The sequence below is a fragment of the Pongo pygmaeus genome, chromosome 11, assembly GCF_028885625.2.
Source record: "Pongo pygmaeus isolate AG05252 chromosome 11, NHGRI_mPonPyg2-v2.0_pri, whole genome shotgun sequence".
Lineage (NCBI taxonomy): Eukaryota > Metazoa > Chordata > Mammalia > Primates > Hominidae > Pongo > Pongo pygmaeus.
In genome coordinates this window covers 127,300,931-127,431,215 of record NC_072384.2, presented here as the reverse complement: position 1 = coordinate 127,431,215, position 130,285 = coordinate 127,300,931, and the positions used below count along the sequence as shown (strand labels likewise).

General features: G+C 40.5%; 1 protein-coding gene and 1 long non-coding RNA gene across 4 annotated transcripts; one reads left to right on the top strand and one right to left on the bottom strand.

Moving 5' to 3' along the window:
- Positions 1-9,310: 9,310 nt before the first annotated feature.
- Positions 9,311-24,571, bottom strand: LOC129032153 (uncharacterized). Of its 2 annotated transcripts, XR_010122892.1 has the most exons (5): positions 19,986-24,571; positions 17,128-17,267; positions 16,096-16,344; positions 10,430-15,502; positions 9,311-9,854 (listed from the first exon to the last, which is right to left on the bottom strand). It is a non-coding gene; the product is annotated as an uncharacterized LOC129032153 (long non-coding RNA). The 2 variants fall into 2 exon arrangements; XR_010122891.1 differs by having other exon boundaries at positions 10,430-16,344.
- A 299-nt stretch (positions 24,572-24,870) lies between these two features.
- Positions 24,871-94,722, top strand: IRS1 (insulin receptor substrate 1). Of its 2 annotated transcripts, XR_010122890.1 has the most exons (3): positions 24,871-29,749; positions 32,365-33,653; positions 93,693-94,722. XR_010122890.1 is itself a non-coding variant. In XM_054478448.2 (2 exons), exon 1 carries the CDS (start codon positions 25,994-25,996, stop codon positions 29,726-29,728), a length of 3,735 nt encoding a protein of 1,244 aa, XP_054334423.1. In that variant the 5' UTR covers positions 24,871-25,993; the 3' UTR covers positions 29,729-29,749; positions 93,693-94,722. The 2 variants fall into 2 exon arrangements, 1 of the variants encoding a protein (XP_054334423.1); XM_054478448.2 differs by lacking the exon at positions 32,365-33,653.
- Positions 94,723-130,285: the final 35,563 nt, after the last annotated feature.

Here is a 130,285-nt window from a genome sequence, read left to right as displayed (position 1 = left end):
CCGGAGGCAGAAGATCTTGAGTGAAGGGAGCCTGGGACAAAAGACACAGTTGAAAAATTTGTGGAAGTATTGCTAAGATTCTAGCCGAATTACTACCATAGGGCTTGGAAAATAGAAGCCGTGGGGTGAAGCAATGAGTGGGGGCAATTTTTGACATCCCATACAATCACAGATAGCTCCGCTTTCATAATTTAGATTTCTTCTTTTTCTGTTTTAATTTAACACACCTGACTTAACTCAATCCTTTCTTTCCCAGGGAATTTGTTCTTTGAGAGCTAATTAAGTGAAGACTGTCTCTTATCTGAGAATGTTAAATATATATAAGTGGAAAAGATTTTTTTACAATTTAATCTATTTTTCTTAAGTTTTGAGGATGCTAGTCTTTGAGTGGATGTCCGATCATACAAGTTTTAATGCTGCCACTTGTTTCTTCAAATTTACTTAGAAATAAATGCAGATGTATGGAAAAGTTGCAAAAATAGTACAGAGAATTGTTGTGTATTCTTCAAATGTCCTAAATGTTAACATTTGCTTTATCATATTCTCTCTCATATACGTGTATATATAGTATATATAAAATGTTTACGTAGTTTATATGTATATAATGTGTGTATATGGATATATATATATAGAGAGAAAAAATGTGCATGTAGGTATATCAATTATAATTCTGATAAGTATTACTGTGGTTTGTATGTTTTCCCCAAAGGTCTTGTGTTGGAACCTTAATCCCCAATGCAACAGTGTTGGGAGGTGGGGCCTACTGGGGTGTGATTCAATCATGAGGGGCTGTCTGCCTTCATGAATAGATTCGTGTGGTTATTGTGGGAATGGGTTTGTTATAGAATCGAGCTCAGCCCCATCTTGCCATCCCTTGCCCATGTGATGTCTTCCACGATTTATGATCCAACACAAAGGCTATCAGAAGATTTAGTCCCTTGAACTTGGACCTCCCAGCCTCCAGAACCGTGAGTCAAATAAATGTCAGTTCATTATAAATTGCCCAAATATCTGTTGATCATAAATTACCCAGTATGTGGTATTCTGTTATAGCAGCATAAATTGGACTAAGATAGGTGTATCTATCTATCCACATTTTTTTTCTGAATCATTTTCATGTACATTGCAGATAAGATGCCCCTTTGCTGCAATATGCGTTTCCTTATAAAAACAAGGATTTCTTTTAAGAAAAATATGTTATTCACAAATTTTCAGGGTAAGTCTAGTGCACCATTTTATCCATTTTAAGTTGGCAGTATTCAAGTGCCATGGGACTCAGTTATTAGGAAATGCTGACAGCTAATCTAGAGTATACATCCAAATATTACGCAGAATACAAACTAGATTTTTAAGAAACAGAATGCAAATTGACTGTGTCTTAATCCATTTGGACTTCTATAACAAAATGCATTAGACTAGGTGGTTTGTAAACAACAGAATTTGATTGCTGATGGTTCTGGAAGCTGAGAAGTCCAAGATCAAGAGACTGACAGATTTGGTATCTGGCAAGGGCTCTCTGCATTATAGATGGTGACTCCTTCCTGCATCCTCACGTAGCAGAAGGGCAAAAAGAGGCAAATAAACTCCCTCAGGGCTCTGTTATTTTGAGACGAAATCTCGCTGTCACCCAGGCTGGAGTGCAGTGGTGCAGTCTTCTTGGCTCACTGCAACCTCTGCCTCCCGGGTTCAAGTGATTCTCCTGCCTCAGCCTTCCAAGTAGCTGGGACAACAGGCACACACCACCACGCCCAGCTAATTTTTGTATTTTTAGGAGATACGGGTTTTTGCCATGTTGACCAGGCTGATCTCAAACTCTTGATCTCAAGTGATCTACCCACCCCAACCTCCCCAAATGCTGGAATTATAGATGTGAGCCACCACGCCTGGCCCCTCAGGCCTCTTTAAAAGGGCACTAAACTCATTCACAAGGCTCCATCCTCATGTCTTAGTCATTTCCCTAAGGCCTCATCTCTTAAAAACAACACATTGAGGATTAAATTTTAACGTATGAATTTTGGAGGGACACAAACATTGTCATTCTTTGAGTTGAACTGCCAATGTGACTCAAACATTTCTTTCTTGCTTTTTTTTTTGAGACAAAGTATTACTATGTCACCTAAGCTGGAGTGCAATGGCATGATCTCGGCTCATTATAACCTCAGCCCCCCAGTTCAAGCGATTCTCGTGCCTCAGCCTCCTGTATAGCTAGGATTACAGGTGCCCACCACCACGCCCGGCTAATTTTTGTATTTTTAGTAGAGACAGGGTTTCACCATGTTGGCCAGGCTGGTCTCAAACTCCTGACCTCAGGTGATCCACCCACCCTGGCCTCCCAAAGTGCTGGGATTACAGGCGTGAGCCACCGTGCCTGGCCACATTTCTTTCTTAATGTACGCAAAAGAGCAAGCATCCCAACAAAATTAAATTCATTTGACTAAATAATAGCCCAGAGCTTTAAAATTAATTGCTTGAATGACTATAATATAAGCCAAAGAAACAAGCTATTACAGAGTGGGACTAGAAGAGTCAGGGGAGGTATAGCTCTAACAGGCTATGGTAAAAATTGTTACATAAAGCTATAAAGCTATCTGTGGGCCTAACAGAAATTTTTTTCCTTTTTGCCCTAATGCCTTTGAGTTACAATGAGAAAGAAAGCATAGAAAATTAGGAAGTTCACAGAATATGATTTTCAGCTCTACCACTAGCTATGTGGCCTTGAGTAAGTCATTCAAACCCCCTGAAACTTAATTTTCTCAACTATAAGATGACATAATAACATGAAATTTTTTCTAAGAAGGATCTCTTCCAGATTATTTTAAGATTCTAAGATCTAGAGTAAAACATAAATAGCATATTAGAAAAAAATCAAAGATGACAAAAAGATTAAAATGTGACTAGAAGTAAGAGTTGCTGAGCCAAAGGAAAGGTAACATTTCAAGATACAAATAAGAATCACCATAATTTTTTATATTTAAAAAATTCATATAGATTTTATTAAAACTTTTATAGTGTAGAAAATGAGAAGAATGAAATATACACCTTTGCTATATTTTGGAATGAAGAAGCAGAACCAAGAAGTAGTCAGAAGCTAAATACAACTCACAATTACTTAATAAATATATTTCGTGTTATGATGTCTACAAGAGGTAATGACAGCTCTGAACAAATAAAACTCCTAAATTATAGAATAATAAATAATTATTAAAATAAAAAAATTAGAGCAAAACTTAAACACATTTCCAGCTATTGAGAGCCAGTAAGTCATGGGGCGGGGGCAGGGGAGAAAAAAATACAACAAAGTCAATGACTGTGGACACTAACTCAAGCAAAGAACAAATTAGTTATTTTTAATTTAATATAAAAAACATTAAAAGTTCATTCACTGCTTAAAAAAACAAAAACAAAAACAAAAAAACAGTATTAGTCACTATTGCATTTAGAAGTAGCTTAAAATCAGATAAACCCAAGCTTCAGTCCCAGCTCTAGCCTAAGGACTGGGTGGTATGACCAACTTCTGAAATGGGGCAATAGTTCTTCTCTTTGTGGCTTTTTGTTAAGATTAATTAAGGCAAATAAAGCATATAGCTTAGTGACTGGAACATAGTAGGGGGCTCAAAAAATGTTAACTATAATATCAACCTTGCCATCATTCATATTCAATTTTGCTTTGGGTGGAAAAAAGGAAGAGACTGAGCGGCAGACACAGGAAGGGATGGGGGTACCAGAAGCCTGGAGGAACAGAGGGAAGGTTTGACTGATGCCAGGGATGCTGTTTGCTCATCTTCATGGCCCAGTTACAGGCCGCATTTCTTCATCACTATTCTTTGACACACCAGCTAACTTTCTGGCAACCCCTTTTTGATCTGTGTTAATAGCTTTTCTGATATTACTTTAAAAAGTAAAAGTCAATTTTTAAATTTTTTTAGTGACAGGGTCTTGTTCTGTCTCTCAGGCTGGAGTGCAGTGGCACAAACTCCAGAGCTCATGCAATCCTACCACCTGAGTAGCTGGGACTACAGGTGCATGCCGCCATGGCCGGTTAATTTTGTGTGTGTGTGTGTGTGTGTAGAGATGATGGAGTTTCGCTGTGTTGCCCAAGCTGGTCTTGAACTCCTGACCTCAAGCGATCCTTCTGCCTTAGCCTCCCAAAGTGTTGGGATTACAGGCATGAGCCACTGCACCTGGCCAGTAAAAGTTAATTTTTAAAAGAAAGTTACTTCTCTGTGGAATCCTTTGGAATGTTTACCTGAGAAATATAAGACTGAGCAAGATGGAGTCTTAGATAGGAGTGATAACTGGCTATTAGCCTAACCAATGCTGTCATGGAAAAGAAATTCACTTACCTTTCCTTTTGTTGCGTGAATAAAGCTGCTTAAAAGAAAAGTCGAAAAAAGAGTTATGACTTCCTTTTTAAAGCACTTTTATTAGGTCCTATGGAAATACTGTTTGGTCAGTACAGAAAGAAATTCACCGTCACTAATTAAAATAAGGTCTATAATTTATTGAGTGTGTGCCGTGTACTTTATTCATCAAACTACTTGTATCCTTTAATGAGTCTATGAGGTCGGATTATTATCTCATTTTACAGAAACAAAGTAACTAGTTCAAATTCACAGTGCCCAAATGGGAGAGACTTGAAACCCAAACCTAAATTACCATGAATTCACCCACAGATCTTCAGCTGCCCTAGCTAAAAGAAAGACTTGAATTTTTTCAGCAAAAAACAAAAAACAAAAAACCAAAAAAACAATAATATGTAGTTTTCACATTTAAACCTGAACTTAATATTTTACCAACAGGTTTTTACCTTGGATTGTCTTGAGACTTGTTTTTAGTGCACATAATCAAGGGAGTGAAAGTAATGCGGGGAAAGGCTTATTTTGCAATGCCATGTCATATTTGACCTAGGAAAAAAGATAGCATGTTCAATTTTCAAGGTTCTACTGAGCAATACTGTGAAATATTTTAAACTATATTTTTTATGAAGTAGAAAAAACATAGGGAATGTTGATCATTGAATATTCTTGGGCTGTTAAACACCTGGGATTGATTTCAGATGACATTTTTTTGAGACTTTTTTTAAAAGAGCAGTTTTAGGTTCACAGCAAAATTAAACAAAGTACAGAGATTCCCCATACACCCTCTGCATAGCCTCCTACATTATCAGCCTTCCCATCAGAGGGTATATTTGTTACAATTGATGAACCTACATTGACACATCAGAATTACACAAGGATGAGTATTTTAGAGTGGCTTTTAAAATGGTTAAATTTTTGTAAATGACTGTAAACAGCTGTGTTTTCTGTAAAACAGCCTCTTAAGGAGTATCTTTCCTTTTGCTGTAGAAAATAGAAAATAAAATATGTACATCAATTAGACATGGCAAATTGTGTAGTCTCCTAGAAAGACTTGAGTTAGATTGGACTTTCTTTTGATTAATGAGCATTCTTTAAATGAATTAGCCCAGATTCTGCCCAGGAGCATAGTATGTGGATCCCAGGGGAATGCATCAGAATAAGTCTGAATGTGGAATATCTGTCTTCATCATCAAATACTGTTCAAAAGCAATTGGTTTTGAAGTACCCTTAAGACAGGGGTCATAAACTCAAGTGCCTAGAGGATATAGGCAGGTGATATAAATGAGTCAAGTGGGCCGGGTGGAAGAGAGCATCTAAAGCATCGTGGTGACAAATGGCACCTGACATTTGGCCATGGTGTCAGGGAAATGATCTGGAGTCATGGGACTACGGCAAACTACCCATTGAAAGGGCCAGCTGCTTTTCAATTGTAGCTGACTGAGGTCTTGTAGAAATCATGGCTCAGTGCTCTCAGGTCATCTGTTTTTTGTTTTTGTTTTTGTTTTGAGATGGAGTCTCACTCTTGTTGCCCAGGCTGGAGTGCAATGGCCCGATCTCGTCTCACTGCAACCTCCACCTCCCGGGTTCAAGCGATTCTCCTGCCTCAGCCTCCCAAGTAGCTGGGATTATAGGCGCCCGCCACCACGCCCGGCTAACTTTTGTATTTTTAGGAGAGACGGGGTTTCACCATGTTGGCCAGGCTGGTTTCAAACTCCTGACCTTCTGATCCACCTGCCTCAGCCTCACAAAGTGCTGGGATTACAGGCTTGAGCCACCGCACCCGGCCAGGTCATCTGATTTTTAAAGAGAAACTAGAATTTCAGATTTTGGTGTATCATCTTCTAATGTTTAATGTTGGCAAGTAATTTAAAAAATATGAGCCGGGCACGGTGGCTCACACCTGTAATCCCAGCACTTTGGGAGGCCGAGGTGGGAGGATCACGAGGTCAGGAGATTGAGACCATCCTGGCTAACATGGTGAAACCCCGTCTCTACTAAAAAAATAGCAAAAAAAAAAAAAAAAAAAAAAAAAAATTAGCCGGGCGTGGTGGCGGGCGCCTGTAGTCCCAGCTACTCAAGAGGCTGAGGCAGGAGAATGGCGTGAACACGGGAGGCGGAGGTTGCAGTGAGCCGAAACCGCACCACTGCATTCCAGCCTGGGTGACAGAGTGAGACTCCATCTCAAAAAAAAAAAGATACTGTTTGGACTACTTAAAAGACTATCCATGGACCAATCACATCTGGCCAGCAGGCCAGAAGTTTGCAACTCCTGATTCAAACAAGTAATAGGAGAAATAATGCCCTCCAAATTATCATATCATTCTGAATTCTTATACCTCTAAACTAGCCTTTGTATAACCTTAACAATGCAGTTAAGTTAGACTTTACCAATACAAACAGGAAAGACCTAGGGATCTATGTGAAACCATAAAGGGTATCTCTCACATGTGAACTGTAAACCACCAACTGCGGAATTCACTGAAGAGCTTGTTAAAAAGGTGCATGCTGGATTTTTTATTTATTAGGTCTCATGCGGATCCTAGGGATCTAACTTTGCATGAGTACCCCAATCCCCAAATGATTCATACATAAACATGAGTGGAGTTTCTCCCTTTGAGAATATACTGGCTTCAATGTCATTTTAACTGCCAGCCTTAACTTCTATTGTCTTCCCTATTCTTCCAGGCACAGACAGCTCCATTTAAACAGGGCAAATTTGGGATCCTTTGGATCCCTGCTTGGTTGGGTGATTCAGAACTCATCTGTGCATTTGTGTTGTTCAATTACATAGTTTCAGGTTGATACTTCATAATGACAAATGTCTACCTCATTAGCTTCCAGTTTATGGTTGCTCTTCATTTAGCTAATGCCTTAGTGGGTTATTTCCTCTTGGTTCCCTGCTGAGTATCAGTGTAATGTACCTGATCGGTGCCCAGTAATTTTTGATTGACTACTATAAGGCATTAATTAGAACACCAGCAACTAGGCCTACCAGATCAACTGTCTGTGACTGAACTGAACAATCATTTACTGTAACACTCTAGGCATTTTAGTTAAGCCAATAACTGGACTAATTTTTAGCTCTCAGAAAAGTTATTTGATGACATAGACCAATGAACTCATCCCCAAAGAATTAGTATAACTTCTGATCTTGCCTGCTCTTAAACACAAGGAATAAACATATTGCTAGGAGTATATAGCTCACTATGTACACCTACACAGGACAAAAATAGTATAATGAAGGTGGTATAGATGATGTCACACCACTTTAGACACTGGAAGCATTAGCTGTAGAAAATGCCAATAGACTGGTGTGTTCAAGAACTATACATTTTCTTATGTTTAAGGAAAACCACAATTTAAATGTAAATTGTTATTTTGCTTCAGTGAGAAATGAACTAAAATGCAAGTTGTCCCTCAGAAAAAGGTATTAGATGTGTATGTGTGTGTGTGTGTGTGTGTGTGTGTGTGTGGTTTTTTTGTGATGGCGTCTTGTGCTGTCACCAAGGCTGGCGCAGTGGTGCGATCTTGGCCCTCTGCAACCTTCGCCTCCTGGACTCGAACGATTCTCCTGCCTCAGCCTCCCGAGTAGCTGGAATTACAAGTGCCTGCCACCACGCCCAGCTAATTTTTGTATTTTTAGTAGAGACAGGGTTTTACCATGTTGGTCAGGCTGGTCTCGAATTCCTAACCTCAGGTGATCCACCCACCTTGGCCTGCCAAAGTGCTGGGATTACAGGCGTGAGCCACTGTGCCTGGCCTAGACCGGTGTTTTATATTTTCTTGGTATAATCTGTAAACAACAGAGTCTTGGATATGGGGCATAGTTTAAGAGATTATTCATTTCTTAACTTTGACCATAAGTAGGCTGTTTCTTAAACCATTCCAAGGATCCTTAGACAGAAGAAATTTGTGACCTTCAAAGTAACCTTCTCCAGAAAATAAACTGATAATTTATTGCACAACTTGTTTTTTTTTTTTTTTCTTTCCACCATTCCCATACTATTCTTGTTAATGCAACCAGGTTTGTAGTTCAGAGTATTCAAATATGCTATTGGGTTTCTGGGCACGGTGATGGGTCTTGAATTCACCCTGGCAGAGGTGAAGAAACATTAAATTTGTCACTGCCTAGCCTAAGTCAGCATGATGCCACTGTATAATATCCTTAGAACTACTAAGTTAAGAAGTTCATGGGGGAAGAAGGTGAAAAGAACATCAGCTCCTGACATCAAATCTGGTGCCAGATGTGATGACCTTAGTCAGAGGCTTTGTGGCCTGCAAGTCAGCCTAATGTTGTTGAATCCAGCTTCTAGCTGAAGGCAGCGTCACCTACACACCAATAGACATGCTATCAGCATCATGTCACAAACTAGACACAGAGCAGGGGGCAATTCATAAGAAAACCTAAAGCTATAAATAGATTCTGTTATTTTCTACTCTTCCACTCCACCTTTACTTTAATGTCTAAAGGATCCATGAATATGTTATAACAGAGAGAGAAAATTTAACCTTTAGTAGCAAGTCCTAAAAATCATACTTTGAAGAACTGGAAAATTCCATCTTCCATTTGTTGAGGAACTGGAATTTTAAAACTTTAGTTTTGCTAGAAACAAATATAGTGACCACTCTTCAAATAACATTTTTTTTTTTCTCCAGGGTACACACTTACCAGAAATAGCTTAAGCTAGAATTAATGGACTGGAATAGAAATGGCAAGTTCTAATCTTTACTTTTGCCTCCTCTTATGTGGGTTAAGTTCACAGTCTTTAGAAATCAATCAACTTTGATATGCTTCAATTAATACAATATAAAACTGTCTAAAATACTTTTATATTACCTAGAGGAATTAAGAAGTAAAATATTCAATGTATTTTTACAGTTTGGATGAAATATATAATAACTTTATTATCTTACATGCTAATCTTTATTTTAGAAAAGAGAATCTCCAAACTACATAAAAAGTGGGATTCCAGAAGGAAGATTCTAGCAAAGCATTCAAGACAAAATATTATGTTAGAAGATAGAAAAATAATTTCAGCTGTACTTATTACAGAAATTGACCTGTCATGTCATTAGTGGTAAGAAATTAAGACGACCAGTGCTCTCAAAGTTACCAACAATTAGGGTTCATGAATAAGGAGTATGGAAAGAAAAAAATTACTTAGGTTGGATTTTGGTAAACAAAGGAAAATAAATTCAGGCCATTTATACTTGGAAAGTGATCAGATGTGCGCACTTTAAAAGAATGGTGTTGGAAGGAGCATCCACTATGGGATAGAAACAGTCTCTGAAAATTCTTGCTGAGTGGCCAGATTGCAGGCAGCTCCAGCTCCTGATACTGAGTAGCTTCTGTAGCTGGTCACATAGGCAACCCAGTAGGTCAAGGTGCCCATATTTTGCCACTTGCTGGGTGCCTCCATGACCCTGGGCTCCTCTTCCATGCTGTAATCCAGTGTGTGCAGCACCTGTCTTGGCCACCTGCATCACCAATGTGTACTTGCAGGGTTAAGGAAGTGATGTAAACATGCTGACTTCTGGCTAATGCTTTTTCTGTGAGTAATTAACTTTCTGGGGAAGGAGACGGGGAGGGTGATTAGATGTCTCACTAGCCTACCAGTTGCTCAGGATTAAAATCCCAGTTATCTTTGACTTTTCTCTTGCTATTGTCCCAAATATCCAATTTGTTTCAACAGCCCATTGTTTCCTCCTCTGAATGTTTTCTGCACCTGCTTTTTCCTCTTTATTTCCACCACCACAAGACTAACTGAGCCCCTCATGCTCTCCATCTCCTTTGGTCTATTGAAACAGACTCCTAACTAGCCTACCTTTGCTCAAGGTTTCCATTTTACTCTATATCTCAGATGTGCTTATGTTACTTCTCCTGTTGATCATACCAAAGGCTCCTCATTACTGACAAGGTAAGTCCAAACTTTTGATCCGTATTCAAAGTCATCCATGTGGGCCCTCAAAGTTATTTAATCACATTCTATTCTTTAATTGAGTACCAAATGCCTGCTATATCCCAAGTGTGATACTAGATGCTCTGAATGCTTCTCAAGGAAAGAGGATACTTTTCTTCCCCTCTAAAAGCTCATACTCTCTTCTTCTTGGAATGACTGTTGTGTTGGTTACAGGTTGCTGAATGCTTTAAATGTATGATCCCCTTTATAGACAAGGCATCATGTTCACTTTACTCCAGTCCACACGGAATGTCATCTTTCCTTCATGACTTTTCTCCATTGTTCATGCAGTCCCACTCATGGAATGATTTCTTCACCCCCTTTATTGAACTCGTATTTATCACTCACCCAAAAACCAACAAATCAGACAAATTGCATACTCTCAGAGAGGAAATAAATAGAAAGTATATCTGGTGATATTGTAATATTTAAGAAAAATAAAATAGGTTAAGGAAGTGTCAAACTGGCCAACTCTTGCCTCTTCTTTACATATGAAATTTCTGTAACGATTTTGTAATCCCCACCACTATATGCTAAGCTTTGTTTTGCAAAGGAGTCAGGTATTAATGGGTGGGGTACATGAGGAGTGGTGTGACTAATCCCATTTAAAATACATAGTTGAGGACAACAACAATAAGGAGGAAGACAGCTAATATTTATTGAGCACGATAACAGAAGTATCATCTGTTCAAAACTCCACAATAATTCAATGTGATACTATTACTATTCCTATCTTATTGATACTTGAAGCATGAAAGGCACTAAGTTGTCGGCATTTGCAGTGATGGCAAGTGACAGAGCTGAGTGAAGTAAGGCAGTGCAGACATAAGCCTAATCTAATTGCCATTCTATAAAATGACTGGTGATACTATGTAGTGTATTCCTGGCAAAAGATGGAAAAAGTGAATGCTGGGTGGACATCCAACAAATCTGCATGACAATAGCCCCCCTGTCTCCAATCTCCTCTCTTATAATGCCATCCCCTAAAACCACAAGAGTGATCTATCTAACATGAAAGCCCAACTGTGTGGCATTGTCCTGATTCAATGGCTCCCACTGCTGGAGAGAGAAACCACTGCTCTCTGCTGAAATGTGTGAGGCGGTGTTTACCTTGATAATCAGTTTAAGAAAACCACTGCACCTAATCTAAGTACCTGGTACAAAAGGAGAAGTTTTTCTTGTGTGTGTGGTTTGTATTGTTAGCCATTATTGAGTCTTTATTGGATATCACTGATAGACTGCCTGCAAGGAAATCTAGTTTTTACACAGAAATTCTTCCTTGTGGATATTATAGCAAAGTCACCTTAGCACAGGGATGCAAAAGGGAGAACAGTTAAATACAAGGGCTTTGGAGCCAGAGGATGGACTCAAGGCATCATTACTCTTTAAGTTTCATCAAGCTCATCTGCAATTAGAGGATAACACCTCCCTCCTAGAGTTGCTCCAAGGATTGAATGAAATAATATATGTAGAGGGCTTAAAATAGTACCTACCTAGAAATTCCTAAGGAAGTGATATTTACGTATACATCTCTAACGTTTTTATTGTTCTGTACTTTAATCATATTTAGTTATCATGGCTTAACCCAAGTAGGAATACATGGATGTGTTTAACAAAACAAAACAAGCAATATGGGAGAATTTTTTTTAAATGAATCCCCTCCCAGAAAAAAACTATTGCAAAGATATCTTGTTTGCCATTCTAGAATTTTTCTGTGTCTATAAAAGCATACATGTGCTTTCCAAAAAAAAAAAAAAAAGAGAGAGACAGAGAGAGAGAACATCTATGATACAGTTCTGCACCTTACTTTTTTCCCCCCATGGGGATTGTTCCATAATGGGACATATAGATCTACTAAATTATCTTCCATGGCTATGCATATTTCAATATGTAAAGATAGTATAAATCATTTAGCAAGTTCTCTATTGATGGACACGTATGCTGTTTCGACATTTTCTATGATAAAATAACATTTCAGTGAATACGTTTTTAAGATTACTACTGTAGAATTTATTTCTAGAGGTGGAATTGCTAGGTCAAATGCTATCAGCATTCAAAATTTTTATACTTCTTGTTCAACTGCCCTCAGAAGAAGCTGAAAGAATTTATACTCCTACCCATTGCCATACAGAAAAGTTGTACAAACACTTTGGAAACCATTCCATTTTTTTAAAGTCAGTTTTCTCACTGCCCCAGGAAATCCCAAGCTATGTTCCTGTCTCCTTGCCTGTAACCTTGTACTCCTAGCCTAGAATTCCCCTTCTCAATTGAATCTATCTGCATTAGCAGGGCTCATTCAGTTGCAAGTGACAAAACTCAAATGAAACTAGCTCGAGGAAATTTAAAAGGTGGGTGTGGGGGGATAATTCTTGAGAGGATCCTGGGTAGTTGACAGAATTAACAGATGAGCTGCAGGTTCTAGGACAGTCCTAGAGACTTTGGGGATTGGAGCCTGCACACACTCCTCTACTCATCCATTCTAAACCCTCCTGTGTCCGCATGACTTAATTCTCTTCTATGGTGGATTGGTGCACCCTATGACTGTCAAAACTGTAAAACTTTACATAAATGGTAGCAATCAATAAATGCAAACTTCAAAAGACATTTTGCACTGATGACTTATGGCTACTCCTACTTTCAGTGTCCTCTCATCTGTCATTAGATAGAATTCAGTGGAGAAACTTAGAAAGCACCGGCCGAATGTCCAGAAAAATCATTCCGCTCAAATTTCAAGGAGCCAGAATTCCACTGTTACTCTTTACAATAATGTCTTTTAAATAAATATTGTCCAGCAACAATTTCAGGATTGGCCGGGCGTGGTGGCTCACGCCTGTAATCCCAGCACTTTGGGAGACTGAGGGGGGTGGATCACTGGAGGTCAGGAATTGGAGACCAGCCTGGCCAACATGGCAAAACCCTGTCTCTACTAAAAATACAAAAAATTAGCTGGGCATGGTGGTGCACACCTGTAATCCCAGCTACTCAGGAGGCTGAGGCGCTAGAATCGCTTGGACCCAGGAGGCAGAGGTTGCAGTGAGGCAAGATCGTGCTACTCCACTCCAGCCTGGGTGACAGAGCGAGACTCCCTCTCAAAAAAAACAAAAAAATAAAAACAATTTTAGGATCATCTCTTTCCCCACCCGCAGGACTAAAATGCTTCGGTAGTTCCCCTTCCTTGCGCTCTCCGTGGTCCTGAACCATCATGAGCTCTGTTTTAGAGTCCCTGGAAATGTAATAGGAGGGGAAACAGGGAATAGAAAAAATGAGGCTATTCGGGGAGAAAAGAAATGGCTTTTGTTTTGGCAATTTTTAAATAGTCTCAGTTATCAACAAATAAACCACAACCAACCACGGACAGAATGAAAGAGAGCAAGCAATTTTGTGGGAAACATTGCTAATCTGAGCAAATATCCACATGCACAAGCAAGGTCACCTGGGGGAGTGGGGCAAGTCACCATGTGGGAAAGGTGGGATGAGTCCTCTGCTATTCTCAGTTGGCCTATAATAAATTGTACATGGATTAGCTGTACTTTTGCTTTTATATCAAAATGGAAAAATTGCAAAATGAAAACAACAGTAACATTAGTTTTACAACCCCCAGGGATGTGTTTAAGCATACAGCTGGCCCTTGAACAACAGGGGTTTGAACTGCATGGATCCATTTATCCAAGATTTTCTTATGCCTCTGCCACCACTGAGACAGCAAGACGAAGCCCTCTTCTTCTTCCCCCTCCTCAGCCTACTCAATCTGAAAATGATGAGGATGAAGATCTTTAGGATGCTCCACTTTCACTTAATGAGTAGTAAATATATTTTCTTTTCCTTATGATTCTCTTAACATTCACTTTTTTTTTTTTTTTTTTGAGATGGAGTCTTGCTCTTTTGCTCAGGCTGGAGTGAAGTGGTGTGATCTCGGCTCACTGCAACTTCCGCCTCCCTGGGTTCAAGCGATTTTCCTGCCTCAGCCTTACAAGTAGCTGAGAATATAGGTGCCTGCCACCAAACCCAGCTAATTTTTATATTTTTAGTAGAGACGGGGTTTTGTCATGTTGGCCAGGCTGATCTTGAACTCCCAGCCTTAGGTGTTCCACCCACCTCAGCCTTCCAAAGTGCTAGGATTACAGGCATGAGCCACCGTGCCCCGTCAATATTCACTTTTCCCTAGATTATTTTATTTTAAAAATACAGTACATAATGCAGATACAAAATATGCACTAATCTACTGCATTATCAGTACAGTTTCTGGTCAATGGTAGGCTATTAGAAGTTAAGTTTTTGGAGAGTCTAAAGATATATGCAGATTTTCAACTTTGTGGAGTTGCCACTCCTAATGCCTGCATTGTTCAAGCATCAACTATATTTTGTAGTTCTATAGAGATTCCAAGAGTTATGTTATGGTTTTTACACTTTAGTAAATTGTGTGTCCCACCAATGACATGGTAATTTTATGTTACATTATTATTATATTGTTGGGTATTGATGTATTTTACATAAGATTTTATTTCACATTTTCCAACTTAAAACTAGGTGTTGGTATTGATATTTGTCTTTTGCACTAAATTACCTTACATTAATCTTTTAAAATAGTTTTTAAAAAGGTGAAAGATATTATTTGTTATTTTGTAAAGTTTTAAATCAGCAAAGACTAATAAATCTAGAAGTAGATTCCTACATATAAACGTTTGTCTAAAATATTTTAAAATATTTGGTTTAAAAATTAGGACATATCTTGGTAATTTTTCCTATTAATATGAGTATCTCTCTCTCTCCCTCTCTTTCTCAAAATCTTAAGAATGTTTAGAAGTCTAATCTTAGAGACAAGAAGACTAAATTGCATAGTGAGACTAAACATAGCATGCACTGTACTTTAGTATCTCTATCCTCACAGGAATTTTTCAAGTTAAAGTTATTTAGGAAATATAAAATATATTGCCATAATAATTATCCCTACAAACTCTACTAACCTACTGTACACATCTGAGTGTGTTGAACTTTTATGATTCCACTAAAGAATTCAGTCAGATCATAAACATTGTGTGCATCTGCGATCAATGTTAATATCTTACACATAACACAAACATGACGCTAGATCTTATGTTAATTCCAAGTCTTCTTCTGACTTGACCAACAGCAGCAATTGACTCAGTTGTTCACTCTCTTTTTCCTGATATGGTGTCTTCCTGCCTAAAAGAGAGCAACTTTACTGGTTGTTCTTCTGTCTCCCTTGCTGGCATCTTTGTCCTCTTCTTTTCTCTATCTACTTTCTCTTTCTTGATGATTTTATCCAGTATCATGGGCTTTAAATCCTACTCATAGGCTGACAACCTTTACATTTATACCTGAGCCCAGACTCATCTTTTCAACTCTAGTTTATATATACAAATGCCTACTTGATATCTCCACTCGGAGGATCAATAAGCACCTGAAACTCAGCATGTCTAGAACCAAACTCCTGATCTTCTCCCATCTTCCCCATTCCTGTTCAGCCACAGTATTTCAATCTGTGGTAGTTTAAAACAATGACTACAAGTTTTTTTTTTTTTTTTTTGACACTACTTCCATCAAGAACTGTGGTCTAGGTTCCCTGCCCTTTTATCTGGGTGGGCTCGTGTCTACTTTGATCAATAGGATACATACAGTAGAAATGAAGCTCTGACTTCTGAGGTAAGGTCATAAAAGGCTACACAACTTCTGTCTGATTCTCTTGGAACACCTCCTCTCTAGAAGCTCCCTCTTGGCATGTTAACTCTTGAGATGGTCTCTCTTCAGACGCTCACCTTTGAAATCCAGCCTCCACGCTGTGAAAAGTCCAAGTCACATGGAGAGACCAGATGTAAGTACTCTAGTTGATGTAGCCTTCAGTCATTCTAACCCAGGTGCCAGACACATGAGTGAACAATGTTTCAAATGATTCCAGGCTCCAGCCTTTCAAGTCAAATAGTCACACAACCATTTGAGCCATTCCAGCCGGGACACAGACAAGCCATCAACACAGTGCCCTGTCTGAATTCCTGGCCCATAGAATCCTAGAGCATAATAAAAGAGTTGATGTTTCATAATTATTCCTTTAGAGTAGTTTCTTAACCCAGCCATAGAAAACCGATACACCGTCTCAGTTGATGGTGATTTTATCTTTTCAGTTGTACAAGTAAAAAAAATCTTGGAGTCATCCTACATTCTTTTTCTTCCATGTCACATCCAAACCACCTGCAAATTCTGCTGATGCTGCCCTCAAAATATATTCAGAACTTTACTACTTCTCACCATCTTTACGAATGACCATCATCTCTTGACAATATTTCTGCAGTAGCCTTTTACGAGGTCTGCTTCTGCCATTACCCCTGTCCTCCTCCCAACAGTCTATTCCAACAGAGCTTCCAGAGTGTCTTTTTTTTGTTTTGTTTTGTTTTGTTTTTTTGAGACAAGAGTCTCGCTCTGTTACCCAGGCTAGAGTGCAGTGGCGCGATGTCGGCTCACTGCAATTTCTACCTGCCTGGTTCATGCGATTCTACTGACTCAGCCCCCTGGAGTAGCTGGGACTACAGATGCCTGCCACCATGCCCTCCTTGGCCTCCCAAAGTGCTGGGATTACAGGTCTGAGTCACGGTGCCCAGCCTAGAGTGTCTTTAAAATATGTCAGATTACATCACTGCTGTATTTATACACCCTCCATTGGTTTCCCCTCCCAGAGTGAAAACCAAAGTCCTTACAAAGGCCTACATGATCCCTTATGATTGTGTCCACTGTTATCTCACTAAGCATGCTGACTCCTATTCTCCCATTCCTCACTCTGCTCCCACTGCACTTACCTCCTCACTCTCCTAGAATGTGCCAAATGCCCTCCAGTCAGGGGCTCTTTGCATTGGCCATTTCCTCTGCATGGAACATGTCTTCATCATAGTAAATATTTCTTGAATGAAGGGGAATTAGCCCTTAAAATTTTAATTTCCTAGGAATCAAAGACATTTATGTTTGGTAAATTAAGAAATACAAAATAGCAACATTTTATCTAGTTTTTGTGAAACTAATGTTATTAATAAAACTAATAATTTAAATTCCTGGTAAGCAATTTTTAAAAATTTTTCTTCTTTATAAAAGAAAACAGCTATTTTCTCCTTTAACCCCAATCCAAAACTGATGCAAAAATAAAATACAAATTTACAAGAATACATTTTAAATACATTTATAATCTCTAACTTCTTTTCCTCCAATACTTTATATAGCAAACAACATTAGCTCAATTATCACAATGAAATAATATTGGGAAGTGATGATAAATGTCTATTTTTTAAAATAGTAACTGAATCACATTCAGTGTTCTTAATTTGCCTTTTGCCTGTCTTCAGATTTCCACTGTATGAAAACTGTAAGTGCATCAGATTTCATTGCTTAGTAGGGACAGACTGGTGCCCAACCGCTTAAGAAAAAAAAGCAGTGAAAAAATCATTCTTGGTTAGTACCAAAAATAATATTAAGTAAACTCGAATCCATTGGAAGCATTGTGAATTTCCTCCTTGGGGGTTCTATTGGTGGTGCATCCAAGGATCTAGAGATGATCATTGTTCTGTTCTGTTTTTGAATTCAGAAATATTCATATAGAAAGTTGGTGTTTTCAGACTGTAGGTCATGACACCTTAGTGCTGGGAAATTAATTTAGTGGGTCTTAGAAAGCATTAAAAGAAAAAGAGAAAGTGTGAGATTGAGAGAAAGGAGAGAAAAAGAAAGTAAAAAGATCTGAGTGCATTGCAGGTAGCAAGGGTAAGTTGTATTTAGTCATGAGTGAGTCTGAGTGTGTGTGTGTGCACTGATGTTCAATGTGTTTATAAATGTATTTTTACTGCAGGTCATGGTCAAAAGTTTTAAAGTCACTGCAGTAAAATGTTTCAGAAAAACTATTGACCAAACTTGTGACAGTTGCTGGAGGTTAATATTGCATATATTTCCTAATGTCTTCATTTGTAATCTAGGATTTTAGAGATAGGCCGATCAGTGGCTTTCAAATCTTAGCATACATAAAACTCATGCAGGTGGGAATGGGAAATGGGGGAAATACACATTGACCTACAGAAGATCTGATTTAGAAGGATCAGAGGTGGGATGCAGGAAGCTTTGATTGGAACAATTCCACAGGTGATTCTGATATGGGTAACCCTCTGCTCACTTGTAGAGTCACACCAGACAATATCACAGGTAGTGATGTAATTACAAATTTCTTAAGTTCAAATTAACTTGTATCTTCCCAGTCCACAGAAAACTAATGTCCTTAAGCTTCTAGTCAGTTTTTTTTTCTTTCTTAAAATGAAGAACCTTGGAGTGATGAGACCCAGTAAAAAGAAGAAGAAGAAAGAGAGAGAGAGAGAGAGATGGTCGTTAACCTTGCAGTTGAGGAGAGGATGTGGGAAGAATGAGGGGGCCATGGTGACCCAGCAATTCTTTGTTAGTGAAACTAACTAGTTCTACCACCAGACCCTGCCAAGTGAATAGAGGGCACGGAATATCCATCATTACTGAGAAAAATTTATGATGATTTGCCTTGCAATTGAGGAGGGGATGTAAGAAGAATGAGGGGGCCATGGTGACCCAGCAATTCTTTGTTAATATGACCAACAGTAAAACCAACTAGCTCTACCTCTAGATCCTGCCCACTGAATAGAGGGCATGGGACATTCATCATTACTGAAATTCACATTAAAAAATAAACAAATGAAGTTGAGGGATTACTGTGAAGACATTTTGGGGCTATCAAATTTTATACTTTAAATATAAATTTAAATTTAGAAAGTTTAGAGTGCACTGCATCAAAAAGACAAATTTAAGATAAAGAAGGGGGCAAAACCAGCAAAAGGTGTTGTAAAGTCTGCAATCTTTCTAAGCATACGCTTATCTAGGTAATAACACTTGGCTGTTCAAATATAAGAAACAGTGGTTGGGCGTGGTGGCTCACGCCTGTAATCCTAGCACTTTGGGAGGCCAAGGCGGGTGGATTACCTGAGGTCAGGGGTTCAAGACTAGCCTGGCCAACATGATAAAACTCTGTATCTACTAAAAATACAAAAATCACCTGGGCATGGTAGGGCATGCCTGTAATCCCAGCTACTCAGGAGACTGAGGCAGGAGAATTGCTTCAAGCTGGGAGGTGGAAGTTGCAGTGAGCTGAGATGGTGCCACTGCACTCCAGCATGGATGAGACTAAGACTCTGCCTCAAAAAAAAAAAAAAAAAAGAAACAGCTGGGGGTTCTTTCTCTGGATTAAACGACCAAAAACGTTAGTGGCATTGTCTAAGATACAAATTGACTGGCAGACCCCTGATCCTTATCAAACAAGAAAATGAGAATATAATAGTTAAGGAAATCAAGAAAATTAAAAAAAGAAAAAGCTAGTCATCTTTTTATTTACTTTTAGAGGCAAAGTCTCACTCTGTCACCCAGGCTATAGTGCAGTGGCATGATCATAGCTCACTGCAACCTTGAACTCCTGGTCTCAAGGATCTTTCTGCTTCTGCCTCCCAAATTGCGGAGATTACAAGCATGAGCTATTATGTCTGGACCAGGACCAAGTTTTTTAGACAAATATCAGTTATGGATTCTCCTCACCACCCCCCAAATCACCAATCAATCAGTAGAATTTCTGAAGTGAAAGAATTAAACAGTGGCATGGAGTTTTCACCTCTCTCCTTTCTTCCAACCTCATCCATCTGTTTATTTCATGCTTTATTTGCTCCCCAAACAGCAAATGTTTTGAAATCATCTGTTGAGGGCATTACTATCTTTCCAAAATCCCATGTTAGTTCTTGGTGCATTCATTTTCCCTCAGTTATCTAGAAGAGATGAGGGATGAAATCAAGAGGAGAGCAGAACTGGATTCTCACTAGCTGATTGCCAGTAATTGATTTTCTTCAAAGGAAAAATCATTTCTTATTGGGAGACTCATGCAGGTTTGGGTCATTCCCTGCTTCACCCAGCTGTAGTAAACAGCCCACAGGTGAAGATGTTTGTTGACTGGTTAAGGCTGTGCATTTGCCAATTCTGGAAGAATATAATTACATGTTTTTGTTTGTGTTTAAGCCAATGATTCTTAAATTTTAATGTAAATAATAATCTCTTGTAATGCTGCTTAAACTGCAAATGCTGGGGGGCCCATCCTTCCCTAAGAGATTTTGGTTCAGTAGGACTGGGATGAGGTAAGAAATCTCTATTTTTAATTACACCTTGGAAAACACTAACACAACTGTTTGATAATAACTCTTCATGCTTACCAGAAAGATTTGATGCCTGTGATTGAAAAGAGAGGAGCCCAAATACAATGAAGCCTCAGTTAAGTAGGATTTTTCTTGCTGTTGTTCTCTTTGTATATGTATATAATACTAAAGTATAAGTGCCTTGCTTGCATGTCACAGCACCAAATTAATTATCTTTCAATTAATCATCAGTCATTAGAACTATGCTACTCACCCAGCAGAATCAGCATCACCTAGAGTATGTTAAAAATGCAATGCCTCAGACTGCCCTTGACCTTCTGCATTTAACCAGAACCTGCATTTTAACAAGATCCTCAGGTTGGAGAAGCTCTGATCTAGCTGATTTACAAGCCAAGTGTGACTTTTCAGCTCACTTTTAATTGGCCTATTTTATATATTTTTTAAATTAAACAGATGAAAGATTTTAATTACTTGAGAAAACAAAGTATTTAAGGGAAGAGGCATCTTTCAGATTCCCAAATTGCACTGTCTGTAACTGATAATGTTTATGTCAGAAGGCAATTGGTTGTTATGTGATCTCATTTGCCCTGTGCCTATTTTTTCCACAAAAGAGATTATAGTGCTCTGCAATTGTGTCCATCTGCCATTTTCAATGTAAGTTTCCTGTGGGCAGCATGTCTTTGATATCTAAATCCTCAGTGTCCAGCCTAGTGCCTAACACAAGTAGAAGTTCCAAAAAACTTGAGTGGGAAAAAATAATTGCCATTTATCTGAGTTATAGCCCATTTCAAGTTCAAGCTTAAGGCTCCTCTCTTCTGTAAAAATTAAGTAGTTATTTCATCCATCATGAAAGTAAATACCACTTGTTTGTTATTTGACATCTCTCTCTTTCTCTCTCTCACACACACACATTTTAGTCATCAACTATTGTTATTTTGTACTCTCTTATTACCCCATCAAAGCTGTAAGAAGCTGTCTTTTTATATATTTCATACTGCCTTGCAGAGTAGGCATTCAAATGCTTATTACTATTGAGCCATCTTAAAATAAAAACAGATCTTAAAGTGAGAAAATCCACATTCAATTGTCCTTCAAGCACTGTTCTAAATTGTCAAAATTAATTCTAAGAGATGCCAGTATTTAAATAGCTCCTCCAGTTTGACCATATATCTTAAGGAAAACATGTTTTGATACAAAAAGTGTTTTATAATTTTGAAATGTTTAGTTTTACATCCACCCAACTCAAGCACTTTACAGATATATGTAATAATCTATAAATTTTGCATTATTTTCCTGATAGTATCATACATAAACCAATAATTCAATTTTAAAGCTAGTTGTAGACCCATTGCCCCAAAGTGCATCCATAGCATGTAAACCCTTAACTCCTTGAATTAGGACTGTATTAGTGACATCAACGTAGCTGTTGCAATGTTGTGATGAATCACTATTTTAGCCCTCTTTTAAAATGAACCTTAGCATATTACACAAATCGGCTCTAACTCTCCTATAGATGGCAGCATTGAGCAACAGATTTTGGTAATAGCTTGTTCTTCTGTTCCGTGAATTTTCAGTAGGGAGTAAATTTTTCATACAGTGTATTTCATTACGATACACCAAAAGACTAATTTAGCTTAGGTGACAGAATAATACCCATACCTGCTCAGCATTACTTCAGTGAGTTCCCACAAACGCGTCTCTTTCTATTCTATATATTACATGAACCAAATGTAAATGCATTTCCAGTTAGCCCATTAATAAAACAATTGTAGAGAACAATTGAATTTACTGTAGTATAATTATAACAAATATTAACCACCTTTAAATTGGTAGTAAAACATCAGCAAGTAGAAAAAATGGAACTAATATCCTATGATCAGTGATTATCTTCCATAGGAAACCCCATTGGTCTGAACATAATTTGTCACAGTAGTGAGGCTTATTTCATAATTTTTATCGAATATTTAGCAACTAAAATTGTGTTTTTTAAAGCAGAAATGCTTTAACACTGAGATATATATTTCTTAAGAGGTTTATTATCATAATTAGCTTTTTATGATCAAAATCCTTCCTATGAAGATAATTGTAAAGTACGTGCAAATAAATTTTCCAACCCTCCCCTCCTTCCAGAAAAGAGTATTTTTTCCCCCATAGAGGTATGGTACCTTTATTTAGCTTTTTTTTGGGGGGTGGGGGGTGGAGGGACGGAGGTAGGGACAGGGCCATTTGAAAAGTAAATGTCTATGGATTTGATTTGTTATCTTACAAAATGTTAAGTACTCCACTACCCCCATCCCAGAGCTAAACATCAAACCTGTAAAAAGCCCTTTGGCCTTATCTGGATTACAATGTTACTAGTAAACAACCCTTTTATAATCTCTCTTTTTTCTTGTCTAGGGTAAAATCAGGCACACAGTTACACTTTTCCACCAACTTCAGGCTTCTTTATTCTGCACCTCCCTGCCCTACCCCCTATAAGGCACTCTATACCCCCAGAATTTCGGTCACTGTGAGTGCCGCCTCGCTTCCATTTCCAAATATCTGCTATTAATAGCCTTGCTGTAGTGGGCACGTGTGCCCACATCACCAAGCTGTCAGAGGAAAAGAAGGGAGGGCTTTCAACTCAACATGTGTACTCAAATTATAGATTAACCAGGTTTAGATGAGGCTGCATGACGACCGGGAACAGGAAAGGGAGAGGAGAAACGAGAGGCTCCCAGGCTTGGGTGGGGAGGAGCCCCTCTGCAGATGCCCAATCCCCCTAATTTACGTATCGCACGCCTCTGAATGGCGCCTATGGTTCTTCTTCTCCTTCATCATCATCATCTTCTTCTTTTTCTTTTTTTACTACGCTTTGCAACCTACCTTGGTACCCTCAACCCTTCTACCCCCACCTTCCCTCTGCAGTGCAAGGCTTGAAAAACAGGCCATCTCACCAATCAGCAGGCCTCCCCGGGAAACTCGCTCCGCCCCTCAGTCCGCATTGGGCCGAGGCGCGCTCCCCCGCGGCCCGGCGGGTCCCGGTCACTGAGCATGCCCAGCGCCTCGACTGCTGAGTGCCCTGCCAGCATCCTGCAGTGCCTGGGAGCCTGAGACCGAGAAGGGTCCCGGCGTAGTAAAGGGGCGGCAACCCCAAACGGGCCAGGCATCAAAATGAGACAGCATTAAACCGAGTGACATCTCTGTGGGTCCTTAGTGCCAGGCGAGCAAGCAGGGACAAACTGCTTGTTTATAGGTCAGCTTAAAAAATAAAAAAACTTTGGGGAGCGTTTGTTTGTGGGGAGACTGATACCGCAAGGTGACCCTGAAAGGGGCGCTTCAAGTAGACCCAGGCTGCTGATCTGGTCCACTCATGAAGTACCCATTTTCCTGTACAGTTGAGCTGGCACCATCCTTGTTTTCTCCCTATTATCCTTGTGGTCAAGGTTAAAAATTTATAGGGTGGTTCAATGGGTGTGGGAGCTGTGTGTGAAACAAACATTTCAGCCAATATTTGCACAGTAGGGTTTTGGCCTTATGAACCCTCTGAAGGTCCCTAACAGCTTTTTAGAGTCACGGATAGACTTCGGAATATGATAAGGGACCTCTCATTTCCCCTCCCCCATGCCCTCAGCCTTAGGTGTGAGTCCCCCCATCACTCGGATGGGCAAGGGGAGCAGGAGAAAAGGTGATATTTACATTTTCTCTCTACTTGATCAGCAGCTAATTCCACAGCGCCGGACGTGAGACACTTCCTGGGGATCCCTGTTCTCCTTTTGCAGTGACCATAACTGCCCCCAGTCACTGCCCTTGGGCGTCCCTCTGTTCCTTCCAGGTACCTCACGGCAGCAAATCTGGGGATCCCAAGGTGGAAGGCTGGCCCAGAAGTCCTTTAGAAAAACCTTACAAAAACACAGATCCCCTCACCATGGCCTATCGCCCTGAAGCCGAAATCTAGCTTTTAAATTTCCTGGGGGAAACAGCCTTGACTAGAAACCTCCCTCCCGTGGGTCAGTCTTACCTGATAGGTAAGAGGCAGCCCAGCTCCGGCGCCCCCGCCTCCCCCCGGCCTCCCACTCGGGGCTCTGTAGCCGCAGTGCCCCCCCCGTCGCCCCCCACCCTCACTCCTGCGTCTTCCGGAGCTCGCCCCCTCCCGTTTTCCCAGACTCCCCTCGTGCTTTCGGGTAGCCACCCAAACACCCCCGCCTGCTCCCGCCGCGGGGATTCCTGCGGGCCGGGGGCGCCCTAGGTGGCGCGCGGGGAGGGAGGCGCTGCGCCGGAGCTGGCGACCGCGCAGGGGCGCTGTCCTAGCGCTGCGCCGGGGTCGGCCCGGGCTCCGCTGCAGCAAGGCCGGGGGGCGGAGAGGGGCGGGCGCGGGGCGGGCTCGGCCCGGAATGTAGAGACCCGGTCGGGAGCCTCCCGGCGGCGGCTGCCCGGCTGCCGAGCGCGGAGGCTCCGTCACGTGTTTTTCTCCTCCGAGTGAGACGGCGGCGCGGTCGGAGGGGGCCGGCGCGCAGAGCCAGACGCCGCCGCTTGTTTTGGTTGGGGCTCTCGGCAACTCTCCGAGGAGGAGGAGGAGGAGGGAGGAGGGGAGAAGTAACTGCAGCGGCAGCGCCTCCCGAGGAACAGGCGTCTTCCCCGAACCCTTCCCAAACCTCCCCCATCGCCTCTCGCCCTTGTCTCCTCCCCTCCTCCCCAGCCGCCTGGAGCGAGGGGCAGGGATGAGCCTGTCCCTCCGGCCGGTCCCCAGCTGCACTGGCTGCCCGGTAGCGTTTCGCATGGAAAAGCCACTTTCTACGCCCGCCGAGATGGGCCCGGATCGGGGCTGGAGAGGACGCGCCCGCGGGCGGCGGCAGCAGCAGCAGCAACAGCAACAGCCGCAGCGCCGCGGTCTCTGCGATTGAGCTGGTATTTGGGCGGCTGGTGGCGGCTGGGACGGTTGGGGGGTGGGAGGAGGCGAAGGAGGAGGAGGGAGAACCCCGTGCAACGTTGGGACTTGGCAACCCGCCTCCCCCTGCCCAAGGATATTTAATTTGCCTCGGGCATCGCTACTTCCAGAAGGGAACTCAGGAGGGAAGGCGCGCGCGCGCGCGCGCTCCTGAAGGGGCACCGCAGGGACCCCCGACTGTCGCTTCCCTGCGCCAGACTCCAGCCGGGGCGACGAGAGATGCATCTTCGCTCCTTCCTGGTGGCGGCGGCGGCTGAGAGGAGACTTGGCTCTGGGAGGATCGGGGCTGCCCTCACCCCGGACGCACTGCCTCCCCGCCGGGCGTGAAGCGCCCGAAAACTCCGGTCGGGTTCTCTCCTTGGCTTAGCAGCTGCGTCCTCCTTCAGCTGCCCCTCCCCGGCGCGGGGGGCGGCGTGGATTTCGGAGTCGGGGTTTCTGCTGCCTCCAGCCCTGTTTGCATGTGCGGGGCCGCGGCGAGGAGCCTCCGCCCCCCACCCGGTTGTTTTTCGGCGCCTCCCTCTGCTCAGCGGCGGTGGTGGCGGTGGCAGCATGGCGAGCCCTCCGGAGAGCGATGGCTTCTCGGACGTGCGCAAGGTGGGCTACCTGCGCAAACCCAAGAGCATGCACAAACGCTTCTTCGTACTGCGCGCTGCCAGCGAGGCTGGGGGCCCGGCGCGCCTCGAGTACTACGAGAACGAGAAGAAGTGGCGGCACAAGTCGAGCGCCCCCAAACGCTCGATCCCCCTTGAGAGCTGCTTCAACATCAACAAGCGGGCTGACTCCAAGAACAAGCACCTGGTGGCTCTCTACACCCGAGACGAGCACTTTGCCATCGCGGCGGACAGCGAGGCCGAGCAAGACAGCTGGTACCAGGCTCTCCTACAGCTGCACAACCGTGCTAAGGGCCACCACGACGGAGCTGCTGCCCTCGGTGCGGGAGGTGGTGGGGGCAGCTGCAGTGGCAGCTCCGGCCTTGGTGAGGCTGGGGAGGACTTGAGCTACGGTGACGTGCCCCCAGGACCCGCATTCAAAGAGGTCTGGCAGGTGATCCTGAAGCCCAAGGGCCTGGGTCAGACAAAGAACCTGATTGGTATCTACCGCCTCTGCCTGACCAGCAAGACCATCAGCTTCGTGAAGCTGAACTCGGAGGCAGCCGCCGTGGTGCTGCAGCTGATGAACATCAGGCGCTGTGGCCACTCGGAGAACTTCTTCTTCATCGAGGTGGGCCGTTCTGCCGTGACGGGTCCCGGGGAGTTCTGGATGCAGGTGGATGACTCCGTGGTGGCCCAGAACATGCACGAGACCATCCTGGAGGCCATGCGGGCCATGAGTGATGAGTTCCGCCCTCGCAGCAAGAGCCAGTCCTCGTCCAACTGCTCTAACCCCATCAGCGTCCCCCTGCGCCGGCACCATCTCAACAATCCCCCGCCCAGCCAGGTGGGGCTGACCCGCCGATCGCGCACTGAGAGCATCACCGCCACCTCCCCGGCCAGCATGGTGGGCGGGAAGCCAGGCTCCTTCCGTGTCCGCGCCTCCAGTGACGGCGAAGGCACTATGTCCCGCCCAGCCTCGGTAGACGGCAGCCCTGTGAGTCCCAGCACCAACAGAACCCACGCCCACCGGCATCGGGGCAGCACCCGGCTGCACCCCCCGCTCAACCACAGCCGTTCCATCCCCATGCCGGCTTCCCGCTGCTCGCCTTCGGCCACCAGCCCGGTCAGTCTGTCGTCCAGTAGCACCAGTGGCCATGGCTCCACCTCGGATTGTCTCTTCCCACGGCGATCTAGTGCTTCGGTGTCTGGTTCCCCCAGCGATGGCGGTTTCATCTCCTCAGATGAGTATGGCTCCAGTCCCTGTGATTTTCGGAGTTCCTTCCGCAGCGTCACTCCGGATTCCCTGGGCCACACCCCACCAGCCCGCGGTGAGGAGGAGCTAAGCAACTATATCTGCATGGGTGGCAAGGGGCCCTCCACCCTGACCGCCCCCAACGGTCAATACGTTTTGTCTCGGGGTGGCAATGGCCACCGCTACACCCCAGGAACAGGCTTGGGCACGAGTCCAGCCTTGGCTGGGGATGAAGCAGCCAGTGCTGCAGATCTGGATAATCGGTTCCGAAAGAGAACTCACTCGGCAGGCACATCCCCTACCATTACCCACCAGAAGACCCCGTCCCAGTCCTCAGTGGCTTCCATTGAGGAGTATACAGAGATGATGCCTGCCTACCCACCAGGAGGTGGCAGTGGAGGCCGACTGCCGGGACACAGGCACTCCGCCTTCGTGCCCACCCACTCCTACCCAGAGGAGGGTCTGGAAATGCACCCCTTGGAGCGTCGGGGGGGCCACCACCGCCCAGACAGCTCCACCCTCCACACTGATGATGGCTACATGCCCATGTCCCCAGGGGTGGCCCCAGTGCCCAGCAGCCGAAAGGGCAGTGGAGACTATATGCCCATGAGTCCCAAGAGCGTGTCTGCCCCACAGCAGATCATCAATCCCATCAGACGCCATCCCCAGAGAGTGGACCCCAATGGCTACATGATGATGTCCCCCAGCGGTGGCTGCTCTCCTGACATTGGAGGTGGCCCCAGCAGCAGCAGCAGCAGCAGCAATGCTGTCCCTTCCGGGAGCAGCTATGGAAAGCTGTGGACAAACGGGGTAGGGGGCCACCACTCTCATGTCTTGCCTCACCCCAAACCCCCAGTGGAGAGCAGCAGTGGTAAGCTCTTACCTTGTACAGGTGACTACATGAACATGTCACCAGTGGGGGACTCCAACACCAGCAGCCCCTCCGACTGCTACTACGGCCCTGAGAACCCCCAGCACAAGCCAGTCCTCTCCTACTACTCATTGCCAAGATCCTTTAAGCACACCCAGCACCCTGGGGAGCCGGAGGAGGGTGCCCGGCATCAGCACCTCCGCCTTTCCACTAGCTCTGGTCGCCTTCTCTATGCTGCAACAGTGGATGATTCTTCCTCCTCCACCAGCAGTGACAGCCTGGGTGGGGGATACTGCGGGGCTAGGCTGGAGCCCAGCCTTCCACATCCCCACCATCAGGTTCTGCAGCCCCATCTGCCTCGAAAGGTGGACACAGCTGCTCAGACCAATAGCCGCCTGGCCCGGCCCACGTTGCTGTCCCTGGGGGATCCCAAGGCCAGCACCTTACCTCGGGCCCGAGAGCAGCAGCAGCAGCAGCAGCAGCAGCCCCTGCTGCACCCTCCAGAGCCCAAAAGCCCAGGGGAATATGTCAATATTGAATTTGGGAGTGATCAGCCTGGCTACTTGTCTGGCCCGGTGGCTTCCCGCAGCTCACCTTCTGTCAGGTGTCCATCCCAGCTCCAGCCAGCTCCCAGAGAGGAAGAGACTGGCACTGAGGAGTACATGAAGATGGACCTGGGGCCGGGCTGGAGGGCAGCCTGGCAGGAGAGCACTGGGGTCGAGATGGGCAGACTGGGCCCCGCACCTCCTGGGGCTGCTAGCATTTGCAGGCCTACCCGGGCAGTGCCCAGCAGCCGGGGTGACTACATGACCATGCAGATGAGTTGTCCCCGTCAGAGCTACGTGGACACCTCGCCAGCTGCCCCTGTAAGCTATGCTGACATGCGGACAGGCATTGCTGCAGAGGAGGTGAGCCTGCCGAGGGCCACCATGGCTGCTGCCTCCTCATCCTCAGCAGCCTCTGCTTCCCCGACTGGGCCTCAAGGGGCAGCAGAGCTGGCTGCCCACTCGTCCCTGCTGGGGGGCCCACAAGGACCTGGGGGCATGAGCGCCTTCACCCGGGTGAACCTCAGTCCTAACCGCAACCAGAGTGCCAAAGTGATCCGTGCAGACCCACAAGGGTGCCGGCGGAGGCATAGCTCCGAGACCTTCTCCTCAACACCCAGTGCCACTCGGGTGGGCAACACAGTGCCCTTTGGAGCAGGGGCAGCAGTAGGGGGCGGTGGCGGTAGCAGCAGCAGCAGCGAGGATGTGAAACGCCACAGCTCTGCTTCCTTTGAGAATGTGTGGCTGAGGCCTGGGGAGCTTGGGGGAGCCCCCAAGGAGCCAGCCCAACTGTGTGGGGCTGCTGGGGGTTTGGAGAATGGTCTTAACTACATAGACCTGGATTTGGTCAAGGACTTCAAACAGCGCCCTCAGGAGTGCACCCCTGAACCGCAGCCTCCCCCACCCCCACCCCCTCATCAACCCCTGGGCAGCGGTGAGAGCAGCTCCACCCGCCGCTCAAGTGAGGATTTAAGCGCCTATGCCAGCATCAGTTTCCAGAAGCAGCCAGAGGACCGTCAGTAGCTCAACTGGACATCACAGCAGGTGCGTTTCATGGTGACAAAGTCAGAAGACAAAACTGCTTTTAACCTTGTGCTTGAATTCTGTTCTTCGCCTCTGCCCCTTCCTGTTCTTTCCCACTGCTTCCTCAGGGAGAATGCACTTACATTCTCAGGGCACACAAGATGCTCACCCCACACTGACATCTGGCAGAGAGTCAAACAAACATGTAGGAGCAGCCACAGGAGGGCTTTTTCGTTTGAGAATTCCCAAGTGAAGTAGTTACTGCTGTATTTTTAAAACGTATATCCTATGCCAGTTCTGAGGTTTGTAGAGTTCCTCCGTAAGAAGCTTGATTTGTTTGTTGAAGTTTTCTTTTCACTATATATTTAGGTCAGCCCCTGGAAGGGACAGTTCTACAAAAAATATTTGTTAACACAGGGGCTAAACCCTTCCTTATCTTAAACTATCTTAATAGTTTCTGGGAGCCCTTAAGGGTGATCTTATCAAGTTGTTCTCTGTACTTTTGTTCTGTGATTTCATAATACCAGGGCAACATAAACAGCAGCGGGAAGCATTGATTTCTATTCATCCTGCCCTAAAAAGATCAGGAGTAAGAGCTTTTTAGAAATACGTATTTAGAGAGAAGTACCTATCTATTTTATGATCTCTCAAGAAAGTAATTATGGGTGACACTGTCCTTTTGTTCATGTACCAGGATTTGTGAAATATTATTCACACACCGACCCACCATCCCACGGGCCTGGCCTCTCTCGTACAGGATATGCAGGAAACTCTGTATGTGTCTGGGACCCATTATTAAGAGTTATGGGAGTTCATCCTAGGATGTCTGCCTTACAGTTATCTCTTCTTGCACTGACACATTACAGATATCATTTGGGGGCTACTATATATCTTCTGTAAAATTACTTTTATTCGTTGAGAAGAATGCATACTAAGTCAGGAACATGCCTTAATATGTTTTGTTTTGTTTTGCATTGAATAGAAGGGCTAAACTGTATACCCTCCACTTTTAGGGTATTTGTTGTGTGCCTTTAAGTTCAAGAGTAGACACCACAGTAAATGCTGAAAGTTGGCTTTAGGTCTTCTGTGGCTAATGCCGTATTCAAAATGAAAAACATTTGTAATAGGAAATTAGCCTGCCCTTCGTTCTGTTGATCCTGTTTTTTGGTGGTCATAATTGTGGGTAGAAGAGAGGAGTACAGTTTGCAAATAATGTGATGAGTTGGCAATGCAGAAGTTTCCAGCATTTGGAAACACTTTACTCTGACAAACTGATTATCTTGTGAATTTTGTCTATGCTCCACAGAATGAGCTTTTAAAAGCACTGATTTTTCTTAATTTGTGTCCATTCATAAGAAATTAATCTGTGCCCTGGTTTCCTATTGATAGGTATTTATTTATCATGTGTTCATAGTCTTCTTAATTCTGATTCCAATATTTGATCCATATAGTTCTCTATTTTGTAGAATAAGAAAAAGGTATATGAACACTCAAATGAGGATTTTAGGTGATATGTTACAAAAAGCATTTATTTGATCAGTATTTACTTCAACATTTATTTTCATCATTCACTAGAAGAAAGATTTAATTGTGTATATCAACATCAGCAGTACAAATCTTGTTATATCGAATGATGTTTTTGGGAGTCAGAATCCGTCAACACTTTAAGCATTTGTATTATAAAGTGCCTCATTAGTAAAATAATGAGAATTTGAAGGAAACCAGCCCAGCAGAACTAAAATTTTGGTTTTAAAGGAGATGAAGAGAGTAAGTTTTTCTTACTTGTCATCTTAATTTGTTTAGGTTTCTTTTTATAGAGTAGAATAAATGATGTTTGCTCTGAAGAAAATTGATGATCAACTAGAATTTTCATTTTTAAAAAGGGCTTTAAAATAAAATTCTCCTATGTGTTGGATGCATTAAAAAAACAAAAACTCTACAATCTTCTATCCTTAACCTTCTTTAGGAAAATAAAATATTCTGGAATAATCATATAATCCTATTTCTAATAATTCTGGAGTAACAATAGACCATGCTTTGCACCGTGCCAGGAAAATTCTACAATGTGTATTTGAGATGTTTGTGTCGGTGTTTAAAGTGAGGCACCAAATGCTACCTGGCACATTTACATCCTCAATTCTGCTTGCTTGCCTGTGCCCTGTTGAGTCCAAAGATGTTATTCCATAGTTATCTGAAACAGACAGAAGTCAGACCTGTGAGTGGCAAACAGCTTCTGCTCCGAATGAGTATGTGTGTGCAAACATTATTTTCCTCACTTCCTCAGCAATTGCTGTCTTTGCTTCTTTTCCTCATTTCTCAGGTAAAACCTGAGACTCGGTGAAAGGAATAGAGGTATGATGAGGCGTGCGCTCTTTTGAAACATCTCGGCTTGTTTAAAATTTTTCATTGTCTGTTAGAGGAGAACACTTGTGAAGCACTGAGCTCAGGAGCTCGACTTGTTGGAAGCCTTTCTGCTTTACCTGTAGTCCCGTGACCTTTCCTGCCTGCCCTTTCTCTTGCATAGCCTCTTAGTTCTGGCCTGCTCATTTTCTAGTACTATCCCCTGCCATCCCTTTGTTTCCACCTCTTATTTCATGTTCCTGACATTGTCCTTTTTTTCTTTTGCTCCTTTTCAGAATTTCGCAGTACTTGTGACCCACTCTCTGCAGAGAGTAAATTGAGAGCCCAAGAAGCAGGGCAAAAAGAACCTCTCAGACTCGGTCATAGCAGCCCTGCCACCTTTACCCGGCATCAAATTTGTCTTTTAGTTTTGAAACTGCAGCTGACAAAGACACAGACCCCAACCATGCCTTTTGGGTTCAGTTTTTTTGTTTTTGTCATTCTTTGTTATGCCTTCCCCCTTTAAAAGAAAAAAAAAAGAAAGAAAAAAAACAAACAGAAAAAGACTCTTTCCATTTCTTTTTCATTCTGCTTCCTTTTTTGTGATGTCAAGGATTCCGTACCTCCAAGGTTGCCTCCCATCCCTCCCCTTTCCCCAGCCGTGTGGCCTTTTTGGCTGGCGCAAACCCTCTCGGCCCTGGCACTTTCCCTTTTCCGGGTCACCTCCGCTTCCTGCATTCCTTCTCCTCCCTCCTCCGAGCCCCCTTTCGCCCGGGGTGGGGGAATCTGCAGCCAGACCGCCCTCGGGTCTCCCGCCCCCGCCCGTCTCGGGTCATCCCGGGCGGCGGGGCCCCTTCCCGGACCGCGTGGTCGGCGCTGGCGGGCTAGGCCCCGCCCTCGGGCACAGCCGCGCGGCTCCGGGTCCCGGGCGGGCGGGGCGGCTGGGCGCTGATTGGCCCCCACCACAGCCAATCAGCATGTGAAACGGCTGAGCCGCGGCGGGCGCGGGGCGGGGCTCTCCGCGGGTCCCCTGGCGGTGGTGGCGGGCGGGCGTCCCTGGGCCGCTTTCTGCCACCCCGTCTGGCACCTCTTTCCCGCGGGTGCCCGCAGGCTGAGCCACAGGCCCCCTCCGCACCGCACCCGCCGACTGAGGACGTTGTGCCCTCAGCCGTATTCTTGCATTTGGATCAGAATCCTAAGAATGAAAAAGTCCAACCAGCCCACGGACGGGGGCCGGAAACACACACTTCCTCTTATTTTTAATTGAGAAAAATCCAGGCCGTAACCATGTGACGAGCCCCATTTTGTTTCCCTCCTCTCTTTACTACGGTTTACTACGAGGCCACGTTCCTTCGTCTTCCCGTCTCGAGATCCGCGAGCAGGAGGGAGTCCCGCACGTGGCTGCGGGCCTGCGGGCCGGGTGGGGTTGGCCCGCGATTCCTGCCCACCCCGCGGCAACCCAGGGAGGGAGAGAGACCTGCGAGTGCTGCGGCTGCCGTCGTTTTGGGTCATGGGGGGAGGGGGAATTCTTTGGCTTGAAAGTGCCCTAGGCTCCATACACTTTACTGCAAAGCACCTGAGCTAGGTAAGAGCTGGGAAAACGCATACTCCTGGGCTGTGAGGGATCTCACAGGGAAATGAAAGACGGGACTGCAGCTTGCAGATCCTGAGAACCCGGTGTGACAAGGGTTTGGGTAGTGTGTTCCTTAAAGACTTGGAGGAAATGCTGTCGCGTTCTCAGACACAGATTCATTTTTCCATCATTGACAGTCCCAGTGACAGCCTATCAATTTAGGCTGGGCACATCGATTTTGAAAGCTTGCTAGATTTGTGTTGTGTACCCTCCAGTAATCAAAATTATGTGAGATATATTACTATATGGGATGGAAAATGTGTTCAGATTTGGCCTTTCTAAAATAAGGAAAATAAGAAAGAAAAGTGCTACGGCAGTATTTTCTCCTCCTCCTCCTTCCCTCTCAGATAAGCATTTCTCACCAGCCAGCATCCCTCTTGCATTACTGAATCATAAGATCCCAGGGCAGCGCTTTTTCTGAGGGGCCAAGTGAAACATCACAGGTGGAAACGTACCAAGCACATGCAAATGTTATGCCCCAAAACTGCTACTGAGCAGTGGGAGAGAGTTTCTCTGTTGTTCCAGAAAAGTTTGAGCAGCTGATAATTTGCTTAATGTTTGCAATTGTTTAGGTAGCTTTTTATATTAAAAATAAATCCATAAAATGTTGCATATATTGTAGTCATTTCTCTGAGTTCCCCCTCAATAAATACTATCTCCAGCATTGCCGTACAGGAAGAGACTTGGGATCCAAAGGGCATGCCACCTTTTTTTTTTTTTTTTAAATCAGAATTCCAGGAAAATAGCTTTGTGCTATCTTAAATGATGCAGTGGAAAAAGCAGTTCTTGGGAGCCAGAGATCTTGGGCTCCAACATAGCCTGTGCCCTTCACTAGCAGAGTAACCTTGGGCAAGTCACTTAATTTCTCTGGACCTATTTCTTCATCAGTAACTTGAAGATTTTGTTCTAAATTATTCTAACCTCCTTTGCAGATCTAAACATAAGAATGTTGTGGAGAAAATGACTGATACTCTTTAATGGGTCAGTTGCAATGAGGATTCTTTCCAAAGAAGCTGTTGACAGGGTCATGATAAAGCATTAGAATAGCCTGTTCTGTCCATTTCTAGCCTTTGGATCAGACATTCTTTATGGACAGACTGGGGCCTGGAAGGAAAACATTGTTTGATTCAGGCCTGACATTAACTTTTCTTGCTTCAAGGGGGCATTTTCAAGTTTTAACAAACCCTAAGACAAACCCTCCTGACTGACCAGCCTAAGTTTTTGGAACCATCTCTAGACTGGATTATGCTCCTCCTCCTTCCGCCTTTTTAAAAATAAAATGTGTGTGGGAATGCAAGGCACCTGCTAGTTCCTACATCCTAAGGTCAGCTCTCAGAAACATCCCACCCCTCCCCACACTATAGAGTGAGCTTTAACCAGTGCACACTGCGGAAATTAACACATGCATCCTGTTGGAAAGCACCTCTTTTTCAGGGGTGGTGTGTTTGTGGATAATGTTTCTCATTTGTACCATCAGTGTTCTTCAGTGAGATAGCCATTTAAGTAAATGGAAAAGAAATTTGAGAAGCCAACTGGGGACTATAGGAGGTCTTACACAATTTTTTGTTTAGCTTTTTAGCTTTATTTTTCTCTCTTAGGTGTATGAAACAACTCAATATTTCTCTTGCTGGCAAAATTAGTGTTGTCCAGATTTTTTATGCTTTAGGGTTTTTGATTAGTTAGTTGAGCCACCACTGCTTTTCCAACCCTGTGTTATCTTGGCTATTGAGTTGCCAGTATATTCAGAAGCTCCGACCTTTTTTCTCCCTCCATGTGGATTTCACAAGTCATTAAAATAGTCTCTTGCCTCTTAAGAAACTCCATGGACTTATTCTTTTCCAATCCTCTCACTATAATCAGATATGTGTCTTAGCTGAATAGTATATAAATGGTTCCTTTTATTTTGATGGGTTGGTAATTTAGTATATTGGAACATTTCACAGTTTTAAGGTTTTGTTTTGTTTTAAAGAAAGCTATTTCCTCAATTATTTCCTCATGTTACAAAGTTACTGGAAATTGTATTCAAGGAAAATAGCTTCTTGTGAATCATGCTTGAAGCTAGTTTCACACTAAAGATCCTGTAACTTTTTTTATACTAGTGTTTTTTTGCATGTAAAATAATAGATCCTGCCTCTACCACATTTATAATTATGTAACTGATTTATTCTTTCGTTACCTTATTAGTCCATAGCTATGCAGCAGACTTTGAAAGCTCTTTTTAAAATGTTATTGAAACATGTTCAGAAAGTGTAATCATATTGAATTTTAACTTAAAATTACATTTTAATGTTAGTACGATATAATAATTGTATACTAATTTCAAATTAATATGACATAGTTACAAAAATTTATTGTAAAGCTTTTTAAGAGGATAGGTTAGTAAGTATCATCTATTTGCTTCTATTTTTGTCTTATACTTTGGAAATGGTAGTATCTCTCCCATTCTTAATTCACAGAAAAAGGGAGAAGATGGATTGGATAAGTATAAGGTACTGTCATGTATGATAAAAGGAACACTTTCCATTTTAATAGTATTCTTGCAGCAGGCTCTGCTATAATCTATTTGTTGAAATAAATTTGGTTGGATAAATGTTATTGGTGCTTATACAGTGAGTCAGTGATCTTTGAATAATAGAGCTTTGAAAAAGATGTGTTTATGTTGAAAAGGCTTTTTGACCCTTTTTCTGTATTTTCCATTGATAATGGCAGTAGAGTTGAATACATGGATCAGAGTATGATTCTAGTTGCAGTTATCTTAAAGCAGAGTAGAGATTTTGTGGTTTTATTACTCTACCAGGAATGTTTTATTGAGTAAGCTGAGTTGGATTGCATTCATTGTATTCCTTTTTACCATCCCAAGTTTTATAAATATTGCATATTACATATGTATCCTTGCACTCTGCTTTTATTGTTGACCAAAGAATACTTTGATGCGTGTTGTCTGATCCTCCCTGACATATTTAGGTCATGTTGCTGAACAATATCACTTAATCTTGAGAAGTTTTCTCACGTTTGTTGAAATGATCAAAGAGACTTTTTTTTTTCAAATATATGTAATGTGGCAAACAAATTATGTTTTGCACAGAAAGTCATGATTTTTACTTTTAGGAAGGATATGATCTAAGTGAGCTAGCAAAATATTAAAAGACATTTATAAACATTTAGCAGTTAGTTAAAGGCCACTGGAATATTCAGTAATTGCCAAGTAGTCAACTATAATTTATCTAATCTTCTCCAATCATCATGTCCCTATTCACTGAAAAATTATTTGGAGGACTCTATGGAAATTGAAAATAATTATATTTACCCTTGAGTTTTAGGGGTTGTGGGGAGAATCAGAAGATCAGAAGATCTTTAATTGTCTTTAATACTATTCAAGCCCACCACCCATTTCTCAACCCTAACATAAATTATCTGCTTTTGGTCAAATAGGCCCTAAGCCATTTTTTCTTGTTCTTCCCCTCTTCTTCTTTTATTCAGTAAGCAATATTGAGCACCTATCATGTTCCAAATAGTACACCTTTTATTGAAAGGGGTCGAAGGTAGATTCATGGAAATGGAGGGAAAAAAATGGTACTGAGAGGAGATCACCAAAGTAGTTACCAAATTTCTTATGACATAAGTTATCCGGGAAAAACAAATCAAGATTCCTATTATGTAGTTCACAAAAGTTGGCATTTTTCATAAACCTAAAGGGCAAAAGTGCCCATCTACCTTAAAGTTTTGTATTTTTCTGAATCTTTCTAACCATGGCTTCCTGTCTGACAATACCATCAGCATACTAAATAATCAGGAAGGAACTCTCATTTGGAAGAATGGCCCATTTTTGGATATTAAGCTTGCAAACATAATATTGACAAAAAGCAGGAAAAATATATCTTTGCTTTGGATCTTTAGTCCCAGTGAAAGCAACCAGAAGAAGAGGCATCCAGCTGTTAAATGAAGAGGGGTTGAATGTGGACTTGTTATGGGGTGGTCAGTGTTAGGAAACGTTGCGGGAAAGTGGGGGCTACAAAAGAAATTTTAAAGTCTTTTCTGCTATCTTAGCTTTGTTGTTCAAGGACTTTTTTCTTTTTTTTCCTTTGGGTGGGTGGTTTTTATTTTTAATAAAGAAAAGGTCCAACACTTTGAACTGTGGTTCCTTGCTTGCTTCTGGCTAGAAGTATAATTGCTTTTGAGATTTCTCTCCCTCTGTTTTGATGATATGCAGTCATATTTATTTTTAAGTCTGTGGTAGTCTCTTACAGAAACATTTTTAAAAAGCTTTTTTTTTAGACTACCAAGTTTTATAATAGCTTGCTGGGTCTCTTCATGCTATTTTTTTGTCTATATTTTTGCATAGGTGATACATGTACATGCTATAAGTTTCCAATTTTTTTTGTTTTTGTTTGTTTTTTTTTTTAAGGTAGAGAGTGAAAAATAAGGCTTCCTCCCACCTTTGTCCCCAGTTTCTCATAGGCCACCATCACTGCTGGGTTTTGTTTATCTTTCCAGAGATAGACTGCTTATAAATTTTGAAGCTTTGTAGTAGAAAGTTGGTTAAATGCCCAGCTGCTCCAAGTCTTCTATGGAAGAATATGCTCAGATCCCAAATTTCAGTGCTTAAAGGGGCACAGCAGATAATACACCTTGTATAACAGACTTACTGTTTTTGTTGTTGTTGTTGTTACTCTTAAAGGGGAAAAAAAGGACACACTACTTTCCATGTCTCTTTTCAATCCTCAGGTTGAAAAAGTTTCTGGTGATTAATCTAGCATAACAGTGAAAGGGGAAAAGCATAGGTTAAAAAATGATCTGGTTTTTCAAGTTGGAAATGTGCAAATTAAGAAATGTGTCTTATTTATTTATTTGTTTGTTTATTTGTTTTTGTTTGCTTTTTGAGATGGAGTCTCACTCTATCACCCAGGCTGGAGTGCAGTGACACAATCTTGGCTCACTGCAACCTTCGCCTCCCAGGTTCAAGCCATTCTCCAGCCTCATCCTCCTGAGTAGCTGGGATTACAGGTGTGCACCACCACGCCTGGCTAATTTTTGTGTTTTTAGTGGAGACGGGGTTTCACCATGTTGGCCAAACTGGTCTTGGACTCCTGACCTCGAGTGATCCACCTGCCTCAGCCTCCCAAAGTACCGGGATTACAGGTGTGAGCCACCACACCTGGCCAGAAAAGTGTCTAAGTTTTTAAACACCACCGATTTAAATCTTTACTACTTTATTTTCTTTTCCTGTTCACTTTCATGGTACTTAGGCCTTCATTCCCCCAAGACTGAGTGAATAACTAGTTCTTAATATAGTATAATGGGATTAAGTATTAAGGTTAAGGATCTTTTTGAAGACTTTCTGGATACCAATGTCTCATATTTTTCAGTGCTCAAAGGAATTAATGCTTTTTATTGGAATAGACTTTCAACATTTCAAATTCTGGGAGCAATTTATTTTATACATAAGACTACATACAACTAATTAATGAAATTTATTTACACTAGTGATGTCCTCTCACTTATTTTCACCAAAGTTATTAACACTGGACAGGAATGGAATAAGGAGAATCTACCCTGTCTCCTAAGGAAGGTGTGTATTGCTGAGATAATTTCTACCTTGAAGCAAAGAGGAGCTTCTCTAGTGGTCAAAAACATTTATGACTGATACCCTGCTATTCTTGCTAATCGTGGTCCAGGAAGAGAATGAATAGAATGGGGTAGCTCTTGTTACAAAATAGAAACTTTCGAGAATGTGGTAACAGATAACATTTGAATTAGAGGCTGGGCGTGGTGGCTTATGCCTGTAATCCCAGCAGTTTGGGAGGCCGAGGCGGGTGGATCACCTGAGGTCAGGAGTTCAAGACCAGCCTGGCCATCGTGGTGAAACCCCGACTCTACTAAAAATACAAAAATTAGCTGGACGTGGTGGCAGGTGCCTGTAATCCCAGCTACTCGGGAGGCTGAGGCGGGAGAATCACTTGAACCTGAAAGGCAGAGATTGCAGTGAGCCGAGATCACACCGTTGCACTCTAGCCTGAAAGACAAGAGCGAAACTCTATCTAAAAAATAAAAATTAAAAAAAAAAATGAAAAAAAACAAAAAAACATTTGAATTAGAATCATCAGTGTTTGATCTTTTTTTGGTGACTTACCAATAAGAGTATACTAATAGCAGTAGTATTAGTTTTCTTCCAGATTAAAGTAAGGAGGAATGAAATTCATCTATATGAAGGAAAATTTAAAAAGCTGTTAAAGAGTTTTATATATGAAGCTATCTAGTTTCTCAGGTGTATATATCATTTAGCTTTCAGTATGTAACAAACCACAACCAAATAAAGTGCTTTAAAACATCAGTCATTTACTAGGTCACAATTCTGTGTGTTGGTAATTTAGGCTGAGTTCAGCTGGGCAGTTCTTCTGCTTGTCTCATCAGGGTAAACGCATGTGGTTCAGTCAGTTGGAGGACTGACTGGGGGCTGGTTGTCTAGGATGCTCTTCCTCACATATCTAGTGGATGATGCTGACTCTCAGTTGGTGCTTGCTATTGACTGGTCCACATGTCACCAGCAGGCTGACCCAGTCCTCACGTGGTATTGAACAGGTTCCCAGCAGCAAGAGCAGGGAAGCAATGAATGCATAAGTACTTTTCAAGCCTCTGCTTATATCACATTTGTTACTATCCCATTGCCTAAAGCAAGTCACATAGCCACACCCAGTATCAAGGGGATAAAATAGAGATACTATTAGAAAATCCGTATTTTCTGACTTACTATGATACCATAGTATACTAAATGCAGTTATTTTGTTGTCATTAGTAAATGTTTATCAACTGCATGTTGAACATTTAGAATAAAATTATTCTTAGAAGATGTTTATAGTGAACAGTTCTACCTTTGGGTGAAATATCAGTGATTTCCTTCATACTAATATTTTTGGAAAAACACGAACACTTATATTCCCTTAAATAAATATTCATTGAGTTTTTTTCTGTGAGCCAGGCAGTGGAGGCTGAAATAGGTGTGTCCCTGCCTTTGTGACACTTTACAGGGGGCAAAGAATAAAGAAGTAAAAAAAGAAATATGCTACTGCAAAATGTGGCATGAGGAAGAGGAAGGGCAGAGTGTTATGAAGTGGAATAAGGGGCACTACTGTAAATGTAGGGGCAGGAAATTATTTCAGAAAATACATAATGTACTTCTATTATTCAGGTTTGTAAAGGAGAAACACATATTTTTATATTACATGCTTTGTGGGCCAAGTACAGATTCTGGTCTTGATGGCATCTTTTTAAGAGTTAGGTCTCCTTAAGAATACCTCTTATTAGTTGAGTGAAGGCTGAAATCTCACCTCTCTAAATAAAACATTGAAAAATGACTATTGAGGTTTCTAGTAGTAGACGCGGTTGTCTCTATTTTTAGTGCCATTGGTGGATGGTGAAAATATACTATTTGTTCTAGATGTCTACTAGGAACTAAGTTAGAGGATTACACTTTGTTTTGTTTTGTTTTGGGACAGAGTCTCACTGTGTTGCCCAGGCTGGAGTGCAGTGGTGTGATCTTGGCTCGCTGCAGCCTCCGCCTCCTGGATTCCAGCGATTCTCCTACCTCAGCACCTGAGTAGCTGGGATTATGGGTGTGTGCCACCATGCCAGGCTAATTTTTGTATTTTTAGTAGAGACGGGGTTTCACAATGTTGGCCAGGCTGCCCATGAACTCCTGACCTCAAGTGATCTGCCCACCTTGGCCTCCCAAAATGCTGGGATTGCAGGCATGAGCCACAGCACCCAACAAAGGATTACACTTTGTAACAGTACTCAGGTGGCTCACATAGGACTTGAAAACGAATATGGTACTGGAAGGGAACCCAGAGCCAGGGGATATCTTCCCACCGTCCCTTCACCAATGACTGACTGCTTGTCCCCACTTACACAACAAGCTGAGCCACATGAGAACTGGTGCAGGGCTCTGGACATTTTGTGGGGAGAGGTGGAGAGCAAGGGCCTAAATGGAGTCAGAGACTTTGAAATGGTTTGAAAGGGCTTTCGCTGCCTGAGCATAAATCTAGATTTGGGTAACACAAAGTTGCTGATTATTGGAAAGCAAATGCAAATGGTTTGCCGCATCCCACTCAAAGCAAAGGCAGTACTTTAGTTAACTCTTCACCCAGCTCTCCCATCAGCTACTATTTACATTTTTCTTTTACCAGAATCTCAAATACCTTAAATGTTCCTGACGTTACAGAACAGAACAAAACAAGACACTGTATAAAATATGTCATGGAGGGGAGCCGAGAGAGAGAGACTGAAAGTTGAACGTGGTGGTATTTATATTGTGATCTTGGCAGCTCCAGTCAACCCCCCTAACCCACCCCTTACTAGCTCCCTCTGCCCCCCTTCCCAATACCAGCATACTCTTTGAACCACAGCTAAACAATAACTTCCTTTCAAAGTGAATCCCATTCCTTCTGGTTAGGTTAAGGAATATTAATATTACATTTTTAAAAGAATGGATAATAAATTAATTTCTAAAAATATTTTATTTCCAGTTGTAGAGTACCCTGGAAGTTACCAAGAGTATAATTAAAACTCCCTTTTGCCCAAATGTGTGTGTGTGTGTGTGTGTGTGTTTGTGTGTATGTATGTAGGGGCGAGGAGGAGGGCTAGGGAGTGGAAACTGCAGTCCAATAAAAAAGGTTACATTCCTAAAACTTGGTCTTTAAAAATATTTTGCAGCCTGAGCCTTTAGTCCCTCACAAGTCCCTACAAAGGCCGACCTTCAGAAAGTGTACAGGCTTGTTGTTTCTTGGGCCTTTGAAATGGGTGAAGAATGTGTCTCAAGATGGAAAAATGAATGGCTGGTGCTTTAGCCTCCAGCTTGAAGCTCGCTGGAGGAATGTTATTGTCTTCAAAGCCTGCTTCCCACCACGCTGTATTAGTTAGATGGGCTCATGGAAAGCGTCTTTGCATTATCAAGTACACAACAAAAACCCATACCACCCAATTCGATCTAATTCACTGGCTCCTTTTAGGTGGATTTTTAATTAATGTGTCTCTTCTCTATGAATAGAGCCCCATTCCACGGCTCCCTCCCTACCCCAACTCAGGATTTACTGTTACTCACCACTTTAGGAACCTTCAGCATTTTTCTTTTCTTTTCCTTTTTTGTGGATGGGAAATATTATTTTTAAAAGTAATGGCAGAAGGTGTTTAGGAACAACTCTCTTAGCTAAGAAGAGTTCTGAATGGATTTCCAGCGAAAGTAAGTAAAATTGCATTTGCAATGTAAAATCAATGCCTTTAAATGCATTGACCAAAGAAAATTCCCAAATCTTTTATTAGCTGGGTTCAAGTGTACCAACCACCCTGCCTCTCCTTTTAGTTCAGAAAATTTACCCCTTCCTGAAGGATGATGGAAGCGGTAACACCACCTGTCCTTGCGTAAGTTACTGGTTTTATGGCACTCCTTCCTACTAAAAATTGTGAGCTATTGGAGAGTAGGCTCCCTCTTCATTTCATGACTACATTATCCAACTTGGTGCTCACAAAACACTTGACACATTGAAAACATATTTATCAACAGTTCAGGGAAGAGTCTTGGATCAAGGGAGAGGATGGCTTTAGAAAAGTTTCAAACAAGAACAATAATGTGGATATTTTTTGAGTATCTCAAACCATTTCATTTGTCAAATATTTTAAAAATTCAGATTTAAACAATATCAGATATATTAAAAAGTCAAACAAAATTACAAGACTGTTTGTAGTCTGCTATGACTGGATGTAAAAACTTGGATAAAATTAATTGCAACTTCCTATGTATCTTAAATCTTGGACACTTCCTCCATTCCCCCAAACCGTTCTTTTGAAGATTGACAGGAACTTTGCTTTGTTTTGACAAGATTTATTTTTGTGCTTCCAACAGTAGCTCATCAACTTTTATTCTACTAATATAGTTCTTCCGATGTTAATTGTAGCTTACTGATCTAGGTCATAGCATAGCATTTTCACTGACATTCCAGATATCAAATGCAATGAGAAAATTATTTGAAAAATAAGCATTATATCACAGCTACCTCTATTTTAATTTAATTTAATTTAATTTAATTTAATTTATTTATTTATTCGACACGGAATCTCGTGCTGTTGCCCAGGCTGGAGTACAGTGGTGTGATCTTAGCTCACTGCAACCTCTGCTTCCCGGGTTCAAGCGATTCTCCTGCCTCAGCCTCCCAAGTAGCTGGTCTTACAGGCGGCTGCCACCACGCCCAGCTAATTTTTTGTACTTTTAGTAGAGATGTGGTTTCACCATGTTGGCCAGGCTGGTCTTGAACTCCTGATCTCATGATTCGCCCACCTCGGCCTCCCAAAGTGCTGGGATTACAGGCATGAGCCACCGCACCCGGCTGCTACCTCTATTTTTAAAAAGAGGCCAGTTAGAAAGTTTGCGATTCATAGATTTCCCTCCTGATGTGTCCCATTGCTCCTCCTTTTTCTTCCTCTTTGTTGCTAATTAGCCCCTCTACTAAAATATGCATAAAGTTTAGGAAAAGGAATTAAATTTAAATGAGTCCATTTTGCCAGTGTAGCCCTTGGTAGCTACTCCGCTAAGATGCTACCTTGGTCTGGAAAACTGAACCTAATTGCTTTGAGACTGTTCCCCTACATTCCCTGATTTTTGTTTCCACACTTCATTGAGGCTGGACTGGTGTGATGACCAAAGTAATGGAATGTGTATTTTAAACTGGTGTGTCCGCTATTGTAGCAATTGTTTTTAAATATTGTTGGATATTTGAAGTATTGAGCTAAAACTTAGGATCCAAGCACTTTTATAATACTTATAGCAGAACATTTGTCACATTTGGGTATGAAACCCACAACTCCACAAGATCTGTAATATAAGTTAGTTCGATTTTATTTTAAATAAGACTTCAGTTTTATTGGCCATTCACGGTTGATTCACATTTTGCTGCTTTCTAAAACTTGAAGATGTGTGTCCTTATAGGTATGTGTCCGGTATTGAGCTAGGCTATTTCTCTTTTCACCAGCGTGGCTGAGTAGATTTCAATGCTCAGTGGAATGAGTCTGGCATTTGGTAGATACTGTTTGTTGTATCTAAATAATGAATGAATGTTGGACCATAGGATTTTAAAGCACAATATGGAAATATACCAGCACCTCATTTATCTGTAGACCAGAATCATATTCTATTCAGGAAAATAAAGTTTTTGTTAACTACATTACTACTGCTAACACTTGGTGGGTATTGAATATTTTCTTAGATTTTTCCATTCATTGCAGAAGTAAGCTGTTGTAATTGCTGAACCTGAAATTTAAAAGAAATCATAACCAGTCATGAAGATCTTGGTAGGGAGTCGTTGAAGACTCAAATGGTTGTAGACCTGTCATGAGAGAGCGTTCTGGTTAAGTAGTACAATAAGTAGTTAGTGAATTTCTACTGAGTACCAGGGATACTCCTAAGTTCTTGAATTACAACTGTGAAGAAAACAGACAAAACTTCAAGCTTTCTTAGAACTTCCTTTCTTGAGGGCCATGTGAGTGAGAAAGCTGTAGAGGACCAACTTCCCCAGGGCACATTTTTGTGATGTAATAGGGCAAATTATAAAAGAGAAGGAAGTAAGAGTTGAAGTTGATGTATATGTGCTTGAGAGAGATTGTCTTACATGAAAGTCAAGATCTGGAACAGGTGACATATTGAGAGAAGGATGTTAGGAGTACGTGGTACGTCTGGGAAGCCCTAGAGAAGACGGGGGCTGGCCACAAGTGTGGCCACCTATGTGTACTGGGCATTGGGTGTTGGAGGGAACAGGGATGTCATGAACCATAGCTTATGTTGCAGCTTTGGATGGTAGTAATTTTCACTGGGTATTATTAAGAATTTTTTTTAAGACTATGATGCAAAAGTGGTAATGTGTATACTCTAATCTTTCTTTTCCAAAAGTTTTTTTTTTGGAAAATTCTGTTAGAAAGGTATTTAATATTTGGGAGGAAAGACTATCTTGAAACTGCTGTTATGTAAAAAGCTTTTACTTTGGTATTGCTGTGTATTTTACAAGTAAAGATCTTTAGGCATACTCCTGTTAAATCCATACGTCACAAGAAGAAATCTCACAATTTTAAGGTTGCTTTTTCTAGTGGATAACGGCTTTTATGGTGAGGAAATTCCTTTATCGCTAACTTAAATCCTTCATTTACATGTGAGAGAATTTCCTTCATTCTGATTTTAGTAGTGGTGACAAATAGCCTTTTTTAAAAATCATGAGGCTATAAATTATATTTTATCAGAGGATTTAAATTATAGAAATATACTGTAAAGTACTATTAAGTTCTAAAAACAAATTTAAAATAAAACACGATGACCATATTTAAATATGCAGAAGAATAAATGGAAAAATCATAACCTTGGTGCTGCAACTAATCAGTTTGCTAAAAGAGGAAATAAGACAGGAAATGAATTTTCTAAGAAATTCTTAGAAAAAATATTTATAAATAGAAAATATTTTATAATTGATCAGACAATTCTAATTAAACTGACTATGACTTTTCTGGGTTTCAAATACAACATATATTTATTTGCTGAAATTTAATAATAGGGTCAGTGGATTAGTCCATTTTCACGCTGCTGATAAAGACATACCTGAGACTGGGCAATTTACATAAGAAAGAGGTTTAATTGGACTTACAGTTCCACCTGGCTGGGGAGGCCTCACAATCATGGCATGGTAAAGAGAAGCAAGTTACATCTTATGTGGATGGAAGCAGGCAAAAAGAGAGCTTGTGCAGAGAAACCCCCATTTTTAAAACTATCAGCTCACATGAGATCTCATTCACTATCATGAGAACAGCACAGGAAAGACCCGCCCCATGATTCAGTCATCTCCCACAGGGTCCCTCTCATAACACATGGGAATTATGGGAGCTACAAGATGAGATTTGGGTGGGGACACAGAGCCAAACCGTATCAGCGAATTTCCTCTGAAAGAAATTTTGCATCATCCATCTATTCTATGAAGAACAATAATTCATCAAATACAGTTTACAATTTGGGATTCTATAAGTGGTCAGGAACTTTAAAAAGGTTTGAAAATCCCTTGGAAAACAAAATACCTAAATACTTTTATAGTCACCTAAGCTTGTTTTATCATTCACTTTTAACTCAATAGCATTTTTAAAATATACTTTTTTATTTCAGGACATTTACAGATTTACAGAATTATTGCAAAGACAGTACAGAGATTTACTGTGTACCCCACACTTAGTTTCTGCCTTTATTAACATCTTGCATTAGTATGATACATTTGTCACAATGAACTAATGTGACACATTATTATTAACTAAAGTCCATACTTTATTCAGAGTTCCTCAGTTTTCTCCTAATGTCCTTATTTTTCTGTTCTAGGGTCTCATCCAGGATACCACATGGTGTTTAGTCATTATATTGTGTGTCTCCTTAGGCTGTATCAGTTTGCCAGATTTTTCTTGTTTTTTATGACCTTGACAGTTTTGAGGAATAGAATGTCCCTCATTTGGGATTTGTCCGGTGTTTTTCTCATGATTAGACTGAGTAATGTGTTTTGGGGATGAAGACCACAAAGAGTCTCACTGTGTTGCCCAGGCTGGAGTGCAGTGGTGTGATCTTGGCTCACTGCAGCCTCTGCCTCCTGGATTCCAGTGATTCTCCTACCTCAGCACCTGAGTAGCTGGGATTATGGGTGTGCACCACCATGCCAGGCTAATTTTTGTATTTTTAGTAGAGACGGGGTTTCACCATGTTGGCCAGGCTGGCCATGAACTCCTGACTTTAAGTGATCTGCCAACCTTGGCCTCCCAAAATGCTAGGATTGCAGGAATGAGCCACAGCACCCAACCAAGGATTACACTTTGTAACAGTGCCATTTCATCACCTTGGTAGGTGCCATTTCTTTTTTTTTTTTTTTTTTTTTTTTTTACCAGATGATTTTTTTTTTTTCTTTTATTATTATTATGATTATTATCATTATTATACTTTAGGTTTTATGGTACATGTGCGCAATGTGCAGGTAAGTTACATATGTATACATGTGCCATGCTGGTGCGCTGCACCCACCAAGTTGTCATCTAGCATTAGGTATATCTCCCAATGCTATCCCTCCCCCCTCCCCCCACCCCACAACAGTCCTCAAAGTGTGATGTTCCCCTTCCTGTGTCCATGTGTTCTCATTGTTCAATTCCCACCTATGAGTGAGAATATGCGGTGTTTGGTTTTTTGTTCTTGCGATAGTTTACTAAGAATGATGATTTCCAGTTTCATCCATGTCCCTACAAAGGACGTGAACTCATCATTTTTTATGGCTGCATAGTATTCCATGGTGTATATGTGCCACATTTTCTTAATCCAGTCTATCATTGTTGGACATTTGGGTTGGTTCCAAGTCTTTGCTATTGTGAATAATGCGGCAATAAACATACGTGTGCATGTGTCTTTATAGCAGCATGATTTATAGTCCTTTGGGTATATACCCAGTAATGGGATGGCTGGGTCGAATGGAATTTCTAGTTCTAGATCCCTGAGGAATCGCCACACTGACTTCCACAAGGGTTGAACTAGTTTACAGTCCCACCAACAGTGTAAAAGTGTTCCTATTTCTCCACATCCTCTCCAGCACCTGTTGTTTCCTGACTTTTTAATGATTGCCATTCTAACTGGTGTGAGATGGTATCTCATTGTGGTTTTGATTTGCATTTCTCTGATGGCCAGTGATGGTGAGCATTTTTTCATGTGTTTTTTGGCTGCATAAATGTCTTCTTTTGAGAAGTGTCTGTTCATGTCCTTCGCCCACTTTTTGATGGGGTTGTTTGTTTTTTTCTTGTAAATTTGTTGGAGTTCATTGTAGATTCTGGATATTAGCCCTTTGTCAGATGAGTAGGTTGCGAAAATGTTCTCCCATTTTGTAGGTTGCCTGTTCACTCTGATGGTAGTTTCCTTTGCTGTGCAGAAGCTCTTTAGTTTCATTAGATCCCATTTGTCAATTTTGGCTTTTGTTGCCATTGCTTTTGGTGTTTTAGACATGAAGTCCTTGCCCATGCCTATGTCCTGAATGGTAATGCCTAGGTTTTCTTCTAGGGTTTTTATGGTTTTAGGTCTAACATTTAAGTCTTTAATCCATCTTGAATTGATTTTTGTATAAGGTGTAAGGAAGGGATCCAGTTTCAGCTTTCTCCATATGGCTAGCCAGTTTTCCCAGCACCATTTATTAAATAGGGAATCCTTTCCCCATTTCTTGTTTTTGTCAGGTTTGTCAAAGATCAGATACTTGTAGATATGTGGCATTATTCCTGATGGCTCTGTTCTGTTCCATTGATCTATATCTCTGTTTTGGTACCAGTACCATGCTGTTTTGGTTACTGTAGCCTTGTAGTATAGTTTGAAGTCAGGTAGTGTGATGCCTCCAGCTTTGTTCTTTTGGCTTAGGATTGACTTGGCGATGCGGGCTCTTTTTTGGTTCCATATGAACTTTAAAGTAGTTTTTTCCAATTCTGTGAAGAAAGTCATTGGTAGCTTGATGGGGATGGCATTGAATCTGTAAATTACCTTGGGAAGGATGGCCATTTTCATGATATTGATTCTTCCTACCCATGAGCATGGAATGTTCTTCCATTTGTTTGTATCCTCTTTTATTTCTTTGAGCAGTGGTTTGTAGTTCTCCTTGAAGAGGTCTTTCACATCCCTTGTAAGTTGGATTCCTAGGTATTTTATTCTCTTTGAAGCAATTGTGAATGGGAGTTCACTCATGATTTGGCTCTCTGTTTGTCTGTTATTGATGTATAAGAATGCTTGTGATTTTTGCACATTGATTTTGTATCCTGAGACTTTGCTGAAGTTGCTTATCAGCTTAAGGAGATTTTGGGCTGAGACAATGGGGTTTTCTAGATATACAATCATGTCATCTGCAAACAAGGACAATTTGACTTCCTCTTTTCCTAATTGAATACCCTTGATTTCCTTCTCCTGCCTAATTGCCCTGGCCAGAACTTCCAACACTATGTTGAATAGAAGTGGCGAGAGAGGGCATCCCTGTCTTGTGCCAGTTTTCAAAGGGAATGCTTCCAGTTTTTGCCCATTCAGTATGATATTGGCTGTGGGTTTGTCATAAATAGCTCTTATTATTTTGAGATACGTCCCATCAATTCCTAATTTATTGAGAGTTTTTAGCATGAAGGGTTGTTGAATTTTGTCAAAGGCCTTTTCTGCATCTATTGAGATAATCATGTGGTTTTTGTCTTTGGTTCTGTTTATATGCTGGATTACATTTATTGATTTGCGTATATTGAACCAGCCTTGCATCCCAGGGATGAAGCCCACTTGATCATGGTGGATAAGCTTTTTGATGTGCTGCTGGATTCTGTTTGCCAGTATCTTATTGAGGATTTTTGCATCAATGTTCATCAAGGATATTGGTCTAAAATTCTCTTTTTTTGTTGTGTCTCTGCCAGGCTTTGGTATCAGGATGATGCTGGCCTCATAAAATGAGTTAGGGAGGATTCCCTCTTTTTCTATTGATTGGAATAGTTTCAGAAGGAATGGTACCAGCTCCTCCTTGTACCTCTGGTAGAATTCGGCTGTGAACCCATCTGGTCCTGGACTTTTTTTGGTTGGTAGGCTATTGATTATTGCCACAATTTCAGCTCCTGTTATTGGTCTATTCAGAGATTCAACTTCTTCCTGGTTTAGTCTTGGGAGGGTGTATGTGTTGAGGAATTTATCCATTTCTTCTAGATTTTCTAGTTTATTTGCATAGAGGTGTTTGTAATATTCTCTGACGGTAGTTTGTATTTCTGTGGGATCGGTGGTGATATCCCCTTTATCATTTTTTATTGCATCTATTTGATTCTTCTCTCTTTTTTTCTTTATTAATCTTGCTAGCGGTCTATCAATTTTGTTGATCCTTTCAAAAAACCAGCTCCTGGATTCATTTATTTTTTGAAGGGTTTTTTGTGTCTCTATTTCCTTCAGTTCTGCTCTGATTTTAGTTATTTCTTGCCTTCTGCTAGCTTTTGAATGTGTTTGCTCTTGCTTTTCTAGTTCTTTTAATTGTGATGTTAAGGTGTCAATTTTGGATCTTTCCTGCTTTCTCTTGTGGGCATTTAGTGCTATAAATTTCCCTCTACACACTGCTTTGAATGCATCCCAGAGATTCTGGTATGTTGTGTCTTGGTTCTCATTGGTTTCAAAGAACATCTTTATTTCTGCCTTCATTTCGTTATGTACCCAGTAGTCATTCAGGAGCAGGTTGTTCAGTTTCCACGTAGTTGAGCGATGTTGAGTGAGATTCTTAATCCTGAGTTCTAGCTTGATTGCACTGTGATCTGAGAGACAGTTTGTTACAATTTCTGTTCTTTTACATTTATTGAGGAGAGCTTTACTTCCAAGTATATGGTCAATTTTGGAATAGGTGTGGTGTGGTGCTGAAAAAAATGTATATTCTGTTGATTTGGGGTGGAGAGTTCTGTAGATGTCTATTAGGTCTGCTTGGTGCAGAGCTGAGTTCAATTCCTGGGTATCCTTCTTGACTTTCTGTCTCGTTGATCTGTCTAATGTTGACAGTGGGGTGTTAAAGTCTCCCATTATTAATGTGTGGGAGTCTAAGTCTCTTTGTAGGTCACTCAGGACTTGCTTTATGAATCTGGGTGCTCCTGTATTGGGTGCATATATATTTAGGATAGTTAGCTCTTCTTGTTGAATTAATCCCTTTACCATTATGTAATGGCCTTCTTTGTCTCTTTTGATCTTTGTTGGTTTAAAGTCTGTTTTATCAGAGACTAGGATTGCAACCCTGCCTTTTTTTGTTTTCCATTTGCTTGGTAGATCTTCCTCCATCCTTTTATTTTGAGCCTATGTGTGTCTCTGCACGTGAGATGGGTTTCCTGAATACAGCACACTGATGGGTCTTGAGTTTTTATCCAATTTGCCAGTCTGTGTCTTTTAATTGGAGCATTTAGTCCATTTACATTTAAAGTTAATATTGTTATGTGTGAATCTGATCCTGTCATTATGATATTAGCTGGATATTTTGCTCGTTAGTTGATGCAGTCTCTTCCTAGTCTCGATGGTCTTTACATTTCGGTTTGATTTTGCAGTGGCTGGTACCGGTTGTGCCTTTCCATGTTTAGCGCTTCCTTCAGGAGCTCTTTTAGGGCAGGCCTGGTGGTGACAAAATCTCTCAGCATTTGCTTGTCTGTAAAGTATTTTATTTCTCCTTCACTTATGAAGCTTAGTTTGGCAGGATATGAAATTCTGGGTTGAAAATTCTTTTCTTTAAGAATGTTGAATATTGGCCCCCACTCTCTTCTGGCTTGTAGGGTTTCTGCCGAGAGATCCGCTGTTAGTCTGATGGGCTTCCCTTTGATGGTAACCCGACCTTTCTCTCTGGCTGCCCTTAACATTTTTTCCTTCATTTCAACTTTGGTGAATCTGACAATTATGTGTCTTGGAGTTGCTCTTCTCGAGGAGTATCTTTGTGGCGTTCTCTGTATTTCCTGAATCTGAATGTTGGCCTGCCTTGCTAGATTGGGGAAGTTCTCCTGGATAATATCCTGCAGAGTGTTTTCCAACTTGTTTCCATTCTCCCCGTCACTTTCAGGTACACCAATCAGACGTAGATTTGGTCTTTTCACATAGTCCCACATTTCTTGGAGGCTTTGCTCGTTTCTTTTTATTCTTTTTTCTCTAAACTTCCCTTCTCACTTCATTTCATTCATTTCATCTTCCAGGGCTGATACCCTTTCTTCCATTTGATCGCATCGGCTCCTGAGGCTTCTGCATTCTTCACGTAGTTCTCGAGCCTTGGTTTTCAGCTCCATCAGCTCCTTTAAGCACTTCTCTGTATTGGTTATTCTAGTTATACATTCTTCTAAATTTTTTTCAAAGTTTTCAACTTCTTTGCCTTTGGTTTGAATATCCTCCCGTAGCTCGGAGTAATTTGATCGTCTGAAGCCTTCTTCTCTCAGCTCGTCAAAGTCATTCTCCGTCCAGCTTTGTTCCGTTGCTGGTGAGGAACTGCGTTCCTTTGGAGGAGGAGAGGTACTCTGCTTTTTAGAGTTTCCAGTTTTTCTGCTCTGTTTTTTCCCCATCTTTGTGGTTTTGTCTACTTTTGGTCTTTGATGATGGTGATGTACCGATGGGTTTTTGGTGTGGATGTCCTTTCTGTTAGTTTTCCTTCTAACAGACAGAACCCTCAGCTGCAGGTCTGTTGGAGTACCTGGCCGGCCGTGTGAGGTGTCAGTCTGCCCCTGCTGGGGGGTGCCTCCCAGTTAGGCTGCTCGGGGGTCAGGGGTCAGGGACCCACTTGAGGAGGCAGTCAGCCGGTTCTCAGATCTCCAGCTGCGTGCTGGGAGAACCACTGCTCTCCTCACAGCTGTCAGACAGGGACATTTAAGTCTGCAGAGGTTACTGCTGTCTTTTTGTTTGTCTGTGCCCTGCCCCCAGAGGTGGAGCCTACAGAGGCAGGCAGGCCTCCTTGAGCTGTGGTGGGCTCCACCCAGTTCAAGCTTCCAGGCTGCTTTGTTTACCTAAGCGAGCCTGGGCAATGGCGGGCGCCCCTCCCCCAGCCTTGCTGCCGCTTGCTGTTTGATCTCAGACTGCTGTGCTAGCAATCAGGGAGACTCCGTGGGCGTAGGACCCTCTGAGCCAGGTGCGGGCTATACTCTCCTGGGGCACCGGTTCCTAAGCCCGTCGGAAAAGCACAGTATTCGGGTGGGAGTGGCCCGATTTTCCAGGTGCCGTCTGTCACCCCTGGAAGGGGAACTCCCTGACCCCTTGCGCTTCCCGAGTGAGGCAATGCCTCGCCCCTGCTTCGGCTGGCGCACAGTGCGCTCACCCACTGACCTGTGCCCACTGTCTGGCACTCCCTAGTGAGATGAACACGGTACCTCAGATGGAAATGCAGAAATCACCCGTCTTCTGCGTTGCTCGTGCTGGGAGCTGTAGACCGGAGCTGTTCCTATTCGGCCATCTTGGCTCCTCCCCGGTAGGTGCCATTTCATCACCTATCAAGTGTACCTGTTATCAACAGGATTTCTCAAGGTCAATGTTGACCTTGATAACTTGGCTGAAGGAGTGTTTGTCAGGTTTTTCTACTATAAATTTAGCCTTTTCTCCCCTTTCCATATTGTGCTCTTTGGCAGAAAGTCACAATACACAACCCACAATTAAGGATTGGGCAGTTACCTTCCCCCCCCACCCGCCCCACCCCACACTCACACACGATTCTTCTGCACAGGAGATTTGTTTCTTATTTACTTAGTCAATTCTACTTATATTAGTATGGACTTATGGCTGCTTATTTTATACTTCAGGTTATAATCCAGTAACACTTTATTTTGTTGTTCAAATTGTTCCAGCTTTAGCCCTTTCAGTTGGCGCCTGTGTCCCTTTGACATACTCCCATCATTGTGGGTTCTTGCTTTTGTATTTTTTTGAGCATTCCCTTACTTTTTGACACTCCAATATACTACAGGATCACCTTGTTTATTTCCTGCCCCAGTTCTAAAATCATCCATTTCTCTAAGGAGCTGCTTCCTTTTATTGGAGAATGTACAGTCTGCCCTCTGTAACCTTGGGTTCTGCATTCGTGGATTTCACCAAGCGCAAATCAAAACTATTCAAGGAAAAAAAATGGATAGTTGCATCTTTACTAAACATATACAGACTTTTTCCTTGTCATTATTCCCTAAACAATACAGTATAACACTTATACATAGCAGCTACATTGTATTATGTATCATAAGTAATCTAAAGATGATTTAAAGTATACCAGAGGATATGCATAGGTTATATGCAAACACTACACCATTTTATACAAAGGACTTGAGCATCCATGGATTTTGGTAGGCACAGGAATCCTGAAACCAATCCCCCACAGATACCTGAGGGACAATTATATTGGAAACTAAGATCTGGGAACTAGCAGTGTTTGTTGCTACTGAGATGTCATTTCTTCTTTGCCTTCTCAGCTGACAGAGCATGGAAATATATGTGTGTACTAACCCATACATATACACATATCTATAAATATTTCTATATGTAACCATCTGTATCTGTACTAAGCCAAACATGAGTTCACATTGCTGTCTCTAACTCCAATCCATTTCCACATGGACCGTTCTCGCCTCCTTGTTTATCTGTCACCTCCCACCTCAACAGCGTGAAGGCTGGCTGCTACTATCCTTGATCCATTTAGTTGTTTGTTCAGTTTCACTACATACATATACATAGCAGTTCAGGATTGTTAACTCTAGCCCCATGGGAAACAACTTTATCAACTAGAGTACAATGCTTCTGTCAAGTTTCTTTTGCCTTTAGTCTTATAGGTTCCCCTCATTTCCAGAGTTACTTCGGTCAGCACCTTAATCTCCTACCTCTTTTACTGAAGTCTTTTCATGAATTTGTAACACATTTAGATTATTTTGTCACGTTCTGCATTCCATCCTGGGATCAGTGACTTCCTAGGTGTATTTTTTTTATTTGCATACATTAAAGTTTACTGTTTGTGCTATAAATTCTGTGGGTTTTGACAAATGCTTAATTACTTGTATTCACCATTACAGTATCATGCAGTGTAGTATCAAGGCCCTAAAAAATGCTCTGTGCTTCACTTATTCAACCCTTCCTCTCTCTCCCCAACCCCTGGCAATCTCTGATCTGTTTATTGTCTCTATAGTTTTGCCTTTTCCAGAGTGTCATAAAATTGGAATCATTATAGTATGTATTCTTATCAGGCTGACTTCGTTTACTTAGCAATATGCAGTTAAGATTCATCCACATCTTTTGTGGCTTGATAGCTCATTTCTTTTTATTGCTGGTTAGTACTCTTGTATGGATGAAACATAGTTTATTTACCTAGACCACCGACCTGTTATGAAATGTTTCTCTACATGTGTTTGAAGACATTTGTGAAGTCAGGTCTCAGCTTTCCTTTAATACTGAACATTTTTAGGTTTTACTCATCATTCTTATTTTTAAAATCTTCAATTAATTTTGTAGCTCTTTCCCAAACCTTGAATTTTTTTTTGTTTGCTTGTTTTTTTAACATCGTTTTCCTCCCCCAAATTGTCCAACATTCTGTAGTACAGTGTTTCAAACCAACCCCAGACTGGACATAGTTAGACATTTGCTTCCTGATTTCCCCATGTTCTCTCCATTTTAATTTGCCTCATGTTAGTGTTTTACTTTTTCAGCAACAGAACTTTATAGGTTATGTACCTACCACCTTGGAACCACTGTGATCATCAGAACCTTTTTAAGCTCTCTTCCTTGAAGGACAGTTATTTGCATTTTAAAAAACAGATTTATTTGAACCTATCTACCAGTAGTCTTTTTAAAAAAGTATTTTGTGATTTTGATTCAGTATAGACATTTACAACATTTTAATTCTTTCTTACTATAATGGACTCTCAAGTCTCAGGGAATCAAGTTAATGAAGTTCATTGAGGCTTGGCTGTTGTGCTTTCCAGTGGGAATCTGGAACTGCCTGGACTGCCTGGTCTGAGCATCCCTGTCTGGATTTGTAGTGTAGGAACAGGGCTTTCTCTGTTGGACTACAGGGAATTATCTTTGGGATCATAAGGAGGGCCATTCTGCCATGCCTCACTGTCTATCACCTTTATGTGAAAAAAGGCAGCTACTATTCAATTAGCTAAAAGGGCTTGAGGATCATATTTATACAGTCTTTCAACACTCAACAAATACTTTTGAACCTTTACTACGTACAGCATGGAATCAACCTTAAGACTACTCTCCTGGAGTGGTTACAGTAAACCAAGGCAAAACCCCTTCTCTGCCTTCCTGGGGGAGATGTGATGGGGAGGGGCTGCTGGGTATGCTGGGTAAAGGGGCAGGCGGTGGTGTGGGAAGGAGGTCACAAAAGCACACATGTTTTGTTTAAGGACTGAGATGCAAAAGAAAATAAAATCCCAGGTATGCTCTACAGTCCCATTCTTTTTTTTTTTTTTTTTTAAACTTGCAAGCTAACAAGTTATACAGTCCCATTCTACATAATCTTTTCATTTTTCTTTTGGAAACACAGACATTGATTTTTCTTTCTCTCTCACCGAAATTGTCTCAGCTTGTTGTATAATTCTGACAGTAGAATTCCTGACATGCTAGATCATACAGATTATAGTGAGGCTTCTTTTATACTAGTGTGTATGTGTGTGTTTTCTCCATATATTTAGAGTTACATGTGTAATATTTCAAACACGTTCCCTTATAATCAGTTTTGCTGTCTGTACTTGTTGACTATGAAGGGCCCCAGAAGAGTTGTTTCAAATAGAGAACCCAGCTGTTTCTATATATACATCCTATTCACCAAAATGAATCTTCGCAAAAAAGTTGTTTTTAATTGTTTAAATATTAACTAACCTGAAACAAACCTTATGTTCCTTTATAAACTGATGCTAAAAAACAGGAATATATATCTGCTAATGGCCTTTGTTTCAAAGTTTCCAGAAATAGTCCAGCTAGAGTTACATAGGTCATTAGCTACAGACCTCTACGGTATTCTCTTCAGAAGTTCTGTGGCTGTTTGATTTTGCATGTTTCACGCTGTCACCAAAGCCTAAAAGGAATTGGTATTACTGGACTATATTTGCATTTAGAGTGTGACCAGTTCTCTGGAGTACATATGCTGGGCTATTTATGAAACAACTTCAGCTGACAGCTGAAGATCAGAAGATGCTATTTTGGGAAGTGTCCTAAATGTGAGGTTCTGTGGTGAAAAAAAATTTAGTGTCTTACAGATAAGATACTTAAAACAGGAAGCAGTGGTAACTTACTGCTTCCTGTGTAAATATCCTTATCAGCATGATAAGCTTTAGGTTTCAATTCTGCTTTCCTGATCCCAAGATTTATTTTCTTGTAATCATCTTCTGTAAGAGGACTTAGAATTTTTTTTTTTTTTTTTTTTTTTTTTACTGTCCATGTAGGGGGAAGAGAAAGAATTTACCAGCATCATTTTTCCTGTCTTGATAAGGTCCTTTCATTTCCTGCCACTCATAGTATTTGCATGGCTAAGAGACAAATTGTACGCTACTGTTCACTCATTCATTAGCTATATCTATTGTGTGTGGATAGTATTGATTTTGTATTTGTTTTAGTGCAAGACTAGGTTGACTATTATAAGTGAAAGATCAAATGAAAGTATAGAACCATCATGGACAAGAAAAGAGGAGATGTGAATTTTATTCCCGATTCTGCCACCTCCTGGGAACTGTCATTCCTTGACCTGATTTTCTGGTTCACAAAATTGGAGATAGTAATATTGCCCCAGTCTGTCTTATAATGTTGTTTTGTGGATCAAATGAAATAACATATGGAAGTAAAATTGTAAACTGTGAATTTCCTCTCATACGTAGAGTTTGTCATGGTTTGAATTATATTCCACCAATGCCCCTTTCACCCTTAGAACATAGGGGTGCTTTTGGTTTTTGTTCCTTCATTATTAAAAATATTTTTCAAACTCAGCCAGCTTCCTAGATTTCTTGGCTGTAAGAGTATATCAAGATTGAGTGCCTGAAAAGATACAACAGTGTTGACTCTCTTGTTCAGATATTTATTTTATGAAGTATGAGTATGGTGTACTGTTAAATTCTAGGAAACTGGGTTGCATTTATTAGCTTGGCATAGAAAAAGCAAAGTTCTACACATGGGCTAAATTATGTTACAAGCTGTAAGTATAAATCAGGATTAAAGGCTGAAATATATTTATTAAACTTTAAAAGAAGCTAGGTACATGCATTTTATAATTCCTGTGGATTTAATTATATGTAAAAAATTGAAAATAAAAGTATGACTGGGGAGTGCTGAATGTTTTCTTCTGTAGAATTCTTGACTCTACTCTTGAGTCTCAGCACTCTTTGACAGAGAGATCCAGTGCTGTGTGCTGTGCCAGGCAGAAGTCATGAGCATCTTAAAGAGATGGGTTTATATACGTATATAAACATATATATAGATGTTTAAATATATTATATATATGTTTAAATATGTATTATATATATTCAAGAGACATATATACAATAATTTACATAATCCATGCTGCAAGGAAAGCAAAATAACGAAACTACTAAAAGTCTAACTCCTGGCCTCTGGGTAATTATAAATCAGTAACTAACTGTGGTTCATGGCTCTCTATAAAACTGTCCAATGAATTTCACCCTTCCTCCAACCTACTCCTTTGTTCCTCTCCTCATTTTCTATTTTGCTTTTCCTTGAGTGGTGGAGCCGAATGCTCTCAAGTAATTTTGGAACACAAATGAGCCTACTGAGCCACCGGACAGCCGGCTGATACCATGTGCTTGGGCACACGAAAGGGGCACCAGCTATAAACTCCTCAGCAGCCATGCCATGTCCCGTCACCATCATCCTTCCCCAACACCTTCTGACCTTGATAAACACAGTCAGGACCAAGAATGAGCTCATATTTACATACACCACTCCCTCCCATAAAAATAGGATAACCTTTAAAATCACAAACAACACAGCCCACGCTACCAACGTTCTTCTGTCACTGACAGTGACAGTATCTAGCTAGTTCTCATGCTCCAAAAGTTTTATATATATATATATATATATATATATATATACACACATACATATATATATACACATACATATATATACACATATATACACATATATATACACACACATATATACATATATACACATATATATATATATAAACTTTAAAGAGAGAGGGTCTCACTCTGATGCCCAGGCTGGAGTGCTGTGGCGTCATCATAGCTTACCCCAAACTCTTGTGCTCAAGAGATCCTCCCACCTCAGCCTTCCAAAGAGTCTTGAGTTTATTGAGAAAAATATTCGAGTTAAAAGTATCCCTGAAGACAATAAAGTTCAGAATGTTCTTTCTACAGACAGACTCAGGACCATACAGTGTAAGTAACTTGGTTAAGATGATACAGCTGTTACATAGTAGAGTTAGCAAACAAAAAGAAAAATAAAAACCCTGATATTCTATCTCCAGGTTAATGTTTTCTCCCATGCTATACTACATCAGGTTGTACATGTGTAAAATGCTTTGTCTGTTTTGTATCTGTATATACAACATGTTGTACATATATGTTGCATATTCACATATGTACGTGTCCAAAGACTGTATGTTATAGATATCATTGTTCATTCATTTGATCCTCAAATATTTGTAAAGCCATTCACTATTCTGGGTGCTGGAAATAGGACTAGGAATAAGACTTAGTTTCCACACTTCTGAGCTTATGTTCTAGTGGGAGAAATAGGCACTAAACAGATCAAGTTAATTCAGATAGTGGTAAGTACTCTTAGGAAAAATCAGGCAGGGTAGAGGAGTTTATGAACAATGTATCATCCTAAATTTATCAAAGAAGCTAAGTAGACCACACTCATATTTAGTTTTATTGTTTTTGAAGTTTCTTTTGAAAAATTCTATTGGGCAAGATGCCATTCAGAGATTCATACATGTTTGAGGGGAAAATCATAATTTATTAGAATAATTAAAGGCTTTAAAAGGTAGCTTGTTAAATGAAGTTTTGTCTTTCATATGTAGAGTGTTTGATTATTAGCCCTGCTTGAAAATACTTTCTGAACACTGGTAATCAATTGCCTGTATCTGTGACATAGTCAACCCTAGTCATAAAGTTTTCAAAATGCATTCACGACTGCTAGGACTTTATTAGTGCTCTTTTTCTTCAACCTTATATTTCCTTTCTGGGAGAGGAGTAGATTTCCTAGTGCCTCCACTGCTTACCAGACAGGAAAGCAGTGAAACTGGGAGGCTACATTTTGTAAGACTTGAATGGCCATACCTTATATGGCAGTAAGGCGATCAATGGCTGATATGTCTCAGCTAAGATGAATGTATACTTGTGATCAGTGAATGGACCGATACATTCAGAAAAGTTGGAAGACTCCATTCCATTTGCTTATGACTAATTTTTATATATGCACCTGTTTTTCTGGAGTCATAAATAGGAAGTTTTCTAGAGATAACGACAAGAGTAGTCCTTCCCTGTTATCTGCCTCATTCCTACTAAAACAATAGCTTTGTTAAACAACTTTGAGGTTATAATGATGGGTTGATAAGTTGTTGCTTTTCAAGTGAAAGTTAAGTTTCTAAGCCTCCCATGAAACGTGTTGGAAGCATAAAACAACATCTGCATGTCTAGATCTTCCGTCCATGTCTGGTTGGCTGGAAGGACAGCCTCAAAATGGCTCTGTGGTTCCTTGGGGTGCTGCAGGCCTGCATTACCTTGGTCTAGTCTTCCATAGATCTAATTGCTTCCTGAAGACACTCCGGGCAGTCTTGCAGCAGCTTCTATTTCCTTGCTAGTCACTGATTATTTGAACCTGGACTGTCCTGAGTTCAGTGTCCATGTGTACTGCACTGCCAGTGACCATCTTTGGCAGGGCAAGGCTGATGGCCTTAGTTGTCTTCAGTTTCATCATGTGTTCATAACTCTTTTTTGACTCTGCTTAGTGGATTTTCATCTTTGGCATGTATTCCGTGCTTTAAGAATATACTTATGGTCACAGAGTGATTCGGTGATAATGGGAGTATTGAGTTGGGAGAATCCTATTACTAGTTTCTAGGTTCTGATGGTCTCTTCAGTTGCATAAACAATATTGCAATATATTGAATATAGTTACATAAAACATATTGAACATGAGTTCCTATTTTGCTAACAAGTGTTACGACATTGTTGTTAGAGAATGCGTCACGAAAGGCACCATCTATCTGTCTTGCCTCAGTGAGCTCTGGTTACTTTAAAGAAGGATTCGCTGGGTGCAGTGGCTCACGCCTGTAATCCCAGCACTTTGGGAGGCCAAGGCGTGCGGATCACGAGGTCAGGAGTTTGAGACCAGCCTGACCAACATGGTGAAACCCTGTTTCTACTAAAAATACAAAAATTAGCTGGGCGTGGTGGCGGGCGCCTGTAGTCCCAGCTAATCGGGAGGCTGAGGCAGGAGAATTGCTTGAGTCCAGGAGGTGGGGGTTGCAGTGAGCTGACATAGCGCCACTACAAGATTTTGGAGAACTTCTGATGGCATTTAGATTGGTTTAGTAACAGCCAGAACCTAGTTTCACATGAATTTTAAGGTCAGCAGGTACAGAGGAGAGTTCAGGGTGGTTTACTAAGCCGCTGTTGGTAAAATATTTAGCACACAAATATTCAAATTTTTGATTAGCCCTTTGGCTTTGGTTTGGTTTATTTTAGTCTTATTGATGATTATTTTCTTATTATTTTGTTTAAATTTCATTACTTTATAAAATATATTTGTATCAATGCAATGAGTATCTGTCCATTCATTTATTCTAAATTTCATTCCTTGTTGAGATTTGCTGTGTGCCCAGACACATTTTTGGAAAACAGAGACTATGTGGTGAATCAGACAGGTAGTAGGTTTCTGTGTTCGTGGAGTTTATATTATTCCAAGGGAAGAAACAAATGATAACCAATGAAATAGTGTAAAGGGATAGAGAAGAATGGGTAGGGTGGGCCATTTTTGATAAGGGTAGCCAGAAAGGAGGCAGTGACTGAGCAAACATCTGAGTGAGGTGAGGGAGAGACTTATGGGGCGAGGCTGTGTGCTGGTAAAGAGTGTCCCAGTAGAAGCAGCAGATGCAGAATCCTATGCTGGGAACGATCCTATGTTCTGGTGCATCTGGAGCAGCAGGGATGGGGTAGAAGGTGTGATTGGGGTAGTAAGCTAGGGTCTCACAGGGCTTCATAGGCCACGGGAAGTTGCTTGAATTTCATTCAAAGTATGATGAAAGCCCGGGAATGTCAGCATGTGTGCCTGGACCACTCACCATGTTATTAAGTTTTATTCTAGAGGGACATGGACTTCTTCTGTGTGACCTGTTACTCCTCATGCCTTTGAGTTTGATAGTGCCAATCAGCTGAGACCTCTTAGATATGAACTAAAGCCACCTCTACCCTAGATTTTCATACATTCATTACCAGCATCACCCAGGCTTATTTTAGGAGTGGCTCCAAAAGGTTTCTTTTTTAGTCTTGCCACAGTGGCAGGCTGCACTAGCTTCTGAGATACCCATTGGTCAAACCAGGCCCTTTGTGTATTGCCGCCAGAGTTGAGTCCTAGTTCCAGGCCTGTCTGGATGCTTGGCCACCCAGGTTATGATCATTAATACATTCCTTGCAAGACATGTGTGCTCTGGTTTCTTTAAAGCAGGATCTCAATTCTATAAAGAATGGCTAAGGGTCCTTTTGTTGGGGGTGGGGTGTAAGGTGCTCATTTGAAGCCTCCACCAAACATTCCCGCTATCAAGAATTTATCCCAGTTCTTTTGTATTTTGAGTTGGCCTTTTTTTATTTTGGAAACCATGTCACCTGACGTGACCCGTTCTCTCATTGGCCCTTATTATGACTTGTGCTTATTTCAGCACTCTTTTTATCTTAAGTGGTTTTTAGGTTATGTGATCCAAATTTAGCCTTGCTGATAACACTTGGCTGCCATTTGACTGGCACTGTGTAGAAGTCTGTATGTTTTAGGAAGCAGAGTATTAGTTCATTTTAATCCTTTAATCTTCCTGTAGGCTAGATACTATTCTGCTCTAACACCTACATATCAGGCCTTTTTTTGGTGACATTCAAAACCTGTAGTAGAAACATTTGGCACTAATCAGGTAAATGTGAGTTAGCTTTGACCTTCATTGCCTTTTTTTTTTTTTTTTTAAACTGGATTTTACTAACTTCCTGGAAAATTATGTTGGCTGAGTAAACTTTTAATGATGTTTTTTATTATACCATTTGCTTTTAGGTGTTAATTCTGTGATCATTCTTGTTTTGAGCTGCTCTCGACAGCTGGCTCTATGGTTTCATGAAGGCATGCTAGTGGGTTGATGAAACCAAATCCTACCATATGGAATGGTGGCAAGAGAGTGATCTTCATTATTTGAGTTCCTGCAATTATAAGGTTTTAGTAGGGAAGTAGAAGATACAAAAATATTCACTAGGGAACTAAGCACTTCTAAACTCTCCCCTTGCTTATTATCTCTTTACACTTAATACCAGTGATCCTTCATCCAATTTTATTCAGTGTGGAAATACACCTTTTGTGAAAGATGCAGCATTTCATAAAGTCAATGAAAGTAATGCTGGTGGATTGCTGGGTTTCACAAGTAGTCAATGACCAGTAAAGATCTAGCAGAATTAGATGAGTCAACTGTTGAAGTAACAAATCAAAGATAATGACTACTTTAGTACTTCTAAAATGCATGATAAAAATAGTGTAGGATTGGCTGGGCGTGGTGGCTCACGCTGTAATCCCAGCACTTTGGGAGGTCAAGGCAAGTGGATCACTTGAGGCCAGGAGTTCAAGACCAGCCTGGACAACATGGCAAAACCCCATCTCTACTAAAAATACAAAAATTAGCTGGGGTGGTGGCACATGCCTGTAATCCCAGCTACTCAGGAGGCTGAGGCACAAGAATTGCTTGAACCTTGGAGGCAGAGATTGCAGTGAGCCGAGATCATGCCATTGCACTCCAGTTTGGGCAACAGAGTGAGACCCTGTCTCAAAATATATATATATATATATATATATATATATATAGGATTAAGAGAGGGCCTTGGGAAAATTGATAAAACCTTTGAATATTTCCAGAAATGATTCTTTTTATGATTGTTCCATGATGACCAAGCAAGAAGTCAAAGTTGAAACATGAAGGAAAAGTAATCCAAAAACATGAACACTTGATCAAACTTTGTTCATTTAAGAATTTTCTAGTAGATTCAATTAAAACATGCTTTGTTAAACATAAGGTAAGATAGTTTTTTCATATATTTCAGCTTTATTCCCTAGTGTAAAATTTCAGTTAAATCCATTTACAATAAAAATTAGGTCCATGTTTTCAACAGATTTACTTTTTAAAGTGGCTTCTGTTTGGTTCCTTTTATGTTAGGCTGATGAAGACATCCTGCATAGTTCTTTTATGGAAGTGGCAGAGGAGAAATGTGGGAAGGCCTTTCCTGTTCCTCCCCAATTTTTGCAAAGTAGGAACTGGAGTGTTCTCATTGCTCCAAAGCTATGAGGCCAGCTGTTGAGTAGGCAGGTGGAAAAGCTCCATGGATACTTTACTCCTGTGAGCCTAGGAAAGGCCATTAGCGCTCATGGGGTTGTTTTAGAGAACTCACAGAGAGCAATATTAGTCAACTTTGTAGGAAACCCGAATAAGTTGGCAGTTCCCCACAGGGCCCGGATGAAAAGTCTTCCTGGCCCTTATGTGGACCAGTCCTGGAGTAGAATGCACAGAGTACGCTTCAAAGAAGCTTATATGACAACAAATAGTGATTCAGTAAGAGTTTTTGCTACTTGTTAGTCAATAAAAATTTAAAGGCATTATCTTGTCTCTAATTTCCATTTCAGCTCAACTGTGTATTTCCTGAGGGAGGCAAGTCTAAGCAGATTTTTTCTAAGAAAAGAATATGAATTGGTGAGCTGGGCATAGTGGCACATGCCTATAGCCCCAACTACTCGTAAGGCTAAGACCAGAGGATTGGTTGAGCCCAGGAGTTTGAGTCAACCTGGGCAACATAGCAAGACCCCCATCTCAAATGAATGAGTGAATGAATTAGTAATATTTATAAAAAGAATGGGAATTGGTGAAGCTATAGTGTAAGCTTGCGAGAGCTAAGGATATATAATTCAAAAGGAGTGAAATAGAAGTATAAGTAGATTTTCTTGGCTTTGAGGAAAATTAACAAGAAACAAAGTTTGTGCGATAGACTTCTAAGTACACTATCGACAGCATTTCTATAACCACTGCTTAAAAATACATGTACATTATTGTCTTTAAGGAGTAGTTCATTAGTGTCTTATGGTACATCTTGTAGAACAGCAAGCTAGGCAGCTGGTCCATTTCTGATCTGCTCGCATATAGATGAGCAATCAAACCTTGACGGCAACCCTAGAGGTGAATTGCGCGAGGATTCACAGAGGTTATGCTGTGGCGCACCCTCACTGTGATCTGCTTTAACTCCCTTTTCTAGGACTGCTAATGTCACACTCTTTAATTCTCTCTCCTTTTTCTGGTCTTCATTGAGACTGATGATGTATGTGTCAGGCTTTGAAATACTTTTCATGACAATTTTAAGAGTCTCTCTGTAGGTAAATAGATTTTCTTTTTTTGAAACAGGGTCTTGTTCTGTTGCCCAGGCTGGAATGTGGTAAAGTGATCATGGCTCCCTGCAGCCTCTCACGCCTCGATTTGAGTGATCCTCCTGCCTTATCCTCCCATGTAGCTTGGACTACGATGAGCACCATCATGTTCAGCTAACTTTTTATATTTTTTTGGAGAAGGGGTCTTGCCATGTTGTCCAGGCTGGTCTCAAACTTCTGGCCTCAAGCAATTCTCCCACCTCGATCTCCCAAAGTACTGGGATTACAGATATGAGCCACTGTTCCTGGCCAAAAAGCTATATTTTTAGCTCTGATTCTTGCCACATTCCATTAGTGATCCTTCGATGTTTCTAAAGGAACATATCCCTTAGCAGTGCAGAAAAAGCAAAAGGAAGTATTAGTTAGGAAATCTAGTATGGGGGGAAATCATAAAACTTACTTTCAGACTGAGTGGAAATGATTCTTGGAGTGTGTTCTGCTGAAGTTTATGCATAAGCCATTTTTCATCATTTGGCATGAACTACAGAGTTGTGTGTAGGGATTTTCATTTTATTTGGATTTGAAGTTCATTTACTATACAACAGTCATACAAATGAGTTTGGAAGCTCTGATTACTAAGTGATTGGCCCAAAGATTATCATAGGATAGATTAGTACCGGGAGATTCATTGTAGGTTTCCACAATGAAGAAAAGAGTAGCTTGGGTATTGCTAAAGAGAAATTTGATTCAAAAGTCAGTTTTTGTTTGTTTGTTTGTTTATTTGAATGGAAGACTTATGTAGGGCCTTTTTTAATGGCAATTAAAGTTGATTTGGAATTACTGGGAGGATAGTGAATCATTCCAGATGAAATAAAACTTGACTAGTATCACAGAAACCGAGAGAAAGGCCAGAAAACGTGGATACCTAGGCCATTGGCGGTGGGATGCACTCACCATGATCTAATATTTTGGAGTGTAGCTAGCCAAGGAGAGAACTATTTCTGTGTCTGTGTTGCTTTTGGAAAGCAGATGGCATCTTTTAAAAAATAGCCTTGAAATTCAAGCTTCCTGGATTGCTCGTTTCATTTTCACGTTGGCATTCAAAGGGGGTAACCACCAGGATCTGAGATGTGGCATGAATGGCAGTTTTTGTGGATTTTGTTGTAGTATTTTTGTCATAAATGTGGACAGTAGTCTTCCAAGAGAGCCTTAATGCAGGACTCTGAGAATCTTGTGTAATTCAAGACTGTAGAAACCACAACATGGTATAAAAAGAAAAACCCCCAAAATGTGGTACTTTGAATAAAAAGAAACCAAAAATAGGATGGTATGGGAAGTGTTTAGGGAATGGTGAATTAAAACTAAGACGACCCTCCAGCAGTACAAGGCCTTCAGCAATGCATTCTGTTCAGTTTCTTTTTTCCTGAAACCAACAGTCTTCCTTTCTTGCCTTTGGAGGTACTGTCTCATCATTTTTCCCCCTTTATCTTTCTATTCAGAAAGTTACTGTACATTCTTTGTTGTAAAAGCATTTAAAGGAAGATGATGATATAAATGTTCCCAAATGAGTTTTCTCTTCTGGATGATCACAAGAGTATTATACTATTTTGTAAGAATAACAAATGCACACCTGTTAATGCTCTGGCAGACCACTTGTTAGCTAAGATTTTTACCTGATTCCTTCCATTGGAAAGGTGTTTTATATTTGTAGGCTTATCACTTTGAGCTGATTTTGTGCTTATGATCAGGCCCTTTTGGATTTTTATTCCTGATTTACAATGAAATATGTATTCGGCTGGTGCAAATGTAATTACAGGTCTTGGCATTTTAAAAGTAATGGCAAAAACTGCAATTACATTTGCACCAACCTATAGTTCTTCTGACTTTACAGTAGACCAGGAGCCAGCAAACTAGGGCCAAATCCAGCTGCCACCTGTTTCTGTAAAGCTTATTGGAACACCCATTTCTTTATGTATTGTCTGGCTGCTTTTGAGCTACAATGGCAGAGTTGAGTTGTTGCAACAGAGAGTATACATGGTCCACAAAGCCCAAGATATTTGCAATCTGACCCTATTAGAAAGTTTGCCAGTGCTTCACTGGTTAAAACTTTTAGTGCAATGAGTAAATTATACAGATGCTTCACTAGTGTTACCTGTGGTAGGTAAAGCTTATGTTTAGATAAAGATTTGCTCTTTTTTTTTTTTTTGCATTTTTATGTTCTGATGGCATTTTAGATAGTAATATCTCAGGAGGTATGAGCTGTCTGTCTATTAATTGTCAGTGCAATAAGATATCAATGATAACTTCCCAAAGAATTCTGGCCAGAGATTCCAAGTGAGGATGCCACCCTTGAATGGTGATAGAGCATATTTATGCTCACTAAGGGCAAGATTTTGAATAACTAAATTAATAAATCAAACCAAACTCACATCTCAATTTTTCTGGCAAATAATGATTGCTGGTTGTTGGAACAAAATGAACCTTAGAGTGCCTAGTGCTTCTGTAAAGAGCAAGGGCTATGTTGTTGTAGGACAACAGCTCAGCCTCTGTGCTGCCATTTTAGTTCTCTCTGACTTGCTTTTTGGATAACCAGAATGCAGTACGCCCATGCAATCCAATAACCAGAGGTCTTGGCTAAAAATAATGAAACACTTTAATTTTTCTGTAGTTTATGATGGAACATAATGCCACCTGGCAACCTCTGTTATCCATGTCTGTACTTATGGCTCTGTCATGATTTCCAAACTGCATTCATGGAACAGTCATTTAAGTTTCAAGATTGAAAATTTGTAGCTTAATTATGTTAGGGAACTCTTCCAGAGTTTTGGATTTGGGGAATTTCAGGTTTACTGAGGTACCTATAAAATTCTAGTTCTGTTCAAATTTTAATATCTGAATCATCTACAACTTAGGATTCTTTGTAGGAAGAGAAAAGCTCTTTGGAAGCTCGACTAGCTTTTATTCGATTTAAAGTTTGATAAGAAACAAAACTGTCACTATAAGTGACAGTTGACCAGAGTGGAGAAGGGGGCCAGAAAGAAATAGAGGAATATAGCAAAATAGGAAAGTATCAGAGAGATACAATGGATACTTTTTTCCCCCTAGGATAGAGATCTTGGAAGTTGGTATAGAGTGACAATAAAACCAGCAGTCACCTGGGCTGTGTACAGCACAATTCCATGGAACTGTTTTCACACCCAGAATGGTGTAAATTGTGCCCCCTGTAGTTTTCCTCTCAAAACCTCAGTTACAGCAGGCAAATGTATTACCAAAATGCATTCCAAAGCAACTATGTTGTTGTTTTAGAGAGCTGAATTTTATTGGTCTGCTCTGTTCGTTAAAAACCAATAGTTAAGAATTGGAGTTGTCTATATAGTCATATTCCTGCCCACAGCTACTTAGGTGGTGTAGCTCAATATAGAACCCAGCTTGATTTCTAAGTTTAGCTTCACATCATGAGCTGGCAGTGAACCCTGCAAGTGTTGGTTTTCATGGAAGCAGCATGGAAAACCTCAGCAATTCCTGCATCTCTGCTGAAATGCACATATGTGAATCTGCTGCTCTGAAGAGGACAGAGGTCTAGGGTTAGGTTTCACAATGATACTTTCACAAGATTGACCTTAGCTTTCTGCCTATTTGGTTCCAAGTCTTCTGGTGACAGGAAAAGACAGCACTTTGGACTTCAGACAGCTTTGATGGCAAGTTTTCAAGCTTTTTTTCTTGCAATATCTGTTCAATAAGGAATTGTTTGGTGTCTAATAAAAGTACATAATTCAATTTTTTAAAAAAGCAAATCATATCCTTCCTAGCATCATCTGAAAATGGGTAGAAGAGGGTGCTCGAGGGATTAAACATTTAGCCTTGTGTATGCATGCATGCAAGGGGTTGCCCTCATACATGCCCAGATTTCTACCAGCTGTGCACTTGTTCATCTTTTGCGGAGGGGGGTGGGGTTGAGGGTTTTCCTCTGATGCAGAGACATTCCAGATGGACAAGAGTGTAAATGCCAGGTTGCATTTTTAGGGGCTTACTAATGGAGCCACAGCAGATTAAGAGGGTAAAAAAAAATTATGACTGCATGTATTTGTAGGGAAGTGTGGACCGGACACTATTAGATTTGCTCTCTGTGAGATCCTCTTGTATTGACATTTTATAAATTAATTGGGTATTTTCAACTGTCTCCGAGGAGTAAGAAGGAGATTCTTAATGCCGGCTTTTGTCAAAATAATATTTTAAGGAACATTTTAGTAAAGCCACTTATTGAATTGTAGTTTTAAAATTATTTAATCTTGCAATAAGACAAAAAAATGAAAAAAATTTAATTTGTGCACATAAATTAAATGACTTATTTGGATGATGGACTTATTCTACATGCATTCTTCTTCTTCTTCTTCTTCTTCTTATTATTATTATTATTATTTCTGAGACAGGGTCTCACTTTGATACCCAGCCTGGAGTGCAGTAGCATAATCAGGGTTCACTGCAGCCTCAACCTCCTGGGCTTGAGTGATCCTCCAGCCCCAGCCCCCCAGGTAGCTGGGACTACAGGCATGCGCCACCACACATGGCTGTTTTGTACTTCTAAAAATAGAGGTGGGGTTTTGCCACGTTGGCCAGGCTGGTCTCAAACGCCTGAGCTCAAGCGATCTGCCTGCCTCGGACTCCCAAAATGTTGGGATTACAGGTGTGAGCCACAGCACCCAGCGCATAACTCTTCTTTCTCAGCTAAGCCTATGTACAAGTTCCAACAGAGTGCTAGGAGACAAAATATTTCAGTGCATTTTCATGGCTTTGTTTTTCATGGCATATTGCATTTTATTGTGACTTCTGATTCTCTTGTATTTTCTCTGCTGTAAAGAAACTACGTAGTTTTCAGTTATATCAAAAAAGGGTGTTTGTCTTTGCATGAATTTTGAAAAAGTTTCCATTGTTTTCCATTCATTTAAAAAATACATCTGAAAATATATATCTGCTTTAATCATAAAAATGTTCCTCTGCTCACATGATCTTCATTCAGCCTTAGTGAGAAAAGAAATTTGGGCACATACCAACTTTTACTATATGATAGGAAGTGCTACAGAATTGTGGAATGTGACTTGCTTCAGCAGCTGTTTGGTGGCTAATGGTTCAGGGCATTTGCCAGCTGCCATGGTTCTGCCATGGTTCATTGGGGCTGTGTCAAAATCCTTGAAAACTTCAGGCTCAAGAACCCAGAGCTTATTTGACCCTTTATTAAGTGCTGGTACTATATTTAGAAGTTTATTTGCTGCAAACCTCTGTAAACGTTTTCTCCAGACTAAACGTTTTCCTTTGTAGAAAGAATTTTTCCATTTTCCAGCATGGCATTGTAAAAATCTAGCAACCATCTCTCACGTTTATATAAGAAAGCATTTGGAATTGTCTTTCAAAACCACATGGGTGCCTAATGAATATTACTTGCTAGTTGTGACTTTTATTTGTGTTTTGAGCCTTGTGTAATCCCTTGCACCAGCCCTGGACACAGGCAGTTTTGGATATTGAGCCGATTTTTTCATTATCCCCCATTGGGCCTGTATGAGTCATACTCTGGACACAAATAGAAGTGAATGTATAATCACACAACCACTTATTCCACAGTTACTGGGCAAAATAATTTGTAATGTGCAATGAGCATCTTTGCTAAAGGAATTTACAAGAAGGTCTTGAAAGACAATACCCATATCTATCTGTAGAGCATCACAAATTTCACTTCCTTGGATATTTTAGGAAGGGTAGGTTGGATGTGTCCTGTCTGGCTAATTTGGAGGTTGTTTCCATCAGCATCCAATCATTTAACCTCATCCCTTCACTGATACCTTTTTTTTTTTAAACTCCCTGTAAACATGATGCCTTTTATGTTTCATTTCCACATTTCTAGCAGTATATACTTTAGGCACATAGAGATATCTTAGAAAATATTGTGTATCATCACAGCCTCTTGGAAACCAAGAAGGGGATCAAAGTAATTATCTGATTCATTATAATTATTTCTACATTATATCAAAGTTTAACCCTCTAATAAGAGGAAAATTTCTACCCAAGTCTAAATATTTATATTTAGGCATTCAAATTTTACATTTTCCTGATATTCAACTGTATATTGGGAAAGTATTTAGGCTAAAAGGTAATATGACATTCTGCTTAATGTTTTAGAAAATAAAGGTATTCGGTTTTCATTTATGGTGTTTTTGTGATTTTAGACTTACTCATCATGTGTTCGGTCATGGTAATGGTCACGGTAGTAGACTAATGATATAGCTGCTGTTCTAGAAATGTAAAATATTATTTTTGTCTCATTCTTCAAGTATTATTTAAAATTATTTGTGCAGTAATAATTTATATAACATTCATCCACCAATTCCATGAAGTAAAAATAAAACAACCTTCGTACATGAGTCCTGAAATGTGAAGAATCGTTTTCTGAATTCAAATGGAATCTGTGAATAATTAGGGGAAGAAGCTGTCTCTCCACTTTTTAATCCGTTTTTTTTGTCTCTGCCTCTCTCATTTTCTTTTCCTTCAAAATCAGAGAAGCAAAGAATTCTTTTGACACATAAATGTTTTGGCAAATTGTAAATTATTGATATGTTAGTATCTTTCTTATTGACTACAAACCATATTAGAAATTTAGGGCTAAAAACACAAATGTGATATTCTTAAATAAAACATTTCGTTGTTAATTTTCAAATCAACTTTTCTATTCTAAAACATGTTTCTTTTGCTTATGCCTATGTATCTTTTGTTGAATATTTTATCAGAATGCTTTGTGAATAGCAAAGTTCAAGGGAAAAAGCTTTTTGAGGGAAAATTTTAATGAGTATTTCTCAAAATGTATTTTACAAGATGTTAGAGTAGTTAGCACAGATATGAAATGAAAACTACATATTTTCGGATTATAAGTGTAGGAAACACATGGTTAAACAAAATGTCAAAGCTCTAATATGAGATGAGAGATGTCAGGAGGGAAGTATTTCCTAAATGTCTTTGGACACAAGACTCTATTTCTTTCCTTGGCTCACTGCAACCTCCACTTTTGGGTTCAAGCAATTTTCTTGCCTCAGCCTCCTGAGTAGCTGGGACTACAGGCACACCCCACCATGCCTGGCTAATTTTTGTATTTTTTAGTAGAGATTGGTTTTTACCATGTTGGCCAGGCTGGTCTTGAACTCCTCACCTCAGGTGATCTGCCCACCTCAGCCTCCCAAAGTGCCAAGATCACAGGTGTGAGCCACTGTGCCTCAGCCTCACAAGACTGTTTCTCATGGAGCTCATGTTCTGTAGAACATGTTTAGGAGCTGCTGGCCTACTGAATGCCCAGGACAAGGGCTCCAGAAGAGTTCAAACCATACCATCCTCTAGTAGTGAAAGCTTCTTGCTTAGTGTATTATAGGTACCCTCAGATGTTGTATGACTTGTAGTCGTTGTCATAAATTATTAATTGCAGTAGTTTATAAACAGTCAAGTATATCTGTGCTTCTTACGTACACACTTTGTCATTGGAAGCAAGCACATAAGCAGTTAGGCCTCTCTCTGGCTACATACAGCCTGTTAGGGAAAGCAGCCATTGTATTTTATTTATTTATTTATTTATTTATTTATTTATTTATTTATTTATGAGACGGAGTCTCACTCTGTCGCCAGGCTGGAGTGCAGTGGCGCGATTTCAGCTCACTGCAGCCTCCACCTCCTGGGTTCACATGATTCTCCTGTCTCAGCCTCCCGAGTAGCTGGGACCACAGGCGCACGCCATCACGCCCAGGTAATTTTTGTATTTTTAGTAGAGACAGGGTTTCATCATGTTGGCCAGGATGGTCTCTATATCTTGACCTTGTGATCCACCCACCTGGCCCTCCCAGAGTTCTGGGCTTACAGTCATGAGCCACCGCGCCCGGCTGGAGCCATTGTATTTTAAAGGAGACAATTCTGTTCTTCCTTATAACCTATCCCAGTTGTGGATTGAATCCCTGAGCCTTAGGTCACGTTGCTATTGTTCTGCATCAATAAGCATATTATAATTGATCAATAAGTCATCTGATTTAAAAAACCATGTGTCCTACTTGTGTTCTAAAGGGAAAATATATTAGTTTGTTTTTTTTCTTTTCTTCATCCTCATTAAACCTTGGGCATGCATTAACACCAGAGCCAGTTCTTTGGATATCAAGACTTTGACTTGTAGTGGCAGGGCTCATGTTTACCTATAATCCTTGGAGATTTTTGAGAGACGATGATTCACTGACTAGGGATGTTTCACCACCTTCAAAGGAGCACACATGTTTTGATTCAGTGAGGTCAGCGATACCAGATTTTAGCAACAGAACTTTCTCAGTCAGATAAGTTGGTGACTCACCTTGGCTTGTACCTTAGACATGTGGGTATAAGATAAATGCTTTCTTAATGATAACTCAGGGCACCCAAATCTTGTATCTGCCTGAACTTATTAGCCTTCTTACCATTGATATTAATTTGCTGCTTCTGATGGAAGTTGGCCTGTATTATGTTAAAACTTAGATCCTTCTTAGAATGAAGTATTTCCCTTTATAAGGCTGATTGAAAGTGAGTGCATAAAGTCTGTGAATGGGCATTGTGTTTTGAAAACTTTATGCCAACTGCTTATCTCTTGGTTACAAACTAGAATTTTAAACATGTGGCTCATCCGTGCTTCTCTCCCACATACATGTATGTTTTGGGGAGGAGGAGCTCCATGCTCTTAAGCTTAGCTTTCTGTTGGATTAGCATTTTAATGCTTGAAGGCAGTAATTTTAAAAATGATTCTTGGTATGGGGCCACCCAGTTTTTAAAGCCTGAGTGTCAGTAATGAGCTGAGCAGTATTTGTGGGTGGCACTAGTTGAAAGGGAAAAGGTACTGAGGGAAAGGAATACAAAGTTGTGGGGAGGGGAAGGACAGGATGAAGAAACAGACTTCCCCCAATAATTGAACCTAGTTTCATCCAGCTTCAGAGCACCCAAGTTTAACTTGAAAAAGCTTTTTGGATTATTTTGATTTGTTAAACCAGTTGTATTCTATGCTCTATAATAAGGAACATATATATTTTAGATTTTTGTGTAGACAGATAATTAACACACTTAATTATAGCTCTCAGTTTGAGCCATTCAGACGAGTTGCTGCCAACTAGAATGATGTGCATAAACTTAGCTCTGTTTATATGTAAACTGTACAATATTTTAACGTTAACGTCATTGTTTTCCCCTTCTCAAAATACAGCATGTTTTGATCTACAGAGGGAATATTTTTAAAAAGTGGATGTCTAAGAATGTAAACACTGGGAGGCGAGATGCAGCTGTTTATGATTTACTTGTTAATCTTCTGTTCTTTCGTGGCTTCTAATGTCAAAGGACTTTTATTTACCTATTATAGCATATGGCTTATGACTTTATAAGTATGCCTTTTCTGGTTTTTATTTTGGCTTTCTAAAAAAGGATGGAAGGACCGAAGGAAAGCTGTTGAATAAAAATATCCCCATGCCTACCAGGTCATGCAGTGGGGCAGGAGAGCTAAAAGAGTTTCTATTTTATGGGATCAATAAATGTCAGGCCTCACGCTTTACCTTTTGGCTGTTTGTGTTTGTCAAAATCTATTAGTCACACCCAGTTTGTTGTGTCTACCACTGTCTAGGCTCTTCTGGAAATGAGATTTCATATTTAGTGTTTTTATACGAGGACATATAATAAGAGATAAAAACGTGCTTTTATAATGACAATCTCTTTGTTTTCTAGAAGTGAAGGTATTTCTGATATCCAAGTGCCTATTAAGTGAAATGTTGTTTTAGCCGATTTAGTTTAGATTTAACAGAACGGCATTTCAGTATGTAATTTCTCATTACCTTTGTAAACACAAAGCTTACCCTGTTTCCTTTTATAAAAATAACTTTGTATATTCCAGTGGACTCTATTTAGATGAAAGGTTTGACAGTACTTCCACCCATGCTTTTTATAGCATTGTCTATAAATTTTTGGTTAATAGCATGGATTTTGAATCCTAATCGCCCTTTTACTAGTTTGAGATCTTGAGGAATTTATTTACACATCTTTTCTAAACCTCGGTTTTCTTGTGTTTAAAACAGGAATGATAATGCAATCTCAGGATCGTGGCAGGAATGAAATGAAATAATGCATATTAACGCTGTTCATGTAGTGCCTAACATGTAACAAATGATGGCTATATTGTTTTTGGAGATTCTAAATTACTGTGTATGTGTTTGTGGGTTGGATTAGTTTACATATCCCGCCCTCACTCCAGGAATGGTTTACTAAAATATACTGGGAGGGAGGAGGATACTATTGTGATTTGAGAACCATTATCATCAATATTAAAATTGCTTTATTTTCTTAGTAGAGATATTTAATTTGTGGCATTAAAAGATAGGCTGAGGCTAAGGGTGGTGGCTCGTGCCTATAATCTTGGCACTTTGGGAAGAGGATCACTTGAGCCCAGGAGTTTGAGACCAGCCTAGCCAACATGCTGAGACCCCATCTCTACAAAAAATAAAAATAATTAGGCAGGCATGGTGGCATGTGCTTGTAGTCCCAGCTACTCAGGAGGCTGAAGTGGGAGGATTGTTTGAGCCCAGGAGGTTTAGGCTGCAATGAGCCGTGATCATACCACTACATTCCAGCCTGGGTGACAGAGCAAGACCCTGTCTAAATCAATCAATCAATCAATCAATCAGTGCTGAGTTTTAAACAATATATTATCAAAAGAAAATAACACTTTCAAAAGGTTAGCAAACCCCTTTAGAACACTGCCAACTATGAGGATCTCGTCACAAAGACTTCAGAGACCATTATCTTTGATTTGGCTGAAATTACTTATCCTTAATCAAGTCATATGGACCTTAGACTATATTTATGAGTACCTATGATTTTCTTATAGATCCTTTCTTGGTGTACACATTTTTAATTGACATTTATTAATTGAGTACCAGTTATATATACAATACTGTAATGGATCAGGTAGAAAGTTAGAGATAAGAAACCTCTTAAACAGTTTAGTAAAGGATTGTAATCAAATGTAAGTTTATTCACAGTCTCAGAAAATTACATTTCATGGCATATTTAGAATATGGTATGATTCTACTCTGCCTAGACGTAATTTTACCTTTCAGCTAATGAAATGTAATAATGCAGGTTACAAAAGTTTAGGGTGCTTTTGAATTGCCCTTTTACTTAAGGGCAATCCATTTTAAATAATGAGTCGATGATTAAAATTATAAGTTTAAAGCAAAACAGGAAGTACCTTTATACCCAGTGATAAAACAGTAGTAATTTGGCAATATTCCTTATTGAAGGCCTGTCATATCACATGATTAATGTAACTGTCTGGGTTTTAATGGCCTGATTTTTTTAGGTTCTCTTCTCTGCAAGCACTTAGATAAAACTGAAAAGAGGCAGAGCTTCAGTGTCAAGTCCCTTCCATCCCTTTTCAGTTCCTCTTTTTGCCACCCCCTCGGGGCCATTTTGGTTTCTGGTGGCTTGTTGCTACTGGATAGAATGAATTGATGGTCCTGTAATTTCTTACTTGTTAGGATCTGTGCCACATGCTTTACAGTTACCATCTCATTTAATCCTCACAACCGCACAGTGAGTTAGGTAATTTTATCACTGTTTTACCATGAAACCGCAGCTCAGTGAGGCTGATCAAGTGTCCGAGGTCCCACGCCAGTAAGTGGAGCTGGGGTCTTCCTGCTGTCCAGTGGTCACATGGGTCCAGCAGTGAGTGCCTTACAGGCAGGATTATACACTGGATACCGTTTTAAAGGTTACATATTACATTCTCATTGTATCCCATATCCCTTGGTAAAATGTGTTCTCACTCTGCCTCAACTGGTTAGGAAAACAACTCTGTGTGAATTACACGATATGTGAATTGCACTGCCCGGCAGTGGTTTGGAAATTAGCTCTTGGGAAGTATCTCTGGCCACCTCATCATTTCCTATCATTTCCTAAAATCTTTAGTAGCCTATGCTTGCAGACCAGTGGTAAAGCTGCACCTTGGGGTTAGAGACCAGAGTTAGGCCTGGTGAATGAAATTGCCATGTAATAATTAAGGCCTGTTGACTGCCATAAAACTTCATTGACTGGAAAAGCAAATCTGTGGCTGACTTCCTAATAAGTAGGGCTGAAGTGTGTGCTGTTGATTCAGGGCTTGTTTGCTTTCCTATAGGAATTGGGGACCAGTTTGCTACTGTCTGCTGGCCACAGTGGAAGTTATTAGCACACACAGACCATCCTTTCTTTTTTATTTTTTAGTCTTTTCTAAATTTTGGTACCTTTGAGTCATTATGCCTCTGTGCTCCCCCTGATATTAGAAAATGTGCTGCTTCGGGATCTTTCTCTGCAAGCATCTATGGTTCTGGGAATGAGCTACCTGCACAAGGAATCCTTCTTGTTCTTAAGAAAGATTCTGAGGATGAATTAATACTCAGCAGAAAATGGGAGCGAGCATGTCTTAATATCAGTACTTTTGATATTTCAAAGTTGAAGATGTCATAGACCATGATAGTCATTTACCTGTTACATCAGTTCTACTCATTTATTTGGGATGAGATCTGAGTTGGCAGTTTTGTGGCTTTTTATACCTGCAGGCCTCTCAAGTAGTAAAGATGTGGAGTTGGGAACTAGTCTCAAATTTGTGCCTTGTGGTTCATTTGGTAAAACATGGCTGTAGGGCAGGGCGATGTATTTCACTGAGTTTGGGGAATGCCCTGTTTCTTTTCGGTTCTATCACTTTTGAGCTAACGTACGTGGCCCTACCTCAGTTCCTCCTAACTGAGCCTCTCAGGTGTCAGAGTCACCCGCATTCATTTTGTAAAGAGATAGAAATGTATTGGGTCACAGTTTCAATCCCTCTTCCCTCCCCTGAGCATCGGCCTCTGTCACTGGGCCTTCCTTTCTCCTTAGCCTGAACACTAAGCAGGGTTTAAAAAAAAATACCTGGCTGGGCGCTGTGGCTCATGCCTGTAATGCCAGCACTTTGGGAGGCCGAGGCGGGCAGATCACGAGGTTAGGAGATCGAGGCCATCCTGGCTAACACGGTGAAACCCCGTCTCTACTAAAAATACAAAAAATTAGCTGGGCATGGTGGTGGGCGCCTGTAGTCCCAGCTACTCGGGAGGCTGAGGCAGGAGAATGGCGGGAACCCGGGAGGTGGAGCTTGCAGTGAGCCGAGATTGCACTGGGCAATTCGAGATTGCACTGAGACAGAGCAAGACTCTGTCTCAAAAAAAAAAAAAAAAAAAAAAATACCCGTGTGGAGTCTTTTAAGGAATTCTAACTATTGTAGTTTCCCCCAATGTCCTCTTTGCAGTCATCCAAATCTGTATTGTTCAAGAGCCCTGGCGGCAGAAGTTTCTCATTCTTCTCTAGTTAACTCTTCTAGAACCTAATCCACCTGGAAAATTTCCTCCATGCTTTAATTCAAAACTATTTCTGCAGTCAAAGCCCATTCACCCTACAGACATGGCTTGTGGTGTAGCCTCCTTATTGGCCCTCAACTAAGCCCTCTTAGTATTCATTTATAGAAATTAAATAGTTGGTTTCCTCCTTCCTTTTTGGTTCTTTACTCCTTTGCCACTGAGAGTGTGGTCCTTAGACCCGCAGCATTGGGGTCACTTGTAAGCTGGTTAGAAAGGCAGAATCTTAGACCCCACCCCAAACCTAATGAAGCAGAATCTGCACTTTAACAAAATCCCCAGGAGATCCTAAGCACATTTAAGTTAGAGAAGTGCCACTTTATTCTATATCCTTATAATCTGGATATTTTCTCTGTGCTTTTCTTTAGTACGGCTTAACAGTGGACACTAAAGCTAGACATGGTCCTATATTGATGACTAGGATATTACCAAGTATAGTGGAAATATTTTAGCAAGTGTTTATGTACCTCAACTTATTAATCTAATACCCATGATATTAAAACATTTTGAACTAAATTTGATATGTATTCTTCCTTTACAATACATTCATAGTCACTGAAGACATTTTTGGGTCTTTTTTACTGCTGTATGTTTACCCCCCTCACCTGTGGAAGTCCCCATTTTTTAATTTAGTGATTTGTCAGCCAAGAATCTTCTTTGGCCCTTACATTGAATATCACCTTGATTTCTGTCTTTTGTTAGGATCTTTCCGTTTCACTAAATAGTTATGCTATTAAGATTTTACTGATTTGGTAGTGAGGAGAACCCTTAGTGTCTCACCCTAGTGCTACTACTAACCAGTTGCATGAACTCAGACAACACATTTAATGATTCTTTTTTTTTTTTTGAGATGGAGTTTCGCTCTTGTTGCCCAGGCTGGAGTACAATGGCGCAACCTTGGCTCACTGCAACCTCTGCCTCCTGGGTTCAAGTGATTCTCCTGCCTCAGCCTCCCAAGTAGCTTGGATTACAGGCATGCGCCACCACACCCAGCTAATTTTGTATTTTTAGTAGAGACAAGATTTCACCATGTTGGTCAGGCTGGTCTTGAACTCCTGACCTAGGTGATCCACCCGCCGCGGCCTCCCAAAGTGCTGAGATTACAGGAGTGAGCCATGATGCCTGGCCACTCATTTAATGATTCTAAGTCAACAATACCACACAGTCAAGGAAACCCTCATAATCCCAGGCCTGGGACTTTTTGATTGCTCTGTCCATATTAATTCATGAGCTTTTTATATGGTGGCTTGGTCATGTGGTAGATGCTGCCTGTAGAAATGAGAATAGGGCAGTCAAAACAAACACTGGAATAACTCATCCAGGTGCATCTTTTGGTTAGTCATTCAGACCATCTTTCTTCCCACTTTTATAGAACTCTCAGGTGGGAAAAATGGACTAAGTTGAATTTTTGTTCAGTTTTCATTTTATTTCTTGGATCTATCTCTGGAAAAAGTGCAAGAAAACCACTAAATGGTCGAAGGCAGACGGAGGAGGCCACCATGGGGAAGGGTCCCAGCTTATTGACTTATGGCAAATGGTTCTCAAGTCAACTTCCTATTGACTTTTTCTAACTATGCATTAGAGAAGTGGAAATTAGCAAGGACTTAGCAATCCTCCCATCTCTGCTCAAGAGTCCCTGGGAAGGTCTTTGTTTCTACTGGAAATTCCCACAAAGACAATCCCAGAAGAAATGATGTGGGGCAAGTCAGTGGCTGTGTTTAGGGGTCCTGGTGAGTATTGCTGATGGTTGGGAGTGAAGAGAATTCAGGAAGGAAGAAAACTATCTCTAAAGGATAAGGCTTTCCAAGGACATTTGCCTGGCCACAACTCTTTCTTACATTGTTACAGAAGGAAAGCGTGGAGAAACCAAAGGAACAGGTAGGCCATGGCCCGCTTGTGACATATAATAATTTTATGGGGAAAAAAAGCTTCAGGCAGTTTTTGAGGAGAATAAGCAGATTTCACCATAATGCTGTTAATTAAGTGTTAATTATAGCCTGTTGATGTTTGATAGTAAGGTGAAATTGTGTGGCTCCCTTTTATTTTGAAAGCATTTTGTCAGCGTCTCAGGCTATGGTCTAGAAAGAATAGAAGCTGTTGTTTTCTTGGTGTACTCTGGGACCTGCAACAGCTCCTGTTGCTATATTTAAGGAGGATCTGTTCTTCTTACCACTGCCTCAGGGTTCAATCTGAAAACCCTGGTATTTAACCACCTGGAAATCAACTTGTTCTGTTCGTTGTCTAATTTTTAGAATCTGGAACCCTGTGTACTCACGGATGATGATATATGTGCCCTACGCATCCCCCCTTTGCTGTTTTTTGTCAATATTAAGTTTTGGGAAAGCAGACCTAAAAGCATCTTCCTGAGAAGACATTTTGAACACAGAAACAGCAACTACGATTTGTATCTCATTCTTGCATTTGACTACTGGGTTTTGTTTTGTTTTGTTTGTTTGTTTGTTTTTTGATCATAAATTATCTTCCGAGGTGTGGATATTTATCTTATAAAGTAGAGAAAACCTCTATGAAACAGCGTTCTGATTTAGGAATAGCCTCTTAGAGAATAAAGTTAGTGGATTTATTTTTTAAAGTGAATTTATTTTTTAAAGTCTACTAATTCTGGAACAGAAGGAATCTAATATTTAAGGTTTTGGTTTGGTTTTTTTTTTTTTTTTTTTTTTTTGAGACAGAGTCTCGCTCTGTTTCCCAGACTGGAGTTCAGTGGCTAGATCTCAGCTTGCTGCAACCTCCACCTCCTGGGTTCAAGTGACTCTTGTGCCTCAGCCTCCTGAGTAGCTGGGATTACAGATATGCACCACCACGCCTGACAAATTTTTGTATTTTTAGTATATATGGGGTTTCATCATTTGGCCAAGCTGGTCTTGAACTCCCGAGGCCTCATGTGATCTGCCCTCCTTGGCCTCTCAAAGTGCTGGTATTACAGGTGTGAGCCACCATGCCCGGCCCTTGAGGATTTTTTTTTTTTTTTTACTCTCAGAGATTTGAGGGCAATGAGCGTGATGAATGGGTCGTGTAAGTAATGTGTCTCCTTGTTCACTGCAGCCTTATCTCATTATCTCCCTGAGCTTTGCAAATGATTGTGAAACCAGGTATTTTCTCCATTTTATTAAACTGTTAATTTGTTGCAGTAGGCTGTCCACTGTGTTGTAAGGTGTCTAGTAGTATTCCAGGCCCTTACCCATTAGAAGCCAGTAGCATCTCTCCTCCCCAACCCCTATCCTGGTTATGACAACCAGAAATATCTGCAGACATTGCCAGATGTCCCCTGTGGGGCAAAATTTTTTCACCCACACAAACTGAGAACCATTACCCTAGAGATTTAGTGAAATGCTTGGAGACTACAGGGTGTCTGCAAAGAGAAATTGGTTGAGCCTCACGAGCGTGTTTCTGCCAAAGGCCAGATGGATGGCTTCTGTCTGGTCCTTCCATGGGTCTGAAGGTGACCCCATTTGTTTCCCTTGGGACTGTAGTCCCCTCAGAGTCTCTGTCTTAGTTTGGGCTGTTATTACAAAATTGAGTTGATGGTGGCTTAAAAAACACACATTTATTTCTCACAGTTCTGGAGGTGGGGGAGTCCAAGAACGAGGCACCACAGACCCTGGTGTGGTGTGCCCTCTTCCTGGTTTGCAATGGCCGTCTCCTCATTGTAGCCTTCTGTGGTAGAGAGCAGAAAGCAAGCTCTCATGTTTCATCATAAGGGCACTTATCCCACCCATGAGGGCTCCACCCTCATGACTTAATTACCTGCCAAAGGCCCCACCTCCTAATACCATCATGTTGAGGGTTAGGATCTCAACATATAAATTGCAAGGAAAGACATGTTTCAGTCCATAACAGTCACTATAAATATTTCTTAATGACAGTTCCTTAGCTAAAAGTTGTCACTACCTGTTTATTAAGAATGGGGCACAACTGTCCACGGGATGCTTTTAGCTTAGCCAGACAGGCAGCTCAACCCTGCAATAATGTGATATGCAGTTTCGTTTAAGAATGCTGTTAGGGGCTGGGCACGATGGCTCACACTTGCAATCCCAGCACTTTGGGAGGCAGAGGCAGGTGGATCACCTGAGGTCAGGAGTTTGAGACCAACCTACCCAACATGGTGAAACCCCGTCTCTACTAAAAGTACAAAAATTAGCCAGGCGTGGTTGTGCGTGCCTGTAGTCCCAGCTACTTGGGAGGCTGAGGCAGGAGAATCGCTCCAACCTGGGAGGCAGAAGTTGCAGTAAGCTGAGATCAAGCCACTGCACTCCAGCCTGGGTGACAGAGCAAGACTGTCTCAAAAAAAAAAAAAAGAATGCTGTTAGGGAACTTTTAAGCAAGTGGCTTTTTCCACATTAAAAAGAAAGAGGCTGAAATGTCAGATAATGGAGAAAATAGAGAGGGGCAGGAACAAAGTGGAAGTAAGACTTGAAAGATGAAAGCAAAAGAACAGGAGCTTTGGGGTCAGTAGGTGAAAGGTCGATCCCTCATTGTCAACTGAAAAAATTTTGCCTCTTTACACAAGGCAGTCAGTTAGAAATTTGCACCATTGTCTGCCTCAGTGACCTTAGAGCTGCAAGCAGTGGATGCATTATCAATTATTTTAGATTATCTTTCTGAGATTTCCCTCCCTCCTCTTCCAGCTGCCAACGATTAGATGTGCATCTGGCAGCAATTTCAGTTTTTCATCGTCACTCAAGCAGCATTGACTGGCTAGATCACACTCCTGTTCAGTTCCTTCAGATGAGAGACTGGGGAAAAGAATTTGGAAACAAAAGCCACCGAATTCCCTGCCCCCACCCCCAACAATCATAAACATGCTTTAGAACCTAGAAATAATGCATAAGAATCTCACTGAACACCCATTTAAGCATGTTCATGTGATTTCTTTGTGAATACTTTCAGTAGTATGAGAAGTCTTTCATTAGCAGACTTAGAAAGAGTAGGGGGCTTCAAGCTTCTGATTTTTTTCAAGCAATAAAAGTGGCCTTTCTCATGTTTCTGTAGATAGCATTCATTTGAGATCTTCCCCTTTGTATGTGAGTGCTACTGTCTCAATATTGAATTTGTACTCTTTCCTGTGTAGGTAGACAGGTCCTTGTATAACGTTGTATTACATATCACATCTACGGCTACTTTTACTTTTTCTTTTTGTTCTGGCATTTTCCCCTTCCTCCTTTCTGAAATAACTTTGTCCTTTCTTCGCAAGATGCATCTTCATTTTGGCTTCTGATTCAGTCCTTGCCTGGCATTTGGTTGGTGGATTCATCCTTGCTTGCTAGTTCCACCACATTGTTTTTGGCTGGTGTGTTTTCAGGTACCAGCAAAAGATGTGGGATCCAAGGGTTTCTAGTTGTTCATAATAGTGGTTACACTAAGAGCTAATGATTGAGGGCTTATTATGTGTCAGGCACAATGATAAGAAAATGTCGTGTATTATCTCATTTAATCTCAATGAGAACCCTGTGAAATGGGCAATGCTTACCTGTGTTACAGATGAAAACATCTGGGATTTTGGAGGGTGAGCCACTTGCCTGAAATCACAGAGAAAAGAACACTGAGAGATGGGATAATGGAACTTGTCTTAGTTTCCTTTGAAATTTTAATTCAGAAATAAGTTTTGACTTAAACAAAATTATCAGTCTTTAAAAAGCATGACAGCCATGTAATAGCTCCATCTTCATTCTGAAAATAACCTTTTTTGGGGTTGAATTCCCTAAAGTACATTTTTAAATTCAAAATCGCGTACAGGTTACTCACTTGTCACCCAGAAAGAGGCAACTCAAGGGAAACACACATTTATTGCATTATTACTTTACTGTAAGCAACAGTTAATAGCTTCCTCTTTAACATGAGCTAATTAATATGGTTCCTGCCTATGTATGGCCTTCTGAAATCCAAGATGAATGGTATACTTTTCCTTGCTCCTTTTACATTGACTTTTGTTGAAGAATTGCTATCATAGCCCAGAAATCTTTATGACTTGCATTTCCATAACAAATATTCTTCAGGTAAAGCAAATGAGAATTGTGGGTCAAATACATTTGACATATGCTGCCATATACTTATATTATAATCAGTTTCAACTGGTTTCAGAGAGGGAGTGTTTCTTCAATAGTTAGACCACTTTGTTTTTTTTTTAAAGAACAGTTCGCTTCAAAGAATCCCAGATCAAATTCTTCTCAACATTTTCCCCCTGATATTCTCCTCAACGCAGAAAGGAAAACAAAGGCTAAACCTTTTTTGCTTCTGTAAGATGATGGCTTCCTGGAGAGGTTCCTTAGATCAGGGGTCTCCAACCTTTTTGGCACCAGTGACAGGTTTCATGGAAGACAATTTTTCCATGGCTGGGGGTGGGGGGATGAATGGTTTCATCAGGCATTATTTTCTCATGAGGAGCATGTGCAACCTAGATCCCTTGCATACACGGTTCATGATAGGGTTCACACTCCTGTGAGAATCTAATGTCGCTGCTGATCTGACAGGAAGCCGAGTTCAGGTGCTTATGCTCATCCACCATTCACCTCTTGCTGTGGAGCCCGGTTCCTAACAGGCCATGGATCTCTACTGGTCCACAGCCTGGGAATTTAGGACCCCTGCCTTAGATGTATGTTGTAGGGAAAATCTTCTACTGAGGTTGAGCTTGCCCCTATTAGAAACTGTTGGGAGTGGCATTGTCCTCTGTTAGGCCTGTTTAAGGATCAGAAAAACCTATGGGAAGATCATGGCCCCACAGCTGAGGTACCTCATGGTTGTTTTGGAAGATGCTTGTTCAATTCAGTAGATTTTTCTTACATGACCAAGTTCTTCCATAAAGTTAACCACAACCCATATTATCGGGGACTCCAGCTAAAACTTGCGGTGAGTAGGAAATAGATTAAACACAGGTTTTCCCACTTCTCCAGCTGCCAAAAGTGATGTCAGTGGTGTTAATGATTCTTACCTCAGTCTGCTGCAGACCAGGGATGTCTATGCAAATGCTTGTTCAGTGCCTGATTCCTGGGCTATTATGGAAAAACTGATGATGCTTGAGAAACAATTGGGTAGTCAGACAGTTACTCAAATGTAAAATCAAACGCTTGCTTTCTTGAAGCAATTTGACTCCAGGGAGAGGGCAAAGAATGAGAAATCTATTAGTTTTTAACAAAAAAAGCAAAGGCAGTGAAAATAGGGTCTGCCTGATTCCCTTTTGTCTAATTATAGAAATTGCAGTATTGCACACAATTTTCACCATCCATACACTAAATGAAGTTGTGATTGTAATGCAAGTCTACTGGTTTGTATCAAAGCCAGACCTATAAAACCTATATCCTGTAATCTGACCATTACAAAGAAAACCCCAAACCCAAAAGTGATGTGAAATTACAATAGAAACCTCAGAACTGAAATGAAATTTCTGTGAGGGAAAGGATCCTGCAGAAATAGTGCCCATGAAAGCAGAAGAAAGGCATTCGTATGACATTCTCACTTAGTAGGGAATATTCTGTCATATTACCTTCATGTCTTTTTGTAACAGGTTTATTTTGGTTGAGCTCTGTTAAAATTAAAGCTTCCTGGCTGGGCACGGTGGCCCACACCTGTAATCCCAGCACTTTGAGAGGCCGAGGCGGGTGGATCACGTGAGGTTGGGAGTTCGAGACCAGCCTGGCCAACATGGTGAAACCCCGTCTTTACCAAAGATACAAAAATTAGCCAAGTATGGTGGTGTGCACCTGTAATCCCAGCTACTCGGGAGGCTGAGGCAGGAGAATTGCTTGAACCCAGGAGGGGGAGGTTGCAGTGAGCCTAAATGGCACCATTGCACTCCTGCCTGGGTGACAGAGTGAGACTCTGTCTCCAAAAGAAAAAAAAAAATTAAATCTTTCTGCCTGAGAGTACATGTGGTCCGACTTGAAATGAAGAGGGACTTTTTTTTTGTTTTTTTTCCTAAGTCCTTTTACCTTGAATCTGTCATGTACATAGGACAAACTATAGTATTGGTAAAAGGGAGATTGGGAACATTTTGATTTACATTTGAGGGGAGAAGCTATTATGGTCTTGACCTCATTTTCTTTATCAGCATGCTTCCTGTTAATAAAAAGAATGGGAAATAACAGAAGTGGATATTCTTTGGCTTAAAAGATATATTAATATTTATTCAGAGTTCCTCAATATATCACTAACAGAATACTTTTAATTACTGAGAACTAAATCTTGTTTTAGTCTGTCTTCTCCACAAATTCCTAACCATCCTGAAAAGTTTCCAGGATCTACTTCTGCCTTTGGTAGCTGGGGAAGGAGAAATTCACGAGACTGACAGAATTCAGCCCAGTAGCCTCAGCCAGAGCTGACAGGCTTGATGGTCGACTTTCGGTCTTCTTTTTTTTTTTTTTCATAATGCGTGTGCCTTTCTTCATTGGTGGTCTCCTGAAGTCACCAGCCCTGCCAGAAGCTTTTTCACTGGGACAAAAGGGGAACTGGAGCGAGATGGCCTCTCACATGTTGGCAACTCTCCCTGAATTTTCTTCCTTGGCAACACTGCACACTGGAAGATCTGGCCAGCAACCTTGTTATTTTCACCAGCCCTCTCCCATGTGACTTGCACCAGGCAAAAGTGCTATTTAAGCAGCTCCATTAAAGCACTGGCTTGGCTGTTTGGCTTACCCTTTGCCATTTAAGACCACAAAACCAAGTTCTTTCCAGCTCAATCCTGGCCTGTTTTAAAAGAAGTTGGTTTCCTTTCTTTAACTAAAATGGCTTTCTCCTTTCAACATCCAAGTAGCAAACATGTTGGTCTTACCTCTAACTTTAGCTCAATCTTCACTTGATGTGTGTGATTATGATCTGAAGGCTTTAGAGTTGAGAATTGAGCATTCACTGGTTAGTTTTCTCCTTTTCCAAGCTTCAGCTTGCCCCCATACTTCCCAGCTGTCCCTTGTAAAGAACAAGGAGATTATACCATGTCCCAGACTTTAGAGGCTCTCTGGATTTAGCTCTTCTTTTTGTATCAGCAATATGACCATAGCTAATAGCACTGGACCAGGAGAATGCAGCTTCCTCCTTCTGTGCTACTAACTCAAATGCTAGAATGAAGGCTTTAAGCTGGGAACTTCCTTTAATAAGTGTTTCACAGTCTATCCATAGGTCAGTGGTCATTTTTATTCATCTGAGATTTTATAGTGGGATTTTATTGAGGTATGAATTTTAATGAAGAACACCCATCTATTACCAGAACTATAAAGGTATTTGAGACTGATGATAATATGTGTGTGTGTGTGTGTGTGTGTGTGTGTGTGTGTGTGTGTGTGTGTGTGTGTTTACTGGGCTCATTTGAAAGATTCAGGTATGCTGAATGTGTGTGTTGTAAGGTGCTTTATTAATAAGCATTCTAGAAGACATGATTTACTTCCAGTTAGTGGTACTGTAAATTAAGTGTATCAGCAGTGAGGTAACTGAAGAATTGTGGTAGGAGGGAGGGGTACGCAGCTTAATGTAATTGTGTGAAATAAGAAATCAACAGACGTGCGAAGACAGAATAGAGAGAGGTTACAGGCATCATTGTCAGAATCTTGCAAGGTAGAGAGCTACCCACTGACCCCTCTGCTCTCATGAAGGGAATCTTTTCTAACCTGAGAGGAATCCTTCTGTTCTCCTGGCTCTTCCAAATATTTTGCCTGTGCCATTCCTTTAAATACTGAGGCTTTTGGAAACTAAAGCCAGGGAGCCAGAAGATTTTCCTACTTTCAAATTCCGACTCTCCCCATATTATACAATGCATTGAGATGATGGGAAAGGGATGGAATACCAGGAGGCTTTAAAAAGTTGGGTAACATTTCAAAAAATTTGTCTCATCATGGATTTTTAAGAATGGGAATGATCTAAGTATGATTAAAACAGTATTTTCCTTTCCTACTTAGACTTTTTGGGGGGTCATTAAATGCAGCATTTTAAAAGTTCAAATCCTTTAGGTAGATTGTGAGATTACAACCACAGCTGAGTAGTGGTTTTTCTGGTGGCGGGGAATATAAGTCATGTTTATTTCTTCTTTACATCTTCCTGTATTTTATACATTTTCTGTATTATATTCAAGATACATTTAAAAAAAACACAGCTGTTTATGTTAACTGAAAGAGAAATATGCTGTTTTGATTCATTTCTTTAAGTGGAGGAAATTAATTTATATTAATTTTATAGTTCCATCTACAATATAAGATTTCAAACAATGACCTCTATTGAAAAAAAGTCATCCTACGGTCATTTTTTTAAAGCACAGTTGGATAAGGAGGAGTTACTTTCTAACAATTTAGTATATGACATTGGCCAAGCAACTTAAAATATTTTACTCTTATTTCCCTAGTAAAAGTAGAAACAACTAGCAATGCCCCAACTAGGTTTGTATTACTATATTGCCCTTGATTTAACATATTAGCAAGAAGTTTCAAAACATATAAATACAGGATAAAAACATTTGTCAATTGTTTTGACCAAGAATGCATTGCTGAAAGTGTACAGATCTTTCCATCATACTTATACTCTTGTGCTGTTTCCAGCTGCTTTCCCAGTAAAAAACGATCAATAAGCTGAGACAATGTAAAAGGAAGCAAAGTCTTTATTTGTTTTTCAGCTATTGTAGGCATAGTTTAAGTAGGTAGAACCCAGAAGATGTAAATTCCTACTAGATGCAATAATGCAATAATCCATAGGTCTCAAGTAGCGTTGCTCAAGTGTTGACTTATTTGATAATGCTTTAAAAATTACATTTTTCATTACTGGCAATAGGATTAGGTGGGTTTTATCTTACGAGAATATACACGCAGAAAGGCATAGTAGATACTGATGTGGTGATGAAATTTTGTCAAAATGTAATTTCCTGCTACTAAATCTCGTGACAGGTGCATTGTATTTCTGCCTTCAGAAGTTATTCCCCAATGATGTAACCAGAGAGAATGCATTGTAGGAACATCACCACTTGATATTTGCACAGTATCTTCTCTTAAGGAAATGTTTTGCTTTTTTGTTTCCAGTTTCTGCCTGTTACAAATGAATTTTTGCATTTGTAAAACTTTGTAGCAGTATTTGCTACCTCTGGTCTGTCAATTGTCTCCCTTCAGTCAATTGAAGTGGTGTATATATAAAGTGTATTAAACATATGTACGCCTATGCAGGCTTTTCCCCTGCTTATTCCAGTCTTTATCATTGTATTTATGCTTATTGCATTGAATGACTGACTCCAAGACCCTAGTATGGGCATTGCTTTTTTTCTTTTTTAAAAAATATATTAAGTTACGCAAATGTTTGCCTTTTTTGAGTGAGTTGCTTTATTCAAGTTCAGCCTTGCTTGATTGTGAGTATGTGGAACTAGGGAGATACAGACAGATGAACTTTAGTCTCATTAAGCATATGTTGAGGTCTGTCTCTAAAGTGAGGAGACTTCCTTTCCAACAAACTCATCAGAGCAAGTGTTGTACACAACTCTGATTTTGGAACTTCGGTTTCGGAACTCTTTGGCTTTAGATAATACCTCGCTGGGAACAATTACCCAGCTTAATCAGTCCCATTATTCACCATATTTGGCTCTCAAAGCTTTTTGGCTGTCTCCAAAGATCAAACATGTCCTCAGAGGGCTAAGACTGGCTGCTATAGAGACTATTCAAAAGAATATGCCCAAGGCTGAGCAGGCATTCCAAAAATGCTGCAAACAATGGCTGCATGACTGGAATAAGTATGTAGCCCCCAAGTTGGCTGTTGTGAAGGGCAGTTCTCACTGAAGGATGTCCATGTCATTATTTGGTAGCTAAAGTTTATGTGCCTACACAGATACACACACCCTGTACAAAGACAAACAGGTGTGAACTTCAGACTTTCCCTTTTGAGACAAGTGTTGATCAGGACTTAAGATAAGGGGCTTTGAAAAGTAGTGTGCTAAGTAAGACTTTGGAAGGAAGGTATCAATGGACTTGATACGTCCTTTTATTCCCTGCTCTTTGAACATACTTGTGGATAATGACAGGGATCATTTCCAAGTGGCCCAAAGCAATAGATTTCAGCACCCAGTGAAGCCACATTTTTTTCCCTCTCCTCACAGGGCCCTGGGTCTCTGTCCTTATGCATCCGTGCAGGTTGGTACGTGTGATGATAAAAGAGGGTACAGTGTGTTCCTGTACTAAGCTGTTCACCCACCCCTTCTGGAGAAGAGCCAGATATGAAATGAAAAACATAGCATATGCCCTTTGCTTTTCCCCCATTTTATGTTTGGCAGTTTGTTTGTCTGTCACAAGTCCTTTAATAAAGTGTGGCCTTCCTGCCTAATTAGGGGCCCAGAGCTGTGAAGCTCTGTTAAGCGCTAATCTAGAAATTCTGGTGGGAACATTCCTATATGCATTCAGGAGAAGCTTGATAGTCAATAAGAGATCTGGAGCTTGTTGTGGGGAGTTTCCTAGCATACCAATGGCTTGTGAAGGGATGGGCTTTCCTTTCATTTGTAGACACCACAATTGTAGACACACAGAGTAAATCCTGTTTCTCTGGCAATTAAAGGGCAAACTTGGAATGCTTCCTTCTTTGTTTGTTTTTATATTGGGATCATCATGCCAAGTCTTCATTAGTCAGTTAAAAAAAACAGTTTGTTTACCTGTCTTTTAGAGGCAGAGTTAATATTTAAAAATAAATAGAAATCTCCTAAAACTAGAGTCATCATTTGGTAAACTTTGACTTATCAGAAAACCATTGCGTAATGAATGATGACTGATCCCAGCCATGATCATTCCCTTCAAGAGGAGACAGAGGGAAAAAGATATGAGGTTGGTCCAAAAGTAATTGTGGTTTTTGCAATTTCTTTTATGGCAAAAACCGCAATTGCTTTTGCACCACCCTAATATATTGGTCCACACTTTCGTTGCATGTATTTTGGAAGCTGTCGCTATCCTTGTAGGTGATGTGGATTATTACTGCCACATCTTGACCTTATGTCAATGTAGCATGTCCTTGTTGTCTCTATAATTAGATAAAGACCTCTTAGCTTGTCATTCAAGGTTCTTCACCATTTACCTCAACCTACATTCGTAGACTTAATTCCTTCTATCCCTCCTTAGATATCTTGGGGTCCAGTGAAGCCACATCCTCTACTTGAGCCTGCTCACGGCTACCATCTCACCCTGTAGGACCTTGTCATATGTTCTCAATGGGAAGTGTCCTTTTCCTTTTCATTTATTTAACTCCTATTTATTAAGTACCACCGTGTGGCAAGCCTTGTGTTATCTTCTGGGACTGCAACACCAAAGCAACATAGACACAATCCCAGTTTCCACATCCCCACATTATTCTTTCTCTTCCAAAACCAAGCCAGGTGTGTCAGTGAGGTGCTCCCCTTACACCCCTAGCTGGGAGGAGTCTTTCCGTCCTCCATGTGTCTAGAGCTATTGCCCCCATGCATGTATCTTGGCATGTACTGATGTCTACTTCACATGCCATGTATTTATGAACAGAACTTGCCTTCCTTTCTAGAATTACTAGCAGGCAGGGCTTCCAACAGAATCCAACTCTCTACACTTCCTAGTATTTAGTGCAACCATGTACTCATTCAACAAGTGTTTCTGATCTACTCTGTGCTAAATACCCTTTGATGCACTCTGTAGATACTGATATTTATAGATATGTTTTGAATGCATGAAAAACAAGGACCTGTAAAAGACTATGTAGTGTAATACTTGAGTAAAAGATGCTTTATGAGGTTGAAAAAGAGTCTTCATTCTGAAGGGGAATCATGGATAGCGCCCCTTTAAAATTTACCTTCTTGACTTGCGAAGAAGAAATGCTGTGCTTCTGCCTAAATAACATTTCTATTAGACGTAAATCTGAATCCTTTTGTTTTCTTATTTAATGATTAAGTAGGTCTGTTTTGCTTGGGTCTCCCTTTGCATCTAAAATTTTCATGTCAAACAATGTTTGTGCACATTAAAAATTGATTTCTGATTTTGTCATGTGAAGCTCTGCAACTTCAAATTCTAAAATCTGCAGCTGACTTTCAACCAGAAGGAGATAGAACACAGACTGACTACAACCCGCTCATATTGGATGGTCATTTTACATAGCAACTGATGATGTATGTTTTTGCTTCAATCACAACACCAAAGAATTTTCTATTTTTCCTTTGCTAAACCTCTGAAACATCCAGATCATGTTGATTTGTTTACAGATTCCACATTGATGACTTTTGGTTAGTGATTTCTTTAGACTCTTGCATTTTGAAATAAATAAAAAGCTAAATACAGTTTGTTGATCATATTTAGGTGGACAGTACTATTTGTGCCTGTAACTTCAGTTTATGTGACACTGCCGCTTGTAAGACAAAGGTTCTAAAGTAGTGATTGTGCAGTTTGAGATGCCTGTGGTGATGAATTCTTTCATTTTTCTTTTCAGAATGAAGACCTAAATGACCTCAGCAAATCCTCCTCTAACTCATGGGTACCCAGACTCTAAATATTTCATGATTCACAACTAGGACCTCATATCTTCCTCATCAGTAGATGGTACGATGCATCCATTTCAGTTTGTTTACTTTATCCAATCCTCAGGATTTCATTGACTGAACTGCACATTCTATATTGTGCCAAGCGAAAAAAAAAAAATGCACTGTGACACCAGAATAATGAGTCTGCATAAACTTCATCTTCAACCTTAAGGACTTAGCTGGCCACAGTGAGCTGATGTGCCCATCACCATGTCATGAGAGAATGGGTTTACTCTCAATGCATTTACAAAATACATTTCATCTGCTGCTGAAACTATGTACGACAAAGCATCATTGTAAATTATTTCATACAAAACTGTTCACGTTGGGTGGAGAAAGTATTAAATATTTAACATAGGTTTTGATTTATATGTGTAATTTTTTTAATGAAAATGTAACTTTTCTTACAGCACATCTTTTTTTTGGATGTGGGATGAAGGTATACAATGTTCTGTTGTAAAGAGTGGAGCAAGTGCTTAAAACAAGGCTTAAAAGAGTAGAATAGGGTATGATCCTTGTTTTAAGATTGTAATTCAGAAAACATAATATAAGAATCATAGTGCCATAGATGGTTCTCAATTGTATAGTTATATTTGCTGATACTATCTCTTGTAATATAAACCTGATGTTGAGCTGAGTTCCTTATAAGAATTAATCTGAATTTTGTATTTTTTCCTGTAAGACAATAGGCCATGTTAATTAAACTGAAGAAGGATATATTTGACTGGGTGTTTTCAAGTGTCAGCTTAAAATTGGTAATTGAATGGAAGCAAAATTATAAGAAGAGGAAATCAAAGTCTTCCATTGCATATATTGTAAACAGAAGGAGATGGGTGATTCCTTCAAATCAAAAGCTCTCTTTGGAATGAACAATGTGGGCGTTTGTAAATTCTGGAAATGTCTTTCTATTCATAATAAACTAGATACTGTTGATCTTTTCTTCTGTCCCCTCACCCCACCACTTCTGTAAGTTTTCCGCTCTATTCCCACCATTTTTTTCTGTGCACACATTATGATATATTTCATTTCCTGCATTGTCTTGAGAAAGATGATAAGACAAGTGAGCTCTTGCTAACCAGAAGTTAAAATTCCAGTAAGTATTTTTCATTATGACGAGGGCTATGTGTCACCTTCCCTAAGACCCTTACCTTATCTCATATTTTTTGAGAACTTCCAGTATTACATTATTTAACTGAATGTAATTGGCCCATTTGCCTTGGTGGGTGCTGGCCTATTAGTGATTAGTTAACAAAACACAGTGTACAGAGAGCACAGAAAAGCTTAATGACCTGCTTTTGAAACACCTAGCCAGCAGTGAAAATGTTAATTCTTTTCTTGTTTGGGAAGTATACATGTCTTGGAATTTTTTCCATGTGAAAAAGAAATGGCAATGAATGCATTTAAAGATATTGCCGACAGATTTTTAAATTTTTTTACCAGGAAACTTCCTAAAGGTTAAATGGATTAATGCAAATATCAGGCTCCCTCTGAGTCTGTGGGAGCCTCTATCTCTCTATCAGGAATTCGCATCCCTACTATTGGAAGGAGCAACATTTTATTTCTCTGAACGCCTAAGCTTCCTGGGTGGGAGTGGGGACTACAAGGTAGGGGCCAGGGTTGGAGGGCATTGTAGTGGCTGCTGCCTCCTGATGAACTGTTTGGGGACCCCAGCTCTCCTCAAAAGGGAGGGGAGATAAATGGAACCCCTCACACTGCTGAGGCCCGTGTTACTGTTCATTCAGCCAGATGGCATGTACCTCACAGACTGTTGTGCAATGTTCGTTGTTGCAGATTTTAATCATTTGCATGCTCATCAATTTCTAAGATAAATAGGGTCTAGAGTCATAAGAATCCATTGTTTTCAAGGAACTTGCAGAATTACATCATTTCCTATTAGTAGAGAGCACTACTCATTTTGAAAATCTGATATGAAAGTTGTTTTTTACTCTTTTGTAAAAAAGACTTTCTTAGTCAAACTAACTTTTCATATTTTCAAGCATTCTGATTCATATTCTTGCTAGTAGAAGAAGAGAGCAAGCTGCCCTACTCGTTCCCTTTGAGGACTGAAATAGTTAAAGAGAAATCAATGAACAAAGTCACTCCCAACCATTTTCCTGTAAAGCTGGTTATTATTTCTCAAGGAACCTACACTTTGAATATGTGTTACCGAGATACCTCTGCATGTGGAATTATCAACATGTTTTGGATGAGAGCAGAAATGAACAGACTGGAAAAATCTATCTCTTGGTTTCTGTTTCTCTGACTTTTTGAGTCAAATAGCATAAAGGTAGAAATTCTTATTTAAGCTGCTTCTAGTGGTGCCTGAGCTGGTTTTGATGGTGGCATCAAACTACCGATTTAAAACTGGAAGTTGCTGGTGCTCAAACCAAAAATTCATGCTCTGGCGACACGAAGGGTTTCCTTTGAGCAACGTCAGCTGCTAAGTCCTTGTGTTCAGTTCCCATTGAGGAGAGTTGGCTTTTATCCATTTCAAAGGATTTGTAGGCCAGCCAAGGGCTTTCATTATTGAGGCTTCTAGTGGCCTCTGGTTAACCTAGAAGTTAGTGGGTTTTTCTTGATGACACCAACCTCTCACAGCGTTCTTCCTTAGAGACTTAGGCAGAGTTTTAAAATCCTCTTTTGTGAAAAGAACAAATATGTTTCATGACTTTGATGATATCTTCATTCTGGGCAAAAGAATGGCCCTAGAACCAGCTAGAAGTGAAGAGAATCCATTAATGATCAACCACCTGAGTCAATAATGACAAATCAGTACTGATGTTACATTTGTGGCTATTTCTTGCTGACTTTCAAAGGTCAAGGACTCTCTTGACTAATCCAGTGACTGCAAAAATGGATCTACTAAAAATCATCTAGCCAGAAGTAGAGATTTTTAACCTTTCTTTCTCTGGCTTTTGTCTTCTAGCTATCATTTAAATTTGAGACATTTGAAGTATTAAGAAACAATTTTTCTGTATGGTAAGAAACAGTATTTTACAATACTGAAGCCCTGTTTTATTCAATCTTGCATCTTGAATGCAATATACCACAAAGTCGGAAACTTTAATTTTATTTACTGCAGGTGGTGAAAAAAAGGGGGGAAAGGGTTTCACCGTCCACTGACAACGACAGCCATGAAAAATAGTATCCATGTGCAGTCTTCCAACTGCTGGTGACAATGACCCCATATTTGGTCTCATGCTGCTTTTGCAGAGCACTCTGTAGGTTAGTCTATCACACAAGGAGGCCCTGAATCCAGACACTGTGAATTAAGACCTTGACTGGGGAGAGACATGACCCTTTTGGTAGGAATGGGAAGAAGAATGGGTGGAAGCCAATATGAAATTTCTTATTTGCAATGACTTGACAGGGGAGTTAATGTTCCTAGGATGGCATGAATGATGAATGTTAGTTGGAGGTAATGCTGTATATGTGTGTGTGTGTGTTTTTGTGTGTGTGTGTATATATGTGTGTGTGTGTATATATATATGTGACGTGTGTGTGTCTTTGTGTGTGTATATATATATGTGACGTGTGTGTGGGGTGTGTGTGTATATATAGATGAATATATACACATATAGATATATATATACACACATATATAGGTATGTGTGTGTGTGTATGTGTGTGTGTATATATATATATGTGATGTCTGTGTGGGGTGTGTGTGCATATATATAGATGAATGTATACACATATGTAGATATATATACACATATGTAGATACATATACACATATATAGATATATATACACATATATAGGTATATATATGTGTGTGTATATATATGTGTGTGTGTATATATATGTGACATGTGTGTGTCTTTGTGTGTGTGTATATATATATGTGACGTGTGTGTATATATAGATGAATATATACACATATATAGGTATATGTGTGTGTGTATATATGTGTGTGTATATATATATGTGACGTGTGTGGGGTGTGTGTGTATATATAGATGAATATATACATATATAAATATATATACACATATATAGATATATATACACATATGTATGGGTATATATATGTGTGTGTATATGTGTGTGTATATGTGTGTATATATGTGTGTGTGGATATATATATATGTGACGTGTGTGTGGGGTGTGTGTGTGTATATATAGATGAATATATACACATATATAGATATATATACACATATATAGGTATATATATATACACATATATAGGTATATATGTGTGTGTGTGTGTGTGTGTGTGTGTGTATAGATATATAGGCTTGTGAGAAACTTGAGAGGAAGAAGCATGCTCTTCTAGGAATGTGAGGAAATACGACCTCACCAAGACTAAAAGACCTCCAGACTGTGAGCTCAGTTATGGAGAACAAAAACAGCCTCATAGCCAGTAGAACACCGAGGATAAACACTGGTGCCATGGGTCATTTCTGAGGCAGCGCCACAGAAGATCTTTGTGGTCCTTCCATAGTTCTGTAAGTCTGTCTCCTAAGTATGGGTAGAGAATATGTAGCCTGTTGTGTGTCTCCCACTACTTGTAAACAGAGCATCACATTAGGTGCAGGGAGGAGGTGGAATGATATTGGAGGTGCTTAACCCTACTCGAGGAATTTATTATGAATAAAGAGCTTATAATTAGCTAATATGATTAGAAAATACATGACTTAGGTGGAGAGTTAGCTTTCTTTTCTAGTTTGTCAATGACTTGCCATTTGTGACATATACACCAAAAGATCTGGTGTTTTAGACTTCTGCCATTCACCTGGCATTTAAATCTCTCTTTGCTTATGCTGTTAACCAGTATGCCATAGGATAGGACAAATTCAGTAAACAGGAAAACTTGTCCATATTTGCATAGACATTTGTAGGGTTTTTTTTTTCTTTTTCTTTTTAGAACTTCGCCATTGGCTTAAGAATGTAGTTCCCCAAACAATTTTTTCTTGCAAAGTACTTTCCTTACACCTCTTGGCTACAGGGTGGGCCAAATTAAACATATATGTATTTTCATTTAATGTATGTGCAGTTTGGTTTATCATCTTAAGATGGTGGTGCTGCCCCGGTGCTACTTCATCTGTGTACACAAAGACCAATGCATGGTCTGTATTGCTACCAAAACATTTACTGTATATATGTTTATAACATGTATTATGTATATATGCAATGGGTGCCAGGCCAGGTATATATTTTTTATTTAGAAGTGTTTCACTTTTCCAAGTTTTCTTTATAGTGTTATGCTTATTTTCAATATTTTTTTCCTGATTCTGTCTGGAATTGTAGTGTCTTCATCATCAATTAAAGAAAACTGTCTAAATGAATTCATGGATGTAAATGTTAGTGGTCCTTAATGTCTTTGATTGCTGTACATGAAACAAACTGCCAATTAATTTTTGCGGGGACATTTGATTGGGTAAGAGCAGTGTATGCTGTTTAACATGCTTTCCTAAATGATTTTGGAACAGATAGGTGGGCCTTACCCTATCACTCTTCAGTTGGCTTTCAATGGCTAAGTGTATAAAGAAAAAGACCTCGGTCAAGGTTTTAAGCTGCTTTTGATGGTGGTGCTGGCAAAACGAAGGAGGAGAGGGGAGCAAAAATACATCCTCTTGGTGGAAAGGTTTCTGTTCCCTTGATATGCATACTTGAATCTTTAGTGTGCACACAGATCTCTTAAAGAGTTTGTTCGGCCAGGTGCAGTGGCTCACGCTTATAATCCCAGAACTTTGGGAGGCTGAGGCGGGTGGGTCATGAGGTCAGGAGTTCAAGACCAGCCTAGCCAAGATGGTGAAACCCTTTCTCTACTAAAAATACAAAAAAATTAGCCGGGCGTGGTGGCAAGCACCTGTAATCCCAGCTACTCAGGAGGCTGAAGCAGAGAATTGCTTGAACCCAGGAGGCGGAGGCTGCAGTGAGCCGAGATTACACAGCTGCACTCCAGCCTGGGTGAAAGAGTGAAACTCCATCTCGGAAAAAAAACAAACAAACTGCAGTTCGTCATCTCAGGGCCTGGGGCCAGGCCTGAGATCCTGCACTTCTAACCAGCTCCCAGAAGAGGCCAGTCCTGCTAGTTCTGATGACACTGAGTACCGAGGCAAAGCAGTTGGTGTTTCTCAGGCCTGGCTGCATATTAGCATGATCTGAGTGGCTTTAGAAAACACATTCATGGCCAGGCCAACTCAGGAGATGCATACTGATTAAATTGGTCAGAGATGGGGCCTGGACATCTGTTATCATTGTTGTTGCTGCTGCTGTTTTTCATGCTTCCCAGCAGATTCTAGCAAGTGGTCAGTGCTAAGAACCAGTGCTGGAAAGAGTTACCCAAACTTGTCTGATTACTAGAGCTGCTATTAGAAATCCTGATTCCCTGGAGTGGTCTAGGAATGTATATTTTTAAGCAGGTGACTCTTCTGCTTGGAAAGTTTGGGAAATACTGATTTCTGTACAACTGGAGCTTTGTGGGTCATTTCACTGCTAGAAAGGATAATAACACCTATAATTTTTGAAAATAATAAATCATGTTGCCAATATTGAATCAGTCAAGCCCCCCCCCCCCCCACTTCTGTGAGCTATTTTGCTTAAACAACTTAAAATAGAAGATGATTGATGTGTCCTATGTTTCAGGGCAAACTCACATTATTGGACACTTTAGTATTTAAGGCTGGGCATGGTGGTTCATGTCTATAATCTCAGTGCTTTGGGAGGCTGAGACAGGAGGATCACTTGAGGCTAGGAGTTCAGGACCAGCCTGCAGAAAAACGTGAGACCCTATCTGTAAAAAAATTTAAAAATTTTGCCAGATGTGGTGGTGTGCACCTGTAATTCCAGATATTTGGGAGGCTGAGGTGGGAGGGTTGCTTGAGCCTCTGAGGTTGAGGCTGCAGCAAACTATGATTATACCACCACACTCCAACCTGGGCCACAGAGTAAGATCCCATCTCAAAAAAAATTAATTAAAAAAATTTAATATTATTACAAAAATTTTTATGAGCATGATGCTCCACTGAGAGTATAAAGACTGACTTTTCCACCCTTATTTGGTGTACCGGGCTAGAGGGATCTTCCTTCTGTTTGCCAGTGTAAGCGATATTTTTATTGTTAAGAAGCAGCACACAACATGATTTAGTAAATGCTTAAAGTCATTATTTGATCTTCACTTTATATTATCTTCCTCCATTTATACTTAAACACCATTTTTCCCTCCCAGTGGTATTGCAAAGTAAACATCACTCTAATCCCTTTGAAATTATATGTAAACATCAATAATTAGTATTAATTTGAGGGAAGTTTAGTTGGAATGAATTAATAGTGCAATTTATAGCATAATTGTCTTATTACCTTTACACATATACAGAAACAAAATAGCAAGTAAAATGTCAATGAAGGGACTTCGAGAATTAATGGTCAAGGAGAATCTGTAATTACCTCACTGATTCTGTTATAAACAATAGCAACATTTATTCTGCATTCATTGTAGACTAGCCACTAGGATTAATATCAATTATTTTATTTTCCCAGCAACCCAGAGGTAGATAAGGAGTAAGTCTGTGGTCACAGGCTGCTGAGGGGAGGAGCTGCTTTCCATACTGAGGACTTCTTTTTTTTTTTTTTTTAGACGGAGTCTTACTCTGTCGCCTAGGCTAGAGTACAGTGATGGGATCTTGGCTTGCTGCAACCTCTGCCTCCTGGGTTCAAGAGATTCTCCTGCCTCAGTCTCCCAAGTAGCTGGGATTATAGGCGCATGCCAACATGCCAGCTAATTTTTGTATTTTTTATAGAGACAGGGTTTCACCATGTTGGCCAGGCTGGTTTTGAACTCCTGACCTTAAGTAGTCCACTCGAGGGCAGGACCCCAGCCTCCCAAAGTGCTGGGATTAGAGGCGTGAGCCACTGTGCTTAGCCTGAGGACTTCTTGATGGTTTATATTCTCATTGACACCACTGCAAATTTCTGGTTTCCAAGTACTTAAAAAATAATTTTCCATTAATTAAAAACATTGTTACTCCAGCTGCCTTGTGTAACAAATTCGCTGAGCAAACATAATCTCTCAGAAGCCTGAAAGTGAAGCTCTGTCCAACTGATAACTTTCACCCTACGAGGTAATAGGGCCTTATTCTATTTATTTCCATTCTTTGTCTTGGTGTCTAGCTTAGATCATTTGTGCCAAAAGTCATTTTCTGGTTCCCTATTGGTTTTCCCAATAAATGCACCTCTTTTCAGCAACAGAATGGAAATATCTGGCTTTATTTTAGGAACACACAGCACAGTAGGTTAAATGTGAAAGCCATATGAAATCCTAACAGCTGTTGTTTTAGGCGTTAGGATTTATGTATTACCTCCTGTAAACCCTTTTAAATGAGAACTTCTACTATTATCTGTTAGGGATGTCAATGATTAGAAAAATGGCCAAGATTGGCAACAGGAAAAATGGGAGGCAGATGCTTGGGTATCATCTGAATTGAAGAATGAGTCCTCACCTGAAGTGAATGAATGATTGAAGGTCTTCTCTGATACACACTCAGTGTTTTTCAGAGCTTGAGCTGCAGACCACCTATATCAGTTTCTAAAGGGCCTAAAACAATACAGATTTTAACAAGGGCTACAGGAAACTATGTTAATAAATGGTTCCCCAATAACACACACACGCACACATACACATACACATACACACACACACACACACACACACACATCTTCTCTCTGAGGTCGTTCTACACCTGATCTTGGAGGAACACGTTATTGGAGTTCATTAGGCAATATCCTATCTGCTTCCATTTCTATGTTAGTTGCCCCAAATCTCAAGGACTAAAGTCTCATAATTGTAAATGTGAGAGAAGAAATGATACAGCTGGAGTTCCTCATTGCTCCTGAAAAGCAAACAATCCGTAAAGTAAAAATTAGTAAAATTTGTCTAAACTTATGTAGGAAGCAGCATGAAAATAAGGGTATTAGGTAAATTTTTATATACAGCATCATACAGAATTTTCCTAATTCTATAAAATAAGCGTATATATATACACCTATATATACACCTATATATATACCTATATATATATATATATATGTAAATGGAAGACTCTGTTCTAAAATATTAAAAAGTGGTATGTCTGATGGCATTGTGGATAATTTTTCTTTTCTATTTTTCTGTGAATGTTTATAATAATCATATCTCTTTTTATCTGGAGAAAGAAAACAATAAAATATTATTTAAAAATACAAAAAGGGTTGGATGAGAATCTTAGTGAATCCCCACCTTTAAACTTGCTACTCCATAGTCTATAAATCAAAGATCATTCCCTGCTCTGACCCAGAGGCCAAATCCAGCCTGCTGCATGTTTTTGTAAATAAAGTTTTATTGAAACATAACTGCACTCATTCATTTACATATTGCCTGTGGCACTACGAAAGGAGAATTGAGTAGCTGCAACAAAGACGGAATGGCCTGAAAAGTAAAATACTATTTGGCCCTTCATAGAAAATGTTTGCTGGCCCCTGCCATAGATGTTTTCAAGAAAGAATTGGGATCTGAGGCAAACCCCCTTTCCCTGGGCTTCTGAAATTCTCTTGGACCTGCTAAAAAAGCTATCCTGGAAGATGTTGGAGCTTTGTTGCTGCAATTACAAGTGCTGTTGGACACAGTTTATGATCCCCTCTGACTCCTTACGCAATTGATTGTTGAAGTGCTAATAGGACTTTTTAAAAGTGTTTATCTACAAACATCAGAACACTATTTTACAGCTGGGCAAGTAAATACAGTTGAGCTGAATTAGAGTAGAGCTAGGATGATTTTTTTTGTTGATGCCTCAATTTTTCTAGATAAAAAGACAAAAAAAGTAGAAATCAGTTAGAGTGGTCCTTTTCAAATAGACATTGGGTTTCCTCAAGGGTCCACAGGAAGTTCAGAGCACTGTGGAACCCAGAGTGGCAGGACCTCACCCCATAGGAGGGACAATAAACAGGCAGGTCTTTTCCATTCTTTTTTTCTAACTGATGATCAGCTGCAGTGCTGAGAATAGAGATGAGTCCCAGGAACGTGAATTCTGTCCAGGAAGACAGTGCACAGTAACCTATCAGAGGAGGATAAAATATTTGAGGATTATTGGATTTAAAAAAAAAAAAGAACCATTGTTCTAAACTGAGTCATAGATAAAATAGGAAGGTATTTCCTTGGCATTTTCATCATAAAATCCCAATATTCATTCATCACACCCTAAGTTCTAGAAGGCGACTTGTCCAAGGTGACCCAGTTGGAAAGTAGGATTCCAACTTAGTTTCATTAATAATCCAAACACACGGAAACTGAAAAAGAAACCATGTCCTTTAAAATCCTGGTATACATTTACGTCACTTGGTTGACAAAAGATGACATGGAGAATCTCTTGATTTTCAGTTTTGATGCTCCAGGCACAACTTGTGCCCCTCCCCAGGTCCCGCTCTTTAATCCAACTTCCTTCTCCAGCGCTTCTGAAGGCTTCTGGTTGAGTCAGGATGGAAGTGCTCCTTGGCTGTCTCGTATTAACCTCTTAACGCTCAACTCTTAAAGTTTTTCCCTACCCTAATGGGGTACACGCTGCTTCTCATTTGCTTTTCACAAAAAACGGAAGCCAAATACACACACACACACACACAGACACACACACACACCCTCACCCCACCCACACACACATACAGCCAGCCACACACAAAAACACATTCCACCCATACACACAAACACATTCCACCCATACACACACACACACAAACACACCCCATTCATACACACATACAATTCGAGGAGGAAATGTTAATAATTTGTCTAAAACAGCCACTTTTGTGTGTGTTTTTTTTCCATCAGCAGGGTGTTTCTGGTTTAAATTCAAAGGTTTCATTTAATTATACATCCTACTCTCCTCCCCACCGCACACCGACTATTCCAGTTAGGAGAGTCCCATCCCCTATATGTGAAAAAAAAAGATGTAGAGTTCTGAGTCTGGTTTACTTCATCTGTTGAAAAATAAAGTAAGTTTGCCTGAGCTAAACAGACTTCTTCCTGAATAGAGTAACCCTCCCATTTCTGTTTGCCGAAATGTTTGACAGATGGAAATCTGACGGGAAGCATTTCTTTTAATGACCGTGTGAAAACTTCAGATCTTAGTTTTGTCTTGTCACTAACTAACTGTGACTTCAAGCAAAGCACTTCTCTTCTCTGGCTCTCCAGCTCTTTGTTTATAAAATAGGAGGGATATCTGATCTTAACCTGGGGTTCAGAATTTTCTCATCGCTCTCAAATTGAATGCAATTTTTTTTTTTGTGAGTGTAGCTGTGTCCATTTTTAATTCCTGGGGAAAAGGGATTGTGACTTCCAGTGAATTCACCAAGGATTCTGTGATTGCAGAGAAATGGTTTGTAAAAGCATAACATTTCATGATTTTGACATTTGATGCTAAACTTTCAGCTACGCCTCCTGAGGGGGTCAACTGAGACACTAAGTGAAGAAAGAAGTCATCCTCCTTAGGAGAGCAGGCTGTGAGCCAGCATCCCTTCCAACTCCACAGTCAACAGCACATTACAGGGACAGGCAGAGAGAGGCCACAGGTTCAAGCAGGAGACGTGTTAGTTTAGCCGTTTCTTTTGGTTGTTGGTATTAGCTCCTCAGACATGTTTATTAGAGAAAAAAGGCTGTGGTTGAGTTTTGTAGTTTGTAGTTGTAATAAAACTCTGTGTTTGAGTTTAAAAGAATCATGACTTTTGTGATTCCCTAGCAAGTTTGATAGAATTAGGGACTGCCCTAGGACAAGAATATTAGGTCAGTGAAATTTGTCCCTATTCTTTCTCCCCTCATTGCTACACCTTGGCTAAGAGTGGGTACTCCCCCTTACCAAATGCTTTCACGGGACCCAGAGTCTTTCTGGAATGGAAAATACATATCTGATAAGCTCATTATTTTTTCCCAGAGGTGTATGAAATTAATGTATTAGCTCCCAGGTATTTGCCTCAAAAAGAAAACCTACCCTGAGGGAAGAAAGAGAACACTTTAGCAAAAGGGGACTGATTACTAATGGTGGCATTTTAGGTATCAGTGTGGGGACATATTTTAGGGGGAGAGTTGAGACACATTTATCATGTTATAGACAGTGAGCCTTGCAAACTATTATGATGAAGTGGTCCCTTTCCCTTCCATGTCATTAAAAACAAACAAACAACAACAAAAAATCTGTACTTTGAGCCCAGTTCAGTGGCTCACATCTGTAATCCCAACACTTTGGGAGGCCAAAGTGGGAGGATTGCTTGAGCCCAGGAGTTCAAACCAGCTTGGGTCACATAGTGAGACTCCACTTCTACAAAAAGTAAAAAAAAAAGTTAGCCGTATGTGGTGGTGTGTGCCTATGGTCCCAGCTACTTGGGAGGCTGAGGTGGGAGGATCACTTGAACCTGGGAGGTCAGAACTGCAGTGGGCTATGATTGCTCCAGCCTGGTGACAGAGTGAGGCCCTTGTTTAGAAAATAAATAAATAAATAAATAAATAAATAAACAAAACGTTACTTTAAAAATGATATAGAACTTGCATGTTTGCTAAATGAAAAAAGCTCCTTTCTAAATTTTTGGAGTAATTTTAATTCTGGATAAATTCACCACAGATATACTTTTCCTCTCCTTTGTTTTTGGAGTCTGGGGGTCCCTACTTGACTGGTGCTGTCAAGTCCTGTCTGAGTTCAAAACCCTTTTACTCACATCTCTGAAGTCATCTGCTATAGATGACCCCCTATTCCACCAGTACGTGAAGCTGGCTCTGACCTATCCCAACATGAACCTTGCTTAATTATGTTGGCAGAAAAAGAACTGAAACAGGAAAAGAACTAAAGAATTTCCTTCTGGCTGACAAACAACTCCTTGTTGCTACTAATGGGAAATCTATTTTTACTCTTCCGTACCCCAGCGATGGAGTTGATCTTCATGACACAAAGAAACCCTCAGCCAAAAATTTTATAAGTACAGGCTGGGTGTGGTGGCTTATGCCTGTAATCCCAGCACTTTGGGAGGCCGAGGCGGGTGTATCACTTGAGGTCAGGACTTCGAGACCAGTCTGACCAACATGCTGAAACTCCATCTCTACTAAAAAAAACACAAAATTAGCCAGGCATGGTGGGGGGTGCCTGTAATCCCAGCTGCTTAGGAGGCTGAAGCAGGAGAATCGCTTGAACCCAGGAGGTGGAGGTTGCAGTGAGCCGAGATCGCGCCATTACACTCCAGCCTAGGCAACAGAGTGAGATTCTGTCTTGGGGGAAAAGAAAAGTACATTACTCGTTGGAGATTATGAGCTCAAAATATCTTCTCTGAGAACCTACACTACAGCATGTCAGGTAAGAAGCCTGCACACCATGTGCTTGTTCCATAAAAATGTTGAGCCCCCAGTGAAACCATAATCAACCATTGAAGATTTTCACCAATGATGACCATGCCATTGAAATCTGCCATTTAATTTCTTTTATCAGTTGTGGAGAGATGAGTTTATATCCTCAAAATGGGCTTTGGCATTGAAATGAGGCAGCCCTAGGCCAACCTGAAAATTCCACTAACTCACGAAGAGGCCATGGGAAAATTGCTTAACTTCTCCATGCCATAGTTTTACCATCTGCAACGTTGGGATGATGATACCCTGCAGAGGTCTGCGAAGTTATGAAAGGTACCCCGCCATAGGCAAAGTATTTTGAAAATGCTTCATCCATAGCTGGCCCTCAGTACGTTGTAGACATTACATGATAATTTTAATTCTAAACGGCTTTACAACTTTTGGACAAAATCTCTTCCTTCATTCCAGTTTGCTCTCCCTTTTTGTAACTGTGAAGTTTAAAAGGCCTTAGGAGGAGAAATTCCTTGCTTGTAGTCCTTATCCTATCTTTCTCATAAAAAAGAAAAAAAAAAAAGATGTTCAAGGAAAGTTCAGGATGAAGCCAAGATGGGATTTTTGTGATCATGGCACTGCTTCTCAGAACCGCACTCATACAGTTTTCTGAGCACCAAACTGACCCTGATGAGGAAATGGGAAGTTAGGAATAAGGAACAAGCCAGCTAGTTCTACCTTTAATTCTAACTACTGCATTGCTTCCTCCAGACAGGAGCTGTGACTAGAAACTCCCATCAATCCAGGCTTGCTAACCTTTAAGGCGCATTCATATATGATTCCAGATTCTCTCACTCCCACACTTCTTGCTCATTTAAGTGCTACTGTTTTGCTCTGAACCAGAAGTGTTCTTTTGGAGATGCTGGTCCATTAGAAAATACCTCATACACTATTTTGCCACTGGGGTTGGCCAGGTTTGAGTTCAGTTCTTTTTACATTTCAGATCAAAATGTAAGAAGAAAAATATTTAAGAAGACCCTGTTGTTTCTCTTTCATTGGTGGGTTGGGTTCCCCTCACCACAGTGTCTTTAAAAAAGGGAGATCGGCAGGGAGGGTGTCCTGAGAAACCCTGCCAATCCAGGCTCTGTTACCCAGATGAAGGGAACGCCCTGAGCGTGAGAAAGGAGCCTGGAGCCTTGAGCAGGGTTGCACTGAGCAGGCCTTGCCCTCTGCCTCTTCCTCCTGTCTTGTTTCTTACCTTCCCTTACTGTCTTTCATTTCTCTCTCCCTCCATTCTTAGGCAGGGCCAATCTTTCACAGCAGTATTTTTAGTTATCATATGGGAACATCAACTTGTTTCTCTCCTTGCTTCTCTTTCCCTTTACCAAGGATGTGTGATGATTTTCCTGCTTGTGTGTTCAAGGGCGTTGGGAACATTGTGCGCTTATATTTAACCCCTTACATTTCCCCGAGGTGCTTTGTTCATTGCACATGAACTTTTAATTTTTTCCAGGCTGTGTGTTTTGTCCAGACTGCAGCTTTCTGGGGCTTGGCCTGCCTCCGTGTTTTGGGGAAGCTTATTGCTTCACAGTGAGACCATCTGACAGTTGTTATCTGCGACCTGAGAGACAGAACTGCCAGCGATGAGTGCCAGAGGCAGTGAGGAGTTGTTCCTCTGCAAGACCTCCCAGTTCCCCAGCCCCTCACCGCCATCTGGGACCACCCGAGGAATGAGACCAGTGTGACAACAAATGTTCACAGGAGGATGGAAAATGTCCCCACCCACCAAGGCCAGCCTCAGTGTGGACTTGAGTCCCTGACAGTGGGGAGAACCATCAGATTCATCTGCGTGGATGTCTGTCTGCGTGATATTCCCTCCCTCCCTCCTTCCTTGCTCCCTCCAGCTCTCCTCCCTTCTCTCTCTTCTTTTCAGTCTTCCTTCCCTCTCTCCACCTCTACCTCTTGCAAAAATCTGTGGGCTGGCTGCTGGGTAGCATCTCTTCAGGAGGCAGATGTGATTCTGAGTACAACCCAGTAAACCATGCTTCAAGGAGATTTCCAATCACACTGAGGATGAAATCCATGCTCTTAATCAGGGCCAACTGGGCCCTGCAGGGTTTGGCCCTGCCTACATCTCTGCGTCCCACACACCATGTTTTCCTTTGCTTACTCTGCTGTCAGTTCGTTCCCCGCTCAGAGGCTTCCCATTTGCCGTCCTGCCCCCACCTCTGGGATACGCTGGCTTTAGAATTTCCCATAGGTAGTTGCTTCCCTTTTATCCTTGTCTCAGCCCAGAAGCTCCCTTCCCAGGGGCCTTCCCTTGTCTTCCCTGGCCTCTCTCACTCTCTGTTGTGTATCTTGTTTTCGTTTCTTCACAGGACATCTTTATCTGAAATGATCTCTGCATTTATTTGTTTGCCTGTTTATTTGCTGCCTTTACCCCTAAAACTCTGTCTTTTTTTTTTCCATGTCGTCAACCAGTGCCTGACACATAGTTTGTCCTCAATAAATACCTGTTGAATGAATGGATAAACAAATATATCAGCAGGGGGCATAAGAAATAACAAAAATAACATCACTAGTAATGATAGCAATAAAAATGATTGAGTTTTTTTCTTTCTGTTGTTTACTAAGCACTGTCCTCAAAACAATTATGAGAGAGAGGATAATTTTATATTTTGCCAAAACAAAAAATGGAGGCTCCCAAGAGTTGGTATTTTCCTAAGGCCACCCACTTAGTGAGGGATGGAGCTGGGATCTGTCCTCAGACAGGTCTGACTCTAAAGCCAGCAGACTGTCTTCCCTTTTGACCATGACATGTACCACACGTAAACGACTGTAATATAAGACAGAAAGAGATAAGCCTCATGAGAGGTACAGATAAAACATCATGGGAATTCAAAGGAGGAAGAAGTGGTCTCTGGACAAGGGTTCGTGACAAGGTGATTTTATTTTTCTGAACTGCGGTGAGGGGATCTGGACTGTTGGAGGGGGAATGTGAAATCCCAATGCATGTTGATAGAAAAGGCCAGAAGGCTCTCATGTTGTATGTGTCTGTGCATTATAGCAGAGGATGGTATAGTAGAGAGAAAGACAAAGTGAATTTAAATTCTATTCAAAAGTAGTAGCTGTAGTAGGAAGTATTTTCTTATTGTGTACAGTCCTAACTTGGATTCTTATTTAAAGACAAAAGTGCACCATCTCTATGTGTTAGAGTAAGAGCTTCATATGCACATCCACAATCTCACGTTTCTGTTCAAGCAACCTTATTATTAATATACAAAAATGCACTTTCCCATTGAGTCACATTTTAATTTCAGATATAGTCTAAATGTTCCTAAGCCTGTCTAGCCTGGGGACTCCCATGGACCACATTATCACTTAAATCCAAGTTTTAGTGATTCAGAGTCCTTACCTATGCAAATCAGTCAGACTTACACCCCCCTTTCTTTTTCTTTTTTTTTTTGGCGGGGGCAGGGGGAGGACACAGAGTTTCTCTCTGTTGCCCAGGCTGGAGGGCAGTGGTACAATCTCCTAAGATTCCTTGAGGTCAGGAGTTCAAGACCAGCCTGGCCAACATGGTGAAACCTCGTCTCTACTAATAATACAAAAATTAGCTGGGCGTGGAAATTATCTCCTTTCCTAAGATTTTTATCTTAGGAAAACAAGGAGGGTTTGCCACTGTAAAGTTTATAAATGTAATTTGTTACTTTAATAGACTAAAGAAGAAAAATCAGGTGTGTATCTTAAGAGATGCAAATAAAACTTCTCGTATGTGTTAATACCCATTTACTATGTGATATGGTTTGGCTCTGTGTCCCCACCAAAATCTCATCGAGAATTGTAATCCCCACATGTTGCGGGAGAGACCTGGTGGGAGGGGTGACTAGATCATGGGGACAGTTTCCTCCATGCTGTTCTCATAATAGTGAGGAAGCTCCCACAAAATCTTGGTGGTTTAAAAGTGGCAGATTCCCCTGTGCACTCTCTCTCCTGCCGCCTTATGAAGAAGGAGCCTGCTTCCCTTTCACCTTCTGCCATGATTGTAAGTTTCTTGTGTCTTCCTTGCCATGTGGAACTGTGAGTCAATTAAACCTCTTTTGTTTATAAATTACCCAGTCTCAGTATTCTTTATAGCAGTGTGAAAACGGACTAAAACACTCTGAAAAGGGTAGTAGTCCTACAGGATTAGAAAGAGTTTCTTTAAATTGAAGTTCTCACCAATGCCTTAAGGAACAAAACACAAAACAAAACCAAAGGTATATACAGTGGAAAAAAGGAGTTAAATTGTTATTATTTGTTGATGGTATGATCACAAATCTGAAAAAAATTAAAAATTGGAAAAATGTTTAGAATGAATAAGAGAGTTAATAAGACTGCTGGATACAAAATCATTCTCTAACAATCAATAGCATTTCACAACAATATCCAACTAGAAAATGTAATAAAAAAAAACACCCCATTCACAATGAGAACAAAAGTATAAAGTTTCTAGGAGCTAGCTTAACCAAGAGTCACAAGATCTTTATGGAGAAAATATTAATAAAAGACATGAAAGATATTAAGAAAAATGGAGAAATACCTATGCTCTTGGCTGTGACAAATTTTCCTATAATTTCAGTGCAAACCTAATCAAAAGTACATTTTTATTTTATTTTATTTTATTTATTTGTTTTTTTTTGAGATAGAGTCTCACTCTGTCGCCCGGGCTGGAGTGCAGTGGTACGATCTCGGCTCACTGCAACCTCCACCTCCTGGACTCAAGTGATTCTCCTGCCTCAGCCTCCCAAGTAGCTGGGACTACAAGCATGCACAACCATACCCAGCTGAGTTTTGTATTTTTAGTTGAGACAAGGTTTTACCATGTTGGCCAGGCTGGTCTTGAACTCCTGATCTCAAGTAATCTGCCCGCCTTGACCTCTCAAAGTGCTGGGATTACAGGCATGTGCCACTACGCCTCACCATACATTTATATTTTTAAAAGGAAGCTTAATAAACTTATCCTAAAATGTACATGGAGGAATAAAATTATATAACTTATAAATCATTAAGTCATTTAAAAAAGGGGACTAGAAGTAAGACTTGTCCTATAAAGTATTATGTCATACTACACAGACAGTAATAAAAAGGAAATATTAATACCAATCATACCAATAGAACAATGACACGAATAAAGAGCTCAAGGCCGAAGCCTTGAATGTATGGTCCTTAATAAATTATACTTAAAGCTGAAGCTCCTGCATTAGTCAGAGTTCTTTAGAGAAACAGAACCAACAGGATGTGTGTTTATATAGAAAGAGATTTATTTTAAGGAATTGGCTCATGAGACTATAGAGGTTGGATCTGCAGGATGGGACTGCAGGCTGAGGACTCACAGAAGAGCCACCAATATTGCAGTTCAAGTCCAAAGTTCATCTGTTGCAGAATTCTCTCTTGCTTATGGGAGGTGATCCTTTTGTTCTATGCAGACCATCAACTGATTGGATAAGGCCTACCTACATTATGGAGGGCAACCTGTTTTAATCAAGGCCATCAATTTCAATATTAATCTCATCCAAAAGACCACCACAGAAGTATCCAGAATAATGTTTGATCATATATTTGGACTCAATGGCCCAGCCAAGTTGACATGTAAGGTTAACCTAATATTATAACTACATATCCAACTAAGGTAGTAGCAAGAAAACTTGGAGAAAAATACAACTGGATCCTTCCTTGATACTCAAATAAAGGTGGATTCTAAATAGATTTAATTAGAAAATTAAATCTAAGAAAAAACTCTTAAGTTAATAGAAAAAATATAGAAAAATATCTTTGTTACCTAGAGCAGGGAAAGATTTTTAAAATAAAACTTCAAAAACAAGATCATAAATTTAAAAAATCTGAGAAATTTGATTAAATCGAAATTAAGGATTCCTGTTCAGCAAAGATCATTATGACTAAAGTGGATAGATTTAATGACAGAATGAGAGATCTTTGCAATGTCTAAGGCTAAGGACTAATACCTGGATTAATCAAGAAATACTTGAAAATAAAAAAGAAAAATACAGCAAGTTCATTAGAAAAGTGGGCAAAGGATATGAAAAGATATAATACCTATGAGGATGCCCCCAAAACTAACCAGTAGCTGAAGAAAATTCAAAATTGAAATAAGAGTGGTATATCAGTGTGCCCCTACTGGACTGACAAGAATTAGAAAACTAAATAATCAGTGGATTTTGGGGAATAAAGATCCTTACATACTGCTGGTGGGAGTGTAGATTGGTCAGCTCTTCCGGAGTACAATCTGGCACTACTTGGTCAGATTAAATAGACACATATGCTATGATCTAGCAGTTCCACTGGATGAAGTCTCACATGGGTTCCTAAGGAGCCATGTGCAGTGGTATTAATTGCATAGCCACTTGTGGCAAGAAGATCGCCCATCACAGGAAGAATAGTGATGTCAAATCAAGTGGATCCACTCCTTCGAGTTGACTGCACCAATTAGAAGCTATGGATTAGATAGTCACAAAGTGACTTGGATGAATCTTAAACCATAGTGCTCGAGGGAAAAGGTAACAAATAGAATGATATTTATAACAGTGTCATTTGTGTAAATAAAAGAATGAATGCACTTTGCAGGTTGCAGAGATTTTTTTTAAAAATATACATTACACATATTAGAATCGTTGCCTATATAAGAGGGAAAGGGAATGGAAGGGAAAAGAGGGTAAAAAAAAAATATGTGTTTTTAAAAGTAGAAACCTGGGGCCTTGTGAAATGAATAGTAATACTCTGTCATGAATTAAGGGGCATGTATGACAAACCCAACCTTCTGTCCCCGAGGCTTAAAAAACAAAACTAAACTAAAATAAAAACAGGCCCAATTCTATAAACAAAATACAAGTTTGTGAAAATGAAACTTTGGAAAGCCCCTGGCCCCGGTTTCATAAAGTTCTCCCAAACCCTCACAGAGCCGATAACTCCAGTGTTACCCAGGTTGTGTTACAGCAGAATAAGGGAAAGCTCCTAAATGATTTTTTATGAGGCCAGGATAATACTGACCTCAAAACCTGACAGAGCAGAAAGAGAGTGCCCATAAACAATATTACATGGCTATCAATGCAAAAATCCTATATAAAATATTGGCAAATAGGCTCCAGTAACACATAAAAGAATAATTTACCATGATCAAGTGGGGTTTATTTTAGAAACATAAGCATAATTTAAAATCAAGAAGTTTAACATAATTTAGCAAACTAGTAGCTGAAACTAGGAAGGTCATTTGTCTCAATATACACAGAAAATATTTTTGATAATATTCAACATACATTTTTTAAATGAAAAAGATCCTTTAGTAAAACAGAAATAGGAGCTTAACACACACACATACACCATACACACCCCATACACACACCACCAAACCCACACTCCCACACACACACCATGCACACATCACCACACAACACACACACCCCACATACACACACCACACACGCACACACATGCCATATACACACATCACACACATACCACACAAACTACCACATACACACTCCCTTAACCCACCCTCCCACACCCATACACACCACACACACACACACACACACCCTCCACATACACATACCACCACACACACTTACAACCCACCCCCCCCACACCCACACACCACCACACATTCATCCCATATACACACCATGCACCACCACAGACACACCACCACACCCACCACCACACACCCACACCACACACACACCACCACACACACTTACAACCCACCCCCCACACCCACACACCACCACACACACATCCCACATACACACCATGCACCACCACAAACACACCACCACACACAAACACCACACACACACCACACACACCCACAACCCACTCCTCCTACAACCACACACACCACCACACACAACACACACCCCACATACACACCACCACACACACCCACAACCCACTCTCCTACAACCACACACCACACTCACACCACCACATACCACACACCCCACATACACCAAACACCACCACACACACAACACACACACAACCCACTCCTCCCATACCCACACACACCACACACACCACCACACACACCCCACATACACACACACACATTCTGCCACATACACACACACCACACACACCCCACCACACACACATCACATAGACACACCACACAGACACACCACATACACACACCACACATGCACATACACGCCATATACACACATCACACACATACCACACACACCACCACATACACACTCCCTTAACCCACCCTCCCACACCCACACACACCACACACACACACACCCCCTCCACATACACACACCCCACATACACATACCACCACACACACAACCCACCCCCCACCCACACACCACCACACACACCACCACACACACACCACACACACACCCACAACCCACTCCTCCTACAACCACACACAACACACACACACCCCACATGCACACCACCACACACACCCACAACCCACTCCTCCTACAACCACACACAACACACACACCCCACATGCACACCACCACACACACCCGCAACCCACTCCTCCTATAACCACAAACACCACACTCACACCACCACATACCACACACACCCCATACACACACCACACACCACCACACACACACAACACACACACAACTCACTCCTCCCATACCCACACACACCACACACACCACCACACACCACACACACCCCACATACACACACCACACACCACAGACACACACACTCCACCACATACACACACCACCACACACACACACTCCACCACATGCACACACCACACACACCCCACCACACACACACACCACACACACCCCACCACAAACACACACACACACACACACACACACACCCGACATCCATACCACACAGGCCATCATTATGCCTAGTGGAGAAACACTGGAAGAATTCCAGTAAAGATGAAAAGATATCATTAAATGTTATGTATAAGATTATAACATACGTAACATATTAGGAGAATCAATAGTCTTTTTATAGATATTCGAAACCAGTATGAAAGTGTGATAGAAAATATACCATTTAAAATAGCTTCTAAAAAGATAAACTACCTATGCATAAATTTAACAAGTAATATGCAAGCCAAATGTGAGAAAAACTTATAAACTCTGAGGAAGACAACATAAGACTGATATATATAAAAAGACATGCCACATTTTGGGTCTGGAAGGTATAACCTCATAACGGTGTCAATCCTCCTTAAATTAACCTGTGCATTTAACATTGTCCCAATGAAAATACCAATTGTTTTGTTTTCCTATGTAGGAATTTTTTTTCTAATGTTTACATGGAAATGTATGTAAGTAAAAATAGCCAGAGAATTTCTGTCAGGAATGAATAACGGTGGAAGGGCTAACTATAAAAAACTAAAATACATTTATATATTCATAAATTTTGTATTCATACATTTTGTTTATGAATGAAGGGGCATTTCAAATCCATGGGAAATATATGGTTTACTCTATAAATGATTTTTCACCTATCAGATTAGCAAAAATTTTAAAAAGTTAAAAACACAATGGGTTGTCAATCCTTCCCTGCTGAAGAAAGTGTAAATTGGTACTGTATGAAAAGCAGTTTGGCATTAGGTATCAAAATTACAAATACACATACCTTTGATTCCACAATCCTGTCTCATGAATTTTACACAGTAGATACACTTGCCAATGGGAGTACGCACATGATTTTTCACTGCAGCATTGCATGTAATAAAGAAGGACTGGAAACCCATCTAGTCATCAGTGGGACTAATTATACAAATGATGATACGTACACACAATGAAATGTTATATCCCTATAAGGACGAGAATGAGGAAAATCTTTGTTATTGGTGTGGAAAGCTCTCCAAGATGCAACATTTGAAAAAAGCAGGGGGCAGAAGACAGTGCGTTGTATATTATCAGTGTGTAGAAAAGGAGGAAAAGGAGGTCTGTTTTGTTACCTTGCACATATAAATTTATAAACAGTGTCCAGAAGGATAGTAAGAAAGTGAAATCATGGCTACTGGTGTGTACATGTTTTGGGAGTCACCGAGAGATTTGGAACTGGGATGAATGAGGGCTTTTTACAGTATACCCTTTTGTACGCTTTCTCGTTTGAGTCACATTGATGTATTACCCATTCAAAAAATCAAATAGGTAACTTAAAAAGGAAGTTAAAAATTCTGTGCTAATATGATTATATGTACTCTCACTCTAAGTCATAACCTTTAAAATGTTCTTTTCTGGTACAGTGTTGCGTTCAGTTGAAAATAAATGAATGGACACAATCATTTTGAAATTGTAACCATAGGACGTTTTGTCTGGAGTTGATTTTAATGATCATCTGATGAAATCTCAAGTAAGTGATCTGTTTTGCCTATTGTCAGGGTTGGGCTAGAATTTAAGTGCCTTGCTTTTTCCTACTGATTCACTGAATTTATAGGATTCATTTTCTGCCATTTTGGCTCCCCCATTTTTACTTAGGTGGCTCTTCCTCAGTGTTCATGGTGTAATAACTACTCCATGGGTCTTCCAAGCTTTTTCCCTGAGTGTAAAATTAGATCCCCAAATTTCATGACCAAAGGCTGGAATGACAATCCAATTTACCTGCATACAGAAAAGTTTTGCTTGGGGTCTTATCCTGAAATTATATATGATATAATAACTCCAAGAAATTGGAATTTAACTGCTGAAGCCAAGAATTTTTGGCAATGTGGAAGCCCTGTGCAAGCTTTCTGTTGTTTAGAATAATAATTAATAATAAAGCTAACATTTATTGGGCTCTCTCTATAAGCAAGGGATTGAGCTAGGTGCTCTACATGCATTAACTCATTTAATCTTCACAGCAATCTTACAAGACAGACTACCATAAAACCTATTTTACAGAGGAAGAAACTGAGGCTTATAGAAGTTAACTTGCTTGAGTTCAGAACTGGCCGTGGTGGAACAGAGTTGCAGACACAGAAAGCCTGACCCCAAAAGCACATTTTTCATTATTTTTCAGCTGTCTCTATCATAAGATTTTTTTCTTACATCTCTGAACACTACTTTTCCTTCTCCTTTTCTTCTCTCACACCTACTGAGTTAGAAATTTCTTTGTGCTTTCTTGAATTTCTGAATGCAATGAGCTCTGATGGCAGCTTACCAACAGTTCTCTTTCTTGACAATTTATCAAGACTTCACTTAATAAGGACTGAGAATGCTGCAAGGATATTTCTCTTTGCCAAGTATCGAAATTTTAGCAGAAACAATTCTGCGTAAAAATATTTTTGTTAACATATGCGTAATGTAGGATATAGCCATAAAACCAATATTTTCATTTGTACAGATATTTTTCCTTGGAGAAATTAGTTATTAAGTGTTGGAGTGACTCAAATGCATTAAAAGTTACACAATATGACTTTTTAAAGAAATATCACTTCTATTACTTTCAAGTAAAAATAGTAAGTCAAATAGAGGCAATAATTTGTTGTCTTATAAGGACCTTAGGTTATCTCTTTCAATACATAGGATGATTTGTAATGTACATATAAATAATATTTTAATTTTAGTAACTAATAGCTATTTAAGGTGTTTAAATACTTTTCTTTAGTGGCATATTTTTGCCACCTCTTATTTATAAAAATATAATTTATGTCCTTATGCAACAGGATGCTGACCTGGAATTTTTAATGCAGTGTCAAGATACAATAAATGCTCACACTGCATACAAAAATCACTCAAAATTGACCAAATACCTTATTTTAACAGCAAGAATGATAAAGCTTTTAAAATAAGACATAGCTATAAATATTTATGACCTCGGATTAGGCAGTTATTTCTTACATATGACACCTAAAGCACAAAGAAAAAAATAGATAAATTAGACAACATCAAAATTTAAAACCTTTGTGCTTCAAAGAATACTACCAACAAAGTGAAAAGACAACCTACAGAAAAAGATAAAATATTTGTAAATCATGTATCTGATTAATCTAGTATTCAGAATTCATAAAGAACATTCAAGACAACAATAAAAAGACAAATTACCCAATTAAAAATGAGCCAAGAATTTGATTAGACATTTCTCCAAAGAAGATATATGAATGGCCAATAAGGATATGAAAAGATGCTCAACATATTAGTCATCAGAGAAATGCCAATCATATCAAAAGATTCCACTTCACACCTATGACAATGCCTATAATAAAAAAGACAGACAATAACAAGTGTTAGCAAGGACATAGAGATGTCAGAATTATCATACCTTGGGATTGTAAAACAGTTGCAGCCATTTAAAAAACAGCCTGGCATTTTCTCAAAGTCTCAACATAAAGTTATCATATCATCCAGCAATTACATCCTAGGTATATACTTAAGAATTGAAAGCATACATACACACAAAAACTCTTATGTATTATTTACAATAGCCTCAAAATGAAAACAACCCAACGTCCATCAACTGATGAATGAATAAAGAAAATGTGGTATGCCTATACCATGGTATTATTAGGCCATAAAAAGGAATGAAGTTATGACTTATGTTACAATATGGTGAACCTTGAAAATATTGTGCCAAGTAAAAAATCACATATGGTTCTATTTCTGTGAAATGCTTATAATAGGCAAACTCATAGAGACAGAAGGTAAATTAGTATTTGTCAGAGGCTGTGTCGAAGAAAGAATGGGAGTGACTGCTAATGGGAACTGGGTTTCTTTTGAAGACTAAATAGTGGCAATGGTTGCACAATCTCATGAATACACTAAAATCCACCAAATAGTCCACTTTAAACAGGTGAATAAATTATATTTCAATTTGTAAAGGTGCTATAAATATTAGATAGCAAATTTATCAATGAGAAGGTCATCCATATGCATATTTTCAAAAGATATATTCTAGAGCCAGTTACATATCTCTCGGATATCTTAGTCAAATGACCTTTGCTTAGATGAAGAACATAAAAGGGGGTCAAAAATATGGAATTTTGTAGATGATTTGTCAGGAGGATTTTGTGGAGAGAGCTTTGCTGGAAGCCCTAGCCTTCTTCAAGGGCTGGGATTTATGGATACTTTTTGAGCTAAGCCTAATCTCACTCAAAGAACTGTGTTCCCCAGCAGTCACAGGGCACAGTGGTCACAGGTGCCTGACACAAACCTAAGGATCCAGCTGTGGAGTGTCTTTCTGGGAACACAAGCTGACAGATGAAGGAAGCCTTGCTCTTGAAAAAGTTGTGTTTGGTGTAACCCAGGAACAGGTTTCCGAAGTCCCCACGCATGAGAGACAGTGTCAGCTTGAAACATCTCTTATTCCCAGAGGGCATGGGACCACTTTATGACAGGACTAAGCACGTCAGAACTTTTTGCCTGGTTACCTCTTCTCCTACCCTTTTTGGATTTCGGCGAGGCCAAAAACAGCAATTGATAAGTCAGAAAGGCATTAACGGCCAAAAGTGAATGGAGATCACCCAACTCCCCATTTCAAGTGGTCCCAGGCAGGCTTAGGGAAACTAAGTGGCTTGTTCAAGGTCACCTAACCAGCTGCTGGTGGAGCCAGAATTCTTTTTCAGAGCCCTTAGCCAGGCCACTGTACAGACAGAGATGGTGGACTTCTCTTCTGTAGACTTTGATATTTTTGATTCCTAGAAGTTAATTTAGGGCAGTCAAAAGGCAGGGCACTGATGTAATACAGAAAGAAGAGCATTTGTGTTAAGGGAACAGGAAGGAAGCCCAGCTTTGTGTTCACCCACAGAATCACTCCGTATTCGTCCACTTTTATGATGCTCATAAAGACATACCAGAGACTGGGTAATTTATAAAGAAAAAGAGGTTTAATGGATTCACAGTTCCACGTGGCTGGAGAAGGCCTGACAATAATGGTGGAAGGCGAAATGCACATCTCACATGGCAGCAGGCAAAAGAAAGAATGAGAGCCAAGCAAAAAGGGCTTCCCCTTATAAAGCCATCAGAACCAGCCCCATGATTTAATTATCTCACATTGGGTTCCTCCCACAACATGTGGGAATTATGGGAGCTACAATTCAAGATGAGATTTGGGCGGAGACACAGCCAAACTGTTCCGCACTCCAATCTCCCAGCCTTTGGGGAAATGTTCTTGTGTGCGGAAGGTCTTTTCAACCTTCCACCTCTGCCTTCCAGCAAGTTAAACACTTTCCTTTACAAAGATGAAAGAGAAAGAGGAAGCTCTTGCCATGTAAGTAACACAAAGCTAACAGTTTCATGGACCACAAATGCATTTTTATCTATAAAAGGAAAAATAATTTTAATTGCCTTTATGTTCTAGAAAAGCAGCACTATTTCTAATTGGTACATTAAGCAATTATGTTTAAACTAGATTTAGACAACACAGGCCAATAAAATCAGTTAATTAAGAAATTTTAGTGTGCAACCACCAATCTAATCTGACCCTCTCACTTTACAGGTGAAAGCATTGTGAATTAGATGTGAAGTATCAAATGTGAACTTATCTAAATCTAAGACCAGCCTGCCTTCTATCACCCAATGCTGCCAGAAGATCTGAAGTGCCCAGAATGTGGCCAAACGCTATTTATCAAATGTCTTGAACAATTTTCTCAAACCTCTTACTCGAAGTCAACTTGACTCAAACAATAGGACTTGGGTTACAGTGGCTAAAAAAAGACCATTTTGTCTTCTATCTTTGTTTCTCTCCTGTTGAAGATAAGTGAGAGGAATGTTATACATTGCCATTGATCTGTGGACATCATCATAGCACTGTGATTTTGCCTCTGTGCACCTACATGGTATGGCAATAAAGGGAGAAGTGGTTTAGAACTGCACCACCATAATAACAGGTGAATTTGCAGTTTTTTGCTTTGCTTCCTGCTGTTGAGGAAAACCAGGAAATCTTAATGAGCTTTGGGATGTGTGGATGTTGTGCCAGACTTCTGCTGACTACAAGAGGGGTGGCACCATGTCTGAGACACTGAAGAAGAGACCCAAGACAGTGAATGAAACATAGGGTTTACTGGGGGAATTTACATCAATGGATAGTCCAATGCAGCAGGTTGAACAGAAGAACCACTACCATTTGTAAAAAGCATGCAGTTTCTACAGCATTTTCACTTAGCACCCTCCACCCAGCAACCTCCATTTAACCCAAAACAGAGGGCCTCGATCCCCTGTGTGGTATGCATTCCAAGGGATGGGCCAAGGGTTCAGATGTCCTTGATAGACAAGGTGTGAAACTCTGGGTTGGACACTCCTGAATTCCTTAGCTCGGGACTCCAAACACACATTCTCCTTAAGACCATAGGGCCATTCTCAGGGTCTGCTTCAGTTAGGGCTGCCAGGTGCCTCTGCTATACAGTGGACACCTCTGAAAACTGCCTTGTACTTACACTTTCCTCCAAGCCTATAGGCCAAAGGTCAGAAGAAGTGAGAAGGAAGCCTTCTAGCAGATAGTGGTGGCATTTGATTGAGCAGCTATTGCCCTTCTTTGTTCACAAAGCACCTAATGACCAGATTCGCTAGTTACTTTATGAAAAGGAAAATGGGGCTATGAAATGAATGCAGAATAAACTAGCTGTTATTCGTGAATGGGTATGAGTCTGTGTATTCATTTCCTATGGCTGCTGTAACAAACTTGCTGGCTTTAAACAACACACCTTTACTCCATTAGAGTTCTGGAGGTCAGAAGTCTAGAATCAGTTTCACTGGGCCTACATCAAGGTGTCAGGAAGGCCATGTGACCTCCAATTCTCTAGGACAGAATCCATTTCCTTGCATTTTCCAGCCTCTAGAGTGTTTCTTCCATTCCTTCTGTTGTGGACCTTTCCTCATCTTCAAAGACAGCAGCATTGCGTCTTGCCTCAGTCTTCGTATTGCCTTCATCTGGAGGTAAATCTACCTATCCCTTACAAGAACACTGTGATAACATTTAAGGCTCACCTTGGCAATTCAGGATAATCCTCCCATCTCAAGATTCTTGATTTAATCATACCTGCAAAGTTTTTTTTGCCACATAAAGTGACATTCCCAGGTTCTGGAGGTTACATCCTCAACATCTTTGGGGGACCATTATTCAGCCAACCACTGTTTGCAAGATCAAAAGCTTCCTCATGGGTACATCTGAGCCCCTCTTTTAAGGCATAATTAATTCTACCACTGGGTATAATCACTGTGCCAGGAAGCTGTGGTATTCTAGAGGCCCCAAGGAGGAGTTCATCTACTTTCTTGAAGGCCTAATTTATACCCACAGAGGGATTTGGGAACCAGGTTAGATTTTTATCCATGACTACTACCACTACTTTATATTCAATCTGCACGACTATCTGGAGTAAGCAGTGTTTGCCTGAGTTTGTGTGGAAATGAAGGGAAAGAAAAGAAAGATGGTTATTGATCCCTTTCTCTTCTCTTGTGCCCTTTACTTTTCCAAATGCAAGTCTAATCCCCTTGTAGGAGCACTGACCAGAAGTCCTGCTGGCTGGGATCCTCCAGGGATCCTGCATGAGGCTGTGGGCTTGGCTACTTTCCACTCCACAACATAGAGCCCCATCTATGACACTGACTTTCCTCTCATCTATGTGTCAGTGTCATCTATGACACTGACATTCCCTCTCAGACTTCTTGGCATGAGCCCTTAGATTTAAGCTAGGAGTGCATGTGACCTACGGTGCTAGGGATGCTATATGGAAGAGGGGTGAGTGAGGCCTGTAGTTGGATATTGTGAATTCCAGATGATGTCAGACAAAGAACTAGCTTAATACTTAATATGATTTGGCTGTGTCCCCACCCAAATCTAATCTTGAATTCCCAAGTGTTGTGGGAGGGACCCAGTGGGAGGTAACTGAATCATGGGGGCAAGTCTTTCCCGTGCAGTTCTCATGATAGTGAATAAGTCTTATGAGATCTGATGGTTTTTCAAAGAAGAATTTCTCTGCACAAGTTCTCTTTTTGCCTGCTGCCATCCATGTAAGACATGATTTGCTCCCATGTGAGACATGACTTGCTCCTCCTTGCCTCCTACCATGATTGTGAGGCCTCCCCAGCCATGTGGAACGGCAAGTCCATTAAACTTCTATGTTTTGTAAATTGCCCAGTCTCTAGTATGTCTTTATCAGCAACGTGAAAACAAACAGATACAAGCCTTAAGTACCCGGGATCTGGAGTTAGATTGCCTGGGTCTAAATCTGGACTGTATGATCTTGGGCAGGTCAGAAAACCTTGGAATGTCTCAGTTGCCTTATCTATAAAATGGAGACAATTGCAGTTCCTAGTTCTAGGGCTGCTGCCAAGATTGAACGAGATAATCTGAGTCAAGCTTTCAGCATGGTGCCTGGAATCTAGAAGCACTTGACTCATGACGGCTCTTGTGGATAATGTGTCCCACCATGGGGACTCTTAGGACATGGATTTGCTGGTTGATTCACCAAGGTTATGCTGACAATATGTGTATGAGAAGAAATGTACTGAGGCTCATCTTTAGTCTAGTGGACAGAGACTATTTACAGGAGGCAATGCTATGAGGAAGGGAGAAATGTATAAAATTTAGACCCAACCTTCCTGGTACATAGCATCTGAAAGAGATGATAAAATAAATATAAAAGTTTTTTTTTTTTTTTTAAATAGTCACAAGGCTAAGGCAGCTGGGTCATACTGTAAGAACTGAGAGGAAACCAGAGGGATCTTGGGCTGTGGGAAGGAGGGACTTCTCTACAGAATGCAATGCTCCAACAACTTGTACATCTCTGTGCATGCCGTTCTTTTGATTCTCTGAATTTGTTTCCTTTTGTGATTATTTGGTGTCCATGTATAGTGAAGGGTACTACATGGAAAGTGATTGGAAGCCGATTCCACAAGGACAGAGCTTGCTGACTTGTGGGCCTCACAGGAGAGTGTTCATTAGGACCACCAGCCAGAGCAGTTGGCTTCTCCGGAGAAATGTCTTCCCATCTGCTGCCTGCAGCAGGAGGAGGTGGATGTAACAACTTGAAAACTGAGTTCCAAAACTAAGTAGGTAAAGGAGGCTGATGAAGGTGTCTACCTATTCATTTCACCTTCCTGTGTCCAGGAAGTTGCCTTACTCTCTCAAGCTCCTGGGATGGCCTCTTCAAATCAGGGGGACTGTATTAGTTTCCCAGGGCAAAGTGCCACAGACTGGGTGGGTTAAAACCAAAACGTATTCTCTCAAAGTTCTGGAGGACAGAAGTTCCAAATTAAGATTTCAGCAGGGTGGTTTCCTGCTGGAAGGTCTGAAGGACAGTTCCACGCCTCTCTCCTGGCTTCCAGTGGCTGCTGGCCATCCTTGGTGTTCCTTGGCTGGTGGCAGCACAGTCTCCAGTCTCTGCCTTCATGTTCGCATGGCCTTCTCCCCTGTGTCTCTGTCTGCATCTTTCTGTCTTTTTTTTTTTTTTTTTTTTTTGAGACAGAGTCTTGCTCTGTCACCCAGGCTGGAGTGCAGTGGTGCGATCTTTGCTCACTGCAACCTCTGCTCCTGGGTTCAAGCAGTTATCCTCATTCAGCCTCCCTAGTAGCTGGGATTACAGGCATACGCTACCACATCCAGCTAATTTTTGTATTTTTAGTAGAGACGGGATTTCTCCATGTTGGCCAGGCTGGTCTTGAATTCCTGACCTGAAGTGATCCACCCGCCTTGGTCTCCCAAAGTGCTGGGATTACAGGCACGAGTCACTGCACTCATCCCATCTTTCTGTCTAAGAGCTCTTCTTATTGGATTTAGGGCCCATTCTATTTCAGAGTGATCATATCTCGAGATCCTTGCCTTTATAACACCTACCAAGACCCTTATACCAAGGAAAGTCACATTCTGAGGTTCTAGGTGAATGGATATCTTGCAGGGGACACAATTCAACCCAGTACGGTAAATGCATAGTTTTCTTTCAAACTAAGACATGTTTGGAATCTACAAATACTAAACTGGACGGAATGCCACACAATGAGTATTCTTGCCTCGGCACAGTGGGCTGTGTGGCCGCCCTCCAGCTAACCACTCTCCCCCCATTTTCCCCTGGGAGGGATGGGGAACAGCTGCAGGCTCTGTGGGTTGAAACAGTGAATGTGGAGTTTGAATTATTCTTAATACAGACTGTCAGAGGCACTCTTGCCTCTAATTTTTGAGTTTTCCCAATGATCTCTTGCAAAAATTCACTTGCTTCTTGTTGAGTCCTCTCTTTCAAGACCATGGAAGTTGAAACCTGAGTCACTTCCCACTTGTCCATCTGCTTTTCCTCTTCTAAACTTTTGTATTTTTTTAATTAAAAAAAATTTTTTTTGAGACAGTGTCTCGCTCTGTTGCCCGGGCTGGAGTGCAGTTGTGTGGTCTCGGCTCACTGCAACCTCCACCTCTCAGGTTCAAGCGATTCTGCCTCAGCCTCCCGAGTAGCTGGGATTGCAGGCATGCAACACCACACTTGGCTAATTTTTGTATTTTTAATAGAGATGTTGGTTTCACCATGTTGGCCAGGCTGGTCTCAAACTCCTGACCTCAAGTTATTGGCCTGTCTTGGCCTCCCAAAGTGCTGGGATTATAGGCATGAGCCACTGCGTCCAGCATTTTAAACTTTTTTTGATTCCTTTCCTGTTATTCTCCTTTCTTTCCTCTTTATTAACCATTTTACTGTCATGTCAGTAGAAAAATGACAGTGAGGAACATGGTACTTCAGGAGTGGGAAAGGAGTGGAGATAAGCCTGTGTGCCCCATCTATTTTCATGTAGAAAGATGTGTGCAATAGAAAATTGCATTTTGATTTTCTCTTGCATGTTAAAACATAAGACATGAATAAATGTAAGGGAAACTTTAGCAATAATTTTCAAAATTTCAATGAAAACTACAATATACTATAATAATTATCACTCCAATATATTATTTTTAGAGTGATATTTAATGTTATCAAGGATATGGGAGAATAGGAAGTCTCACACACTGCCGGTGAAATGCTAATCAGCAGACTTTTCTGAACAACAATTTGACATCAGCTTCCAAATGCCTGAAAAATGTACATAGCCATTTACCCAGATTCAACTCTAGGAAGTTATCTAGAAGAAAAATTGAAAAAAAGATTTGTTAAAGTCTTATACATGAGAATATGTATCACAAAAATTGCAAAAGTCAAAATCATTCCAAATATGAGTGTGAATAGTTACATAAATTAGAGGGTGTCCATATGATACAGCATTCCATGCATCCATTAAGAATCATGTTTTAAAAGAATATTTAATGATATTGCCAGATACCATGATATTATTTAAAATTTAAAAGGCAGGTTACAAAGCAGTGTGTTCCTATTGATTCCCAATTTTTTTTAAATGTTATGCATTGTAAATATAAGACAGCTGGGTATATGTCAGAATGTTAAAGTTTAGCATCTCTGAGTGACGAGATTGTAAGTAGTATTAATTACCATTTTTGTGTTGTTCTGCCTCTATATTTCCTATAACAAACATATATTAATGTTTATTGCTGTTATATTAAGAAACAAACACAACAAGGCAATTTGTGTTTGTCAATACAAAAAATGAACACAGCGACAGGAAAAATATAATCTGAGTCCTTATCCCTTCTCCTTGTGCAGTGTTCTTTGCATGGTAGAAGGTTAAGCTATTTAGGGAATGGAATCTATACGTACTCCCCAGGGAAGACAGTCCTCTTCCCACCAGCTGTCCCCTCTGAATCAAGGCATCTGCTTCTCAGACTTTCTGACCCCACAATGTTTCTCTAAGCTTGGCGTGTTCACATGTCAGTAAACTCTTTAGTCCTTGGGGCTGAAAGAGATTGCTTTTCTTTTCGCTACTAATTTAGAGAAAAATTTTGAACAGTCTTTTGTATTCCCTTTCTTTTCTTCTGTAGTGACCTCCTTCTACAAGTCACCTAGTTGGGAGGGCAGCAATAAATTGCGACCACTTATTTTACAGCGATTTCAGTAGTTGTACCTACTGCAATAGGTTGTGACATGACATTCTTTCCTAGTGTGCTGCCATTAACCTTGCCCCAAAAGCTAATCTTTTGGTTAGATAAATAATCTTCAACTTATTCCGCTTTGGGTATTAATCAAGTATTTGAGTCTTCTTTTTCCTTTCGAAGGTATTGATTGAATGGCTCCCTATAATGATAATAATAAAAAAAAAACCCTGACACCCAACTCTCCCTTTATCCCGTATCTTATCTCCCTTAATCTTATTAACCAGAGCTGAGATGCTATATAATTTCTGATACTTGTATCATTGTGCCTATTCCTGTTTTCACCTAACTTACTGTGCTTTCAAGGCACCCTCCTTCTGCTCAACTCTTTTTTATGTGTGTGTGTGTGTGTGTGTGTGTGTGTGTGTGTGTGTGTGTGTGTGTGTGTGTGTGTGCATACATGTGTTTTAAAACACACAGCCAAACAGGCAAATAGCAGAGAAATTAGATATGTTTGTGCACACTTGATAATCTCTTTGGGTTTAAAAAGGTAAGACTCTTTATTCAAGTTATTTCATGAGCATTTCTATATTGCTCTTCTTTTAGGTGACCTCAGATTCTGAAAATTAGGACATGTAGTTTGATAAAGCATTTTTTCCCTAATGTTTAAATATCTATTTGTTCAAAATATTAATAAGAGATACAAATTAAAGAATATTTAGTTTAAAAGTTACTTGTGTTGATAATAATAAAATGATATAACATCTGGACCGTTTTAGGAAATCCCTGGCACCCGGCTATTGGATTGTTACCCTTCATTGGATGAGTGTGTGTGTGTGTGTGTGTGCCGGTGTATTATGTTCAGAGATACTCAATCTACTTTGTATACAAGTAGCATTATATAAATAATTCCATGGATATTATAATACTTAATATCTGAAAACACAGTTTACATTTGCCCAATCAACTCATTAACTTATTGGCCCCAAACACATTTAACACTGAGCAGCAACTGTCCATGGCAGGCTATTGCTTGTTATTCTCAGCTGCCAGACGAAGGAATGCTAAAAACGGCCTTCGTAGACTGGGAAACCTATACTTTAAAAAAAATGATGCTGTCTACAAGGAACACAGAGTAGGCATTTTTAGAACAAGAGTTCCAGATTCCTGTGACTCAGGTGAGTGTGTTACTCTCCTGCCTATCCCAGTGTTTATCTGATTATGGAAGTTGCTCATTAGAAATAATTCATTTTAAAAATTGAACTATAGCGAAGCATAAAGAAAAATAACTCAATTTCAGCACTCAGAGACAACTTCTATTGACATTTTGACTTATTATTCTTTAATAATTTTCTGTAGATATATAAAGGTTGTATTGAAATATAATGTTGTATCCTGCTTTTTTTACTTAACATAAAATGTCAAGCACTTTTCTCTTTAACTAAATGCTCTCAAGGACATATTTTTTTTTAACTGTGCAAACTCCAGAGTGTTAGCGCTGTTTGTTTTGCTAACCAGTGTTTATCAGGTGACTAAGGTAGTGCCTGGACACAGTAGGGACTTAATAGAGAGTAAGCAAATGTTCGTATATATTAATGAATGAGCTTTAATTAGCTTATTGACTCTTTAGTTGTAGACAATATTTTAAAATAAATAATATTGCCATGAATACTTTTGGGCATATTTATAAATCACCTGCTTTGGGGGTTCTTTCCTAAAAATTGATTTCCTAAAATTATAACTACCGAGTCATACAGCACAAACTTTGTTATGGTCCTTGATGCAAATGGTTTTTCAGTTATAGTGCCGGGCTTCAAGAAGACCAGTAGATTATGGATGAAAATAATTTCTATGGATAGAACACAAACAACCAGTTCATAAGATAATCAAACTATGACTTTGCTGAAATAATTTAACCAAGAGAGCTTACTAGTCAGAGATAATAAGAAACAGTTGTCAATGTGTCCACACATAAATCCTACATTTAACATTAGGAGGATTCATTCATTTATTCAATAAATACATATTGTGTGCTAATAATGAATTATGTGCTAAGCCCTGGAAAAACCACAATGAGGACTGTCTCTGGCTTTATGAGGCTTATAGCTGAGTTGGGGAGAGAGAGACCTCTGAAGAGGTAGGCGCCATCTGGGAGTGTTGAGTCAGAGGGAGACCTCAGGGTTCATTTCTCTGAGCAATTTGGGGAAACCACATGTAATTTGCCTATTTCATAACATTTAGTGGTTCTTCTCTCAGGGAAGGGATATTCAACATCATTAGAATTTGGAGAGGAATGAGAGTTAGTGTGAAGCACATATGA

Excerpts from the sequence above, each read along its gene's own strand:
- IRS1 (XM_054478448.2), top strand. The coding sequence starts at position 25,994 with ATGGCGAGCCCTCCGGAGAGCGATGGCTTCTCGGACGTGCGCAAGGTG.